This window comes from Maniola jurtina, chromosome 11 (assembly GCF_905333055.1).
Source record: "Maniola jurtina chromosome 11, ilManJurt1.1, whole genome shotgun sequence".
NCBI lineage: Eukaryota > Metazoa > Arthropoda > Insecta > Lepidoptera > Nymphalidae > Maniola > Maniola jurtina.
In genome coordinates this window covers 3,191,572-3,335,750 of record NC_060039.1, presented here as the reverse complement: position 1 = coordinate 3,335,750, position 144,179 = coordinate 3,191,572, and the positions used below count along the sequence as shown (strand labels likewise).

Here is a 144,179-nt window from a genome sequence, read left to right as displayed (position 1 = left end):
ATGAGAGAGGGAAAGGTGGATATTTGTCATGAGTCATGACGAACATGGTTTATAAAGAAAAAACCGGCCAAGTGCGAGTCAGACTCGCGCACCGAAGGTTCCATACTCGGTAATTTTTTCGACATTTTGCACGATAAATCAAAGACTATAATGCATAAAACTAAATAAAAATCTGTTTTAGAATGTACAGGTAATGCCTTTCATAATATGATACCCCACTTGGTATAGTTATCTTGTTTTGAAAATTTTAACTAATTTATTTCTTCATGAACACATTTAATTTTTTTTGTGATGTAACCACAAATTCATGGTTTTCAGATTTTTCCTTTACTTGTACTATAAAAACTATCTACCTGCCAAATTTCGTGATTCTAGGTCAACGGGGAGTACATTATAGGTTTTCTTGACAGACACGTCAGACGGACAGACGGATAGATAGACAGACAACAAAGTGATCCTATAAAGAGTTCCATTTTTCTTTTCCAGAATTTAAGGTACGGAACTTTAAAAAATGTTACCAATAACTAAGCGAATTAAGATGAGATTGGCAAATGTAAAGAAAGTAACCTATTACCTCCGTATCCAGTTACACAAACAAATATAATCCATCCAAGACATAGCGCCCACAAAGGACGCAAACTTGAGGCCAATAATGTTACTAATGTTCTATTGTTAAAATCACTATTAGCAATCATGAACTGGCAGTACAAAATTACAAATACAAGGAAAATAAAAAATGCTGTGATGGCACTATGTAACACCTGAAAATAAGGCACTTGGTAAGACGAACAGATAAATAAAGATTGTAAAGGGTGAATGTAATACTAGATTGAGTAATCTTTATACTTACAAGATGCATTTTCGGTTTCCTATTTCGCCATACGTGAAGCAAATATCCAAAAACTAATCCAACCAAAAAAGGTGGAGCGCGTGTCAAGATGTTAACATAGTATAAAATGTAATTGTTTTCCTCTATTCCTTCTCTTGTAAACATATATATTGTTGAAGCTGATATAGATGCAACTGCAGCAGCTATGACAGCTGCCCACGCTGTAACTCTAGATCTTCCAAGAACCCAAAATAATACTATTGGTGATAATATGTGAAGTTGTACGTCAATAGCCAGATACCACGTTAAGCCCAGGCACTAAAAAGTATAATATTTTAAATAATTTACAATTCAGTTTTGGTGTTAAAAAATAGTAACATCACGTAATATAAAATATAGTTGACAATTAATTACTAAAATGCTTACTGCTTCTTCTGGGTTGATAAAATTTTGCAAGTGCAGCAAAGTGGTCCACCAAAAGGTACGGCATTTGTGCACACTATTACCCACAAGCATAGGCCATAATGGTCCATCTGCTACACGATTTGAGAATGATGCTTCATAGAGCACTACAGCTGCCAGTACAGGAAACATACGTAAAAGGCGATTCAGATAAAAAAACGGTAGATTTTTTATCAACTGTTCTGGAATTGAAACGATGAACATTAATACCTATATAAAATATAAAATCAATATTTATTAACTTTGATAAAGTACATATACATACTTCCCGTAAGCTTTTTCGCTGTTATGAAAACGAGAAGTAAACCACTTAGTAAGAAAAAAGTATCGACTGTTAGAGTGGCTGAGAATATCCAGATTGATTTATATTGTTGAATCCACTAAAAAAAACTATTATTTTAAAATAATTACAATATAATAAAATTAAGCAAAAATAATGAGCTTTTGCCGGCAATTTTATTTGTGCTGGGTGAGGTTTTTTAACATTAATTTTATGTAGTCTTCTTTTTCCCGGGATAAAAAGTAAGTATTCATTTCCATTTTTTTAATTAAAAAATTGTTTATTTTTCAATATTTTTTATACATTGGAGCTAAAAAATTAATAACCGTATTATTGACTCCAATATTGCAATTGCAAATACATTTGAGATTTTTTTTCAGAACATTCCAGCTACTCAATTCTGAGCAGTATGGTTTCACTAATTATAGGTCAATCAACAACCAACGCGGCTGCGATGCTGTTAAAGCAAGTATTCAATGCGTGGGAGCGGTAACAGAATGCCATTTGTATTTTCTGTGATTTATCCAAGGCATTTGATTGGATGGAATTCACTATGGAATCAAAGACACTGCGCTTGGTCTCATTGCGTCCTATCTTAGTGATCGTATTCAAACAGTATGTGTGAATGATGTGAAGTCATCCAGATCAGCCTCACCAATGGGTGTTCCTCAAGGCTCTATTCTAGGTCCTTTTATGTTCTTGGTATACAACAACGATTTACCATATTTAGTTCAAAATACTTGCGATATCGTACTATTTGCTGACGATAGGTCTTTGATTTTAAAAGTCGATAGAAATAAGGACAATTTTGACGATGTAAATAGTAACTGTAAATAATCTTCTTTAAATGCCGAAAAAACTAAGTGTATTGAATTCGCACTGCCCAATACCAAGAACACAAGTAACATTAATTTAATGATAAATAATGATATTTTTTAAAATAGAAGACACTACTACATTTTTGGGGATAACCTTAGATGCGAAGCTCCAATGGGGCACCCATATATCAACTCTTACTCGCAAACTAAGCTCTGCTGCTTACGCGGTTAGAAAAATTCAACAGTTAACTAACGTGGAAACCGCAAAGATTTTGCTTATTTTCATAGTATTATGTCTTATGGAATCTTAATATGGGGTAGAGCGGCAGATATTGGGAGAATTTTTGTATTACAAAAAAGGGCAATACGCGCAATTTATAACTTAAAACCACGCGATTCACTTCGAGAAAAATTTAAAGAAATAGGTATCCTTACAGTAGCCTCTCAATATATTTACAACAACATAATTTTTGTAAGACAAAATATTCTTAGTCACAAGAGAGTTGGCGATCTACACAACAGGCTGACTAGACACCGTAACAGGCTTGCGACTCCTACGCTCCGCCTCAGGAAGGTCCAAAAACATTTGTGGGAATGGGTATAATATTTTATAACAAAATTCCTCAATCAATTTTGGACTTTCCTTTACACAGGTTCAAAAAATCTATTACAAATATAGTCCTGAGAAAAGCATATTATACAATCGAAGATTATGTAAATGATAAAAGAGCGTGGATTTGACCTGCAATTCGCTCCAGTAATGCGCGGGACTTCAATTGCTTTTATACATGGCATAATATTGTATATCAAATCTTTGAAAAGAACAACCGCCGAGTTTCTTACTGGTTCTCCTCGGTAGGAAAGGCATTTCGAACCAGTGGTAGATGCTTTTGACGATTCAAAAAAACTTCTAAAAGTCTAATTGAATAAAAATATTTTGAATTATGAACATTAATGTTGATCTAAAACATTTACTATAACATCTATTAATTATTTACTGCTTTATTTATAAACATGTAGCAAGATCAAGAACTGGCTATCCTTGCAAGATTTTTAGTCTACGTTAAGGATAACCACCTTTTTCCCTCGGTTACCTATTTCCAGGATGCAAGCTATTTCTGTGACAAAATTCTGATCAAAGAGTCTTGGCTCAGAAAATAATTAATATATATAAGTTAGCAGACAAATATGAGAAGGTCAATGCACTATATAAAAATAATAAACTTACATTAAAATGTTGCATTATACCTGGTCATTAAAGCTCTAGACATGCATAAACTTACCTCAAAGGCGTACATTGGATTGGCTATATTAAAGCTAATAGTTTGGAAGACATGAGCAACAATCACCCAGAAAATGGCCAAAGAACGGATACCATCCACACATTGTATATTATTAGGATCTGTTTTTATTACTAAAAGACGACGACAGTTTGTCAAAGCGGAAAAGGAAATGAAGATTTCATTTGCTTCTTTTGGATCTGTAGACACAAATAAATAAATTTTTATATTTCTGATGTTGAGCTTAATAACCCAAAAAATAGATAATTCCAACATAATCAGATATTAATATTATCGAAACAGTAATCACCTTTTTTACAAATAACGTTATGATGAACGTCATAATAAGTACTTAAGATTGTCAAAAGTCCAAGAATCGAAAATATTACCCTGAAAAAGTTAAATTCATTAGATTTTTACTTAAATTATTTAAATCGACATGACTAAAGGTCATAGCACAATATATATCAATTATCAACTCATAAACGAATGGTCGCCGTATCAACTCCCGATATTCTTTATTCTTTGTATGAAACTTCTTACTGCAACGCACACTAATTGGATTCGTAGCATAATCGCCTTGCCTTGGGCACGGTAATATTATCTATACAGTATTCTAACTCGGCCGTTTCTTTGAAATAAATACCTACAGCTGCGCGGTACGTAAACATGCGATAGGGCTGCCTGCCGCCAGCATTTTAATTTTTGCCTACTTTGTGTTTCCATCTAGTTTTGTGATTGTAAATATACTTTTTTATATAAACAAATAAAATACTTTGTGAATTGCATAGGAAATGTCCAATAAAAATGCGTGTTGTTTTTTGATTGGTAGATTTAATTAAAAAATCATGTTTATGATTGAATAACAAATCGGTCTTATACATTCGAGACCGAAAAATATTTGCGCCTCGACTGAGATGTAGGAAATTAAACGAACTTTACGAATTATTAAATTTTAAAGTTTAAAAAATCCGCATTCTAGTATAAAGCTTTTAATCAAAAATTGTTTTGGGTGACATGGACAAGATGGAGAAAATGGAATATCTTTTCCTTGGTTATAGATACCTGCAGTTACTTTACAATTTATATATTTGGTTTTAAATGAAGTTCGGAATATTTTCTCCATTTTTTGCATATATTTCATAAAATCATCGCTGGGTACAATCAAAAAAGTTTGCGAATTAATCTTATTGTAGTCCCGGTACCTTAAATACCGACATTCTGAGCTGAAATTGTGGCTTCTTTGATCGGGTTTCACATACAACGAAAAAATCGCGTGGTTATTGTTAGAAAAACAAAACACCGCCCGTTCGTCACTGCGGCACAGTCGCGACTGTCTGCGTGTCGAGCGCCTGCCGACATCGAGGTGCGTAGGTATAGCTTGCATTTCGCCCGTTTGTATGAAGTTGGAATACTGTATACATACCATTACCGTGCCTTGGGATAAGCTCATGAACCGTGGAGTGGTGCGTAGTCGTCGTCTCTTACAAGTAAACACCTAGGCGCCCACCGCGGCGTCACCTAGCCTGTGGCCTAGCCCTAGCCGAGTCGACGTACCGGACCTGCTGATCCGCTTTTGTACATTAGGTTGACGGCGAGGCGAAAGGCAATACGGTGTCGTTCCGTTTCTGAATTGATATGTGTGCTGTCACCTTAAATCTCAGAAACTGGTATACCAAGAAGCCTGTTAAGGATGATAAGTGGTACCAAAGCTAAAGGTATGTTTTTTTTTTAATTTTAAAAAAGCCTTTGACTGTGTGTTGTGATGATGCAGTTTGAGATAGAATTGGGCTAATCGAGAATGGGAATGGCTGTTAAATTAAACCCACGAGTAGGTACCTTAAAGTCAATAAATCGGACTGAAAGTAAATACATAGATTCTCGTATTAACTTGCAGTGTCTTAAAAACTTCCAGTATTTCTAAGTCGTCATAGTCGAAATGCAGTTAGTAGTTCTAAGTTGATTTCTTCAAACACATTATAACGTTTCGAGATGAAAAAAATCATAAATGTATTAGGTTACTTTTGGTCACATACAACCAAAAAAGTCAAGTCTAGTGCCTACAGATATTATTATGATAATATTATTAAAAAATATTTTAAGATCTCTGTATAGCTACTCATGATTAAATTCATCATGGATGCAAAATTTTGTCAGAAAGAAAAGAAAATGTGATTAACTTTTTTTGGTTAGGTGATTTTACTGAACTTACACTGCGATGTAATCAACTGGTGCCCATGGTTTGTCATTTGGTAGTCGACAATAACGATCTTCATATTCCAAGCCCACTGACGTCAGATTAAATAACAATCCAGTTATAGTTTCTTCTGTCGTACAAACTTTAGGAACACATAGTGCCAAACTAAACTGAAGTCCTGATAAAGGACTCCCTTGATCTGTTCTGTAACGTGAATATGAATCACACTATCATACTATACTATACTATACTATCACACTTAATATTATAAAGGCGAAAGTTTGTATGTGTATGTGTGTGTGAATGTGTGTGTATGTTTGTTACTCTTTCACGCAATAACTACTGAATGGATTTGGCTGAAATTTGGAATGGAGATAGATAATATCCTGTATTAGCACATAGGCTACTTTTTATCCCGGAAAATCAAAGAGTTCCTTCGGGATTCTAAAAAACGGAAATCCACGCGGCGAAGCCGCAGGCATCTGCTAGTCAAAAATAAATCTAATTAATATTCTTAATACAAACTGGTCTAGTGGTTCACATTATTATTTGATTCTCTTACCGAAAATCTGCAAATTCACCACCGAATGTGGATCTCAATTTTTTGATATTACTGTTGTATTCCACAAGTTTTTCAGTTGTTATGCTATGCAAACGTAATGTTCGTGGATCGAAATTAGACTGATATTTTTCAAATGAAGATTCTAGTTGTAAATTTTGATTCGTTGGAATCCTTATCATGCAATATTTTCCTTCTATTGACATATCGTCCACTTCTTCATGTATACCAAGACATTGATGGTAATTTCCTAGGTCTGCTAAGTTTCCCAATAAAATTCCTCTTGGTACTCTAATTCCAGCATCGAAAACTGTAAGACACAACAGAAGTTTAGCTAATTATTTTTCGATTTCTAAAACTATCTAATTAATTTTAAATTTTTGATAGCTACCAGAAAAGTATGATAATGGTGCCGATTCACTTGTATGGCACCTCAAGTTTAAACTAAATTGTAAATTTTTCAATATTTTAGCAATTTATGCAATTCTTCGAAATTGCTGTCAGAATCGACACCAATACAACAATAAATAAATCACACTTATTTTTTCCGATTCTGTTTGGTTAGTAAAAATGTTATATAACTTACATTGAGCCATCAGTAGAGTATCATTTCGCCGAATATATTCCAGTTGTCTTTGACATTCTTGCGTATCTAATACTCTTTCAAACAAATCTGTATCCAACATAAACCTATCATCCAAATATAACTTTGCACATATTTTCGAACAAATTATACTTAACACAAACAAAATTTTTTTCATTTTAAAAACTACTAAAACGAATTAATTATTGAACTGTTAATGATTAATTGATTTTTTGATCTAATCTATTACGGAAAAAGGAACGATACGTTCGAAATATCTAATATACTTGGTCATTGATTTGTGCCTGGGCCTATAAATTAAAATTTGACTAATATAGCAATGGCGATAGATTGCTTTAATTTATATATTTACTTTGACTTGGCTTACGTGATACGTCTGATAGTCACTTATCAATTTAATTATAATTTTAATGAGATTACAATTTTTTTGCGAATCGATTATCTCAATTAGTACCAGGTAATATAAAGGGTGCTGTTTAAATATAAGTTTTAAACATAGTTAATAATGAAACTGGGAAAACTAAATCTCGCTACGAGGTTATTGCTGATTATATTAAAACAACCTCTGGCAAAAACTTTCGAAAACTTTTTCCGAATATTCCTATTTTATTAAAATAAATACTCATTAAACTCTTCTACTGAACTAAAGAGAGCTATAATATTGTAACCCTCTTTCTCAATCAGGCCGAGGCTTTTTTGTCAAACATTACCTCTAGATTATCGAACCCCTTTGGATCTTATTCCAAATTTTTCTAATCTCAATTTGGCCTTACAACTAAAATGATAAGATATTGTCTTATCCACAAATAGTATACTATTATCAAATCGTATAGGTTCCTACATGCACATTAATGACTAATCTTGTGAGTCATTGAAATCCAATGAACAGCTGGTGATATTATATACGTAGCGGTCGCGATCAAATATGATTTGACTACTACGGTATTAGATATTTTCAACGGATTGTTGCTTTGCCGTAGTCAGTTATAGACTATGGCAAAGTCAAACGGAAGGGTTTTGATTTTTGCAGTCTATGTATGTATGTGTGTATCAGATTCTGTGTGTTTCACCGTAGCGCCTAAATTACTGGGCCGATTTTGATGAATATAACCCTTATCAGTAATATTCAGTAGGTACTATTACCTGTATTCGTTTTTGCTAGCGTTCTGGTTACACCTAGTATAATTAGGAGTAATGGCAACCATGGAACTATGAATCAGCACAGCTTATCAAGTCTCCATCATCATCATGATCAACCCATCAGAGACTCATTACTTAGCACGGGTCTCCTCACGGAATGCGAAGGGCATATCCATAGCACACCACCTGTGAGAATATTATGGAGAACTAATACTAGTGTGCCTCCTATTCGGGTAATCAAAGGCTCGATCCCGGACACGCATCTCTAACTTTTCGAAATAATGTGCATTTTAAGAATTTTAATATCAAACGGTACAGTAAAACATCGTGAGGAAACCTGCACGACTGCTGAGAGTTTTTTTTTAAGTTTCTAAGTTTTGCCAAGTATTTATGGGAACATAACAAAAAACTAAAATATATGTATAAATATTACTATTATAACTTACGTACTATGCTTATATATTACTACAATGCTACTAACTTACTAAAATATATATTTATATTATATAAATATTTTAGAATTTGTTTGATTTTTCCTTGAGATTTGTCGTGATGGGCAAAATATGCTGCGAGTGCTTGTACATATTATAGTGCTAGTGACTTGAGTTTTTATTTTATAACGGAAGACTTGGAATTAAGAATATACGAGTAAGTAGTCAAATATGAAAATATTTTAGCTTCTCTCTGGTTTTTCCTTGACATTTGATTTCCTTGTTGGGGAAATTTTTGTCTTGCCATTGAATTTACGATATTATTTGTATCTAAATTTATGTTCAATTGTGTTAAATGAAACACAAAAATAATTTGTAAGTAATAAAAAATATAATTATTTACATCGCAACTTAACTTAGTACTAAGACATTAGGTACTCATATTAAGTTATTGAGATTACATTTAAAACAAATTGTAGGACTTAAAATTATATTCAGTTTCATTAATCTTTACCTTATTGTACACACAATTAATAATAACAATATACCTACCTACCTATTGTGTACAATTTCGTTTAATAATAATTTAAAATTAATATACATGACGACTGCATGATTTATATTAACACTTACCTACCTATTTATACAACTACATAACGTTTTTTTAATGAATTTTTATGGGAAAAATACAGCCATTCACAGCTCTTTAATTTGTCATGATTCCTAATAGAATCACTAAAATTAAGCTTTTGCAAATGTATTTATTTCACTTCGAAATTAACGTTATCTTTTTACTAAAGCGCTCAAAGGATCTTCTTTATTTTGAGCTTAATTTGTATTTATATCACGTCTCCTTACGTTGGCTAACAGATCAAGTAAAAACTATACGAATCCAAATTTTAATATATTCCAGGACTTTAAAACTTGGAAACTTCCTTCGTCACTAATCCATCAACTATTGCCAACTCATCCAAAACTTTATTTTTGTCTAAATGCTCTGCACTTTCTTCGTCTAATGACCATTTTTTTTCCAAATCTGTGTCCTTATTTTCTAAAGTAAGGCCATTTTTATCATAAGTATGATGATTTTTCTCTACAGCTAAGTCTTTATTCTCTAAAACTATTCCATTCCTTTGCAATGTGAAATCATTTTTCTCTAAAACTGGTCCATTTCTCTGCAGCATGGGATCGTTCTTTTCTGATATATGATCATCTTTTTGAAGAGTTGTAATAATTATGTTATTTTCTAGTAACGATCTGTCTTTATCAGGCAATGGTCCTGGTTTTGATGAATCAGCAACTTTATCCCCTGGTGGTCTGCGTTTTCTTTGACCTGGAAATAAAAAAGTTTTCTATAGATCTTCAAGTCTCAAAATTTTTTTGTTTATCTATACATATAATAAAATTGTAGAAAAGTGCTGTCTGTACAATGGAAATATATAAAAAAAAGTAGCAGAGGTTGTTATTATATCGATGCCGAACCCGAAAATGTAATTAATTATTTTTTGTCTGTTTGTCTGTTTGTCTGTGTGTTTGTGCACGCTAATATCAGAAACGGCTTATTCGATTTAGATAGAATTTTCACTTATATATTGTAGTAAGCTTCACTTAAGATTTAGTGTTTATTTCATGTCAATCGGTTCATAAATAAAAAAGTTATGTCAATTTAAAGAATCACGGCGAACATTTTTAACGTACAGAGTACGTACTACACGCCTCGCGCCTGAGCGTCCGTGCGGCTATATAAAGCGCGCTGAGAGCTATTCCACGCGAACGAAGTCGCGGGCACAGCTAGTACATATTATATCTAAATTTATGAAAAAAGAAAAGCATTGATCTATCAACGTGCAGCTCAAACTATTGGACGAATCAGGCTGAAATTGCTACGAAAGAATTATTGTTGGAAATTCAATCCCTTGGGGGGTAAAATAGGGGTTTGATATTTATGTAATCCACGAGAACGAAGTTGTGGGCATAAGCTAGTTATTATTATTTATAAATATATAATGACTTATATGCAATCAAGGCATTAAACTTCATAAATGGTATGCATAATTTTTATATTGTCGACAAATATAGAATAAATTATTATTACCTCCTTCAAGAGCCATTTTAATCATAGTAGAAAACGGTGCATCAATCACCACAGTCACTATGTATGAAACCCACAAAGCGATCACTAAAAACGCCATGAAGTCGAATATCTGTAAGGAAAATGTTTAAATAAATGAGTGAAATAAAACATATTTTATCAATTAATCATGAATTACAATAATAAAGGTAAATTATTAATTAGCAAGAAACAGTTAAAAATTATTTTCGGCGACATTTGATTAGAACGTCACTAGACAATACAGCATTGTAAAGTCGAAATCTCCTGAGGATGCTCCGGTGTCGGGGCGAAACGTGCGTCGAGAGTAGTGGTCTTGTCTTGTGTGGTGGTGCATGTGAGTGGTGGTGGCAGTGCTTGTTTGGGAACTTGGCTTTATTGCTTGGTTGGGGAGGTAAGCGGTGCTTAGCTTGTAACTGCATGTTTGATTTTTTCTGTTGGCGGATTATAGCAAAATAATTTTTAACTGTTTCTTGCTAAACATGAACTTCCGCAAAGTAACGCCTGATTCTATCCAATATCCAAATTATTAATTATCAGGCAAAATCATAAAAAATATCTCTTACCCTTGCACCTTGGCTAAAATATTGAGGCATCAACTGCATACCCGCAACCACAAACATAATTGGATAATGGTACAAGTACATTGCATAGGAGATGCGAGCAGGAATCTTCCAAATTGAAAGTGTCAGCAACCAATTTATGGGACCTGAAAATTATCATTCAAAAGGTTTCAGTCAGATATTGCAACGAATTATTTTTTCATTTATTTTTTCAGGTGATCTCCAAAAGTTAAATTCTTACCTCCGTATCCTTTAGTACAGGCAAAGATAATCCAACCCAGTCCCACAGCCCACAGAGCACGCATAAAGGAATTAAATAGATTGTCTCCAACTTGGTTGTCCCAGTCAAGCTGCATGACTAGGAAGGATGTATAAAAGGCGGATGCAATCAAGCCAAGGGCTATTATCCAAGAAATGAGCAGAAAACTCTGGAAACAAAAATTGACATAAAAAAATCAAAAATTGAAGATAGACACTGTGCTATAAATTATTTGGTAAGAAACCTTTCTGATTCTATGTACTTATATAAATTAAATTGTCTGAGAAAAAGAGAGAGAATGGACATACAGTTTACTTTTTATACTGGAAAATCAAACGGGATTTTCGGAATATCTAAATCCACGCAGATGAAATATTCGGTAGGGAATATATAACATTCAATAAATATATAATCATAAACACGTTTATGATAAAACCCAGCCAATAACAGCTGCAGATTATAATCGATAAATTACAAACTAATACTATACGAGTAGAAATCAAGATTGTCAGATAAACGCGTAATTTAATAAAGAAATAGCTTTACACGTGCAAAATATCAGATTCTCGTGAAATGGTAATAAAATTCGAATTACATATTAATTTTTGATAAATAAAAATAATAGGGTAAGAATCAAGTACTCTTTGAAATATCCGAAAACTGATTTCTACTGTAATACGTGAAAATGATGAAATGAAACCTTATACAATTGTTAATTTTAATAATAATATATTATATTATTTGTCTAGTACAGAGTCAAGATTACTCTTCATGATCTGAGTGATCATATTGTACGAATAACACTGTACTGTCCTTTGGTTAATTAGGACTATATCATTATCTTCATGATGAACCCATCGCCGAATCACTACTAAGCACAGCCTCTTATAATGAAAAGGTTTAGCCATAGTGTAACCATGCTGGTAAGATGTGGATTGGTATAATACTATAGGTAGGTATATGGTATTAGTTGTTCACACAATTTGCTCTAGTAGAAACAAACCTTGTGTTTAAAGGAATTTTTGTTGATTTCAATTTGAATATTTAAATCAAGAATCGCAATAATTAATCATGCTCGAGTTTGTTATTGTGATAAACAAGAATGTTATCTTTTGAAACCTTTCTTATTATCTTTTATTAATGTTCCGTTTCTTATTTGTAAGATAATCCTGGATTATATCCTTATTAAATAATTATTTGTGATAAATTGATCACGTGAAATACTTATGAGCCTACATTTTTTATGTCCTACATTATGTCGCTTATTAGGTATACTTTATTTTTCTTTGCGTTTATCATTAATTTATTAGACAAACTCACCGTATTAAGCCTAATCTCTCTTCCTTTGTAGATATTTAGTATGTAACCAAAAATCATCCCTACGAAGAACGGTGAACCTCGTGTCAAAGTATTCATATAATAGTTGTTCATATAAAATGTCTGCTCATCTAAGCGCCTAAAAAAGATAAAAAAATAAAAAATACGCAAACAGGACAAAATAAGAAACTAAAGAATTGCAATAATATGACAAAATTTCAAAAAAAGGAAGAGATATAGCTTTTATATACATAATATTATAATACACTTACGGAACTGTCATATTAGTTGAAGGCATGTCCTTCATAAAGTTCCATATTGTAGCTGCAACAAGAATCGCTAGCAATCCAAAGACTAGAGCAGACCACGCAGCCTTCTTATTTTTTCCGAGGACCCAAAATAGGACTAATGGCGATATAATATGAAGTTGAATGTCTATGGCAATATACCACGAATGTTGAATACACTGAAAGAAATAATTGTACATCATTTATTAGACTCGTGACTCCACTGTTTTAAACGAAATTTCCATGGGAAACAAAAAACTCACAATATGCTCGGGGTTCACATAATTCTGGACATGCAGTAACGTGGTCCACCAAAAAGTTCGACATCTTTCAGCGTTACGGGCAACTTGGACCCAATATGGGCCATCTACCATGCGGTGAAATACAGAAGCTTCAAGAAGAACTAGCGCCGCTAACAGTGGGAACATACGAAGAAGTCGATTCAAGTAGAATACATGCAAGCGTTTCAGGAAAGTAGCTGGAAATTAAAGATACTATTAATATAAACATAAAAATGTATAAATATAATTTAAAGTACCTAATTAAACTTGTGGTTTATGGTTCACTAAAGGATAGAAGCAATATGACGACAATATTATCATTGAAGGCGATAAGTGATAACTGAGACTTGAAATTCCAAGAAATGTATAAAATAGAAATATTTCCATTGATCGTAATTGAAGAGGATGATATAAAATAAACAGTGAAGATTTAGCTTGATCTAGCAAGCATAGCACTTACTTCCAGACATCTTTCCTACAGAAGTGTAGACCAGCAAAAGTCCTGCCATTAAATAGAACGAATCGACTGAGAAGAGACCCGTCGATACCCATACTGCATCTCCGGAAGTTACCCACTGTAAAAATTAAAAGTAAACAAATTATTAATTAAAATTAATAAAATCAAGAATTAAATGATTCACTTAACAATTATTTTGTCAATATGAAATCATAAATGATGATCGCTACTTTTTCCAATATAAAGCCTAATGTATTTTAATTAATATTTTGTGATTATTGTCTTGATCGTCATATTCAACCGCATTCAAATTAGCCTAAGTAGAGAGAAAAAATGCTCTGGTTCTTTTCTGGTGGATAATTAATTACTACCAACCTTATCTAGCATACATAGGGAATACATTTTCCCGCAGATTTGTGCGTACCTCTGGGGGAGTAAAGAAGTCGCTAGTTAGAGCATATTGCTCCTCTTTTCATACATGTATTCTGTGAGGTCACTTCATGCAAAAAACAGGGAATAAACGTGTGTAATATTGTAAAAATTTTAAGGGTTTTAATGAGGCTGCCATGTTTCTGTAGCACATCAGAAATACAGACAGCGCGAACAGACTATTGAAAATGATATCCAGCAAGCAGGAACCTCGACTGCTGTTCCAGCGCAGCGCTTCGTTGTGATTGTGCTTTTGTATGGATTCTGCATTGCGTGTAATTTTACGTCAGGCTCTTTAGTGTGATAACACGTCATAGTTGTATAAACCTAGTCGGCCATTGTTGCGTAAGAGACCTGTACAGATCGATAATGAAGCAACTAATATCAAAAGTTAGTGTTATTTGTCCCCAATGTGGTATACATTAAATATACAACTGCTGTTATGTGAACCGCTGCTGCAAGATATCAACTGATGTAGAAACCATGCAATAGTGATTCAAATAAGTTATAAAAGTGTTCCCTATATGAGTCTTTGTTGCTTGAAATAAACTTTAAACTATTTATTGATCGAGCTCGAGTAGAGCTACAATAAGTATGTAAATAAGAATTTGCTATAGTGAACAGTGGCGTGGGTTAAAATGTGGTGTAAGTGGCAATAAAAAATATCAATATAAAAATTATCACTATCTATTAAATTGGCACTACTTCACACAAATAAAATGATAAATAGTCAAGTATTTGGAAACAGCGAAAAGTTAATCTTTGTTGCAGATGATAAGATATATGAATAAATGTATTATAAAAGCAGGCGTTATTTTGCGGAAGTCCATGATATACAAGGAACCAAAAGCTTAATTTGCTATAATCCGCCAAACCAACGAAATCTGTATGGTACGCGGCACCACACAAATTCCAACACCACTCGACGCGCGTTTCGCCCCGACACCGGAACTTACTCGGGAGATGTAGACCTTACAATGTCTAATTGCAAAATACTTTAAAGTAATTGCAAAGTTTTTTTCAATTAGACATTGTAAGGTCTACATCTCTTGAGTAAGCTCCGGTGTCGGGCCGAAACGCGCGTCGAGTGGTGTTGGATTTTGTGTGGTGTTGCGTACCATATAGATTTCGTTGGTTTGGCGGATTATAGCAAATTAAGCTTTTGGTTCCTTTTAAATATGAATGACTTACATAAATTCCATCTAAGAGATTATAATTGAAGTTGTGCATGGAGAAAGTATGGCCAACGATCACCCACATCATAGAGATGGATCTGATGCCATCTAAACACTCCAGAGCGTTCTTGTTTGGAACAAAAGTCACAAGGCGTCGAGTATTTGTGTATATGGAGAACATACGGATGTAGATAATGGCACTCTTTGGATCTGTAATAAGACAGTTCATAGCTTTAGTTTCAAGCACTTCAAGTAAATATAAATTATCACCACATCATTGTTCGACAATCAGAAAGTGTACCAATAGTACCAATATGAATAAATGACTTTGACAATACAGAAGCAACGAATATGAAGATATGAATACTGTTGTAAGCCCGGTAATTGTAAAATATAACTACTATAGCGTTTTAAAACCATGAAAATTTATTTTTAAACCAAATTCTATAGATAACTTGATATTTTCAGAGCACTAGGTAAAGAACAGATTTAGACGAATCTGTTTGTTTTTTAATTCGGAATGAAAGTAATAAAAATAATAATGTTATTATTTAAAAACTCCATCAACAATTTGTAAGCTGTAAATCCAGTGGATAATAATTAATTTATTATAATACAGCGCAAGATAATAATTGGTCTGCTCAGACCACTCGATCATGGGCGTTCATGATAGAAATTATTTTTGCTTAAGATCCAGGGATTTTAGATAACGATAAAATATAATTTGGATGTTTTTTCAATTAATTTTTACTTTCTCACGCAAACCACTCTACAATATGACTTTAGAACTTCTTTTTTATTTCCATAGCCGCGTACCCGTTAGGATTTCCTATCATTCCCTATTTAAACTCCTTAGGGTCGATTCATTAGGCAAATCGAAGGAAAAATTCTAAAAAAAATCTGATGAAAAACAAATGCCATGCGTTTCAAATGCCTCGATATTTTGATCACAAAATATTTAAGGCGGAAAATATATTTCTAGAAATTCAGTTACCTCTCTTTAAAATGAAGAGGTGAGTGACGTCATAAAGCGTGCCCAGTACTGTCAAAAGAGCAATACAAGAGAAGATCACACTGAAATAAAACGAAAAAGAAACATTAGTGTCTGGAAATTTTTGCGAAGATAAGGAATGTAATCGATATTTAATCCATAGACAGTTAGCATTGATATTATTATGTTAGGCACATGTGATATTATTATAGGCACTCCAAAGCTCTTTGAAATCGATAAATCAGTTAAAAGATACCTAAGTTTCACATGACAGAAAAAACATTGTGCAAATGAACTATTCAAAAGCATTTCAAAAATTACAAGTGTAAATTCATAACACCCCCGACAAGTGAAGGTTACAGGAACTAGAAAAGAGCTAATAACATCCAAACGGCTGAACCGATTTTCTTGGATTAAGCTAAGAACACTCTTGATCAAACCACCTTTCAAACCAAAAAAAAATATATATTAAAATCGGTTCATTCGTTTAGGCGCTACGATGCTACAGACACAGATATTTACACATGATACACATGTCAAACTTATAACACCCCTCTTTTTGGGTCGAGGTTTAAAAAGGACTTAAAGAATTTGGACGGAATCAAATAACTCTTTGACAAAGTGTACAGGAACGTAGGGTTTCCCTCTGAAGGGAGTTATTGCTCGGGAATCGCTGGTCCAATATTTGTAAGTATCTTGGCGATTCGTTAGCGAGATTCAGGCTCCTTTGTGTGTAATTAAAAATACCTGTGGTGTAAATTACTTTCGTCACAGGTTGGAATCGCGTCATCCCTGTATGATCCTTTCGTATATGAGAGCGAATAGTGTAATCTAGTGTCAGTATGTGGAGAACGTCTTATTAAGTAAAAAGAATTACCTAATGTAGGAAATGTTCAAAACGGAGTTTAGCTTGCTGCTGATTAATGGGCAAGACTATAAGTTATAAATTAGAATCTAATCGCTGACGTACATTTATGACTATTTCATAAAACCAACTTTACATGTAATGACGACAATTTGATAAGATTCTATTACCGAATTTTCATTTGAAAGTCATATTCCCAAGTCGAAATGGAATGATTACACAATAAATTTTATAATGTGTCTGTAAAGTTAAGTTTATCCATAAATCGACAATTTTTTAACTTATCAATATCCCTTTAAAACTTTAGTCATTACTATACTCACAATAGTTTCGAGTTTAGATACTCACAAACCGAAAATTCATACAAAATACATAGATTCTTTCTATATTAAACTAGTTTATGGCCGCGACTTCATCCGCGTGGTCTACACAAATTTCAAACCCCTATTTACCACCTTAGGTGTTGAATTTTCAAAAATCCTTTCTCACCATAATTATATTGCAAGCCCGATCCGTTCAGAAGTTTGAGTCGTGCGTTGATAGATCAGTCACTCAGTCAGTCACCCTTTCCTTTTTATATATTTAAACGAGACAGTAAAGAAAAAAATTACTTACATCGCTACATAATCAACAGGTACCCAGGGTTTGTCATCAGGCAGTCGACAGAATTGTTCCTCAAACTGAAATCCGATGGAACTCCAATTGAATAGACCCCTTTGTGTAAACTGAAGAGACGTGCAAACTTTGGGTATACAAATAGCGATATTTGCAGCAGCCCTTGCTACGAGCTCTTGAGGGTCGATTCGGTTTCTGTAAATAGTAAAGTACCACCTTAGTACAATACGTTTTATACTTTAGATACTTATTTAAAAATTGGGTTTTAACGGTTGTGTTCTTTAGAGACCCTATAGTCTGTCTACCTTTTCAAGAAGTGCATTGCAATTTGCAAGTAGTCCTATTTTAGTATGTAGATAAGGTATATACGGAAAAACGTCGCTATTTGACAATAGCAGAGATCAGATAAATCATAAAATGTAAACTTAATGGAAAATTCTATTTCAATGCAAAATATTATTTGAATAATAAGAAAGCTTGGGAATAAGTTGCCTTAACGGCTTTCAGTGTTATATTGTAATAAACTAGTGATATTGTGAAATGGTGATATTAAAAAAGTGCCCGGCTGAGTTTGTTGTTCAATTTTTTTTAGACCAGGGCGCATTTGGAACCCTTGTTTTAAGTTACGAAGTTACGTAATTAATTATCACCATTAAGTAAGTACATCATTATCTTGAAATTCAACAATTGACAATCAAAAAGTGTGTATGTACAATACCCATTATGATTAATTGCTTGAGTTTGAATTCAGATTTTGACATAATTACGTGAATACATTGATGCTTAATATAGCCCTTATTCTAAGATACATTGCCACAATTTTTACTTTAAAAGCCATCGTAAACAGATGGTCTGGAATGGAGCCTAGTCTTCTTGATAACTACCTAAACTCAGCCTTAATGTTATTTGATATTCTAATATTGGTAGACTAAAACAAAATATGGAGGATAAATAACGGAGAATAAAAATTTTAAAAGAAAAAAAATCACCCGATTTATCAAACACGGTGTATTAATAGGTAAAAAGGAAAAAACTTACAAATTGCCTCGTTTTGCAACTGCAAAGCTCTGTGCTTCAGAAATAATTCCGTTATCGAAGTGAACAACTTTCATGTTACTAAAATCACGTGGTGGTATAAGGACTTCGTCAAATGGTAACTCAAAAGTTTGATTCAAGGGTATCCGAAGGAAGCAGTATTTCCCTTCGATGTTCATGTCATCTTTCGTTTCTGCTATTCCTAGACATTGATGGTAGTTCCCTAGATCAGTGTCACCTAGCATGAACAGTCCTCTGGGTATTCTCATTCCTGAATCCAGGACTGCAACAAGAAAAATAAAATAATTTTACGGCAGAATTAGCCACGTTTAGATAACTATCATGATTGATGATTTAATAGAAATGCTAGATAAGATCCTTTCAATAGATTCGTTTGTGTACGTTAGTTTAATACAAAAATAATTTTAAATCACACTAATATTATAAAGGCGAAAGTTTGTATGTGTGTGTGTGTGTGTGTGTGTGTGTGTGTGTGTGTGTGTGTGTGTGTGTGTGTGTGTGTGTGTGTGCGTGTTTGTTACTCCTTCACGCAAAAAGTATTGGACGGATTAGGCTGAAATTTGGAATGGAGATAGATAATATCCTGGATTAGCACATAGGCTACATTTTATCCCGGAAAATCAAAGAGTTTCCACGGGATTTCAAAAAACCTAAATCCACGCGGGCGAAGTCGCGGGCATCGGCTAGTATGTTATTAAAAATGATAGCTCGAGAGGGAATCCTACTGTTTGAAACCTAGACCCAAATTAACACTTTTAATATTTAAGTTTTTTTTTTTGGAGGTTAGGTAAGTACCATAAAGTTATACCTAACAGTTAAATATTTTTGTCTAGTTGCCTATCAAAAGGCGAAAAACGATTTTAATTTATGAAATTTGAATTCAGATTTTTGAAGAAAATTACAACATGATTAAAAAAATAAAATAAAGGTATAATAAATTAGGTACTTTTAAGTGGTGTAACAATTTGGAATTTGATTTAGGGTATTTTTCATACAATTATATTCAGGAATGACGAACGAAGCTAAAGTGACAAAGGAACAAAACCCGTTAGATATTGAGGCCCCAGGGTAGGTATTAAAATTATAGTAATATTATAATGATACCTTATAGTTATAAAAAAATAAAGATCCATTACAAAATATAATGTAATGTGAAGATCTTAAAGTATTCATTATCACTAACTGGTTTAAAGTGAGTAGAACTGAGATTAAAGAAATTGAATGATACCACATGTGTATGCACACATGAATTATTATAAACTTACATCGCCCATACAGATTTGTGTCGTTTCTTCTGATAAATTCCAACTGTTTCACACATTCTTCGGAATCTAATACTCTATTATAAAGATCTTCATCAAAAACACGACTATTCTCTTCATCTATTACTAAATGACTATTTACAAAAACTAAGACACTGATCAAAACTAAAAGTGTAATATTTAACTCCATAGTTATAATCACAGCACTTTTTTTAATCAAAATTATTTCATACTCCGTTGTTTCTTCAATCGCGATTTTTAACGTAATGAAAGTAATTTTTTGGCATTTGGATGTCTTTATTAATTTATTGTTGTAATTAGCAAATATATCTTATCTAAAAAGTTATCGGATAAATTTATTACTCATGTAAATTCAGATATTGCGATTTTGCCACTGATAGTAATGAAATTCCTCTGAAATGTATTTTCCGGGTTTACATCAAAACCTCGATAAGCGCAACTTTTTTATAATATTCGTAGGTAGGTTTTTAACTATTTAACAATAGAAAAAAAAAAAGGTAGGATAAAATCTATTTAGGCATTTTTGCAGATTTAAAATTAATAGAAACACTTTGCAGGGGACGCCATTATATTATCCTATATTTTGATTTAATTTGTCTGCAATCAAACATTTTAACTTACAAGTGTCCTTGATTTGAAAGTATCTTATATTAGTATCTTATATTTTATATTGATATCTATATAAAAAGTGGACGAAAATTAAACTGAAAGAGTAATCTATATCTTAGTGGTTCGAAAAAACTAAGAAAACGAGGAAGCAAATCGCTTTGGACGTGTCCGTGAAATGTTGACTACGTACGGATGCAGACTTTAACGATCCCTTGTGATAGAAGCAAGATGAAAGAGGAACTAGATCAAAAAGTTCTTGGAAACACTCTCAAAGTATCTTGTAGAATAGTGACAGATAAGCAACTTTGTGCCAATTCCCACTTCCAATAATTGATTAGCACTTAGTCTGCACGTCAGAAATAGTCCACCGAATCTAAGCATCAAGATTGTTCATGGTAAAACCATCCAATAAGTGGCTTCTATACTTCATTCACGACCGAACTTGAGCTTGATACAAGATGAGAAACTGTTCCAGCTAAAGTGCCGATTGATTTTGTTGACGATGTCAAGTTTCTTTTGAACATGAACAAAAGAGTAACAAGACAAAGCGAAATTTGCGCATTACATTTGTGCTATCGCAATAATCTAAGCCTAAGGTTAGGTAGATATTATAATTAAAGCTTCAGTAATGAATCACGTGCTAGAATGTAAAGAGGAACGTGTGTTTTGTATTAATATCGATGATAAGTAGATGTCTGGAAACTTTACAAACTAATTTAATTAGAATGATTTAATCTAATCTAGACTGGGCTGTCCCACAATTACCTAAATATTTTTCTGATATCCTTGCAAGTCATACCTATCATACCGTTTTGAAATTTTGTACTTAATCATAATTAATCAACATCAGGGCCATCCTCATAAGATATAATTTTAGCGCGTTATGTTAAAAGCCTTTCTATCTTGAGAATAATTTGTGGGAACCACTCTTTTATATCATCAAGTCACTTCCTTCTCTGTCTTTCAAGTGCGCCCTGTCAGGAATTAACTTGGTTTGTATGGGGATCCCCTTTGAAGATGCTTGAAAATTGCAAACTCTCTCTGTACAACTTGGTACGATTTCGAGATGGATAATAACTTGGAGTTTGGTAATGCTCATTGGAGTGCCGATAGATTTACATCTGTCTAGGTATATTACGACCTAAACTAATGTTAATGGTTTTAAATTTTTAAATTATGAAATAAAGTTAATTTTAAAATCCAAGGGAAAAACGATCTATCTGTTACTTATAGTTTTGAGTTAGTTTTCACATAATATACCTATCAGTAGTCACTCCAGTGACTAACAATTTTATTTTATTTTTTTAAATTGTTGTATTCCATTACATTCTGTTTAGCTTCGTTCCGTTCTGTTACAGTCCATTCCAATCTATTCTATTCTACTCTATTTTATTCTCTAAGCATGATCATGGTCGGGTCACATAGAAAGAATGCTATAAGGACGTGCCGCGTGTCAGTAGGGTTAATATTAAACACAGATATTCGATGAAAAATTAAGGTGACATACTTTATCTTTTTTTACGTAAACAGGTCATTTGCTTGCAATTTATGTAGACTTTTTCCGAAAAAAAAGATAACACCCGAAATATGAGTCAATATTTTCCTTTATCTTTTAAATAAGGTACCTACCTAATCAGTTATTTTCAGAATTATTAGGTAATTACTTGCCAGTGAAAGGAATCGAAAGTAGTGTGTTTATTGTGCTTGATTATTATCTAAGAACAAATAATAAAACAATTAGGTAGTAATCAGTCATACTCTATTGGCAATCATTTTTTTTCTCAAAATTGGATGTTTAAATGCAAGACTGATTAGATAATATTATTATCGCATTTCAACCTTTATTAAAAAAATGGTGTCTATGTCTGTAAAAAAAGAAAACTATTTCTATACTAAAGGAGGAGGAGGGGTATATTTTTCACAAAAACAAAAAAAATGACTAACTTATGATAATAATCAGTCTGCGTCAATTTTTTTTAAATGAAGTTATTGCTGATCCACGCACCCTTAATATTCAATAATCAATATTGCAACGGAATTCCGTAATCAAAAGAGCTAGCAAAAAATCCGAAAAATCGATAGAATTTTTTTTTTAATGTTAGTATATGAAATAATTGTAAGTAGGTACTATCAAACGCAACTGTTAAAAAGATTTTCCTTATCTCGTTGTTTTACTGATATATTAGGGAATATATTGTATTCATAACAGTAGAATTATAAGGCTATACCACAAAATAAAGTGACTAGTACTGCTGCCTGTTATACTTGGACTGCAAAAAAATGCCATAGACGTACCACATAACCAAAATGTAACCGATGAACCGACACACAAAATAATATAACTGCTAAACTTACTTACCTACTTTCCTAGTCAAATAAAAATATTCTTTGGTTTCAGGTAAAACTCTGAGAACATTATCTCACAAGGGATGTGTACTAAACGGAACTTTTGCACCAGCAGCGGTTAATATAACAGCAGTCGAGCCTGCTGACTTACAATACTCAGAGGCTCGATTATGGTAAAACAACATACCAATTGCAATTACCTCTGACTGGTCGACACTCACTCTTTATTGGCTACAACACCATAACTTCAGTCAATCACAACAATTGCGATTATGATAATAATTGATGTATGTTTTCAGGAATCAACCTTAAGAGGGGTTTCTCCGTCACTCGCTCCATACAAACGTAGTTCCAATTTCATTTGAATATTAAGCAATTAAAGTCCATGAAATTTTGCAAACATATTCTAGAAACTAATATCTCTACCTGTGGTTTTCCAGATTTCTGTTAAAATATTCGGTTTCAAAGTTATGCGGTCTTAAAAATTCACATACAAATCTTTGAGCCCCTGTAATTTTAAAACTACATATTTTTAGAAAAATCCAAAACACCACAGGCACAGATATTAGTTTCTACAATATGTCTGCAAAATTTCATGGATTTTGATTGCTTAATATTCAAATGAAATTGGAACTGCGATAGTATGGAGTTAGTGACGGAGAGAGCCCTGTTAAGGTGCTGTTTTCACTGGCCCACAGTCCACACCCGGCGTGTTGAGAATTAAGTTGGGTTCACGCAAAAATTGCAGTAAAGACCCTCTCTAACTAAAAAGATCAATTAATACGACCATAACTCTTGCGAAGGCAGCAAATCGGTAGGTCGTGGTAATTACCGGTAAGTATAATGTCTCATTGTTAATTGTTAGGGCATATCGCGGGCGGATCTCTTTGGGACTGTCCGCCTTATCTGCGTAAGAGGCTGTGGACTCCGGGCGATATAAGGGTCGGCTATTCATTGTCTTATAGCTTTATAAGACACCGTTTAAGTTTGCTAGTTCCTTTTAAAGTAAGTAATGATAAAATAATCAAAATTCAATGATGCCCGCAGCTTCGCCCGCCTATGTTTTAGATTTTTTAAATCCGTTTGAAAGCTTCGATTTTCTGGGATAAAAAGTAGTCTATATCCAGTATGCAAGTTATCTTGATACTGAATTTCGTCGTAATCGGTTAAACAGACGCGGACGAGTCGTGAAAAACTAGCAGACAAAAAGACAGACATACTTTTACATATTAATACCTATAGGATATCTATTTAGTGTGGATTACTTTTTCATTGACTTTACCAATTAAATTAATCTAAATTAATCTAGCAGTGCATTTTTGGTTTTGAAACCTATAATTTTATAGTATTGGTAGTGTCTACATTAAAGAATAGCAAGAAAATGAGCAGGCAGGTCATCTGATGTTAAGTGACTACCACCGCCCATGAATATACATATTTTGCAGCACCAGAGGAACCGTCAATCCGTTGCCGGCCGTTTTTCGTTCGTCGTTCAGGAATTTGTTGATCCCCCCCTTGAATTGAATAACCCCATGTTAGAATCACAACGAGCGTCGAAGTGCATCAGGCAATAGACACCCAGGTGGTGAGGGTGAAATTGCTTGCGGTGGCGTGCGGTGCGGTTGTAGAAAAAGGAGGAAAAACATTCCAGAACATTTGATTATTCAAAAAATATTATAAAATAGATACGAATAAATAATAAAATAGTTACATCTAGAATCTAATCACTGGGTTTTATGCAGCCTAATCCAGAGGGCTCATATTATTGTTATATCAGTTCGGATTTAGTACAGACAGGGCCAATGAACGCCTAGGAAACAATTTTGATGTAGGCTTTGTCTTTTACGATAATAATGTTTATCAATCTCTGGCCTTGTAAATTGGGCAACAATTATACTTAGTGCATTGACCATTTTTAACCAATTTCACACAGGTAAAGAAAAGTAAGGTAGGTTTCACACATACTCATAGGTACCTACTTGTGTCAAATCTGATCCGATTTTAAATGGTTGTAACTACATGTTCGATACGTCATTTGATCCATCTTTTGGCATGTTTTACTGAATACAAGAAATTCTTAAAAAAAGTACTTTCATATTATGCGGGCTGGAAAAGATGCAATGCAAACTAAGTTGGAGTTTTTTAAAACTTTACAGAATCTATGGCTTTTAACCTTTATACTTTTTTTTTTTTAACTTTTAACCTTTTTCTAGCTTTACCTACACTAAATACTATACCAACCAGCTACCTACTGTCAGATAAAACACGTGGGTGGTAGCTATATCGATTTAATATCTCAATGTTCATCCAAATATTATATTGGATATAAAAAAAAATATAAAGCAATAAGAGATAAAATAATCGTGTAATTTATGGGCCGCCTTATCACTTTAGTTGCTTGCAATTAGCACTCGATAATGTTTGTTAGGAAATTTTCTGTACATCGCTATTATAAAAGGTATTGAGATAATGGGTAGAATGTTAACAGGGCTCTCTCCGTCACTCGCTTCATACAATCGTAGTTCCAATTTCATTTGAATATTAAGCAACCAAAGTCCATGAAATTTTGCAGACATATTCTAAAAACTAATACCTGTGTCTGCGGTGTTTTAGATTTTTCTAAAAATATGTAGTTTTAAAATTACAGGAGCTCAAAGATTTATATGTAAATTTTTAAGACCGCGTAACTTTGAAATTGAATATTTTAACAGAAATCTGGAAAACCACAAACATAGATAAGTATTAGCTTCTAGAATATGTCTGCAAAATTTCATGGACTTTGGTTGTTTAATATTCAAATGAAATTGGAACTACGTTTGTATGAAGCGAGTGACGGAGTATCCCCTCTTAACATAATATAGTAATGGTTACTATTGAAATGTAGAAACGGGACATGACTAAATGAATACCCGTAGGTATGAAATTCGGGATACTTAGGTACTTTTTTTAATCTTTATTAAAAAAGATAGCATGGTGGACATGTTTCTCTACATTATAGTAAAAGGGATATTCCTACTTAAAACTTACCAACAGAACTTGATGAGCAATCCAAAATAATAACCTCACCCACGCAGATTCACCTTCTATTTTTATTGATGTGTTTTGTTTGATTGTGTTCATTTATTCTTATGTTTCTATTTCTAGTAGATGACCCAACCTGGCTTATTTAGCTTCAATGCGTAGAGGTTATCCGAGGGTTTTAATCTAAAAAACTTCAAAATACCATAGAATGTTTCACAAACTTACCTTACAGCTCAACCGGCCTCCGGAATTTTAACACAATATACAGATGTTTCAAATTTAGGTTTCCTCTACTATAAAGTTAACTTAGGGGGCTAAGAAAAAATTGATAGGAATTCCACTCGAGAAATGCCAGGCTGGTAGGTATAATATATCCCATAATATCTACTAATATCCTTCGTATCTATTTAATAAAGAACATTTTGCTTAAGGCATTAACAAAATAAATACATATCTCAATTATTTTCCTCTCTTTTTTCACACTTCTTATTTTCGACTTATACCTAATTTCTCCAAAATACCATATAAGTAATGATTCATCTTCACAAACATTCGTTCTCTATCAATTCGGCCTCAATAATACGTTCCTACTTATCAAAACCCAAAACGATTATTCTAACTACCAGTTTCCACCAGTTTCGAGTATCAATTTGTAGCATATTCAAAACGAACGTTTAACTTTTATTCCTAATATGTTTCCATTTCTAATTCTGAATTCCATTCCCAACAGTAGTCATCATGGTTTCGCAAAACGTAGGTTGCCATTTTGTTTCCGTAGGCTATTTTCAAATTGGCTTACCCCACGCCAAAACGATTTAAGACACACGATATTATGCAGATACTGTTATATTTAGAGAAACTTCGAACTACATAGCTAGTTATCAGTTCTAACCCACGACTTTGAACGTATCAGGTCAAATATTTTAAAATCCATTAAAAAAATGACACTATTTAATATGATAAAACACAAACTAGTTAGTTATGTATTATTTTTCTAATATTTCCACTTGCTTAGTGCATATTATTTTTATTGTAAGTACCACTTAGTGCCATAGACATAAACAAGTTTTTTTTTCGGGGGAAGAAAAAATCCCTACGGACTTCTGCCGGGTGGCAGGGTGTGTCCGACTTGCACGGACTAAAATAACCTCCCCATGTCGTCCAAGGTGAGCACGGAACTGCGTGGCATTACTTCGTGCTGACCTCCCAAATCTCGGTCTTCCTCTTTTCTTCTTTTTCCCTCTCTTCTCTTCTAATCATTATAGCTCTCAGCATTTGGCTGTATCGCTGCCAGGCGTCTTCGCTCGACAGCATGCGCGGTATAAGGTTTCGGGCATTCACACCCTCCGCGTCGGTCGATCCTAGCGCATCTACTCTTAGGTCAGCACAACCCGGACATTCAAAAATTGCGTGTCTCGGGGTGTCTTCCTCTCCGCAGAAGTAGCACCCTTCGCTCGGTGCTTTCTTAATTGCGTAGAGGTAGGTGTTAAACACCCCGTGACCACTCAGAGCCTGCGTTAGCCACCGATCTACTTCTCCATACTTTCTCTTGTGCCACTTTTTTAGGTCTGTAATCAGTTCCCTTGTCCAGGCCCCCTTCCCTAATCCTGTCCATTCGCTTTGCCATTCCGTCAGGGTATTCTCCCGGACTTCTGCAGGCGTCTGTTCCTTGCTCATAAATAGCTTCGCACGCTCCTTTACCAGCTTGGCTATAGGAACCAGCCCTGCTATTACCAGAACGGCGTCAGTGGAAACCGTTCTATATGCTCCGCAGATGCCTATTGCCAATCGCCTTTGAACAGCTTCCAGCTTTTTGCGGTAGAGTTCCACTTTCATAGCCCCTTCAAAGATTGGCGCCCCGTACAGTATGACGGAGTGTGCAACTGATGCCAGCACCCTCCTCTTGCTAGCTCTGGGACCTCCTTTTGTTGGCATTAGCCTGTATAGGGCTTCCGTGAGCTTCTGCGCTTTATTAGCTACCTCCTCAATGTGCTTCTTGAAGTTGAGGCTTTTGTCGAGCCATACTCCCAGATACTTCACGTGATCCTTCGGAGTTACTATCGCTCCTTGAATTTTGAATTCTATAGGATCTAGCCTCCGCCTTCCACTAAATACAGTCGCCTCCGTTTTCTCTGGTGCAAGCGCCAACTGCTTTCTTTGCATCCAGCAACTTATTCGCTCGAGCGCCCTGTTTGCCCTGATCATGAGGGAAGCCTCAGTTTTAGCCACCACTACGAGAGCTAAATCATCAGCAAAGCCCACCAGTTGGATGCCCTCCTCTTGTTTCAGCTCGAATCCTACCTATCACACTATGAGGCTCATTATATTTTTGGATATATTATGTAGGTAGGTAGGTATACATCGGTCCTAAGGGTCCTAACATCAGGGATGGACCGTGAATTTGTGAGGCCCTGGGCTAATACTTAGAAGAGAAGAAAATAATGGGGAGAAATAAAAACCAAAAACACCTTCCGGACCCTTGAAGTAGCCCTATTTTTTTTTAATTTTACGCTTGGATAAATTAAATTTTAAGTCACCACAGTTTATATTTGACATAAAGTCTAATAAAAATTAATAAAAAGGTTCGAACCGGGAGTTCCTTCACTCTCGTTCACTTTGCCTAGAGTTTGTATCTTCTTTCCTGATTTCGATTTTAAAAGAGTACACTAGCTCTAACAAATACAAGAGGAAGGTAAATTAATTATTTCTGCATTCTCACGTACAGTTTAAAAGGATTAATAATTAATTTTATTTAATACCAGCAAATGATTGATAAGGTCACAAAATAAAACGTAATTAATATTGTTACGAATCCTTGCTTTGCGCCTTGTAAAGTTTAGGAGCAATTACAATTTCCAACAAAATATTTAGGAACACAGGTTCAGGTAGGTTATTATTCTGAAGTTTTACACTATTCATTTTTTCATGCCTCTTACTCTGTGATTTAGGTATACGTAAGGCAGCACCTGCTACCGTTCAGTAGTAACGTGCAATCGAAAGAGATAATTTCAAAGACTTTTTTATTCATTATCATCATCAAAAGACGTGGCGTGTAGGAATGCGCCCGTGTCGCCCCGGGGCCGGAAGACGACCGAATTAAATGGGAGCCCAGTGCACGCGAAACGACCGTAATCACAGGAGCTGATACTGTGGACCTGTACCGATTGTTTATATTGATGTGTGGAGAAAAATACGCCTCTAGAGCTCAGGCTCGTATGGGATAAATTGCTAAGAGAAATGCTTGATCACATAATTCCAATCTGCTGTTTCCTTGCGGACAAGCAAAAGAAGTGGTTCTTCATCGACCTCCATCGTGATAGGGTAATAACACTCGGAAATCAATCTCCTTATTGTTAGGTACTAAGTATAGTATTCAGAAGTAGCAATCGGCGACGGTGTCTAGTTATCGTTACCGGATACTTCTCTTAGAAACTGCAAGTAATAATATGACGTTAGGAAAGTTCACAAAGTGATCCCGGATTCACCAATAGGTACTCCATGACGCATAGGTATTGATGACCAAGCAATAATTATTGTCTAAACAATGTTTAATTTTCATATCAGAAATTCCAACATTGTAACCATGTTCAATACATAATATTAACTTTTACCTAATCAATATCAGAATTATTGGTGATAAAATATTATTATTGATTATAATCCATACTCTTTCATTATCTATACTCATAGTTTAGAATATTTATTAACTGATATTGAGTCGGCATCCTATTTTCTTTTTGAATTAAGCTTTGAAATTGGCCAGTTATCATTTTAAGGTGAGTACTTGACCAAATAAATAATGGTTTATTCCCTGGAATTTTATTCGTCGGAATGTGGGTAGGCAAAAAAATTAATTAGGGTACCAGCCATGTAATCTCCCCGTGTCCATCTTGAATCCCTTTTGGATACGTATGGGAGGAAGAGCAGCGCTTGGGCCAGTGTTCCCCGGTAACATGGATATTGTTAGCCATGGCTACTTGACCTGGCAGGAAGGAGGTGTTCATCTGCTCGTACGGACGATACGGTACGATACAGAACTGGTACGCTATATAGTATTGGCGTCACTCAGAAAAGCAGGTATTATTTAAATATTTTTATCGAATTATTGGAATGTTCTCTCAAAACCAACACAAAAAACACCAGGTTCAATGTGTAGAGGTTATCCGAGAGTTTTAATCTAAAAAAACTAGTGCCAAAATAAATTATTTAATTAGAGCGTGATTGCTATCACAACATCTAATTATTCAGTTCACAATCCAAATACCGAAAATATGCGATATCGCTCCGAATCTCAGAAGGAGACTAAACTCAAACCTTCAAAACACCCGTATTTATGCAAGTTCAATCTTGTTGGCCTCCTAGCAACAGATTGTATGACATCGAATGAGCCAAATATCGATTTTATCAAACTACCTGCATTAGATAAATTAATAATTTTATATTATTTTTGACAACTCAAATCAATTTTTAAAAATAACCTTACAGTTCGGCCGTCCTGAATTTAACACGTCCTCGTGTTTCTAATCAATCTTGTCATGTCAGTCGCGGGCTTCCTTGCCCTAAGTCAAATCCAAATCATGGGCTATCCTGCCCTCCGTCAAATCATTAAAACCTACCCTTGAACTGCCGAACTCTCAGTTTTAATATCCAGTCAACAATAAATCCAAACGACTAACTTCTCATTCGATGTATACAAAATCTGAATTACTTACTGCAAGTTACTTTCCACTTCACAAAAGACTAAATTCTTTAAAAAAAACTAAAAATTTTAATCACCAAATCAAACTCGATAAAATTTTTAATCAAATGTGGGTTGTTTACAAAAAGATACCACAGCGAAATTAAGGCAACGTGAGACACGTCCCGCTTCTGAATTATTGGCGTCACTCAGAAAAGCAGGTATTATTTAAATATTTTTATCGAATTATTGGAATGTTCTCTCAAAACCAACACAAAAAACACCAGGTTCAATGTGTAGAGGTTATCCGAGAGTTTTAATCTAAAAAAACTAGTGCCAAAATAAATTATTTAATTAGAGCGTGATTGCTATCACAACATCTAATTATTCAGTTCACAATCCAAATACCGAAAATATGCGATATCGCTCCGAATCTCAGAAGGAGACTAAACTCAAACCTTCAAAACACCCGTATTTATGCAAGTTCAATCTTGTTGGCCTCCTAGCAACAGATTGTATGACATCGAATGAGCCAAATATCGATTTTATCAAACTACCTGCATTAGATAAATTAATAATTTTATATTATTTTTGACAACTCAAATCAATTTTTAAAAATAACCTTACAATAGGTACCTACTTACTTTCATAGTGTACAGAGGATGCCCGCGGCTTCGCCCGCGTGGAATTTGGTTTTTTTGAAATCTCGTAGGAACTCTTTGATTTTCCGGGATAAAAAGTAGCCTATGCCCTTCCCCGGGATGTATCCCAAGTCTGTACCAAATTTCATTAAAATCAGTTCAGCGGTTGGGCCGTGAAAACGTAGAAGACAGACAGACAGATAGACAGACAGACAAACGAACAGACAGACACACTTTTATATTTATAATATTATATGGATTCAATTTATTTTACTCTAGGTAAGTATCTACTTACCTCCCTACTTAGTTAAAAAATAAAAACAACTCAAAATTTCCACGTGGATAAGAATCGGACATGTAATTTTTATTAGTAAAAGTAGATTCTTGTCATTGATAAAAATACACAAAAGTCGCATTTATATCTAAGTTTATAACTAATCGGTAAACTAGTTGTTAATTTATTAAAATCTTATGATAACTAATTCAGAAAGTCGTAGATCGATTAGGTATAAAATATGTATAAAATCTTATCCTATTTTACTATCAATGTATTAAGTGGCTAATACCTCTTCTAAATATTCAATTATCACGTAGACATCCTGTTCTTTTAAAACTAAGTATCTATTGTCGGTCATTTTTATATAGTAGGCTCTACACTCGCGGCGCGAAGTCGCGCCGTTATTTCCCGCCGTGAATGTATGCCGCGATTCACGCGTGAACTGTGTCCCTCCACACTCTCAAATCTTTACAGTCTTGTTCGTGACTATGGACGAAACCCTAGTTTGTCGCGGACCAAAAACCGACACTGATCGGGGAAAGGCGCGAAGCGCGAACGCGAAGGCGTGAACGACATCTACACTCGTGATTCGCAGTTGTCGCGGGCTTTCGCGGCCGTTCGCGCCGCGAATGTAGAGCCGGCTTAAGAATATCCAAAGAGCTTCGTTTTCATTTTTGAAGAGAACATTCATAAGTAGATACATAACCATTATTGAGAAGCTAAAGAGGAGTCGGTTTAATATTCTTTAAGATAACCAATACGTAGCGGTTTCCTTGGTTAGGCAGCAGCCTTGCAAGGTTAAGTAGGTACCTAAGTATGTCTTTTCACGGTAGGGCAGTGTTTGGACAAGCCAGGAGGCAGGAGTCAAAACCGCGGCAAGCGAGTAGGTACTTATCGCCAAAACCAATTTCATCAAGACATATAATATCTAGATACTAGTACTTAAGTATAACTGGTGGTTCAAGTGTCTACTCGTTACACTACAGTCCATTAAATCCATACTAATCCATACTAATATTATAAATGCGAAAGTGTGTCTGTCTGTCTGTCTGTCTGTCTGTCTGTCTGTCTGTCTGTCTGCTACGTTTTCACGGCCCAACCGCTGAACCGATTTTAATGAAATTTGGTACAGACTTGGAATACATCCCGGGGAAGGACATAGGCTACTTTTTATCCCGGAAAATCATAAGGTTCCCATGGGATTTAAAAAAATCGAAATCCCCTATTACCTACTTTCTATCTTACTGATTCTCTCTGTGATGAAAGTAATGTCAGAGTGAACCAGTAAGTAGGTCAAGTACTTAATTATGTTGATCATCTGTTAGTGATTCGAAGTCATAACATCGAAATCACATTCAAGAATGTATGTAGTCTTGCCTTACAAAAAAGTATAGTTGACATCAAATATCTTGGCCTATTTTAAATACTTAAGTAGTACCTATAAGCGACACTCAGAAAAGCAGGTACTTACTTAGTAAAAAAAATACGAATTACTTATTGGATTGTCCTCCAAAAACCTATGGGATCTGTATTATTTTCAAAATACAGAGTAGGTCCAGAAGAAAATAAAAACATTTAAAAATACGCTGAGTAAGTAAAAGGGTATGGGGGATAGATGCCCCTAAGGCACCCCTTAGGGCATCTATCCCGCTAAAAATCGAGGCATCTATCCTTTCTGATAGGGATAGATGCCCTTTCATTTTTAACTAAATTAAATACAAAACCGAGATTAACACCTAGGTGTGTACCTCAGTAGGTACTTAATGAACTAGCGTATTGACATACAAGTGTAAATTGAAAATTTATAACACCCCCGACAAGTGAAGGTTACAGTAACTAGAAAAAAGCTGATAACTTTCAAACGGCTGAAGCGATTTTCTTGGATTATAGCTAAGAACACTCTCGATCAAGCCACCTTTCAAACAAAAAAAACTAAATTAAAATCGGTTCATTAGTTTAGGCGCTACGGTGCCACAGACAGATACACAGACACACAGATACACACGTCAAACTTATAACACCCCTCTTTTTGGGTCGGGGGTTAAAAACGGAACGGTATTTATTGGTAACTACTTACTTAAAAAGTTATGCAACAGTACCTAAATACTTACTTACGTTTGAAATTATCAAGCGTTATTCGCGTTCGCTGCGAAGATGATCACATGCACAAGCGAAACCTAGTATCTGTTCTGCAAGATGACCCGCGGGGAATAAGGTGTGTGGTGCCTAAGCTATCTATTAAAACTATTAATTCTTTGTTGCGATTTTGGGAAGTTAGGTTTTTTGAAAGCGTGGCGTACTATCCCACTGCGGCATCTATCCGTACTTTGACCTACCTACGTAGGTACTTATTCGTGGCCACATGTACCTACCCGTCACAGGATAAAATCCGCCTGAGCCGCTTAACGTCCATCCTATGTAGGATCATTACAATACTGGAAACTAATACCAGATGAGGTCACTTATGAATATCTCACTCGGAAATGTTTGTTTATTTGATCGTATCCTAAAGGCTGGTAACAGATTAGGGTACATGATGTTAAAGGCTTAGAGGATAATTAATAAATTTAGGATGTAGGTGCTTATACATATAGGTATCTATGAATATTGATTTAAGTAGGTATGTCTATCGTAGAACCGATGGGCACTGGAGCAGAGCAAAGGCCAGTTTATTCTTTGGACAAAATAATACTTATGATCAGCCTGGCTGTTTAGCGCAAAAAATATACATCTAGAGTTCTTGCTTTACTACTTACTGTTCCACGCGGGCAAAGAGTAGGTAGGTAAGTAGGTAGGTATGTACCTTAGGTAACTTAGGTAACCTAAGGGTACGCGAGCAACATTTTTACAGAAATATGATATACTTAAGTTTTACTGTAATAAGTAATATAATAAACTAACCAGTGTAAATTAAAAATTTATAACACCCCCGACAAGTAAAAGTTACAGTAATTAGAAAAGAGCTGATAACTTTCAAACGGCTGAACCGATTTTCTTGAATTATAGCTAAGAACACTCTCGATCAAGCCACCTTACAAACAAAAAAAACTAAATTAAAATCGGTACATTAGTTTAGGAGTAGTCTACGATGCCACAGACAGATACACAGATACACACGTCAAACTTATAACACCCCTCTTTTTGGGTCGGGGGTTAATTAAAAGGAAAGCTGACTGACTGACTGACTGATCTATCAATGCTCAGCTTAAAAACTACTGGACAGATCGGGCTGAAAGGCACGCAGATACTTAGCTGAAAAGTAGGTACCTATTTACTTAGATAGGCTTAGGTACCATGACCGTGTAGTCCACGCAGATAAAGTCGCGAGAGTAAGTACCTAAGCTAGTTTTTAATAAAGAGTTTTTATCCTATTAAGTTATTTTCTTTTCCTTGCCTGTTATAATTCATTTAGGTAGATATCATAATTACTAATTTCTATTTGCAGCAATCAGATTATACTACATCCGCATCCTTGACTTCAGACTTTGTGTCTGATTATTAAATGAAAATCGATAAGCATTAAAATACAACTTTTTTTAATGAACATTGTGAAGTAAGTACCTACTTAGTAGGTAGGGTGCATTCCTATTAGGGAAATAGGGGAAATCTGGGCAAGAGAATTCACTGCACTTTTTAGTTGCGAGTCCATCGCATTACTATTAGGTATACCTACTTACCTACCTACTTAAGTACCTAGGTATGCTAAAAAACTTTTGCCATTCTGTGTTCAATAGAAAATGGTCAACACCCTCCGCAACGAGGAATAGTAAGTACTTAAGAAGGCTACCTACCCACAAGCATCGACAAAGCTAGATTTGCACCCGTCAGTTTAAGCGACTAAGTATGGACTAAGTAAGTAGATAGGTACTTACTTACCTACTAATGGCTCGCGGGATGGGCGATTTCTTTTCAAGTTAGTCTACTTACGTTTCCCATCCTCAACATCTTCCTCGCCCATCACCACAAACTGGGCAGGCAAGAAACCGGTGGCACAGCCAGTGATTGAATGGGTGATGAAACACTCATCACCAACCATCCACCACAGCCACACCCATCGTTCCTGGGGCTATGCCCCATGGGAGCGTCTACTGCGTCCTATGCTTGGGACCTTCAGTGGAACGCGCGGACAATACCCTACTTCCTGCCAGGTCAATTAGCCATGGCTGACAATATCCGACCGACGATATACCGACCCAAGCGCTGCTCTTTCGCCGGACGTGCCTACCTAAGTATCTGAAACGGGGAGGTTACCTACCTGGTACCCCTAGGTTCGTATCCTTGCACAAGTCTTCATTGTTTCCTTTAGATAGTAGCTTATTTTTATTTAAGTTGGTAGGTATCTATTGATTTGATAAAATATTAGCTACTTAGGTAGGTACCTACTTAGGTACTTATGTTTAATGGTTTTTAACTAAAATAAAAATGTCTACTTAGTTCTAAAAATGATAGATAACTATCTCACGATCACAAAATAGTAGATAGCCTAATCTGTTGATAAAAATCGATTTTTTATCATTTTTTTGATATCTATGATTAGCATCGATGTATGATTAGTTAAATGCCTATGCAATTACTTTCTTAGTAGGATTGTTAACCGTAGGTAGGTTCCTTACTCAGGGATACCTATCTACTTACCTACTTAGGTACAAATGGCATGTACCTACCTATTTAAACGATTGAATATATGTACTTAAGTACCTACTTAGGTATGTACCTATACCTACCTATACAAATTACATCAACAGTAAGTAAGTAGGTACGAATTATTCCTATTTGTCCCCCTGAGGGGACAAAGCAGGGGGACAGATAGGAAGAATTAGTAGGTACTTACCTATATGTTTAAAGAAAACTGATTTTGATTACTGAAATAGGTAGGTAGGTACCTACCTAGGTACCTACTACCTAAAGTTACTAAAGTCTACTAAAAGTTTAGGGAAATTCAAATTAAATTTTCATAGGAATTTTCCGGGAGAGTGTCTGAAAGCTTGATAAAATTCCACTTAGAGAGTCGACTACTTACAAGAAAATTGTTGAATTTTAGGAGCAAACTACTTACCAGGAGAACTTATTTCACGCCTTAGGCCGAGCTCACTTTGGATACGTTTTCGTACGAATTCCATTCGTGCAGAAACGTACGAACACGCACGAACATTCCCGACCTTCTGAGTACTATGAAAGCGCTCACACTGCGCGCGAGTTAGTCGTACGTATACGTACGTGCAAGTCCGACGTCCGAAACCAATCCGAACTTGTTGGGATTTTATTACGCGTTCGTGCGTTCATAATGTTCACACCGGTACTCTGTGTATTTGACGGAGAAAATACGTATTCAGTGTGCGCACTCAATTCGTACGAACAGTGTTCATACGTTTACGTACGATATAATTCGCATCCAAAGTGAGCGCGGCCTTATTACCTCGTCTTTGTTCAAAAAGTTTCGGTCGTAAAGTAAACAAAACGTATACCTAATTCGACCAATCGTATCAACAACATCTTGTAATTCGATCAAAGAAACTTTTACAAGACGTGCTTTCGAATAAAATTTTAGTACGAGGTAGAATAGGCACAGTTGAAGAAATTCAAATTCAATTTTTATAGGAATTTTCCGGAGAAAATATCTGAAAGCTTGATAAAATTCCACTTAGAGAGACAACTTCAAGAACATTATTGTAGGAACAAACTAGTTACCAGGAGAACTTATTTCACGCCGTATTACCTCGTTTGTTCAAAAAGTTTCGGTCGTAAAGTAAACAATAACGTGTAATTCGACCAATCGTATCGGAAACGCACGGTAAGGCACGCGCGGGGCGGGCGGGGCGAGCGGGGCCACGCCCGCGCCACGCCCCTTAAGCTCGGACCACGTGATTTATGGTAAGATTTTTTTAAACAATACATAATAATATAAATCTGTCCGTGGTACTTTCTTTCTAGTTACGAGAGCGATGCCATCTTTTCTCAATGGTTTGTGTTGTGAGCGTATGGAGCGTATGGCTTAGCACTGGTTGATCAAAGGGAATTAAAGTGGTTTTTTAAATATTCTGATACAAGTTAACCTTTGACTGTGATCTCACCTGATGGTAGGTAAGTGGAATTTTATGTACCTAAACGTGCACATTCGTTAAAGCAGATTCTTTCATTCTTGTGATCGTCTATTGCGTTTTTAAAATGTTCTCAGGTTCACATTAAAAGTAAGTAGGTATGTAGGTAGATATAATATTTTTAAAATTAAAATATTAGGTTGGTGCAATTTAGCGAGTGGTCCAATATACCCTACATCCCCCTTAGTAGGTACAATTAATAAATAGGTATGTAAGTACTTATCTAAGTACCTACCTACTTGTTACCAGGTGATCAAAGTGGAATAGGTAACAAAGTAAGTACCTACCCATAGGGACTAGGATAAGACCTACCTAAGTAGGTACTAGGTAGGTACTTATACTATGTTCGGGAGAGTTGATCATACGTTGTTCATTGATCTCGCAAAATAAAACTAAGTAGTTAGGTATGATTATTTCTATAGGTAATTGAGTATTTTTATTTGTAAGTAAATAGGTAGTCCTCATTAAACATTTAAGTAGGCAAGTAGGTACTTACCCAACTTTAAGGAAATGAACCAAAATAAACCATTGGAAAGTTACCTAATTACCTAAGTACCTAAGTTGGTTACCTAAGTATAGTAAGTAGGTACCTACTATTCTAAAGAGAAGAGATCAAACTTAAAATTTTGTTAAAAAACAGATTGGGTAGTCTCTCCCGGAGTGTCTGGGTGTGATGATCATAGGGTCATAGGGTCATAGGAAAGTGGATGGATGGAAATGGATGATGGTCCTGGAAAAATGGTCAGTTCAACCCATCCGGCTCACTGCTGAGTAGGTAAGTAGGTACGGGTCTCCTCTCAAAATGAGAAGGGTTTAAGCCATTAGTCCATCATGCTGGCCAATATCAGATGGGTAGACTCCACACATCTATGAGAACATTAGGTATAAAGAACTCTCAGTCATGCAGGTTTCCTCACTATGGTTTCCTAATTCCTGCCCCTTTAAAACAAGTAATATTTAAGTAAGTAATTGCTTTAATTAGCACCGAAAAGTTACTATGTGACTGGGATTGAACCCTGGACCCTTCGAATAGGTGAACACTTGCGTGGCTCTCACCTGCACCACTTAAACTGCTGCTTACTAGTCTATTATCGAACTAAAAATCTTTCAATACGGTCTACCCATTCAAAATTCAGACTACCTATACTTACCTAATACCTTCGCGACAGGTTGAGGTGGCAATCCCGCACACCCGCACTCACCCGCAAAAAGTTAGCGGGAGTGCGGGGCGTCCCCACCTCGGTTGCCATCTCAATCTGTCGTGCACTATAGGTATTCTATTTACTAACAAATTTAGTTAGAAATTGTTAGACAATAGAGGTGTACTTAATAGGTAAGTAGGTACTTAGGGGAGAGTGTGGATGAAAGAGCCAGTTTTGAATAGTGTAAAAAAAAACACACTTTTACTATATTATTTTCAAATGAAACTAGGTTTTCTTATAATCACTTTAATTGGCAATGTTATAAAATAAAAATAAAGAGGATAACAACGCTGATAATCTCTTATATAAATAGTTTAAAAAAAAGAAGGAAATCGGCTCTTTCATAGCAGCAGGTCAATGAAAGAGCCACCATGTGTTATGAAAGAGCCGATACCTACTTTTGAGGTACTAAACGGTTTTTTATCAATTAAAATTATGTTAAGTATTTAAAATCAGATTAATACTAAGTTTACTTTAGTATTTCTATGAAAATCACAATTTTTAAACAGTCTCAGTAATAATTAAACATTGTCTTAATCAACAATTAAAACTTTTGAACTTTGTCTTAGTCAAAAATTAAATAATTAATAAAAATTTGTCTAAAAACATAAAATAGACCCCTTTTTCGTATTCTTACTCTATAACTTAAAAAATAAAAACAATATAAAAACAATTTAAAATTAAAAACATTTTTGGCAGAAGAAATTAATCACCCCTTTGAGGCCACACGATAACGCTAACGCAGTTCTATTTATGGACTGATTTCCAGCAAGCACTTCTTTTACAGCCTCTTCTATTGCAGCAGTTGTGGGCCTTACCCGTTTTTTAGCTGTTGACGCTTGCGAAGACATATCTTTCTATTCTGAAACATATATCATATAATAATGAAATAACTAAAATTAAAAATTTTGGACACCCCCGACCTCTATAAATATGACTGGTAGAGAATGCCATTAGGCATTAAGTCCGCCTTTTGTTTTTTTTTGTATTTTGTGCAATAAAGATTAAATAAATAAATAAATAAATTATAGCTAAGAACAATCTCTATCACATCAGTTATCAAACAAAAAAAGAACCATCAGAATTAGTCCATTAGTTTAGGATCTACGTGGCCATAGACACACACACACACACAGAGACAGACACACAGACACACACGTCAAACTTATAACACCCCTCTTTTTTCGTCGGGGGTTAATTAAAACTAAACGATGTATTGAATGAGCCAGTTTTCGTGTCATGAAAGAGGCGGCTCTTTCAAAGCATAAATAACTGGCTCTTTCAAAACACGACGCTTATAAAAATATAACTTCAAAAAAAAGGCACTATACCAGAACGCTGATCTGATATTATTTATGCAAAACAAGGGCAAATGTATAGACGCCAATACTGTATATCAGTTTTGTCAACTTATGCAATGCCCTTTTTGAAAAAAAAGATGAAAGAAACACAAAGAAACTTACTTTTTGGCTTCCGAATTTTCGTAACAGTCCTGTGAGGCCATTTGCTGTCGTAGAACTGTCAAATGTTTGTGGGTAACAGCTATCCAGTGTTGCCATTTAAGGAGTAAAATTAAACTTTGGTAGAATATCGATAAGTAATGGAAAATCACATCGGCTCTTTCAAAGCCTGGCTCTTTCATGCACACTCTCCCCTATCTACCTACCTATCTAATTTTGTACTCACCACTTAGCCTAATAAGTACCTAGGTACCTTGTAATCTAAATATTAATAATAACTCTGTAATAATGGATCTAACACAACAGTAACTAAGTAATATAGGTACACAATCTCTAATCAAACAGCTATTATTTTGAGACCTGAGCCCATATTCTTTGAAATTTATTGGTACTTGAATAATAATATGGTCTTGCCTACTAAGTTGCTAAATTGGAATTTTAATAAGGAACTAACACTTAGGGTGCTGTCTCACTGGGTGTTTTATTTGCGGTTGTCTGCAAGCTACATCGAAGGCTCTACCTAAGTACATACCTACCTCTAGACTTGCCACTTGCCACTTCTAGATTTACGGGTTACCATTATCAAAATTACGGGGTTCAGTTTTTTTACGGGCGACCGTGTTTTACATAGACATTTTTTTATATACATATAGGTACTTATTTTTCTGAAGAAACTGCTATTAAAAGTTCTTCATTTTGTGAAACAAATAAAATAAATATTAAATGTTTGCATGGTAACTTATCATTACATTTTACTTAAGTAGGTACTTGTAATTTGCGCTTGAACAATATTGAAACTTTGTGCATAGACCTGTACTTACTTAATACCTACTCACAGTGTATGCATTGCTGCATAAGGAAATAATTCTTTCTTCTGTCAAAAAGTTTTTAACTGTCAAAAACAGGCTTTGGTTTTCAACTCTCTCTCCAGCCAACTCCAGCTGAATAAGTATAGCAAAAACCAATACTTACGACAAAAATAAGTATAACAAAAACCAATACTACCGGGATCCCGTGATCCCGGTATTGAAAACAACTTTTTCGGTATTCATACCGGTATTGAAAAAATCCGGTATTCTTGATCAATCGTGCAAAATTTCAAAAAAATACGACTTTTTTTAGAAAAAACATTGTCTTTCAAGTATTTTGTAGTAATAATTATTATTATTGATTTGCTGTTGTACCAATTGTTGTACCTACCTACTTATGATAAAACAATATACCTACCTACCTAGGTACTTATCATGTAAGTTAAGTTCATGTTCATGTTCATGTAGGTAAGTAGTTTTGGTAGGTACCTACCTACGTTGCCTACATGATTTAGCACCTCAATCACAGCGTCCGGCCACTTCGGTCGCCCATCATGTTATCGACTTTAGTCAACGTTCATCGTCATCATCAAATTCAACAGCCCATCGCCGCTTACTACAGAGCACGGGTCTCCTCGCAGAACGAGAAGGCTGTGACCCTAGTCCACCACGCTGGCCAAGTGCGGATTGGCAGATTTCATACACCTTTGAGTACCTACAATAGGTTTCCTCACCATATAGGTAATTCCTTCACTGTTAAATCAAGTGTTATTAAATTGTTTAAAACGCACATAACTCTGAAAAGAAAAAGGTGCATTCCCGGGATCGAACCCTCGACCTCCCGAATAGGAGACGTCTTAACCACTAATCTATCACCACTCCACACCGCTAACACGTGGTTATCTGACCCATATTAATGACTAATGACTAATATTCCCCTTTCCCCTCTAATTAAGCGTAAAGCTTGTGGCAGGAGTGGGTACAATAGTGCAACGGGTGGGGTTTGAACCACCGGTCTTTCGGAATTCAGTCCGCTCCTCAACCGTTGAGCTATCGGGGCTTATAAAATTATAATATAAACTGCGTTATCGCATCAGCAGTTAATTTAATCCACATGTAATTGTAATTAAAATCTAATTCCATAAGGAAATGTGCATTAAAATTAAAATCAATATAATCAATGTCCTGCATCAACTTACTCTTAACATCTGACGTTCAAATGAACCAATTGAGAATAAACCTTAACATACAAACTTTAAAGTTCATTTTCTATTGACATGATTGGATTATAAGTGCTACAGAAAATGTCGATGACCCATACACACCTGGCGTTAACCGCAATCCCACAAGTTCTATATTAATGTTCGTATGTCCCTATAATATGTGGATTAAGTACGTAACATGCTAATACTAGCAGATGCCAACGACTTCGTCCGCGTGGATTCATTGGGTCTTTAAGAATTCGGTAGGATTCCATCATTTTCTGGAATAAGAAATAGTCTTTATACATCTCCAGGATGCAGCATTTTCTATACCAAGTAGATATGCCAGCTACTTTGTTTATGTGTATTTCGGTTCTTAGGGTTTGTTGCCCAAAGGATAAAAACGGAGCCCTATTAATGTCACTCTGCTGTCTGTCTGTCTGTCCGCGTGTCACAGGTATTTTTTTTAATATTTTCTTCGATATAGTAGGTTAGAAATACCATCATGCATTGCCAGACAGTTTAAGACGTAATTCCAAAGACGTGATTTTTTCTGATACTATTTCGAAAAAAATATTAAAAAAACAAGAGAAAGCCCGCGACTTCGTCCGCGTGGATTTCGGTTTTTAAAGATCCCATGGGAACTGTTTGATTTTCAGGGATAAAAAGTAGCCTATGTCCATCCCCGGGATATAAGCTAACTCTGTACCTATCGTCAAAATCGGACCTTACCATTTTTTACCTGTATCTGTCAGAGCTACCATGATCCAAGTTTCTTAGTCGCTGGTTGGGGACAATACGCAGAGAAACACGAAGGTCTGGCCCTCGCGGGCTTTAAGTCCGTGACATTTGAAGTGGATTTTATCAAAGACAAATTTTTGTCATAGGAAGGTTAAGATTTTTTTTATTTAAAATTTAAAAATTTGTGTTCAAAGTAAATCTAAAAATTGCCATAACAACACACTTAGATATTAGGTGAGTCGAGGCTATTTATACAATAGGCACCTATTGATAAATTTCTTAGTGACAAAGTTGCTTGGAAACAACCGGATGAGCTTTCAGTTGCCCCAAGAAGGCATACTTATCTAGTATGTAGGTAATGGATGTAGACTGTAGTGTATTGTTATATACTGGTATTGTATTGTAACTTTTCATTTTGAAAAGAGCAACTGCTGAGTTTCTTGCCAGCTCTAGTCAGCAGAATTTGTATTCCAAACCGTTGGTAAAGTCACAGACGTTGCATATTGGTAGTTGTCCTAATGAAATGAAATATGATAAGTCAAGACTCTACATAAGTACACGTAGGTAACGTAAAATAATTAGGTAAATTTGAATTTTGAGTTTGTTATAGTGTGTAGGTAACAGTAGTTTTTTCGAAACTCCTTTTAAGAAACAAATAGACAGACTGAAGGAAACTATAAGGGTTTCTTGTTTTACTAGGAAACCCTTAAAATCAAGGGATTAGGTAATAGGTATTGGTAAAAGAAGACGTCGCGAAAATTTCAGAAGAAATTCCTTTTTTATGCAAGATAACTGATGATGTTTAGATTGAAACGCACTTGTTTAGAAAACTCTTGTTTCAATACCGACATAACTACCTAATATTTACCGAAGATTTTTCTTTTTATGATAAGACCAGGCCTACCTATCAGACCTAGCTTTCTATCCATGTTGATCAAAAACTGGCCATCCAATTAACATAACATCTAAGTATTTATTGAAGTTATTTTTTCTGAAACCAATTTTATTTTCTGTACCCGAAAATTTGTAAAAACAGCCAATCTCCCGCGTGTCTGTTAGAAAAAAAATACAAAACCTGCCATTCAAATCGAAAAAGCAGAGCCTCAATTAAAACGTCACGTCTAAAAAGCCTAGCAGATGTTAAAATAAAATAAAACTGAAACAGGTAGCATTATACCAAGTTTATACGTTTTGAATCAGGTGTACGGTCCGAGGCTCTACGGCTCTCTGACGGGCGGCGCGCGCGCATGCAGGTGCCGCCTTAGGAGGGGAGCACCTTACTACTTCTTACAAACTTATCCGTTCACTTTTACAAACCCCTGACTGTAAATAAATAAGATTGAAAATGATATGACGGAGTTGTGAAAGATCTTTGTAGGGCCTTACTCCTCTCCTTTTTATCGAACAAAAAATGAACTGTAAACGCGATCACGGCCGTGCCTAAGGTCAATGTTAGCGCTTCCTTCAGTGTTCGCTGAGAGAAGAACGCGCGCGCATCCTGCGTAAAGCACCCTTTACAGTATTGCCCTATCGAACAATATTAGGACGGGATCAATAAACCTTACCCGAAAAATTCTCGAACGAATTTTTCGTCTCAGATTTTAAGGCGATCAATCGGATGTTTTAAAAATCATCGATCATTCCGATCGGATAATCGATACCAAGTTAACCCTCGTTAATTGTGATGGAAGATATCGGTCGTAGGACATATTCGTACGTTGGTTAATTGTTAAGTGACTTTGAACTGTGTTAATAACTTTGTAGTGATAAGAACTGAAGGAACTGTTATGTGCTTATAAGATGGAGACTCTGGTACTTATTCCTCAAGAACTAAGCCTGGCTTTAAGGCCAGGGGGTGCTAGGGGTAGGGAGGCTTCGGTGAGCGTTTGGACGTCCGTGGAGATACAGAGGGGTGCGCTGCTCTACCCCTTCCAAGGGACGATAAGGATCGACAAACTACATGTATATTCGTATGTGCCAGATCATGATGTGAGTACTCATTTTAATTGATCATTTGATTACAGGTATTGCGGCTTATCAGTTACACAATAATTGATAAGAACAAGGAGATAAAATAAATAATAAGAAACAACTTTTATCTGAAAGCTTGGTCAAGTAAAATTTTCACTTAAAACCAACAATTTATATTTCAGCAATATTTTATTATTTATATATTATGTACTAAACAACAATTATTAAGTATATAATGTTTTTACATTAGGTATAGTAAATGTTTTAACTATATCTTGATACTTATTACATATTACATATTGCCTACTTAATCAATAAAAGTTATCAATAAAGTGACTCCTACCTGAAGAACGTTTTATATACCAATTGTGTTATTGAATTATTTTAATAAATATTTCTAAGGTCTGAGAATACTAATCTGATACGGCATTCCGAACCAGTGGTAGATTATTTTGACGATTCAAAAGCACTTGTAAAAGATTAATTGAATAAAAATATTTTGAATTTGAATTTGATAATAGTCTATAATACTAGGCTAGTCTGATAAATAATAAACATGTCATTATATTTATACATCAATTATATTAAGTATAATATAATATGCCTAATTAATGCTAATCAGAATGCAATAAGATTATAGTTTATGTTAATTTTTTTATTCACTGCTAAGTAATCCAATGTCATCTGGCAGTGCATCAATATAATATTATTGATTGATCGTTATTTATTATTCTGAATTAGGTAGCTGTCTAACTTGTTTCTTGTTTTTGTATTTATTGATAACTAAAACCCTACACTGTTTTGGGAAACCGATTTTCCTTTCGCCACTTCACCCAAGTTCCCAAGTTGCTACGGGATGTTACTTTGTTAAAAGATTGTCTAAGTATAACCATCTTCAGGATGCAAGATATTTTTTTACCGAATTTCACCATAATCGGATTGGCAGATAGCCCGTGAAAAGGTAATAGACAGACAGACACACTTTCGCATTTATAAAACTAAAGTATGCATTCTCAAAGTGCTAAGGAAATTTTATTATGTTACCACTTTGTACAACATAGCTCTTATTAAAATCAAGGATAGATAAATTAAAAACCAGGAAAGAGATAGATTTAACCTAGAATATTAATATAACAAATGACTCTTTCACCAATAATAACGTATTTATAATTAGAAAAATAAATTGATTGAATTGAATGATGTGTTGAAATTGTTTGATATTATAAAAGGTAAAGGAAGCATTGGATCTATAAAGCTGCACATACATAGGTACATAGACTGCTAAAATCATAACCCTTCCTTTTAGCTTTGCCGCAGTCGGGTAAAAAGTATAGATTTTATTATTTGTAGAGTAAATAGAATGAAATACACTGATATTATTAATATTAATAGGCACAAGGGTTCCTTCTTCTTGTGCCTCTCCTCTGTTGGAGATTGATCATCATCTCGTCTTAATAATAGGTACGACCTTCAACCACACGGACAAGTTGTGCTACTTTAGCTAAACTCCCAAAATATTTCGGGATGTTTCTAAGCCATGACTTTCTTCTTTCATCAAAACGTTTCGCTTTCCCTTAATTTTGTCCATCATGATATTCAAAATGAGACTGAGAGATAGGTCATCTCTGAAAACATGTTCCAGTTTCATGGATTGTTAGATACTTGTAAATAGGGGTTAAAAAGCTCACAATAAATTTTATTGAGATCTAAGCGTTGTATCATAACTATGTTTCCTTTTTAGAAACGTAGGCTTTTTTCCTGCTTTGGCTTTGCGAGGAAATTACTATCCCGTTTTCAAGGTAAAAAAGTCTTTCTGACAAATCCTAACGCACGGAAAAATATATGCTTAGTAAAAATTATAATTAGCTATTGTCATATTCAAGTTACCTACTTATGGTCAAAGTTAATTAGGATCAAATCAAACCATATACTACTAAATCATCGAGATTCTAGACAAGTGCGCTCTCAAAATACCTATAGTAAACTTATTTACTACTTACTTAGTCTTTACTTCCAAGTTACGTCCAAGAAAGCTTACATTTTGTAAAAAAAAACCTGGTTTAGCATAAACACAAACATACTGTTGCATTTATAATATTAGTAGGGTTCTGTGATCTATAAATTCATTCTAGACAACAAAAATTAAGGAAATTTGTGAGTCACCTAAATAACTTGTTTAGTTAATCTAAATTTGCATTTTTTTGTCGACATATAAAATCATGTTATTGCAGTTTGATGCAAATTAGTAAATGATGAGGTGTATTCATTTCCTTTGCCCTTTAGTTTAACTAGTTTAACAGAAATTACATTTTTATTGATGCTTGAGAAAAAATCGATTTCCGGGTGGTTTTCGATAGATACTATAATGTCATTTATCTCACAATGATTATGTTGACTGATGGTTATAAGAAGATAATAATATTATAATGTGGCTAATTCTTTTGTATTGCACACAATCTCTAAACTAAAATGACAGGCCTAAATGTATTGCCACCCCTTTCATAATGCTCCCTGTGGAAAAGGATAGAATTAGATTTAGATCTGTCAATTTCTATAGTTTAAATATTGTGTATTATTGGGTCCTTCTATCCACAATATTATAGATGATCATAATAAGATTAAAGGCCGATTTTTCAATAGTCAAATAACTTTTATCGGATAAATTAATTTGACGTATTGACAGATTTCCTATACAAAAACTGTCAAACCTTCAAATTTATTCCTCTGATAAAAGTTATTTGACGATTGAAAAATCGGCCCTAAGTCTTGACTTTCCAACCTTTCTTTATCCAATTATTATCTTATAACATTATTTAGGTAGGTATCTACATCTTATAATCTGATTTACTTTACTGACTTAAAATGAAATAATTATTTCCAATAAAATCTGAATTTCTGAATAATTAAGAGAAAAAAACTGGGAGTATTAAAATTAATAATCATCTATCAATATTATACACGTGGTTATAATATTATTATTAGAATTTGCATTCAAATTACCAATTCTGATATTCTCATTATTTTAATTATTAAAACGTGATATTATTTAAATGTTATCTGTTGACTCTATGAGAATTTGAATGAATCACACTAAACAATTATTAAATAAATCTTAAATGTCGCTTGTCTAATTATTTATACGTTGAAATTGGTGATATTTTAAACTAAACAGCTTTTTTCAATCACGCTTTTAATTTATTAACACCATGTTTTAATCAATTAATTTACCTACTAATTAGATTTCATTCAACATTTGGAGAAAATAAGACGCGCATTTCTTAATTTTAGAAAATGTTGAATTTAATAATAAACTCATTTCGCATTATATTATATTAAATTTATTTCACAAAAGGAAAGTTTTTCATCCGTACACTATTGTACCTACATACCACATATTCTATGTTATTAAACCTGTATTTTGTCTCTTTGATTTGATTAATTAAAATAATATTCTAATACAAAATAAACTCCAGATTAAAAATTGTCGCCTCCGGTATAGAAGCTATCTGTCCGAAACAGTGGTAAATACTTTTAATGATTCAAAAGCACTTATAAAAGTTTAATCTGTAACAGTCACACACAAGTATAAATTAAAAAAATATATAACACCCCCGACAAGTGAAGGTTACCTACAGTAACTAGACAAGAGCTGATAACTTTCAAACGGCTGAACCGATTTTCTTGGATTAAAGCTAAGAACACTCTCGATCAAGCCACCTTTCAAACAAAAAAAACGAAATCAAAGTCGGTTCATTAGTTTAGGAGCTACGATGCCACAGACAGATACACAGAAACACAGATACACAGACACACACGTCAAACTTATAACATCCCTCATTTTGGGTCGGGGGTTAAAAATTGATTAAACGGAAGAGCTGTGAAGTGATAACAGACAGAGCGATAACCCATTTTCGAATTTATTAATAGTAATTATGGAGTTTCAATTCCAAAGGTAATCGTAAGATTGATAATAATCCTATTGAATTTATTATTTTATGGTTGAATTTTAATTACAATTAAATATAGGTCGCTACTACCTATATAATATGAACATTGAATAAAACATCATTTTAATTACTAAACGATCCATCTTTAATACTTTTAAATTGATTTTAAATATTTTATGAGACAAAATGAATAGCGTTGCATTTATTTACTAATTATGAGTGCTTACAGTATTAATTGAGTTAGAGCAACGTTTAAGATTTATCTACCTATTTGAATTATCACTTCGTTATGAAGGCTGTATTTCATTTATATCGAGCACGTAATTAAGAATAGAAATTGCAAGTTGTAGACTGTTCCCATTGATTGTTAAATTATTGCTATTTGTGTATAAGTCATTTATCATTTTACTAACGCTAGCTTTTTGTATACGAGTCGCACTTCTTCATATTAAACCTACTTTTATACTAATATAGATGTAATAAAATACGGTAGTATTTTATATCACTGCGTGGTTTAATAAATTCTAGGAAATATCACAGAACAAGACCTGGCTTGTAGAAAATAATGGCAATCAGCCATTATTTTCTACAAGCAGATAAGTACAATATTTTCTACAACAGAGCAGAAAAAAATCGTCTAGAGTACCTACCTACTCTCTAAGCGCTTACCTCTTAGCTTGACCACCCTAAAACAGCTATCCTTTTTTTTTTTGTTGACGGGGGGAAATCTTCACAAGATACCCGACCTCTTTGAAGAGAGATTGGGTTATGTGGGATTTTTATCCACTAAAACCCCCTCGATGGCCATCCTCAGCGCATATTACGAACTTGCTAACGTGCGCCGGTACCTCCCAGCTATCCTAGGGTGTCCTATACTCCGAAGCACTATTAGATATGACGAATATTTTAGGGCGAATAAACGGAATAAGCCTAAGCGAATGCATAGGTACAGACAGATCAATATATGTATTTTTTGTATTTATACGATTACATCGCTTTTTTACAGATAATAGACCCAAACAAAAAAAAAACAGAGCCTGATTTTTAAAAGCCCGCTCATAAAAAAGCTCCACATTTATTCAATCCTGCTTCATTTGATTGCACCGGAGCCAAACAAAAATACGAATAAGTTATCATTAGATAACCGCAACCAGTCCGGTTAGCGCCCGGTCACGTAGCGCCTCGGTTGCCGAGATGACGGTTTTTACATGAAACGTAACCATGCAAAAACCGTATCATTCGTAGGTACCAATTGCAGGATTGTGCATTCTCTGTCTCGAACCCATGGTTTGCTTTGAATGTTATGTACCATTTTGCTAACCGCACGTTAAAGTGAGCTTCTGCTCCAATTAACTACCTACTTGCTTTCAAAACAATAATAATATAATGAGCTTTTTGGAGTTCCATGCCCGAACGAAGGTTACCTACGCCACCGGGACTCTGTTACTAAGGGCCGGCGCACATAATGGCGGAGCGCAGCGCAGAGCATGCCCGCGAAGTTTTCTAATCGCGTGACACATTATGCGAATTTCTACCAGAGAATACGCGAGCACGCGCGGGACTGCGCGCGGATGCGCGAGTATCCGCACGGATGCACAATTGATTTTAGATAATATTATTTCAATGAGGACAATGTCGATAGTAATTTGACTGTGAGAAATGCGCTGCGCTGCGCTCCGCATAAATATGCGCTGGCCCTAAGGATTTGAAAATTTCACAGAATATGTAGGTATTTCTATTGCCGCTATAACAACAAATGATTATAAAAAATTCAAAATCGCCACTATGAATGAAAAAAGTAATTAAGTACATAATCTTGTACGATTACTTATTAGATAGGTATGGTTATCCTAACCTATCTTTGAATTTTGTTATATAATATACCTATCATCGATAAGTTTAGTGGTCCTTTTCATAAATTTAAATACACGATGCAAAATATTATTAGTAAATTATCATTATTACAGCTGTCATGTATTATAATTTATAATGTTATGTTACAATTGCCAACCTGCCAACAGCAATTGATCGATTATTTTATTTTTTTCTAATTTTCATCTAGACATGTTCTTTCAACACTTTTGGTTATTTTAATGAGAACCGATAATGATTGCTGTTATTCAGAATAATTCAAATCAAAAAATCTAGAATACTATGGACGTACAGACCTGCTATTACTACATTAGATATACAGGGTGGTCAAAAAGTCGTGGATCAAACGCAATAGGGAGATAGAGGAGGTCATTTCCAGCAAAAAAAAATTCTACAGCATGGCCATATTTAAATTGCCCTGAGAGTTATGAATATTTTTGGGTTTTTTAACAAAATACCAGATTCTCTTACAATTAGACTAATTAAAAAAAAATGAGATAAAAAACAATAAAATAAACGATGCTGTGTCCTTACTAGATAATGTATCAGCACTACAAACCTTCTATTGAGGCTCTGGCTACCAAATTACAAGAGCAATTAATTTTTTTCCAAAACTTTTAAACCGTTACCAAAAATTAAATGTCACTTTAAAAGCGCACTGTGAAAAAAAAAATGTACTACGGAAAAGTGACCCTGTATCAGAAAAACTTGCTGATTTAATGCCAATTTAAATGAGGTATAATACATTACTCTTTGTTTCGTAATTCTGGTATTATAATCGTTTTTTCATGTCAAGGTGCAAATTTCAGTAGATAAGTTTAATTCAAAATAATTTTGAAGATTATCATGCTGCTAGTTAAACTGCTAGTTTTTTGTACGTTGGAATGCTAGAAACATCACTGTGCTTGTCACACTTAAAATTTGTGAAAGAACAGAAACTCTTCACTACCACCACGTGCCAGAACTACCCAGAACGCCCGTCTTGCAAGTAGTTCATCTTTTCTAGGAAACAAAAGGATAAAGAAACTATGCCTCTCGTTCACACTAATCATCCTTTCTATTTGCATTGTTGGAATAAGGAAGGATGTGAAAGAGAGGCATAGTTTTTTATCCTTTTTTTTCCTAGAAAAGAGGGCGTTCTGGGTAGTTCTGGCACGTGGTGGTAGTGAAGAGTTTCTGTTCTTTTCACAAATTTTAAGTGTGGCAAGCACAGTGATGTTTCTAGCATTCCAACGTACAAAAAACTAGCAGTTTAACTAGCAGCATGATAATCTTCAAAATTATTTTGAATTAAACTAATCTACTGAAATTTGCACCTTGATATGAAAAAACGATTATAATACCAGAATTACGAAACAAAGAGTAATGTGTTATACCTCATTTAAATTGGCATTAAATCAGCAAGTTTTTCTGATACAGGGTCACTTTTCTGTAGTACATTTTTTTTTCACAGTGCGCTTTTAAAGTGACATTTAATTTTTGGTAACGGTTTAAAAGTTTTGGAAAAAAATTAATTGCTCTTGTAATTTGGTAGCCAGAGCCTCAATAGAAGGTTTGTAGTGCTGATACATTATCTAGTAATGACACAGCATCGTTTGTTTTATTGTTTTTTATCTCATCTTTTTTTAATTAGTCTAATTGTAAGAGAATCTGGTATTTTGTTAAAAAACCCAAAAATATTCATAACTCTTAGGGCAATTTAAATATGGCCATGCTGTAGAAATTTATTTTGCTAGAAATGACCTCCTCTATCTCTCTATTTCGTTTGATCCACGACTTTTTGACCACCCTGTATAAATACCTACCAATGCTGAATCGGTGCCTTTTCATCTTGTGCCATGTGGATGCAAAAATCATAACTCATTTTAAGTATATACTCCTGTTCTATAAGAGCCAAGATGAACTAATGATTTTCTTTCTTCTATTAGGTACAACAAAAAATAGTTCGAGTCATCTTTGCTTCAAAATAATTTTGCTTACCTAATAGCATAATTAAATCATTTAACATGTGACTAAATAAATCACTAACCATAATATTATATAACTACTTACCGATTATAAACGCAAAAATGTATTTGTTTGTTGATTTGTTCTTCAATTACGTCGTAACAGAGCAACGTCCATTTGTGGCATGGATATAGTAGCTAGAACCCTAAATACGTAACATAGGACATTTTTCATCCCGGAAAATCAAACAGTTCCCACGGGATAAACCTGTACCTTTGTCCACGCGGACAAAGTCACAGGCATCAGCTACTCATCGTATAAATTACGCAAACGAAGTTGTGCACATCTTGTATAAGAAAATAAAATGACATTGACCATACCGAAATGATTAATGATTATGAACAAAACCTTTGATAAAATATTTAAAGTAGTTGAAGTCTAAATAATGGATCCACAAAAACTATTTGTATAGAACGGTAATAAAGTGAGCAATCGCTAAGCGGATTTTGATGATATTTATCTATCAGCGATAGGTAAGCTGGGAGGTCTTTGTTGATTAGAAGTTAGAGCTTTATGCTTAATAATGACCCTTGATTTAAATAATTACAGAATGATTACAGGGTTTTTACCAGGAATTTATATTCATTTATTTAAATAACTTTATTGTTAATAAAATTACAAAGAGTAAGAATACAGGATACACTTTTAAAATCAAAGGGCGTCCTTATCACTCATATACCTATATTTAAGAGGGCTCTCTCCGTCACTCGTTTCATACAATCGTAGTTCCAATTTCATTTGAATATCAAGCAACCAAAGTCCATGAAATTTTGCAGACATATTCTAGAAACTAATATCTATGTCTGTGGTTTTCCAGATTTCTGTTAAAATATTCGGTTTCAAAGTTACGCGGTCTTAAAAATTTTCATACAAATCTTTGAGCCCCTGTAATTTTAAAAGTACATATTTTTAGAAAAATCTAAAACACCACAGACACAGATATTAGTTTCTAGATTTTTCTGCAAAATTTCATGGACTTTGGTTGCTTAATATTCAAATGAAATTGGAACTACGATTGTATAAAACGAGTGACGGAAAGAGCCCTGTTAAGAACAATTTAATATTAAAAAAAATAAAAGACGAGGTTAATAGAATGGACCTTCTCTATTAATATGGTGAATTTGTATCGCGAAAAAGAAAATTATAGTATCACATACTGGATAATAATATAACATTAATGCAGATCATCTCAAGTGCCCAGCTTTCTCTACGTGGAGATTTTAATTTACATTCATGTTTAGAATATGACAACATGGGTGATTCCACAATCAATAAATAATTAACTAAGTCAAACTATTTTATTATTCTTGAAATACCAATTAGTTTTTCAACCATTAGTTTAGCTTGATCTATTTTTTATAGTTACAGGTGTGAAATAAGTCTGAAGCCGTGGGCTGCAATGGTTTTATATTCAAATACGTAACAACTATATTCGATTATGACAAGACTATCATCGGGGCTATCCATCAATACATACCAGACGCTATTTAAAGGCCACATAACTACTCGAATACCTTTTCGACCGTTTGAATAATTATTGTTCATAAAAAAACACCTCTGGCTCTACATAACCGGAAGCGTATGTGGGTACATACTTTGCATTAGTTCAGGTGTTATAGCATGCACAAATACAAACTTTCACCGTATTCGACTGGTTTGAGTGCTAGTAGAGCAATTGGGTAAGATCACTATAAAACATGAACTGTCCGACGTGTTTTTAATTTGATATTGGGTTATTCTATCACTAAAATAAGGACATCAGCCTGTTATGTTTTTGATCTTTTGGTTTAATTATACAAATTTGCTAAATTTTATTTCTGAAAACAATAAGATAGATTTATATGCAACTGCAACAATGAAGCGATAAATAAATGTAATTATTTAAATTAATAAAAGCAAGTTTTTTATTATAATTTATTTAACAATGACTCAGTCCTCAGGATATAAACATCCGTATTACGTGTCCAAATGGGAAAACCTTTTAAAGTTGTTCAACAAAAACTCTTTGAAGGTGCAATATATACCTTTAGGTAGGTCATAAAATTATATTATTATATATTGAAATATAACCATTGATATAACCATGGATAAAAAAGTCACATTCAAAACGTCACAAAAAAGACATGTTTTGACGAAGTGTGTTTATTTTCATTTTATTGTGTCAAGAAGTGTATTTTTAACCAACTGCCAAAAAAAGAAGGTTCTGCCTGCTCACCATTGTACCTACATAACAACGATACTAGATAAAAATTGATTGTAAAGAAAATTACCAAACCGAAATTTTGTTATAAAATTTACTGAGAACTAAATGACAGAACAAAAACACAAGAATACAAAACAATACGCAACGGGATATTTGTGTTTGTAATATTGTTTTCGTAATTAATTTCACTTCGTTAGCCTTTCATTGAGTACAACGTTCACCATTTGGGCCAAGTTGAAACAGACAGCGAGAAATATTATAATTTTCACGAATAATATTTTTAAATTCAATGCCGAACCAACCAACATGTTTATTGAACAGATAATGAACATTACGTATACTAACAGATTATTATTATTCTAATACCTAATATAAGGGGGAAAAGTGACAACTACTCTATTTACAGACTAGTAAGAAATAATAAATTACAATAATTGAATAGTTAATAATTTGTCCCTGTTTGGAAAACTGATTTGATCTAAAAAGGAGCTGAAAGCATTGCATCATTATAAATCAAATAATAAATATGGTGATTAACAGACTAGTAGGAAAGAATAAGTTAAAAAGTCAACAATTTGTACACGACTGTCCAAAAAAGGAGTGCAATATTTCAGTTTTCATTTTTGTTTTCAATGCCTGAACAGATATTAATATATGGGGTATCGTTACATCATTCCAAGTAACAAATTTTTTGAAAACTTTTTGTTGGCCTGTTCAAATGTGAAAAAAACTTTTTAAGTCAGACGTTTTTTGGCAGGGCAGTCGTGTTTTAAATTTTTTTAGTCACAACTTGTTGCAAAACTCTTTTAACTTGTACCACAGCAACTAGTAGCTTTTTGTAGCTTTCGAAGCACGCGCCTCCGTTCGTTACTACCACCTCTTTGTTCCGTACAAGAACCTAATTAGGATTGTCTGAAATATTTTGACAACGGCCATTTATAATAATATTACACCTTTATCAAACGCCTTCAAAGGCTTTTGCGTCTAAGTCAATCCACTTGATATATTGTTATGACTCATTCTGCGGTGCTGCTTTATTATATACGGAAGAGAATTATATCGATATTCCTTCTCGAATCTGAATAGAGTAAATCATAGTATTGTGATTTTTTGGCCACTTTTTCTTTGGCAGCAGCATTGTATTGTTTTTTTTTTTGGTAAAGGTCGTGGTGATTATTCATCTTATTATCTCTACCTTCCCAAAACAACAGATTTTTCATACATTGTAGTTAAAGTCAAGATATTATGTCTGAATTTCCTCATGTCTCTTTTGTCACGGGACATTTTCCGCAACTTTGTGACAAATGATGTTTATAAGCGAAGAATGGATTTGGCATTTTAAGGCAATGTCAAATTTTTGCTCAGGTTATATAATTATTCAGAAAAATAAATCCAAAATATTAAAGACATTTTTTTTTAATCCGAGAGCTTAAGATGACTATTCGCTGTAGATACGTTTAAATGATCAGTCTAGTGCAAACCTGTTATTAAAAAAAAATACATTTCACCGCACCTGTAGGTAAGTACTAGCGGTTATCACTGTTTTCGTCTTTCACACGTTTTCTTCACTTTGTCTTCTGAACAAAGCGCGTAATTTCCTAAAACATTTTGATTATTTAATCCGTAGATTATGGGCATTGTTGGTGACACAATGCATTCTCATAATCTTTGTGATATGGTATAATTTGATGTAACGTACACTTTGTAAGATTAACGACCAATCTAAGATCGTTGACTTTACTTTCTAGTAAATAGGTTTGTTGTGGGCTCTTCTCAGACTTGGGCGCGTTTGGAACCCTCGTAGCTTTAGTATTAAGATAATATAATTAATTATCACTACTACATCATTGTTTGACAATCGGAAAGTTTACAGTTATAACATTTTAATCCAAAAACAGGACTATTAAAAAAATGTAGAATCACCCTAAAATTAATTTTGAATCATAGGTTAAGCATAACATTAGATACATTAGATAACACATAACATTAAAGTAATAGCACAATTTATTTTAACATATCTTGTGGATGAAAGAAACTCGTTGCAATTTATTAGGGTTCCGTACCTCAAAAGGAAAAACGGAACCCTTATAGGATCACTTTGTTGTCTGTCTATCTGTCTGTCTATCTGTCCGCCGTCGTATCTATCAAGAAAACCTATAGGGTACTTCTCGTTGACCTAGAATCATGAAATTTGGCAGGTAGGTAGGTCTTATAGCACAAGTGAATGAATAAATCTGAAAATCGTGAATTTGTGGTTACATCACAGAAAAGAAAATTAAAATGTGTTTTAATTTTCAAAGTAAGATAATTATACCAAGTGGGGTATCATATGAAAGGGCTTCACCTGCATATTCTAAAACAGATTTTTATTTATTTTTATGCATAATAGTTTTTGATTTATCGTGCAAAATGTCAAAATATCGTAAAAAATACCCGAGTACGGAACCCTCGGTGCGCGAGTCTGACTCGCACTTGGCCGTTTTTTATTCTAATTATAAGAATTACGTGGTAAATAACAAAAAAAAACTAAAATCTTTATGCAAAAAAGTTATAAAGCTTCCGATGGATAACGGGAGCTAATAAAGCGTTTTATTGCAGATAAATACACGGTATGGCAGTATAATGATTTTCATCGGTGTGTTTGGATTAGTACAGAATCTAGATCGATAGCAGGTTATGCAATTTATAGCCATAAATATATTATTATTGAAAGCTTTGGAAGCGATAAAACTTTGGAATTTTATGGGCTTATATAATAACAAACTTAGAGTCCTAGCACACTGGGATGCCACGGCGACGTCGCTGGCTACGTAAACATTGCTACCCCTGGCTACCTACTGTAGTCAAATGAGGTTGCCAAATAAAGCACAGTAACAAAACAGTAGCAAACACAAACACGCCGGTGTCCGACCTGGCGATAAGTTGCTCAATGAGAGTAAGGCGTAACTTACTTCTACACAAAATACTGGCGACTTCCAGGCCAGGTCACCAGAGTATCCAGTCACCATGTAGGGGCCGGTGGGTCGTGGCTACGCTCCAGAATGGCGACGTCGCCAGAACGTAGTCAAGTGAGTTAACCGTCATACATTTCAGTAAGAATTGTTTGGATACGTAGCCGGCGACATCGCCATGGTGTCCCAGTGTGTTAACGTTTAAGACGAACAATAAGGGGAGGAATAAAGTAAAAATCCGTACTTCTTCTTCTTCTTTTTTACGGGATTGAGGCGCTTGCAGACCTTGTATCACGTTGACTGTTGTCAATCTATTGTGATTGCCGCCATCTGCAGCTCTTGCATTAAAATACCGCCAGATATAGCAGCACCATAGATATGTGAGCAGCACCCTTTTGACTGGAATGTTTCTCACCTCCTCTAGGTGAAGACTACAATAATTATGCATTAGCCAATGGCAGTAACGAATGATGTGTAAAGGCGTTTCCACTAAAATCCATTAAATCGTTAAGCAATTCTAAAAATAAAGCTTATTTTTCGTTGAGCTTCGCTTGCGTGCAATCTCTGAAAAAAAATCTTACTAGGAGCTATTTGAGCTGTACCAAAGTTGATTATGTCAGTCAGTCAGTTTATATTTAATAAAGATATTTTGTCATTTTTATGTTTATATATGGACCGATGAATATGCGGAAGGATTCAATCATCACATCAAGAAAATCCGTATCATTTTGTGTTTAATGGGAAGGAGTCACAACTGAGATACCTACTCAAAGTGAGAGATGGATCGATTCAATACTACGAGTCAATACTTACATAGAAGAAATATGGTACTTTGCAGTAGGTTCCTGGTACATATATTAATATTAAAATTATTCATAATCAAAATGTACACGGCAAAAGAATTACTTTAGATAGCTTCGTGATTCATCAATTAAGCGTATGTCAGTAATTACTGTACTGTATGGCTGCTTTTAATTATAAACCAAAATGAATATGTAATTAGAAAAGCTTGTAGTACCTAGTAGGGACTTGTTTTTTTATTTATATTAATCGCTCAAAGTCTTAGCTCAGAGTAGATACAAAGGCTTGACAAACGATCTTTTTTAAATGCAAAATACAGTAGAGACTGTCAGACAAAATTGACAGATACTTTTCATAGTGAGACGTGCAATTTAATTTAGAATCACCAACAACATTATTGCAATTCAGCGTAAAGAAATATTTAAAAAAATATTAACTTACACTTAACTTTTATATTTGTATACTTAATCAGAAAAGCTAGCTAGTACATAGTAGAAACATTGGTTTTTTTTAATTTATATAACTCGGTCAATTTAATTTAGAATAACCCATCAAATGTTTTTGAATATTATGAATGGTACTTAGTATATTATTTTGTGCAACCTTAGTTAACCTTTATTAGTTAATTATTACCTAAGGTTGATATCATGTCAATTATATTAACGGTCACCTATCTAATTCTGTTGGTGGTTCTAATAAATGAAATAAAAAAAATATTATTTTATAATTTTTTAATTATAATTTTAGTCATGCTTATCATGACTAACGCTACTTCCCCTTTCTCCTCTAACTGAGCGTTAAGCTTGTGCTAGGAGTGGGTACGACAATGGTGCAACGGGTGGAGTTTGAACCGCCGACCTTTCGAAATTAAGTCTGCTCCCCGTCCGTTGAGCTATTGAGGCTTTAATTATCTAGTAAGTAATATGCAAAGAAGTCAACCGTATTCCTAGTATGAAAGTGACCCCAAGTCAAACATCAAGAGCAAAGGCCTTGCAAACAATAAGAGGGGTAAAGAATATTATCACTCTAGTGAACCCCATTGTTTGAACACAAAAGTGAAAGTCAATTCATTCGTTATGAGATAATTGGTTTCTCTATTGCGTCACATGAGTTTTTCCACGGCTATAGTTGAACTTGTATGGAAAAATCACTTTTTATGGCCATATTGTCTTGTGCTATGTCGGAAGTTGTATGGTGTCATAAATGGTACATTTACCCCCATTTGTGACCACTCAAAAATATTGGATCCTAATTTACTTATTAATAATTAATTATTAAGTTTACAATAGTCAACAACACAACACCTTTTTTGAAAGTCTGTTAAAAAATAGCCTATGCTACTCCCTGATGAATCCCCTAACTGTCGGTGAAAGTCCCGCCAAAATCGGTTCAGCCGTTCCGAAGATTAGCCCGTTCAAACAGACAGACAGACAGACAGACAAAAAATTTAAAAACGTGTGATTCAGATATGGTATCGTTCAATGAGGTAGTTATTTCGAAATTACAGACAGACACTTCAATTTTATTTATTAAAAAAGAATAAGTAGGTATAGATATACCAGTATGTGTTACAGTGCGTAAGTATGTAGTAAATGTAGAATATGTATATTGAAAGTGTTTCTTATTAAATAAATTGAAATTCATACTAATTTACTCCGGAAAATCAAAAAGTTCCCACGGTATTCTTAAAAACCAATTCCATGCGGACGAAGTCGCGGGCATGAGCCAGTCACATAACTTATGTTTTAGCTTAGGGTCTAAATTGAAAATTAGTTCGCCGCATAGGAAATGTAAGAGAAAATCCGTTTCCATTTGTGCATACAATAATTCTTCGCCCAATCTAAGTAGCGGGCGTTTCTCTAGCACTAAATATTAATGTAACCTAACAAAATATTCAAACAGGGCTATAAACAACTTGTAATGAAATATTGTTCGACGCCTGGAGCTTTATAGCAGTTCCACAATTATCGGATCCCTTCGTAAATTGTGTTAATGTGTGAACGTTACACGCTATTTGTTGAGGCGTTTATTATTAGGGGCACGCTTTATTCATAGCCGACCAAGTTTTTGATATTTCTATCAATTCATGAATATCTTATTCGTGCCAAGACTCTATTCATTGGTGGTTTTTATCTTCTTACGGCCAAATATATATTAATAAATAAAATTGAAGTGACTATCTGTTTGAACGGGCTAATCTTCGGAATGGCTAAATCTATTTTGATGGGACTTTCACAGACAAGTAGAAGATTAACCAAGGAGTAACATAGGCTACTTATTTAACCGACTTTAAAAATGGAGGAGTTATGTTTTTCTACTTATGCACTGATATCTCCGAGATTTCTGAACCGATTTGCGTTTTTTTTTTAATCGATAGAGGAACATTCGATATTGTTTCATAAAAAATTTGGATTCCAACTCCTCAATCCTAATGCTGCAGGGGATCTGATCAATCCACGTGGCCGAAGCTGCGGGCGTCATCCAGTATTGAAATAAGAGCGTTCTAAATGCCAAGTGTCTGTTTTTGATTTATTATGAGCAAAATGTCAAAAACCAGATTGCACCAAACTAGTTTTGTTAAAGTAATGGAGTCATATATAAAACTTTAATACATTTAACGGGCTAGTGCAAGTGACGTGAAAGTTTGGCGACATAAACTTATTTGTATTTGTTAAGAAAATTTAGCTACAACGTATTGTACGCCTTATTCATAGAGTGTGCCAATTAAGCTCTTCCTATGAAGTCAATAACAAAAACACGGTCAATCGAAACGGTAATCGAAATAAGGCCGGTGTATTAAATTCGGCCTATACAAAGCATATGCAAAGTTCCCCGCAAGATTTTATCTTCCACAAAGTAACCATAAAATCTAAAGAAATGCCTGTCTTTATACTTTGCCGACGTATTAATTGTCTATTTTTGTTACTTTATGAACAATAGGTGATTACGCCTTTATAGAAAGCTAGTGGCTCGGAGGGAGGTCATTGTGTTTGGCCCTCGAGTTATCGATGAAATGATATCGATATCAATTAAATATCGATTCAGCGACTAACAAGGGGCCATCTGTTTTCGATTAATTAAAGCTGAATCAAAAGATTCGTGTAACTGTTGAGGATGTCATGAATTTTATAATTGATTAAGTACCGATACATTTCGTTTATTATATTTGGTTCTTTACAAAAATAGAACTTGTGGTCGAATTAATGGTTGAGAAGATTTTTCAATACCTGAGTTCGGAATTCGCGATGCTTAGCTGGACGTGCTTTGACCGAGGCAAAGTCCACTTTGTTCACTTGACAGTACCCTGAGTCTGGACCCAGCTAATGAATTTAGCACATTTATTTTTCACTGGTTGATGCCTGTGATTTCATCCGCGTGGATTTAGGTTTCTAAGAGTCCTGTTGCAGCTCTTTGATTTTCCAAAATCAGGGTACCTATTCACTGAAACGGAGCAGAGTCAAACAAGCCAATAGCATTATTAAAAAATGATCTATTAAAATTATTATCACGTGATCTATCAGTAATCTGACTGGTCCACTGAAAACGTACTCACTTCGCTCCGCTTCAGTTCACTGGCACTTTAAAAAGTAGCATGCAACATCGGGTTGCTTAAGTTAAATTGCGTATCCTCATATTATTATTCTCTGTAAGTTTTAGACTAATTTATTCATGTTTATATTAGAGGATAAGCCCAGCTTTTCATAACGAAATCTGCAATAAACAAACAAACAATATAAATCATACGCTGATTAAAATCGACTAGCGTGCACTAAATATTCATGCCTCTCCGCATAATGCCATCCAAATGAATAGTAAAAACTTGCACCGCTCCTGGGTGTGTTTCGCATAACGTCGTTCTGAAAGCTTGAACTATAAACATAGCATGATGTGTTATTGTATTATGCTAATATTTGACTGGTTTATGGTTTTCTTGTAAGGACCTTATAGGTTTCTATGGTGGACCGAGATGGAATATTTTACTTATGGGGAAAACTTGTGCATCTTCTTTGACCCCTTTAGATCCTGTGATGCCAATTCAAATGAAACATCTAAACATTGATTTCCACTGAGGTTAATTTCGTACCTAGTTAGTTTTTATGTTGTTAAGAGTGCTCTCCACGGTTTTTTCAAGTCGAGCGTTAGAGCCTGCAATTTCAATCAACATTTAAGGCCGGGGCATAATCAAGAGCGAGATACGTGATGTTTGAACAGCGCGAAATAACGTTTAGCAGGTTCTTATAGTACGCGACAGGTCGAGATGGCAATCGGGGTGGGAACGCCTCGCACACCCGCAAAACTCGTGCGCTAACCCGGTGCGGGATAACGCGTGTGACGTGAGGTACCCTTGCCTTATGGGGTATAAGAGATTGCCATCTCGAGATGTCGCGTGATATAGTTTGGTATATTATTTGCAAACGAATCGATCGACATTTAAACAAACTCGTTATTAGGTAATTCGTAAATTCCCGACTTTGTAGTTTCTTTTACAATACAATGTAAGGTAAACTTCTTCATTTACATTTTGTAAAACAGCAGTATCATTTTAAAAATATGTTATTTTCATTCTAATTTTCCGTATCTGCATATCGCACTGATAACGTTGTTTATGACAGCTTTTATCTGTAATCGAGAAACGTTCTTATTTGTATGGAAATTCTTTGATAAAACATGACTTTGCATAAAAATAGCAATAAATATATATGATAACCAGTATCTGATAAGATTATTAAGTGAAAAAATACTTACTTTTAATCAAGTCACATATTTTATTTCAATACAAATTAATGTTGATAGTTTTGTAAAAAAAAATAATAAGTTATGATTTTCAAAAATATTAATTAGTATTTCAATTTAAAAAAATATAGGTATATTATTATCTACTTACCTATTTTTTTTTTTTGTAAAATAAATCTTTTCAAATTATTGTAGGTAGAAATAAATTTTGCGTCTGTACTGAATAACGAAGATAAGAAATGTTTTTTATCATTGATATGCGACTGGATTAATTAATTATATCAGTTATAAGAAACTAGACGATGCCCGTGACTTCGTCGGCGCTGATATAGGCTTTCTTTAAAATCCCGTGGGAACTCTTTGATTGACCTCTCCATGCCTATACCTTTTTAACCCCCGACCCAAAAAGAGGGGTGTTATAAGTTTGACGTGTGTATCTGTGTATCTGACTGTGGCACCGTAGCTCCTAAACGAATGAACCGATTTTAATTTAGTTTTTTTAGCCAAATCAGTTCAGTCAATGTGGCATAAAAGATTAGCAAAATTTCTCACATCACACTTCACACTATCACACTTCACACTAATATTATAAAAGAGAAAGTTTGTATGTGTGTGTGTGTGTGTGTGTATGTTTGTTACTCCTTCACGCAAAAACCACTAGACGGATTTGACTGAAATTTGGAATGGAGATAGATAATATCCTGGATTAGCACATAGGCTACTTTTTATCCCGGAAAATCAAAGAGTTCCCAGTTTCGAAAAACCTAAATCCACGCGGACGAAGTCGCGGGTATCGGCTAGTTTACTATATTAATATTAGGATTAGGGTGATTTAATTAAGTATAACGGCTTATTCAGACAGACCTTTCAGATCGCACTTTATTTCGAAATTTATTTACATAAAGACAAATGTATCACAGGCTGCGGGGTCTGGACTAGTTAGCTACATGGAGTTATGTTCGCGGTGTTATCGTGACGGCTTTGCAATAAAATATAATTATTTACACGGAACCAATTGGCTGAAAGGCCTTGTGATTTGTAATGCCGGTTGCAGATATGGTGAATAAAGGTGAGCTGAGTTAACATAATGACAACCGTGCCAGAAGCGGGTTTTAACTGAATCGCCCCACCAAATTACTACATTTTATTAACCCCCGACCCATAAAGAGGGGTGTTACTTACACACACGTCAAACTTATAACACCTCTCTTTTTGGGTCACGTGTATTTGTCTGTGGCATCGTGGCTCTTAAGCTAATGAACCAATTTTAATTTAGTTTTTTTTTTTGTTTGAAAGGTGGCTTGATCGAGAGTGTTCTTAGCTATAATTCAGGAAAGTCGGTTCAGCCGTTTGAAAGTTATCAGATCTTTTCTAGTTACTGTAACCTTCACTTTTCGGGGGTGTTATAAATTTTTAATTTACACTTGTTTGCATTCAGCCTCCGTTTCAGGGAATGCAGGGTTTTAATCCCGGGCAAAAATTTCGAACTTTTCCGAGTACTTACGAGCTAAGTTACCTATAACATAATGACAACCTTGCCAGAAGCCGTTTGCCAGAACTACGCGTGTTTTGTGTCGTCATCTGTTTGTGTTTACAACCACTAAATTGGCTGTTAGACCTTGTAATTTGCAGCTTGAGCTGACTGTAACAATCGTGTCAGAAGTGGTTTTTAACTGAATCGCAGATGTTTTCAATGATTTATATTTTACCAAATTACTACATTTTATCTACATTCAGCCTCCCAATCAGGGAATCCAGGGTTCAATCCGGACAAGGACTTACTTTTCCGAGTAAGAGCTGAGTATAACATAATGACAACCGTGCCAGTAGCGGTTTGCCAGAATTGAAACGTACGCGTGTTTTGGTCGTCATGTGTTTGTGTTTAGAACCATGATTTGTAATGCCGGCTGTATCTGCGTACAGTGAATAAATGTGAGCTGAGTTAACATGCTAACTGCCGGTCAGAAGCGGTTTTTAACTAAATCGCACGCGTTTACTGTATCACCTGGTATATCACATGGTTCAACTGTGAAGAAAAATATTGTGAGAAAACCTGCATGTTTGAGAGTTCAATAATGTTCTCGAAGGTGTGTGAACTCTATCTATTAATAATGTAATGTAGTTGGTGGTGGTAGACATTGGTGAACAATTGTTCTCATTTTTGTAAAAGTAGTCATTTGTGGTTTATTATAGACACGTTTTCTGAGCTGATTTGCTGCAGTTATTAGACAGTGCTGGGTAATAATATTATGATATAGCTAAACAAATCAGAAAGAGTGTTAAAATAGGTTGTATATCTAGGAGTTTCAAAATACACAACATTTACCAGCCGCGTTTGTTAGTTAAGTCTGAACTACCTTTATATTTCTCAGCTGATTGCGATGCGGCATAAAAGGGTAATCTTGATGGTGTTTCAGCCTGCGTTAGAAAGTATGTTTGGCTTGTGAACATAACTTATTGGTGTACCTACCTGCTTGCGATTGATTCATTTTGTCTTCAAGTGGGTGTAAATATATTGACGATACATATACTTAAATTTTACGTCCAAGAAAGTTAACGACATGTATCTTAGACCAAATTACTAGAAAAATGAAATTAGATAGAGAAAGTGAGGTATTTATAATATATTATGTATTATGTATAGGTACTTATATATATATTCTAAATACCGGAATTTCTGTGGGTGGGTAAAAAACAAATAGGTAAATTCCCCAAAAATAACACGCCTTCTGATACCTATCTTGACTATTTGATGACGTGAATTTAAAAAAATTAGAAGAATTCGAATTGCAAGTTTATTTTAAATAATAAGCATTCATTACAGTACTTTGTAAATACCTATATTATATTAATTTGTAATAAATCAACTTCATTAGAAAAAAATTAACATTCTGAACGTCAACAGTAACCAAAGGTACCTACCTACGAGGTTTCTGTCACTCTAATGTCGATATTATTGTAATATTAATTTTATCGATATTTAGGTAAATATACCCAGATAAGCAGACCAAAAGTTTTGTCTAGATATATTATATAATATACATACAGAAAACCAGCTATAAATAATTAAAAGGCTATACTCAACAGGGACACCTTTACAACAGAACCTTCTATAAAAAAACTATTGAAAAAACGCTCCATCCAATGGATCATTAGCGAAATTGCATCAAAACCATAAAAACAACTATCGGACCGGTGCAAATTGTTATAAAACCATTGGAATATGAAAAAAATATATACCTGCTCTTATTTTATTCGAGATACTTTTATCAATGGGAATGAATTGACATGTGGTTTGAGGTTTTTTAGGAAAAAATTATGCGATATAATTTGGGCATGTCAATGAACCTTTTTTTGTTTTCCTTTTTTAATGGAAAAGGTCACAAGGTGATAATTTATAATCAATTAGGAATAACATGCTGCATATATTTTTTGCGAGTTTTATGATACCTATTACTTTTTCATTCATTCTAGCTTTAAAGATTAGACTTATTGGCGCTCAAGTGGTCCTAATCAAGCCATTATTAAAAAATAAATTAAAAAAAGTGACTGTTCTGCCATATTGAGCTTTTTTTTTCAAAAAAATATGACCAATGTCACTCGGGATAATATAAGGATTCTAACGATACACCATACATCCAATGGAATAAATAAACTCGCATCCTACCTATATGTACTTTGTACATGTAGCCTGAAAACATTTTACTCCTTTTTTTGGGCAATCGTGTTAAAAATGTGCATTATAGTATGTAGAGTCTAAAAAATGCAATTTAAAATTCAAAATATTTTTGTTCAATTAGACTTTTACAAATACTTTTGAATGATCAAGTGCAAGGCATTCTGAACCAGTGGTAGACACTGGTTCAGAATGTCTTTCCTACTAAGAAGAACCAGCAAGAAACTCGGCGGTTGCTCTTTTCAAAGATTTGATACACAATGTTGTGCGATGTTTAAAAGTAAATAATTGAAGTCCCGAGCATTGCTGGAGCGTGCTGCAGGTCAAATCCGCGCTGTTTTATCATTTAAGTAGGTACATAAACTTCGATTGTATAATATGCTTTTCTCAGGAGCATAGTTTGAATCGATTTTTTTAACTTGTGTAAAGGCAAGTCCAAAATTGTTAACATTAATCTAGTTAATACTATCTATATTATCTCAGTACACAGAAAACTGTCGTAGACACTTTCCTTCTACAAATTAAGTAATACCTATCTGTTTAATCTTTCAATCGTGTATGGCCGTGATCATTTTTCCATACAAATACATACAAATACAAATTAATATACATTAAATTGATATTTGTTTATTTTTACTCCTCTTAAAAGTAATTTATATTCGATATCTTTCTTGGATGTGCCGTTTCAAACTTTTTTGCTTTAATTATAATTAATTTATTAATGTTACTTGTTCGTCGACCTTTATGAGAAATAAATTTTATAGGCACATTTTGCTAACTGCTATTTAATATTATTTTAATGTAACCGGTCATAATATTATATTGCTTTCCACTATTTTAATACCATATCGATATCATGGGAATAGAAAAGCTATGGGAGGCGAACCGTGTCGCTCACGTTACGATCACGAGGATATAGTGTGACAAATACCTACATTGGATAAGCGAGGTTCTGTGTTGCGGGGAAAAGTTTGGGAAGAACGGAATTCTATTTACTAGACGATGCCCGCGACTTCGCCCGCGTGGATTTAGGTTTTTTTAAATCCCGCGGGAACTCTTTGATTTTCCGGGATAAAAAGTAGCCTATGTGCTAATCCAGGATATTATCTATCTCCATTCTCAATTTCAGCCAAATCCGTGAAGGAGTAACAAACATACACACACACACACACACACACATACAAACTTTCGCCTTTATAATATTATTATCAATTATCAACTACTAACTTATGCCCGCGTCTTCGTCCGCGTGGACGTTGTTGTAGAGGTTGAATTGTCAAAAATCCTTTCTTAGTGGATAATGTCTGCTATCTTAGTATCTCTGGATGCCAAATTTTGGCCCGATCCGTGTAGTAATTTGAGCTCTGCGTTGATAGATCAGTCAGTCTCCTTTTCTTTTTAGCCCCCGACCCAAAAAGAGAGGTGTTATAAGTTTGACGCGTGTATCTGTCTGTGGCATCGTAGCTCCTAAACTAATGAACCGATTTTAATTTAGTTTTTTTTTGTTTGAAAGGTGGCTTGATTGAAAGTGTTCTTAGCTATAATCCAAGAAAATCGGTTCAGCCGTTTGAAAGTTATCAGCTCTTTTCTAGTTACTGTGACCTTCACTTGTCGGGGTGTTATAAATTTTTAATTTACACTTATACTTACATGTTTTGTATTGGTCATACTATTTAGTGTCGTTCTGTTTATCTTGTATTCCACCAATAAAAATTATTATTATAATGCCAATTAATTTTAATCTTCGCATTCAGACATCAACAGTGCCTTCATCATCGTAGGTACCTTCTCGGTGAAAGATTCCTTGAGAGATCCTCGTCCACGGTTAATCTTCTAAACTAAGGTAAGATAGCCGGCAAAAAGGCACCTAGACGTCAAAAAGTCCAGCCGCACATTTTCAGATACAATCGCATCGCTTGACTGCAATCTCACCTGGTGGTAAATTTTATTTTTATTTTTATTTTATTTTATTCGACTAACCTACAACTTTTATACATAAAATATTTACAAAGATATAATTGTTTATAGCTAAAAAGATACATAGTATAAACGTTAATAAAAGGCTAGTACAAAAGATTTAAATACAATGATATTTTAAAAGGTTAGTAGGTAGTAAAGTGGGGTAAGTTGCAATAATGAATATCAATATTAAATTAACACGTTACATCGTTAAATCTCTTACAAACTAATTAACTCCCTTACGCAGGGAGGCAATGACGTTACGACGAAAGCAGGTCGTCGTAGAATTAAAAATGTTGAGTTGCCGATGTTTGTGATGAAGCATATTAAATTGATGACAAATGCGATTGATGAAGGAGTGCTGCGCAAAAACAGTGCGGCAGGGCTTAGTTGGAAATACGTTATAAGTGCAAGTTTTTCGTTTAGGGATTTTACAATTCACACCTATTTTTGATAATAGAGAGGTATCAGTTTTATGATTGATGATTTTATGCAGTAGCATTGTATCAAGTAGCATACGTCGAATGCACAGGGAATCGAGCCCGAAATACTTCAACTTGTCCTCATAAGAGGAATGAACAAGCTTTCTGTTGAATTTGAATAGAAGTTTTCGTAAAAATGATCATGCAATCTATGTTGGAAGTGGGCTAACCTGGAGTATAGCAGTTTTTATAAAACCCATGCCTCTTTGGTATGATATTTGATAGGTAGCAATGTCTTATAGCACAAGTAAAGGAAAAAACCGAAAAAATTGGTTCCACCACAAAAAAAAAAAAATTAAATTTGTGTTCCCGAAATAATTAGTTTAGGTTCTAAATCAAATCAAGATGGCCCAGTCCGTCATTACACTTGCAAATTTTACTGTATTTGTTTGAAATTTCTTGTATGAGGGTGCGGAACCCTTCGTGTGTGAGTTCGAATCGCACTTGGCCGGTTTTTTTTTTGTATCTTTTACTATTCCAAAAAAGTCACACAAGACATTAATATCGGCCTTTAACACTCTGTTTCTCACAGTCATTTCGATCGTTAACCTAATTGTTGACATCTTACAATATTGTACCGAAGCAAAAACCTGATTTTAAATCGTTCACCAAATTCACACTGATTATGCTAATTCGAGAAAGGACAGGACGTCCGTCTAGTGGTGACGTTATGAAATCAGTTTAAATGCTATGAGAATCCAATATAAACCGTACGATTATATCTCACGTTTCGGATATGGTTTTTATAGAAAACGGAAATATTAACTGTATATTGCTGTATGAATAAATAATTTATTAAGTATTAAAATTATTTCTGTATCATTATCGATTTGTTTTTTTTTAATAAATTGTCATGTCAAGTGTCAGGAATGAAGTGTAGGTAGGTACTTCATAATTAATGTAATAACTAAAGCCCTAGAAAAGTGTTGAGTGAAAAAATCCATTGCTATAATATTATCTACCTACCGGTTTAATACTTAAGTATTATAATTGCAAAAAGTCTGTCTGTTTCAGGCTCATCACGGATTTTGACGTTTGGTACAGGGATAGCATCCAGGAGAAAAAGGAAGGATGAAGTCGCTAGTAACTTCTTCGTTTTAATATTAGATGCTTAGTTATGAATTTAAAAGCTCTACGAAAAAGCTCTCTTAACAATTCCTTCTATTTAGGTACTTAAATAGAATAGAAGTGAGAAAAACCTTGTAAATACTAAAGTACTTAAGTAAGTAAGTACACCATTAGGTATTATATACATCTATACTAATCTATACTAATAAATAAAATTGGAGTGTCTGTCTGTAATTTCGAAATAACTACCTACCGCATATTAAGGTCGTATGGTTATTTGAACGATACTATAACTGAATCACACGTTTTTAAAATTTTTGTCTGTCTGTCTGTCTGTCTGTCTGTCTGTTTGAAAAGGCTAATCTTGGGAACGGCTTAACCGATTTTGACGGGATTTTCACAGACAAGTAGAGAATTGACCAGGGAGTAACATAGGCTACTTTTTTAACCGACTTTCAAAAAGGGAGTTGTGTTTTTCTACCTATGTACACCGAAATCTCCGAGATTTCTGAACCGATTTGCGTCAATTTTTTTTTAATCGATAGAGGAACTGCGACATTGTTTCATAAAAAATTTGGAGTCCAACTCCTCAATCCTGATGCTGCAGGGGATCTGACCAATCCACGCGGGCGAAGCTGCGGGCATCAGCTAGTACAAAATAAGATTAATCTGTACATATTAAAAATGTACGCACAGATATCTAATGACTATAAAAATCAAATTACATAAACGAGATCTCACGATCAACTTTCATCATTATCCCCTTAAATCGTTAACTCTAATCCATTTCGCATTCAACGCAATAAATAAATAGACAAAAACGATTATTCAAAAAAATCATAATTAGATTTATAGTGTTGCTATTGTAAATTGACGCAGATTTATTCAAATGTAGTCGTCTAATTGTGAAATGGGTGTTTATAATGTAACGATTTGATATTCGACGTGAGCCTATACATCATTTTGTATCTCCTTCGAAAAAATTATGGATGCAGTTCTTTTAAATTGTTCCGAGACTAATGCTTTCTGACACCGGATTGCACGATTAACCTTTCATTTCAAACGCGTAATGAATGTCGAATGACCTGAGTGATTCAATGTTTGTTTGATGGATAGTTGGTAATGCTTATAAAATTTGTCGTGACTGCAGCTTGATGGGTAGTGGGAAAGCGCTATGGTGATTTGTTGTGATTATATTAAAAGCATAGTTCAAATGGTAACACCCGAGTATGGGAGGTCAAACGCATTAGCCACCTAGCGGGACTGGGGCATGTATACTTTATTAATCAAACTCGATTTTATAGTTCAGTGATCGAGAAAAGTCTGGGAACGAGTTTTGGTACTGACGTTTTCGCGGTCACTAATTAGGCTGACTTTTGGCGTGAGAATTTCTAGATACTATGCATGTGGAATTATAAACTTTACTGTGTACCTAGGTAAAAGATGATTAATTGTATTTGTAAATTGCACTTTTAAAACTGTACTAGATAATATAATGACTAAATATTATCAAGTTGAGTAAATTCTTCAGAGGAAAAAAAGCTTCTGAAGTAGAAACTGAAACCGGAATAGCGAAATGACGTAGGTTTTTTAATTCAACGGATTCAATGGATTATTAATTTTAATCCTAGAACAATAATAATTAAAATTGGTTGGTAAGGAAATGGGAATATTATCTAAATGGTACCTATTTAATACTAGCCGATGATGATTTAGGTTTTTCGAAATCCTGTGGGAACTCTTTGATTTTCCTGGATATAAAGTAGCCTATGTGCTAATCCAGGATAATGTCTTGCTTGTCTATCTCCATTCTAAATTTCAGCCAAATCCGTCTAGTAGTTTTTGCGTGAAGGAGTAACAAACATACACACACACACACACATACACCCAAACTTTCGCCTTTATAATATTAGTGTGAAGTGTGATGTGATAATGTGATGCTTATATTCGTCAAAGAAAAAAAGATGAACTGTAAGAAAGCACATTTTCATAACGTGTGTGACATAGAATTTCAAAAAGCATGTTAACAAAACTAGGGTAAGTATATAAAAAGCATTTTTCATCAATATTACCTCCTCACTTCCTAAACACAACAAAAACGAGTTTATTTGACGTATTTTGACGATAGTTTGATAGATGTGGGATTTTTGTACGGTACCGTAACGTTGAATTGGAGATAAATCTTAATTTATCATTAAACAGTTTTAACTCAATTAGCATTTTAAATTTAAATTTTACGATAAATTAAATAACTTTATTCGAAACGTTTTAAGTTCTAACTTTTGATCACTTTTGTTTTAAAGTTTTAAGTAGAACAGTTTTAAACGGATTGTCAACAGTTTTAACTTAATTACTTAACATCCTAAATTTAAACTCTACGACAAAAGCTTTGTTTAAAACTTATTAGTAAACTCTTAATCATTAAGTAGGTATTCATTGTTTTAAAGTTTTATCTGTAGATAAGAGTTTTAAGTTAATTATCGTAATATTTATTACGTAATATAGATAATATTATATACATTTGGTAGCAATACTGAAAAGTCTTTTAAAAAATCACTTAAAGTTATTATATTAGATATTTAATTATTTATGCTTATATTAAAATTTGTCTAATGGTTAAATTATGTACGATTATTTGCACCCAATCTGCTCAAAGTCATCAAAGATCAACCGAGACGCTCTAGCAAATTAATTAAGCTTTAGCAAATTTAATGAACCGCTCCAAATTGATTTTTATGAGACCCGAAAGGCGACAAAACAAACACGCTCCTAGAGACAAGAGTTCGAACTTGTAGAGAATTAAATTAATTTTATAGATCAATCAATCGCGGTATAATAAAGAAATGCGGAATCACGTTTGAGTTCTATTAATCATTAGTTTTGCTAATTGAAAAGTTTACTTAAAGATATTTATATCCATAAATAATTACAAAAAATTGCTGCCAAAATTGACAAGACAGAACTTTCGTAGATATCTTTCTAGCCAATTTTGCCAACAAAAGTATTTGACTTTACTTTGTTTTATATTAAACTTTACCGATAAAATTACCTATTAATTAAAGGTACCTAGGTTATTTGTATATTTGATTGGGCCAAAATCATCTTATAAACACTAGCTGATTTGCGCGACTTCGAAAGGCGATAAAACACGCAAAAAGAGCTTACATCTCTGTGATAGGTACTCCAAGCTTTCTAACGAGCCAGTTATTTTGGGATCGTCCACAAGTCGAACAACCCGCCTTTGGATCCGATCAAATGGCAGGAGTTGGTACTGGGGGGTGCTCCGGCCCAAAGGGGTGAGCAGTACTCCATATTATGTGGAGTACTGCTCACACTCCACTCTTACAAGTATGTTTAAAATATGGCACATTATGCTTACAAGCATGTTGTTCTCCTGGGCGGCAGCATACTCACATTAACATTTATCAAAACTTTTTATAATAATGAAATCGTAGTTAGCCACTCATTCTTTGAGGTGTCCGAACTTTATTCCTCACCAGTTTATATAAGGTAAGTACCTTATGCAAATACATACCTCTGAAATTGCGGGGAACTTTTTACATGACTAAAAATGTAAGTCGGTAAGACCATCCGAAATGTTGGCATGCCCACCTTTATAAGGAAACGGAGCCTATTTTCACACGCATGCTCTCAGTGTTAAAGGCTATAAAAGGCGGTACATTTCAATACAACACCCGTTCCTACATGCATCGGGTTAAATTGGTTTATGTTTATTTATCACGGGCGAATTTTTGTGTAATGTTATACCTTATTTAAATTCGGCTAAAATAAAGGTGCAGACAGACTAGTATACTGTCGTACGCTGCGTACGTAGTGCGACGATCGACCAATCAGAGCACATCTCACATGCCAGAGCGCCACAACTTATGACGTAATTTGACGTACTTTTTTAATTAAATCGATAATTTATAAGTGTAAATTAAAAATTTATAACACCCCCGACACGTGAAGGTTACAGTAACTAGAAAAGAACTGATAACTTTCAAACGGCTGAACCGATTTTCTTGGATTATAGCTAAGAACACTCTCGATCAAGCCAAGCCACCTTTCAAACAAAAAAACTAAATTAAAATCGGTTCATTAGTTAAGGAGCTACGATGCCACAGACAGATACACAGATACACAGATATACACGCGTCAAACTTATAACACCCCTCTTTTTGGGTCGGGGGTTAAAAATGGTAGCAAATAAAAAACTAACAGCGGACGTGAATTTAACGAATTTTGGAAGACCCTCTACTTAATAATTCCTAAGAAATAATTCATTTTGATATAATGCATCATCTCAGTTATCTTCAAGAGAGATAGGGTACTTTATTTAGGTAATTAAAATTTTAATCATTTCAGTATATATTATAGTTTCCAAGCAAAATGTATAGAAGTTGCACTGTTTTAATTGGTATATAAATCACTAATATTGAAGCATTACGCGTTGCGGCGTTATAGGAGGCAATTTATACATAATTGCCTGCAGTTGACGCAACTTTATGGTAAAACGCTTTACAGGCTATTCCTTACCGCCGTAACTGTAAAGTACCTACATCTTTAGTAATATATTCATGGGTATTGATAATAATTAAAAACATACAACTCATAGGTAATTATTATAAAACTAGCTTATACCCGCATCGTCTGCATGGACTACACAAATGCCAAACTCCTATTTTACCCCCTTAAGAGGGGTCTCTTCGTCACTCTCTCCATACAAACTCTCTCATTGGAATACTAACCAATCATACTCAATGGAATTTTATAGAAACGTTCCGGGAACTAATATCTATGCCTGTGGTTTTCCAGATTTCCGTTAAAATATTCTGTTTCAAAGTTACGCAGTCTTAAAAATTCACATACAAATCTTTGAGCTCCTGTAATTTTAAAACTACATATTTTTAGAAAAATCTAAAATACCACAGGCACAAATATTAGTTTCTAGAATATAATGTAGCTGCAAAATTTCATAGATTTTGATTGTTTGATATTCAAATGAAATTGGGGCTACGATTGTATGGAGTAAGTGACGAATAGAGCCCTGTTAAAATGTGTTTAAAAATCCCGTGATAAAAAGTCGCTCTCCAGGTCTTTAGCGAATATTCCTGAAAAAATCAGGACGATTCGTTGCTCCGTTGCGGTGTGATTTAAGAACAAACCAACAAACAAACACACTTCCCAATTTATAATATGGTTAGTGCTACAAAAAAGGACTACCTAAAAAGAAAACTAACAAGTATCTGATTCAATTAAAGTTTACCCACGGCACCAACTAGCAAGTGAATCACATTACCAGTAGTGGGTTCGATTACCGGGGCGTTATTTACGGGCCGGAGCGTCACGAGCGGACGCCAGAGTTACTACTTCTTTGCTGCAATTTTATTGCTCCAGTTTAGTTTCTATTTCCTTTTTGGTTTTTAAGCTATTCAAATATTTTTTGTACCTCAGATTTTTTTGTAGAGCTCCCTCCAAGACCTCCAAGAGTAGTACCTACCTAAGTAGGTATTCCATAGTCATACTTACTAATAATATATGCGAAAGTTTGTCTGACTGCGCACTACCATTTCCGGATCATCCGTACAACTTTTCTCCTTTAGTGCAGAGATAAAAAAAGACAAAAAATATACTCTTATTGCTGCATTGCTATGAGCTTGTTATATTATCATAAGATCTACTTGAAGATCTTATGATATAACAAGCTCTTTCGAAAAGTTTTACTCGTATCACTATAAGACTATGACCCTATTCAAATAAAACTCTGTCGAAAGAAACCAACTAGAAATTTTGTAGTTCAATCGACCAGCAGGTCAACAAAGTAGAAGTAAAGAAAATACCAATGTTGTTGCACTAATCAATGCCCACGAACCGCCTACATGTCTGCCTGTTAGAAAAAATACACGCAAACAATCAACCGCAGACAGCAGACGTTCCTAAACAAGTTACATAAACCCGTTGCCTCCATATGACCTAGACCATGATCTAGAATCAGCGCATCCTTCCCACAAGCCAGTAACTTCATCTTCGAGTGCCACCGCAAACACGAATGGGCGCTCATATTTCACAATACTACTTGACATTCAGTAGATTTTTTTATATTTATGTTGTTGTCAAAGTTTTATGAGCTATCTGGTTGAAGTGTCTAGAATCTAGATACCTAGTAAAAAGTTGCAATCCAGGTTTGTACGTGTATTCACTTAAACATCTACTGTATTTTCATTTGATTTAGATTCTTACATAATTCCCTGGGAACTCTATAAACTCTAGGAAAGATCCTATGTCCGTTTCAAGTATACTAGCTAGCTGTTTGACTTTTCGTCAAAATCAAATAAGCGGTTGGGTTGTGAAAAGGTAATCAATAGAGAGACACACTTTGGCCTCTTCTTGATTACATATAAATAGTGCAAGATAAGAAATGAAGTAAATAATGGTGGTGTCGTAAAAAAATTTTGCTGCATCTCTTCTGACGGAGCAATGATCAACTGAGTACAGTGGGCTAATAAGTGCGAGAAACTGAGTCTGATTTGAAGATTCTAATTCGGTATTAAACATTAGTTAATTAAAATGATTTTTCAAATTAATAAGTGGATTTATTTCAAATAAATAAATGAAACATGAAGAGAAAATATTTTTTTTTAACTGTACACCATCGAATTAATTTATATAACACATAAGAACTACCTAAGCTTTCTGCTTTTATCATAAACCTCCTCAAAATCTCCTACTGCCTCTTAGACCATAAGTACTTACACGTTTTGTAAAATACCGTGAATTAATAATTTTACATAACGACCAGATCATACTATAAAACGTATACGCCGATAACGATTACGTCCCTCACAAAATGCAAGATTCATATGCAATACAATTTCCATAGATATTGGTTGAGATACAGTTAAAAAACCGCCCGCGCCCATGTTACACTTTGTTTTAATGGACTGAACCCGGCCACGAACTGGTTTCAGTATATTTGCAACTTCACTCCCATATGAGTTGTGATTGAGTAGTACCTACCTACTAAATAATTTAAAACGAGGTCTGGTTTCTTAAAACTAAGTTTTGTTCCATATTCAGAAACAGTAGATAAATCAGCGAAGACCACAAAAACGATATCCTTACCCAATATTATAAACGCGAAAGTTTGTATGTAATGGTATGGATGAATGTTTTTTACTTTTTTACGCAAAAACTACTGGACGGATTTGACGGAATGGAGATCCCTGGAGTATCCCGGAAAATCAATGAGTTCCCACGGGATTTTTAAAAACCTATATCCACGAGAATGAAGTTGCGAACATCAGCTTGTATGTAATATAATAAAATGCATCTTTGTCATAATAATTATAAGTCTGAGGATATCCGTAAAAATTCAAAATAACTTTTAATAATTTATTTAACCAAAAATATTTTTATTTCAATAATAATTAAAGAGATTTTTTTTAAAGAGATTCCTTTTGGAGATCGTGCTTCTAACCATTATCTTCTAATTTTCCAACTACTTCCTGTTTTTAACTTTTCGGGTTCCATCAGTTTCGAATTATTCTTCGAAACATTCGCTTGTAATTTATTCTCTTATTTAGTTAAGAGAATAAATTCTATTCTACAATCTTCACTTTTGACTGGCATCCGTGCAGTTATGATACAGTACATAAGGTAAACATACATAATATGTATGTTACTCACTGATATTTGCCATGCTAAAATCTTTTGGTCTATATATCTGTTATATTAATTCTCTGAGGATACATACCTTCTCATTGTAGATTTTAGTCTTCTTTACATACTTATTATAACAACGTACGACTGTTCGTCTATGGATCATTCCTCAAATTTCTATCCGGTAGGTATTATGCGTTAGAATCAAATAAATACTATTTATCACCAACTTTCGTTTAGCTTTTTAATTGAATAGTAACTTTCATATATATCATAAGCAATGCGACCAACCTCAATATAAAGGGAAGTTGTGTTTCCCAAATGGCTTGTAATGTGCTTAGTTAATGATTCATTAGCTGGCTTCCATCACGGTTCAGCACTTAATGTCACCAAATTGTCGGTCTTTCTAAGTTCTCACGTCGTTGAATTTATTAGGCGGGTTTGGCAATGGTGGACAGGTAGGCTTCCTGTTTTGAGCTCAGCTTTCGGATTAATTATGGATTTATTTTTATTCAAGCTAATGCCCGCGACTTTGTCCGCTGGATTACACTCATTTCACTAATCCCTATTTACCTACACACTTAGGAGTTGAATTTTCTTCTAGAATATGTCTGCAAAATTTCATGGACTTTGGTTGCTTAATATTCAAATGTAATTGGAACTACGTTTGTACGAAGCGAGTGACGGAGAGACCCCTCTTAAAGGGAGAACTTAGGTAAAAAGCCGCAAGATTCGAAGCTAAAGTTTATTACCCGTAGAGTCCTTTACATTTTAATGACACACATTAAGCTTATTTTATGATTCTATCAGTAAAATTTTAAGTAGCAAATAATTAACTTTTCGAATCGGAGATGTTATCAAAATATTTACAGCCACTAATCATTTTGGGGACCAATTTTAGAGTCTAATCTGTCACATTCATTATGCCTAGTGTTTATTGCATTTGGATGCATAATTTATTCGGTACATTCGGAGACACAAGTGACTTGTGTACTTTATTTAGGTACTTAGGACCAATTATTATTCGTCTTGGTTAATCGACAAATTATGTTCAGCTGTTGACAGTTTTTACAATAGAAATCTGTCAAAATGGCATATTTATTCCTCAGTTTAACAATATTTGGCGACTGAAAAATCAGCCCTAAGTAAAATTTTTCAATACTCAAAATAGTCTTTACTTATTACTGGCCAATTTTTCAATGGCCAAATATAATGTTTAACTGAAAAATGAACCTTTTGACAGGTTTTATAATAAATATCTTCTTCAATATTTGTCGGTTAAAGTTAGTTTTCCCGACTGAAATTTCCCTTAAAACAGTTTTATTTTTTAACTTATACATTTAAATTGTTTTACATACTTGTAATCAAGAAAATATATTATTTTAATAACAAAATAATTCTAAGTAACCTTTGAAGTAGTGTCTACGCCTGTCTAGCAATAATTTTGAACTCATCACGTATGCCAGTCTAAATAAATAACGAATAAAAACTAATAAATAATGTAAAAAAGTTTCTAATAGGCAATACTTGTTTGTTAATCTTTTCATCACGCTCATTTTAATCTATAACCTTACTATAATTTATTGTCTATCATCATTATCAAACATTAATAAAAATATTATAATTTAAAAAGCTCATTATCAATTTATTCTAAACCAGTGTTGAAGCCATCTTATTTACTTCATATACTTATATACTGCTTTGAGCTTAATTGAATTAATATTATAATCATTAACAGAAATTCGTATAATTATTCGATTTTTCTCAACGACAGTAGTGTTCCTATCAATGTTATTTGTTGTCTCCCATTAATGTACAGTCGGGAGCATTTCTAATTCAAATCGGTAGCCTAATCGGTTGTTAATTTGTTAGATCCGAGACTGAAAGCGCCGCTTTTGGAAATTTATGGCTTCATTTTCAACTTGTTTTTTTATTATTATATCTATCTTTTACTTTATCAATACTTTTGTTGAACACAGAGTTAATGTGTATCTACGTAAATTTTTTTTTAACGACTTTATATGATATAAAAAATTCTAAATAATGATATAGAAATAACATTGGAAAAGTAAAAATGAGCAGAAAACCACGGGTGAAAACATTTTTAAAGAAATCTGGAAACCCAGAAATTAACTTTACACACACCTACACCATATTCAAATACACACACTTAAATATCATCATCACCATCATAATCAAATGATAGACGTCCACGATGCCCAAAGCTGGACATAGATCTCTCGTAGGGACCTCCACACGCCATGGTCATTGCGTCGCCTGAATCCAGCGGCTCCCTCATTGATTTTAGAGCCTTTGTTTATTCTGAGGGTTCCCTGCAACTCGTTTAATGTCGTCTGTCCACCTTCCAATGCTGTGCTTTCCGGTGTATGGTCGCCATTCTACCTTTGGGGTCCAAAGTTTATCGGTTTTTCGAACTATGTGCCCTGCCCATTGTAACTTCAACTTCGCAACCCGTGGGTTTATCTGGTCCTCCTTCGATAAATCTTAATTTTTATCATCTACATAAAGGAAATGGACCCCAATCCTTTGCAAGGGAACCCTAAAATCTTCTATTTGTATTTCACCGACACTCTTTTACGGTACAGATAAAGTTGTCTAAGAGGTTTTATTATTAGGCATTGCTATTTATTGCTTGCGCTTCCTCTAAAGTTCCCTTGATTTAGTTTTAATTAGGAGTAACTTAACCGAATGGAACTCTTAAACAAGATGACCAGCTTAATTGGTATTTTTAATGTTGATTTATGGTGGCATAGTCAATAAAATATTTTAAACGATTTAATACTTTTTTAATGAGAGCTCTTACGTGATATCTGAAATAGGTACCACTAGATCATTTTTTTAAATCACTAGGTATAGGCAGACGCTTGACCGCAATCGCACCTGATGGAAAGTGATAATATGGCCTGAGATAGTACGCGTTTGCGTAGAAGATGCCTATTCACTCTTGTTTTGAAGATGTCCGGATTGTAATTGGTAGGAAACACTGATCGCGAAAGAGTAGGTATACCTTCTTACCGAACTTTAGCCATGCGTATAAGGAATGAAGACCTAAAGCGTTTTTTGTGTGTAGATGGAGACGACGTAAGGATGGAAATTCGCGACGTCTTACGATATTGTAGAAAAAAATTAAGATTTTTCTCATTTTTTTTTCATTTTTTCATTGTAGAAAAAAGGAAAAGGGGAGGACACAATCAAAAAGCTCCTGAGCACACTCATTGAAACATTCTATTTAACACCGTTAAGCCGGCAACCTTGCGGCGGTGATCCAGACTCTTGATGTTTTGCCAGTGGAGGAGAATCTTGAGTCCATGAGTCGACAATCAATGGTATTTAGAGCCAACAAGTACTTAGTTGGTACTTGGTAGAAGTGACTCAGCAGTACCTACTCCATGCACGACGACAAATAAATACCAAAAATGGTAATCAGTTGGCGAAGCATTGCTAGACCTAAGAATGCTAAGTTTTTTGGCGGCAGTCTTAGCTATTTAAGCTTTAACTATATATTATTCGAAGGAACTATAACTTATTTTATAGGTAAACCTAGAATTAAGAGACTATAATAACAAAAGTGATGGTGGTCTTAAGTAAATTGCAGCTGAGAGCTGAAAATTAAATAAAGCAAACTAAAATTAAGCCTACTTTACACCAAGCGAGTTGCTAGCGTAGATCTTCGATACCACTAAGTAAAATCGAACGAGAAAAGGTTTGATCCTCCTTTATAAGAAACCACAAGTTTATATCGAAATAATCTGCCAAAGCTGGCAAATCTATATGATTCATTGTGCAGTATGCAATATGTACCACCCGCCCTCCCACTACTAAAGAAGCAGGAAAAGCAATACACGCAACCAACACACAACACTATACAAATCTAGTAGAACACAATGTACTTATATTATATTTCACTCCGACACCAAAGAATCCTCTGGAGATGTAAACTCCATAATGTATAATTGCAAAGTCACTTTCCGAATTTTATAGTGATTTTTTCCATCACCTGTAATTGAACTTGTGGTTCCCTGTAGGTATGTACTTCATAGACTTCATAATATGAAAAGAGGAACCGCCAAGTTTCTTACCGATTCTGCCCGGTAAGAAAGGCATTCCGAACCAGTGTTCGATGCATTTGATGATCAAAAATATTTACGCATACTTAAAAGCAGAGGCGGCTCGTGAAAATTTTCCATGGGTGTTCACAAAAAAAAATACCTTACCTTCTAAATACTCAGTTTGCTAGGTCGCTTCTTTACTTTAATTGATTGCTGCCCTAAAATAATAGTTTAAACTCTAAATCAGTTGATGATTTAGAGTTCCTGTTTCAATCCATACCTACAGGTTCACCACTACCGCCTAGCGCTGGGGGTGGCAGATCCAAACACCACAAGACACGGGGCACGGGTGAATAATTTGTTAGAGTATCTTTATAACCACACCACCACAGTGTATTAAATTTTAATAATTTTAATTGTTCAGATTTAAAAACACGCGTGTAGCTTTTTGTGTTAATTCAACTGCAGGCCGTGGTGGCCACCAGCTCATGTGTCTTTAGTTGGAAACGTCTCTCTAAAGTCACTTTTTTTTTCATAAAAAAACACATATTAAGTAATATTTTAACAAGTAACAACTCATATAACGCACATATTTTTTTTAAATTATTAAAAGCTCTCTAATTATAATCCGCCTTCGCGCGCAAAGTGACTATGAGGTCAGAGGTGATACGACGCCGGCGACGATTCAGTTTCACGAATGTTTGTTTACATAGAATCGGCAACGTCGCATTTTTGACCACTCTGCTTGACATGATCCCTGAGGATTGTTTTTAATTTCTAAGCTGCGAACTCTACGAGCTGGCAACGTAGCGCGGAGCGGCGCACCATATTTAGCTAATTTTTCATACAAAATCTTTTGTTTCACGTGTCGGAGCTTGCCGAGGTTTCCCTTTCGCACTCCTTGAGTTCGGTACTGTTGGTTGTATGGAGATTTCTTTCATAGGAGCGATATTGCTAGCGCTCCCACTCAGCTGTAGTCAGTGCAAACACAAGTTTGCCTAGTTAAATGCGTACTAATTATTTATTATTTATAGTATATTAGGTAGGTATGTACGTGAAATAATGTGTCACGATAACCAACAAAGTACAAATAATAATATTGAGTAAACACACATTTTTCTATAATTTTTGTGGGGGTTCACTGCACCAGCGCACCTTAGGATGAGCCGCCTGTGCTTAAAAGTTTAATTGAATAAAAAATATTTTTATTTTATTAATCGGCAAAGTAACGTCTACTTCCATCCAACATTTGATCCTCCTTGTCAAGTCACTCTGAGATGAGTATGTATGGTTTTGTCCACATTATTTATCTATGAGGGATTTATAGACAGAGCACTTGACCGGTCACTCGGATGATGTAAACTATCCATTAGGAATCGCAGAGTCAAGAGCGGTTTTGTATAATAAAGATCATTATGGACAGTAAAGCTTTATTATCTTAATCTATTGTTCCTTAAACTTAATGACAGACGTTCTGCTATAATTTGAATGTTTCATTAATAAAACTCGGTTAAATAAATGAAACGAAAGTACGGTTGTGAACAAAAATTTCGTTCTGGCTTAGTGTTTTCTGGCTTTGACACATAAGTTTATCTCTAATACAGTCTAAACACCATCAAATAATAGTAAAATTATCTTCCAATTTTCATGAAGGCTTGATCGTACAAACTTGATCATGTGGGCATGACCCATGAGCATACATTATACAAACTGCCTATTGGATCAAGCTTCAAACTATTATGCAAATTGGACGATATACTTAATGGTGCGTGGGAGCAATAAAACAGAATAAAACATCCATACTTCCACATCCATACTAAGCATAATATAAATGCAAAAGTGTATCTATCCGTCTGTTTGTCTGCTACGTTTTCGCGGCCCATATTCTGTTTATCCGATTTCGATGATATTTGGTACAGAGAGCATACGTTCCTATAACTGATATAGGCTACTTTTTGTCCCGGGAAGTCAAAAAATCCTAAAAGGTTAAAAAAATCTAAATGCACGTGGATAAAGTCGCACTGTCTCTAGTAGTACTATGGGACTATTATTTTATTCTGTGGTAGTCTTGTTCTAAGGAAAATTTTCAATTTGGTATGGACAACTATTTTTTTTTTCAACAAAAACCCTAAACAAGTCATCGCGTTCAATCTAATCCTTTATCTAATCTCAGATTACATCGACGCTTATCATTATTATCTGTAGCTTGTAAAAAATGCCATCATAAAATAATTCTCTCACACCTTATCCGTTCAAATTATTTCCACGACATGTAATTTCTAAAATTAAAACAACGTCACTCGCCCCGAGGTAATGAACATATGTAGACAAGTCTTGGATTTGCTCATTAATAAGGTCGAGCACAAACAACCGACTTTAATAGATTCGATTCGACAAATGTGACATTGATTACTAGGCTTGTATTACTTCACCACTAACGTCTTATGAGAAAATTGCTCCTATTAAAATAACACCTAGTTAAACAAGTCACACATTTTATTGGTCATTCTGTTATCCACGAGTCTCAAACTTAACAACAGGAAATCTTAGAAAAAGAATGACGCCTTTTCATCCGTCAGCTGTTTATTTCAGAAATCGGGCCGTTAAAAATCGGTAGTCTGCGTAACATTTAAACCCGACAAAGAATCTGTATCGGATAACGGTAAAATCCGGAATGCTAATACCTTGTACTAAGCAATACTCATTTATCTCAACTAAAACATAGGTAACTGGTGCGTGCTTTAATCCGATAGATAATCTTTATGTACTCTCTTAATTATAACCGAGTCGATACGAATTGAAATTGATTGCTGGCGATTAATTTCTCGGTAAGAAAAAAAAGGTTTGCTACGTGGCCAGAGGGTACGCTTTTGTGATCGTAATTTTGTAGGTGACTGTACGATTGATGGACGACTATCTGGCATAAGAGTGGACAAAGCTTTGTCTCAGGTTCCGTTCCTCATACGAGAATAACAAGCGGAGCGGGATATGCAAATTGTATGCACACTATTCTATGCTTTTCGATTACACTATTCGAAGTCTGCCAATCTGCACTAGGCCAGCATGACAGACTATGTTCAACCCCTTCTAATTCTGATAGGAGACTGCTTAGTAGAGATGATAGGTCGATAATAATGATCCTTAAATGGGATCCCTGAAACGATAGCTTGATCAAATGAACTAAAGGTCAAAACAACATCTTACTGCTCCATATGTTCCTAAATTTATAAGGTAACTAGATTACATAAAATACTTGGGCACTCAAAGCAAAAGCAACTAATAAAATAATGTTCTTAATCGTGTTCTCTATATGAAGCCGACTGAATGAACTTATCAGTGCTCGTAATATTGATTAATTTGACAGTCAGTCGCTCAGTGTAACGGTAAGTTCACTAACTAATTACTTTTCAAATTTCCGTAACATCAGTCAAACCAGTAATGCATATACTCGTATACCATCTAAGGGCTTTCGACAGAGACTAGACAGTGCGTTTAAAAGAAGTAAGATCGATTACGCACTCATCCGATCCTAGTCCGTGAAAATAATATCTTTCTGTCATCCGGATTCAAATCGGATGTCTGACGTACATTTATTATGTCAAAGATGTCCACTGCATGGATTTGGATCAGAGATCGGATCTGTGCGTTAGCAATATCGGAATTCGGTCCGAGTTTTTTATACCCGTATTTTCACGGACTCGGATTGGATGAGTGCGTAATCGCTCTTACGCTTTCCATAGAAACATAATTTGGTTCATATTTAAATTATATTAACAAATCAAACTCATTTTTTTTGTTGAGAGGTTCTATAAAGAAAGATTTGTGTCTGTAGTTTTTCAGATTTCTATAAAATGTGTGGTTTTGAAAGTTTGAACAGAACTTTGAGCCGATGTAACTTAACTTCCGTAAAACTACATATTTTTACGAAAATATGAAAAAAAAACATGGACGCAGATATTTCTTTATAAGACTTGCCACAAAATTTCATTGAGTTCGATTGGTTAATATTCACATGAGAACCAAACTAGGTATGTTTTTATGATGATGAAAACACTAGGGAGCGCGCTAGAGTTGCTCTATTGGGGCACCGTCCACCCATGTGGAGATCATAAGAGATCTCAGAGCCCCCCAATATGCGCTGAGGATGGCCACAGAGTAGGTTTTAGTAGGTAGAACTCCTGCATAACCCAGGTCGTTGGATATCTTTAGAAAATTCCCCCCATAAAGAAAAAAAGGGTTAATCTCTTAATGGCACAACATCAGGTTTGTAGGCAGCCTTACGCACTCGCATCGTATAGCATAATTGATCAGACGTGGTGGATAAATTAAGCCTTTTTATATCTTGTCGCAACGAGCCCAGAACGTGTTTTTGTGTTTACTTGTCGTGCAATAAACTTCTTAATTGAATTCCATGGAGTCCATGTGATTTGTTTTTTCCAAATGTATTTATTGGATGTTAGAATAGAACTAATTGGAGTAATAGACGGTTGTAAATAGATTATTTTTATAAGGCTTCAATTTTTGGGCCGTTTGTGTAAGCTCGCTTTCCTTTTAATTTTATTATACGGGGAAAGGCAATTAGTGAGTTAGGTAATGTTCTGTAGAGAGAAAATATAACTAAACAACAAATTAATTGATTTTATAGATTAGCTTATAAATATATTTCATTACACAAAAAAACAGTGATAGCCTAGTGGTTAAGGCAGTTATCCGACTGACAATGATTAGCGAGAAACGAATTGGGTTCAAAACTAGAAATGAGTTAGCGAACTAAGAGAAACGAGTGTGTAGTTTGAATAGTTTTCTCGCTGGGCTATGAGCGAATATGTAAGTGCGATGAGCGAGTACATTCGAATTACAGCTAATCCTTATTGTGTTTTGACCGCCAAGATAGCGGCACTAAGATAGTTTTTCTTTGGTAGTTCTTGTCAATGCGACATTGGTTCTATAAAATACAACCTGGACATTTTTAGTCAATATATTTTAAAGATACAATTGAGTGCAAAATCTCGTGCAGTATCAGTTTTACCTTTTCGTTCCAGGCTAAACAAGTAATATTGTAGGCACTTTATTATTGCTAGACTTTTGGGCTGTGTTCGACGTCGGTTCTTATTTTAATGGATATTGTACTCCAGTCTACCAACATAAGGTATAGCGATATAAAGTGTAGAATACATAAGTGCTATGTTGTCAACGTTAGGCCGCAGATACACCTGTAAGTTTTACTTACGCAAATAACTTACATGATTAACTTGTGACAAACATTTATCTTAGTAAAGTTGACAATTAAATACGTAAGCTACTTACGTGAGTAAAACTTACAGATGTAATCGCGGCCTAACATAATATTGTACAAACTAAACATCCTTTTGTTTTTTGTTAATATTGTCGTCATTTATGTAAAGAATAGGTACGTACATTGATAATATCTAAAACATTGATGTAAGTAAGTAATCTTATTCTTATAATTTCGCTTATCATCAAAGCAAAACAATTTCACAATCAATTTTTCTAAATGTTACTTAGTGTTCACCTAATATCTAAAATTACAAAAAGATATTTTTTACTCAGCTTAAAATATTTTTTTAAAAGCATAGGTACCTACCATACCTTCCATAGATGATTAGTAACTTTCATAACTTTGGTTGTGGTACTAGTAGTGCTATTAATTGAGTTTTATTTTTGAAACGTGCTCTAAAGTAGTCATCAAAATAAAAGTGATTTGTTATTATAAATCAGAGGATGACTTTCACTGTGTTTTATGTTTGTAAACGAATTAGATCCGCTACTATTAATCAGATTATTACTCATTCCAAAACGGCACCTATTATTTGAGATGAAAGTTTAAAGAATTAACGTATTCAACCATCGCCTAGAGCCATACGAACGCATCAATGGAGTTACGAGAGTAAAATAAAGGTGGTTTTAGAATTGTGACTCAATATTATACTTTTTGTCTACGTCTAAGTTTATTCGAAATGTAATATGCTTTTTAATGAATGTCGTTTTTGAGGAATGTCGTGGATATGATTGAAAAGAGCAACCGCCGAGTTTCTTGCTGGTTCTTCTCGGTAGGAACGGCATTCCGAACCAGTGGTAAATTATTTGACGATTCAAAAGCACTTGTAAAAGTCTATTTGATTAAAAATTTATTCTATTCTATGCTGGGAAGTGAGTTTGGGGTGGAGAGCCTACGAGGAGAAAATGAAGTGGCTGATAGTAATCTAAAAATACATAAAAGGCGTCAGACCGCGGCAGTAGGTAGATAGGTACGAATATGTAAGTATACTGAGGGTAGTTCAACAAGGCAGGAACATTATTGCTTCGAAAGAGGAAAGGGTTTAGCCGGTAGAAGTCCAGCACTGTCTGATTCGCATGCCCAAGAGGATTTCCCCTCCTATGGAAAAAACTGGTCAAGTACAAGTTGGTCTCGGGTATGAAGGGTTCCGTACCATCGTAATAAATCAATTTCACAGGCAGGTAGAGAAGGTTACACGGTATTTTTAAGAATCTAATTCCTTACGTATGAAGTCGTGGACAAAAGCTAGTAGATAAGGCAGGATAGAACATAAATTAAGACTTCCGTAAAAATTGAGCGTACGTATTATTCGATATTATTAATAGCGTTCGATACTCTTTACTCTTATCTTTTGATCATAATTTATGACGAAGTGTAGATACGCCTTAACGTTAATACGGATCCGTGATGTATCGGCTACCGAGGCAGCCTCGGCCCACCAATTATGAAATAATTACAAGCCTTATGGCTTTGTGAACGTTGCACATAAAACCTCTGGGCAAGACTTAAGCGATTTTTAACTAAGGGGTCCTTTTAAACGCGCCACACCTACAACCATAACACAGCGGCAAAAATGTCGCTGAGCACAGAATTCTATAAAACGTGTCAAAATATTTTATACGTCCTAACATTTGCGTCCAACTGCTGTCGCTGTCACGAACTAGTGTGCCTGCTGTGGTCAATAATATAATTATTACATCAATTACACATTAAATAGCCGACCACAATATCGCAACCAACATAAGTACTATTTATTCTAAGCAATTCATGGCAGCAAGACCTTTAACACAACGCAACTACTACCTGACAACAATATTTGCGTTTTGTTGTGACTGTAGTGTGGTCCGTCTGAATGGACACTAAGTCATTTTACATAGACATCGTGCATTTAATCTCTTTCGGTCTAGCATTTTTTGTGATATTTAATCAGAGACAGTTTATTTTCCTCCTAATCTAAATCAGATAATATGCTACCGGTTTTTATACAACGCACATTTGTAATTTGATTTCTACAATCTACGAGAAACCTACCTTTCTAGATGAACTGATATAGATTAAAATATATCTATTATCTAGAAGTCCAATAAATAGGTGTATCGTACTGATATGCAAATTGCGTCTTATCATTATTGCGTCTCATATTTTCATGTTGAAATAGATAATGATGTCAATTCTGTTGGTAAACTAGTCTCTAAACTAAGAACGTTTAAACAGAGTACAGTCTTCTTACAAAAAATTCCTCAGAGCTTGGAGACCAGTGCGTATTGTTATTGATGACATATGGATCCGAGACATGTCGCATGGTTCTCATAAGAAAGTGAGCCACTCAGCGGGCGTTAAAGAGAGCTATGTTTGGAGTTTCTCTCCGTGATCAAATCAGAAATGAGGAGATCCTCAAGAGAAACCGACATACCTTAACAGGAAGTGGCAATGGGTAGGACACATGTTTAAAACACCGATAGATATTGGGGTCTCAGGGTGCTAAAATTTGGCTAAAAGCGACCTTGCACCAAAACCAGCAAAAAACTACTTTTGCTGTCTTAAAATCGACTGTTGATAATTTTAACAAGTGTAAATTAAAAATTTATAACACCCCCGACAAGTGAAGGTTACGGTAACTAGAAAAGAGCTAATAACTTTCAAACGGCTGAACCGATTTTCTTGGATTATAGCTAAGAACACTCTCGATCGAGCCACCTTTCAAACAGAAAAAACTAAATTAAAATCGGTTCATTAGTTTAGGAGCTACGATGCCACAGACAGATACACAGATACACAGACTCACAGATACACACGTCAAACTTATAAAACCCCTCTTTTTGGGTCGGGGGTTAAAAAATAATGCCACTTCTATCGCCTTTCAATTCTAAAGCGCCTACCGAAATGCAACTGGGCGAGCCGAACTCCGCCCTGTTATTTAGCACAATTATTACGTCGCTAAAGAATCTGGCCGCTAAAAAAGCGATAGAATCCGGCGGGCCCTTGATTAAAATTGTGACGCGAAGATTGCAGATTCTGGTTAGGATCGTTGAATTCCTTTTAAAGTTTCTTTGGACGCATTGTGCGAAAGGTGTACTAATTGCGAGCTTCTTTTCGGGAATGTATTGCAATAAACTGTCAAAGTCAAAGTCAAAGTCAAAAGTCAAAGTCAAAATCATTTTTTCAAAGTAGGTACTCTCTACTTTTGATGGTCGAAATTGTTAAACTTGTACGATATAGAGGTGATAATTAATTACGTTACTTAAAACTAAAGCTACGAGGGTTCCAAACGCGCCCAAGTCTGAGAAGAGCGTTTTATAGAGCGACTGTTTTATAGAAGCGTTTAGGTACTCTGGGAAGTAGGTATATTCATTAGGTTTGTCCTGTAATTTTTAACCGACTTCCAAAAAAGGAGGAGGTTCTCAATTCGTCGGAATCTTTTTTTTTTTATTTTTTTTTTTATTTTTTATGTATGTTCCCCGATTACTCAAAGACCCCTGGACCGATTTGGAAAATTTTTTTTTTGTTTGAAAGGGTATACTGTGCAGGTGGTCCCATATAAATTTGGTGAAGATCTGATGAATATCTTCGGAGATGGAGAACAGAACTCCTCAATAGATAGGAGCAAATTGCTCGCGATCAGTGCAATAGCTTAGTAAACAGTAGGGTTTTAACTGGGCATAGCATATTATAGTACAGTGGGGCCACTAAAAATTGTGAAATAAAAAATTTTCAAAAGAAAAATAAAACCGACTTCAAAAACCACAAACACTAAAAAGTAAAAAATAACTTTTATTTAGCTACACATGTAATGTACCTAGGTATGAAGTCGGGCGAGCTTCACTCTTGGATTTCTAATTTTGTTTTAATATGCTCGCTCGACTTCATACCTAGGTACATTACATGTGTAAGTAGCTAAATAAAAGTTATTTTTTACTTTTTAGTGTTTGTGGTTTTTGAAGTCGGTTTTATTTTTCTTTTGAAATTTTTTTTTATATTCACAAGTGTAAATTAAAATTTATAACACTCCCGACACGTGAAGGTTACAGTAACTAGAAAAACTTTCAAACGGCTGAACTGATTTTCTTTGATTATATTCTATTCATTAATAGATTTTTGATTGAATTTGATTATATTATATTATATTAAAAAATGTCTAAATTAAAGTCGATTCATTAGTTTAGGAGCCACGATGCCACAGACAGATACACAGATACACACGTCAAACTTATAACACCCCTTAATATTTTGTTATGCACCTATTTAGATGAAAGACTCTCGAAATGTAGACGTTCTTGAACACCTCTGTCATAATTTAATATTATGTTTTTAACCCCCGACCCAAAAAGAGGGGTGTTATAAGTTTGACGTGTGTATCTGTGTGTCTGTGTATCTGTGTGTCTGTGTATCTGTGTATCTGTCTGTGGCACCGTAGCACCTAAAGTAATGAACCGATTTTAATTTAGTTTTTTTTGTTTGAAAGGTGGCTTGATCGAGAGTGTTCTTAGCTATAATCCAAGAAAATTGGTTCAGCTGTTTGAAAGTTATCAGCTCTTTTCTAGTTACTGTAACCTTCACTTGTCGGGGGTGTTATAAATTTTTAATTTACACTTGTTAAATATTTTATAATGGAACACCAAATAAAATACTAGATGCTACTTTTTTCGTCCCATTCAGTAGGTAAGTCTAATATGTGTTAATAAATCCTCACTCACGACTCGATCACGAGCGGAACGGTATTCGGGGACAAACAATAAATAATCCAATTTAACGCTCAGTGAAACGATGAAGGGGACACAATGGGCTGTGGGACGTACTTTCATCCATAACACATACAACTATTAACGTACTATAGGGCCGCAAATCGTTTAATAGTCTTCTGCTTTTGAAGTGTTAGGCTGATCACACTTTAGGTGATTTTTCTTGTTTTTTTTTTATGCTGCAATACTACCTGGTGGTAATTGATAATGCATTCTAAGCGGAAGCGTAGCCCGCTTCCGCTTAGAATGCATTATCAATCAAGGGTATGGCAGTTTTTATTAAACCCTTTGGTTTCTACACAGTATTGAATCAGAACACTAAATCGCCTGGCGGCACGGCTTTGCCGGTAGAGTGGTTACTAGCCACGGTGGAAACCTCTCACCAGACCAGACCAGAAAGTTAGAAATTATAAAATTCCAAACCCACCACTGCGCCGTGGTGGTTCTTTAGTAAGTACGTAAGGTATGTTTTCAGTGGCAAAACTTCACATAATCTGGTTTTTAGTTTTTACATCATCACCTCTCCCTCTCTGTCTTTAGATTATGCATATTTGAGCTTATTGTTAGGTACCTAACCTACCTATATCATTCTTTAAATGTGGTAGGCAAATATTTACATGAAAATATGACCCAGCATAATCAGTGTGGATAACAAGCGTCGTATTCTTCTTCTTTATCGAAAATATCTGGCCAAAGTGGTCATGGTTATCACAAAAATACTTTTTTAAGAACAGATGTTATGCACCTCAAGAGATTCTCTACTTCTCGTATGATTACGAGCACGGACTTCGTCGTTCCATACTTATACACATAGTTTTCCTAACTTGTAAATAACTACAAACTTGACATTGGCTAATCAGTGTAAAGCCAGACGAGAGAAAAAAAAAATTACGAGCACCCTTAATGGTATCCCATGTGTGGCCGGCCTAACATTAACTACTACGGTCCCAAATCGTTTAATAGTCTTGTACTTTTTAAGGTGTTAAAGTTCGTACAGTAATGTGATAATCGATGAGCCTATAAAACTACTTGAGAAGTCGTATAAAAACTTGATGTCATGAGGTTAAGAGCATTTTGTTATTACATGCGACATCATGCTGTGCGACAATTTTGTAAATCGAATATTTTTTTCATTGAGAACAAGTTTTGTGCTTTATTCATACGTAGCTGCATTATAAGACTGACATGCAATTTTTTTAACTCCCATTCTTTCTTCTAGTAGCTAAAAAAATATAAAGTTTCTATTACATGAGGGTGAAATTACACCCCCATGGAGTTGAATCCAGGTGCAAGTAAACAGGTATCAATTTAATCAGGCAATGACACGGTCTGACACCCACCCTCCACGTGGTATATTAGACCGTGACGTACCACGCGAACAATACTGGTTTTGTACATTTTACTTTATAGAACTTAATCAGTATTAAAGTATTTGTGTAAGTAGTTTTAGCTAATTAGAAGCTCTCAAAAAAAAAAATTAAGTGTTTGCCTATAAAAGGTAACGATTGCAGTGTGATATTATTTTTACAAAACATAAAATATCTAAAGGACCTGGTATGAAGCTATACCTATTAGAGTATAACTTATTTAAAAACCGCACTAAAATTCATTCAACAGCTTTTGGGGAAAAATCTTTGGGAAACTAATTCTCTTACCCGAATAGCATTCATCGTGAGTAGGAAAAAATAAGTAGTTCGAAAGAGGTAACTTAGATTTATTGGTTTCTCACCAACTGAATGGTACCTTCACCATATTGTTTGCTGTACCATTCACACCATTTTTTATATATCACAATCAATTATTAGTTATTTACAAGGTGGTAGATTTTATCATGCAATATTGCATGGTCTGTTACGCACCCTCTGCCACGTGGTATATCAGACCGAAACATGGCATGGTATGTTATATTGCACTTGACCACAAATACATATTGAGAATACTCTTGACTTGTATCAAGTAGGCATAAATAAATGAATGAATACTTTAATTATTATTGTACACCACAAAAAATATTACAGAGAAACACACATAAATAAAGTTACATTTTAGGTAAATTATGGTCTGAGAATTTGATTCATGTTTTTATTTTTCATGCTTAATAAGAAGCATGATTGTCGTTAATCTTCACATAACATGGAGAATATTATGGAGAAGTCTCAGGCATGCAGGTTTGCACACAATGTTTTCCTTCGCCCGTAAAACAAGTGTTATTCAAACGCTTAAAACGAACATAACTCTAACAGTTAGAGGTGCGTACCCGGAATCGAACCCCGGACTACCGAATAGGAGGCTGACGTCTGTACCGCCAGGCATCGCCACTTACAATGTGTACAGTCAGCAATAAAGCAAGGATTGCACCCGCCAGTACAAGCGACTATTGACGGGTGCAAATCTAACTTTGTTGCTGATGTACCATGCGTCAAAATAGCGCGTGCCCTACGCAAATGTCCATACAGATTGCTAGTCGTGAAGGCCGCGGGTAAACAAAATAATAGCACATTACTGCAACTGGATACAGCGCGCGGAAGCTGGGCTAAGGCACAAGCTTAGAAGCTTACAGAAAGAATACTAGCTTATGCCTGCGACTTCGTCCATGTGAGCTACTCAAATTTCAAACCTCTATTTTATCCCTTTATGAATTGGATTTTGAAAAATTCTTACTAAGCGGATTTTTACGTCATAATAGCTATCTGTGTGCCTTTCAGCCCGAGTCAGTTAGTCACCTTTTGCTTTTTATGTTTAGATATTCATATTTTTGGAGTTTCATTGATTGCCTCGACTTTTAAATTTTTTCAATAACCTCCCGCTGTAGGCTAAAACTTTCGAAAAACTTAGCTGTCTTATTTTTTTATTGATCTGTCTTCGATTTCCACAACAAGTTTTTCTAAAACAATATTCAAAGTCCATCGCTTGTAACTTGATTCTATGACTGGAGGGTGTAAACGAGTGGCATAGTCATATTCAAAATTGCCTCTCATTCGAACCCTACTGTGATTGTGAACCAATTGACAGGCTGTGGTACGATTGGACACAAATAAGTGCATAGGCAAAGCCATAACCTATGCAGGCATGGCAGAATTCTGCATGACAAATGGAGCAACGAACTGCAGTTTTTCATACTGCAAACATACCATATTATTTTCTTGGTAAGTATAGCTTTAAGAAATTTCAGGCTTTGTACATGATCTCTAAACTGAATTAATAGATCTAAAAGTATTGCCACCACTTTCATTATGTAAAGTGTAAGTAACTTACAAAAAAGACAGTATTGCTGGCATAGCAATGTAGTATGTACCCAGGCCACAGCTTAATTTCATTGAGGTTCTCTTTACAACGTAGTAGAGTCCCCGTAGGAAAGTATTTTGAATTGTATTGTATATTCAAAACACACTATAGGTCCAATATTTATACAGTGTGCTTTATTTGAATAAGATTAATTGAAAAGCACAGGTCATAAATGCTAAACGATTACACGGTCTACCACCCACCCCTACGGTAAAGCACGTGTTATACCGAGGCGTGAAGTAACACGATCTTTGGTCACGGTCGGTATTGCACGCAATTGCCGTGTCAACACGATAATAACACCTGTTTTGTGTGCTCTTTATTATGTTATTAGAATATCAGACATCTGCCGTATTTTTTTTTATGACAAGGTCGCGCCTGACTGCGAATCTATGGATAATAATTACTAACACGGGCCAAAATTCGGGGCGTTATATCAAGAATACTAGAATAGAACAAGTGTAAATTAAAAATTTATAACACCCCCGACAAGTGAAGGTTACAGTAACTAGAAAAGAGCTGATAACTTTCAAACGGCTGAACCGATTTTCTTGAATTATAGCTAAGAACACTCTCGATCAAGCCACCTTTCAAACAAAAAAAAAACCAAATTAAAATCGGTTCTTTAGGTTAGGAGCTACGATGCCACAAACAGATACACAGATGCACAAATACACACGTCAAACTTATAACACCCCTCTTTTTTGGTCGGGGGTTAATAAAAAGAATCGTCTATAAAGATTTTCGTTCAAATAAACTTTTACAAATTGCTTTAGAATCGTCAATTGAATCAAATATGGCTTGTTTTTGGTCAGAAGGCTGAAATTGCGAGAACAAAATTTGATAGATTGTAGACTACGCGATGGAGGTTGATCTCCTAGAAACTGTTCTACTTTAAAAAAGTATATTAAAATGTTAAACTTAAAATACCGCAAAATATTGAAATCGGACAAGAAAGCGTGATTGCGTCCGTAAGCCGCGACTGATAAAATAGACATTTGGAACGCGGCTTGCGAACTATCTCTTTGACGTCCGCGACAGTCGGACAGTTTGCACAGTTCAGTGTATTATTATCCAAATAACTATAAGACTAATTTATTCCTGCCTTACAATTTCGGGAAATCTATGTGGCAATTTTTTAAGAGGTAAAGAAATGTCATAATGTGAGTTAACAGATGGTTAACAGAATAGATTACAACAAAGTTGTAGATTAATACAGACAGGACTTGCAATACGAACGTTTGTTGAACCTATTGGATTAAGTGGGCTGAATAGATTCAGTTCCGTATACTTAATTTACTGAAACACTTGGCTATGAAGCTTGATAGCGTATTCTAACGAGACTCCCCACTCGGCTTACATTCCTGTTCATAATAGCTCGTGCGCGATGCAATTTGGTGGAAGTGAGCCAAATAATCGCCTCAAGCCACGCAATCATGCTGTCTGAGTTTCCATTGTCAAGTTAATACAGGGAGTGTGCTCAAATTATCTCGGATCCGTCAAAAATGACGTGCGTCTCTTTATTCAACGAATGAAGGAATGAAATCCGCTATTGTACGTCAAAGATAGAATATAAGAGTTTTTTTATCGTTAAAAACTTTAAGAATATGAGGAATAAAGAGATTTTGACAGCGTTTGTATAACCAATGTAATAAAATATGGTCTAAACTCAAATTTATTATAATTAAGGTATATTTGGCAATTGAAAAAGTAAAAAGCTTCATGGTTGGATTCATTGGTATGTACTATGTATCGATATATTCCAACAAGCTATAGAAAAAATGTATGAAGAGTGTGTAAAAATTCACAGCCTAAAATAAAACTTCAATTTGCCTTTTGCTGTTTGCTTTGAACTAGACTATCAAATAAATAATTTTTTTTTATTCAATTATACTTTTACAATTGTGTACTTTTGAATTGTCAAATGCATCTACCACTGGTTTGGAATGCCTTTCCTACCGAGAACCAGCAAGAATCACGTCTTATATTATCGGCTTGCTTCGAGTGTTTACACAGTAAAATTACAGATGTTACGTGGCGGTGAATAGCCTTAGGCTGAAAAGAGAAAAACTGAGTGTACAATGGAAACACAGCACCACTAAATTTAACCAACGTAACACACAGCCAGTAATGCAGGCCCCGGGCTGGCGACCATTTTGGCTTCTGTTTAAAAACGATCATGTACGTAGTACTTATGCATGTATATATAGTTGTATGGAGCACATAATTTGCCGCCAAACATAGGTAGGTATATTAAGTTATGGAGCAAAATTTCTGACATCAGGAAAACGTTAATTTGTACTCCTGTTAAACTGTCCGTGTTAAACACTGTTACAAACCAATTGAGATGCAGATGCAATTGTACGATGTTATGACTAATGAAATTGTATGATTGTCCTAAATGCCATGTAATTTTTGAGGATTTATAAGTTTTCTGATAGAAAAAGAGCCTGTGAGGGTCAGACCTTAGTTATTTTATAAAAAGTGAAAGTTACTTTGCGCATTGTCCCCAACACAGGGAGGAACTATCAATTCGGATTGGCAGATAACAAGTAACAAAATCGTACTTATAAATTGTTTCATCAAAATATAAAGTCGACTTTTTTCATCGATATCACACTAATATTATAAAGGGGAAAGAGTATGTGTACCTATGTGTGTATGTATGTTTGTTACTCTTTCATGCAAAAACTACTGAACGGATTGGGCTGAGAATAGAGATAGAATGTATGTACTAATCCAGGGTATAAACCCTGGATTAGTACATAGGCTACTTTTTATCCCGGCTTATTTTTAAATTAAAGAGTTCCCACGGGATTTTTAAAAACCTACATTCGCATGAAGTCGCGGGTATCAGCTAGTGTTTTTATATTTTCTTCACGTCATGCATTGGCAGACATTTACTATCGAAACACTCCCCTGTCAGACACCTAAGATATATTCAAGTGTAAGGGTGTGCAACATCGAAGTGCTTGAAGAAATAATTAACATGTTGTTTGAACTAGGTAGCTTGTTTTTGCTGATAAAAATGCAGCCGTAGCATTGCCTCTAGTCTGCACTGTCCCTTATATTTAATTTAATATATCCCAAGAATCGTGGTTGATTTAACTATTTCTTAAAACACAGTAGTGCCTTCCTACACTAATCAAAAGCAATAGTTAGCATTCGGTACGGTTAAGCCTTATGCCATTACGCTAACAGGCATTTGACCGGTTTTCGGAGAACACACGCAAGTGAGCGCCTTTGGCTTGCTTCTGGAAGTGACCCTTTTGAACGATATCGTACAGTACCACAGTGCCTACCCGCCAGAAAATTGAGTTTTTGAGGAAAGAAAATTGCACATTGAACTTTTGGAAAGAGATTGCGCTGTCTCTGTCTGACCGTCAAAACGTCACATAGGTGACAAAGACGACGCTCTACGAAGCCGAAATCTATTTTTAAAGTTTTGTGTGCAATATATCTTGCCGGCTACTGTGTAATACTGCAGCATGTACTGATCTGGGAATCCGTTGCATTATTATTCCAACATAATCTCCACTATTATGTGATTAATTGAAAAGGTTACACTAATAAATAATATAATATTACTACTATAGTACTACTACTTATAACATTGAGTAACTCTGCCTTTTCACTTTTATAACAAACTACCTAAGTGATGCCCACGACTTCATTAGCGTGGACTGTTTCTTTTGAATCCCGTGGGAATTCTTTTATTTTCCAAGCTACAAGTAACCTGTGTCCTACCCTGGCATGTGTTATGTGAGCTATCTTTATACCTATGACAAAATGGTTCAATAGATGAGTCGTCGTGAAAAACTAGCAGACAGACAGGCATACACACTTTCACATTTTATAATAACTAGGCATACATTTCCTTATGATCTTTTTTTAAATTAATATTGTTTAAGGGATCCGATATCGTTTCGTTCTAATGTAAATGGATCTATAAAATCGTGATAGCCAGAGGTTGGCTAGTGCTGATTGTTTGAACGTTACAGGGAAAGTAGACGCTATTTACACTTAAACTTCTCGTAAAACATTAGCGCTAATGACCCTATGAATAATGGTTTAAAATGAGATTGATTGCTTTATACGTGTACGATTGGTTGGTATCTTTCTGCTGCGAGCTATACATTTAAAGTACCTATACTTACCTAATAGATGTTACGAAAAGCTCTTTTTACGAAAGTAAAAAAAGAAAAATAATTTAATCAACAACAGAAATACATAGAAATAGAATTACTTTTTCAAATAAATTTTCAAGTGCTTTTGAATTTTCATTCACTAGTACCTAAGTACTACCGAAAGTACCATCGAAATTACCTACCTATTTACTCACTTTTCTTAAAGTCTGAATGCGTAGCTGAGCCTAACTTATGTCTCGATAATTGTTTTAATTTCTGTCCAACACTTGCAAACTTTCTATTTTTATATCCCTACGTCTTTTTACTAACAATGTTTTTTTTATATTTTTTAGACTCCTCGCGATCGACGTCAATTAAATTTGATCGGGACCATTATCCATTAAAAATCGATACAATATAGATTTGGAATCAAATTGAATTCAGATTACTTGATCTGGACGGTGTATTATAATATCGTTTAAAAAAAAATGTAAAACCAAATAATGGATAGATTTAATCATTAAAATTGTCAATTGGCAGTAAAAATACTTTGCCCGACTTTATAATTGATTTATCAAAAAATCGCCAGATCTAAGATCAAGTAGGTATAAGTTTTTGGAGGCCTTGAAACTGACTATCATGCTTCTTAATTATTAATATGTGTTTTCTTTGGAGTAGGTAATATGAATAAAATAATTAAAAAAAACTTAGTTTCATGTCAAACCGTAAAAAAAGTTTATAAAATTTCCAATACCTACCTACAGTTTCACAGTGAAATTGCTCTACGATTTTTTAAGTTAAAAATGAAGGTGGAAAAACGTCGCGGAAAGACAAGTTTTTACAGAAACGGGAACTACAGTCATCAAAGTAACTAAGTACACGCAATTTACAACCATGATAAGATTACACTATATGCATATTGCACTTAAATACTCCACATCTAGCGTCAGATACCGTACAAGTATCTCTAATTAAACTGCGGTATCTTCAAAGAAAATGTTTGCCAAAGAATATTGGATTTGATAAGGCGTATTAAACGGTTGAAAAACGATTAATACATAGATAAAGCTAATGTAACCTCCAATCAAATGCAGCAACGTATGAACTAAATGGTTTTGACCGGAATAATTATCTTAGTAATTGGGATAAAAAGCTCTGTATATAATACATATATTATACATAATTTTAGTAGTATCTTAGGAGTAAGTTTACTTTTGCCGAGATTTTATGTTTGAAAAAGTGAATTTTATACATAAACTGTACCTACTTAGGTTGCTTTTTTGACCCCCGACCCAAAAAGAGGGGTGTTATAAGTTTGACGTGTGTATCTGTGTATCTGTTTGTGGCATCGTAGCTCCTAAACTAATAAACCGATTTTAATTTCGTTTTTTTGGTTGAAAGGTGGCTTGATCGAGAGTGTTCATAGCTATAATCCAAGAAAATCGGTTCAGCCGTTTGAAAGTTATATTAATATTTCCTATTTTTTGTTGCAGGTACGTCATCGATTTGGCTTATTTGATGAAGTCTGCACTTCTGGTGGGATTCAAGTGCGGCACTGTAATTGGGTGCGATTTCTTCGAGTTTCCGAGAATTATGGACCCCAAGTAAGTTACAAGTTACAAAAAAAATTCACACATGTTTGAGAACATAATGGAAAAATCTCAGGCATGCAAGATTCCTCACGATGTTTTCCTTAACCGCTAAAGCAAGTTAACTGAAAGTGATATTACTTCAGAAAGTTGGATGTGCCCGGAATCGAACCCTTGACTTCCCGAACAGGAGGCTGACGTCTTAACCACTAGGTCTAGGCTATCACAATAATTTGTTGGTAAATAAATAAATATTGTTCTAGGTTAACCTAGTCTGTACAAAAGTAAAGGGTGAGCCGGTGTACGAAGCGGTGAAGCCTGTGTCAGCTCATACCGAGCTGGTGGTGTACTACCTTCCTGAAAGACCTGAAGAGTTATTCTTTGTAAGGATGAGGAACAACTTGTATAGGCAGACGATGGACTCTATATTAGAAGGTAAAACTTACGGAATATTATCGCTTCAAGTAAATTAGGTAAGGTAGGTAATCCCATTTCTTAGTAAGAAAATATCCATACTAATATTCTAAATGCGAAAGTATGTCTGTCTGTCTGCTACGTTTTCACGACCCAACGCTGAACCGATTTTGATGAAATTTGGTACAGACTTCGGATATACCCCAGGGAAGGACATAGACTACTTTTTATCCCGGAAAATTATAGCATTCCTACGGGATTAAAAAAGCGAATTCCACGCGGGTGAAGCCGCGGGTATCCTCTAGTATGTAATAATTATATTCAGCAAACTTTGAGCCTTGATGAGTCGGTCAGCTATACTTTTCAACGTTATTTTTTAACCCCCGACCCAAAAAGAGGGGTGTTATAAGTTTGACGTGTGTATCTGTGTGTCTGTTTATATGTGTATCTGTCTGTGGCATCGTAGCTCCTAAACTAATAAACCGATTTTAATTTAGTTTTTTTTGTTTGAAAGGTAACTTGATCGAGAGTGTTCTTAGCTATAATCCAAGAAAATCGGTTCAGCCGTTTGAAAGTTATCAGCTCTTTTCTAGTTACTGTAACTTTCACTTGTCGGGGGTGTTATAAATTTTTAATTTATACTTGTTAAAATAAATTATGGTAGATGATATTTTGCTATATAAAACCATTCAATCACCAAGAATGACCACATACACTTATTATAGCTAAATACTCGTATCTTTGCAATAATTGTGCATTGTAGTTCCTTGTATATCCATTCAGACGCTCGATTGCGGTAGAATGATAGGCTACAATGTCACGATCGCAATCACCTCTGATTGGTTGACGCTTGTTCACTATTGGCTTAAATGTTTGCATCAAGAATAGAATTTTAGTCAATAACAACAATTGCGATTGTAATAATGATCGATGCAGGTTTTACGGAATATCGAGCTATAAGGTGGAAGCGACGGGTCTGCCCGCGAAATTCAAATTTAATTTGGTTTTTCGCAATTTGTAAACTAATACGACAGACTAGAATTAATTTCTTAAACTGGACCCTTTCAAGTAAAGATTTTTATATAAACCTGTGAGGATGATACTGCCGTTGTCGCAATTAAAATACCATAAGCCTACGTTGTTGTGTTAGTTTACAAATTGCGAAAAACCAAATTAAATTTGAATTTCGCGGGCAGGCCCGTCTCATGCCCCTTAAGTATAGTTTCAATTACCAAACAACTAGAAATAAAAAATCTAAAGTTAAGCAAGGAAGTGTGTTTGCAACGGAAAGGTGAAACAGATTAAAACGTACGTAGTATATATTTTAACAGGTGGTCATAATCACCGAATGTTGGTGAAAGTGGCACAACATGTGAATTTACTACCGGTCGATAATCACAGGCAATAGACGACGCATGAAATCGTATCAAATTGATTGTATTACTGATTTATTGTAATTAATGTACGAAAATATTTGCTATAAGCTTCGAATATCGCACTTGAGCACGATATAACTGCAAACCTGTTAGTTAGTCATGAAATATTAACTTTCGGTGAATATCTGATTATTTAGATTAAAAAAATAATTTGAAAAACTTTTAGTACTTATGCAGGAATTGAAACTGATAGGTGAACAGATCAGAACGGAACAGAACGGTTTTATTGAATTGCAGATTCATTATATTGAGAACATAATTCTAATTTTATTGATTTCGTTTTGCATAATCACATTTTTAACCCCCGAGCAAAAAAGAGGGGTGTTATAAGTTTGACGTGTGTATCTGTGTATCTGTCTGTGGCATCGTAGCTCCTAAACTAATGAACCGATTGCCGTTTGAAAGTTATCAGCTCTTTTCTAGTTACTGTAAACCTTCACTTGTCGGGGGTGTTATAAATTTTTAATTTACACTTGTTACGGATTCGTTTGATATATCTAACTTTACATTTACTTACAACATAATCATGATCAACGCATTGCCGGCCCACTACTGAGCACGGGTCTCTTCTCAGAGTGAGAAGGGTTTATAGTCTGCCACGCTGGCCCAATGCGGATTGGCAGACTTCACACAACTTTGAGAACATGGAGAACTCTCAAACATGCAGGTTTTCTCACGATGTTTCCCTTCACCGTTAAAGCAAGTGATATTTAATTGTACATAACTGAAAATTTAGAGGTGCGTACCCGGGATCGAACCCCCGACTTCCAATTAGGAGCCAGACTTTCTAACCACTAGGCTATCACAGCTTACAACATAACATTTAACGGTATGTCTGTGCGATTTTAATATAGCTGTAGTGGGTATACATATCGGCACATACTTGTCACCTCTCCATAAACTGCGGCGGCACATCAAAGGATTCCCTCGGTTCGGTAGTCGAGATAGTCTTTTTATGTCGATAAGGAGCGCGTGACATCTGTAAATGACTCTCGTTAGCTGTATAATGATGTTTAGTGCCCGTGTCGATATGTTTAAATAGTTTTACCTGGATTTATGTAATGTAGGTGTTAATTATTTCTAGTAGTTTAGCTGTTGAATGTTATTGGTGGTCTTTGAAACTATGAGTACCTAAAGGACTGAAATGGAAAATATCTCTCGTTGGATTATACGGAACCAAGTAGCTACCTATACTCTACGTTATCTTAAAAATGTTTAAAGTCACCCAAACAACAGGTCTATTTTACTTTAGTAGGTACCTACCTATACCTAAATAAGAATCACACTTCACACTAATATTATAAAGGCGAAAGTTTGTATGTGTGTGTGTGTGTGTGTGTGTGTGTATGTTTGTTACTCCTTCACGCAAAAACTACTAGACGGATTTGGCTGAAATTTGGAATGGAGATAGATAACATCCTAGTTATTCATAATTTAACAAATCAATAAATTATTTTTTGTTTTCCCATACAAATCTATGTAGATACATCTATATTATTTAAAGTCGAGATACGACTTAACGAGTACTTATGACGTTATGTTATAGGCACTTATGACGTCAAAAGCGCCTTGTCAATGACCACTATGTACTATGCACTAGATGGTCATTACGAATTAAAATAATTGCGGGCTGCAAGTCGCTTAACTTGATGGTTTGTCATACTAATTTAGACCGCTTCATGGAACAATATTTTTGTCCGAAACGACTCATCTAGTACAAAGTGTATGGAGGTCGTTGCACTTCATACATTATTATCACCTCTGATGACGAGCTTTCATATCTGTGATGATTTTTCACGCTTAGGATGGTGCAAATAAGTACGTAAAAGTTTATAGTGTTTGATTGTATCTCTAGTAAAAAATAAAACTTCAATAAAAAAGTTCTTAAAAATGTTCAATTTGCATACAAATTAAAAATAATCAATTACATGACGTCTAGTTGTATTAATTATAATTTCACGCCGCTATAAACACGCCCTAACCGCGGTTAAGTTATATTCCGATAACGAACGCGGCACGTTTGTCTCACTAAAGAGATCCGATCGCAGACGCATCGATAATCCCGATTCCGATGCAGCTGTCGGCGGAAACGAGTATAAAAATATCGATACTGTTAAAGATGCTTACATACATCGATATGTTCATATTGTATACGACGTTGTACCACAGTATCTCAAAAATTGATAAAGCTCCAAGGATAATAGGTAATTATACTTAGTTGCAAAACTTTAGACTCGATCATACACTACGTTTTAGTAATATACAATAACATTTTGGGTCTGAAGGTTTGCATATCCAGTAACTTTAATTTGATTAGATTTTAATAGTTAAAACATAACTAAATTCAGCCTGATAAAGACTTAAAAGTATGAGATGGAGTGCTTACATTTATTGAATATCAATTTTACTAAAGTTGTAGTAGGCATATAAGAGGGTAGTTGGAGAAAACCATAACGCGTAAATACAGGCAGCTATGAATATAGAAGCTTTTTTTCTTGTTAATATTGCATATTATGAAACGTAATTAAGTAGGTGTTTTAAAAATTAAAAATTTAGTAAGAAAAACATGTTAAACATAACTGATAAACAAAGAACAGTCGCGCCGACATCCATTAATATTGAAACTATTTCCACTATAAATGGATTATGAAACTCTAAAGAGCAATGAATTTGCATGCAATTTTAAATCTGTCCACTGAGATGCCTATCTTTTTGATGACCATTCCATACTGAGGAATTCAAGCAATCATGTTGAATACTTGTACAAACGATAACCTATCCTTTAATCTAGCACAAAAACTCACGGCATCTAATTAAGAGGGGTCTCTCCGACACTCGCTTCATACAAACGTAGTTCCAATTTCATTTGAATATTAAGCCACCATAGTCCATGAAATTTTGCAGTCATATTCTAGAAACTAATATCTATGTCTGTGGTTTTCCAGATTTTTGTTAAAATATTCGATTCAAAGTTACGCGGTCTTAAAAATTTACATACAAATCTTTGAGCCCCTGTAATCTTAAAACTACATATTTTTAGAAAAATCTCAAACACCATAGACACAGATATTAGTTTCTAGAATATGTCTGCATTTCATGGAGTTTGGTTGCTTAATATTCAAATGAAATTGGAACTACGATTGTATGAAGTGAGTGACGGAGAGAGCCCTGTTAATGCGTTTCATCTACCGACCTACGTAAAGTGGTGAAAGATTTATTAGTGATATCCATAAGTTATAACTTTGCATATAATTAATAAGGTCTAACTAAAACTAGTTTGCTACAGTTAAATTGTCTAGACTAGGCCATAACGTCGTCTTTACGGTCTTCAATAAATTGGTTCATTAAATTGTGTGCTCTGATTGAATCATGGTTTTTAATGGTGAATAAATTTGGATGGTATTGAAATATACTGACTGACTCATCGGCTTAGCGCCAACCTTTTACGGTAACATGCTTTAGTTTTTTTGCGGTCAGTCCATCAAACTTTCAAAGGAACTCACTTTAGATACGACGTATTTTAACTCAAGCAAATTACGTATCAAAGTAAGCCTAAAGACAAACCAAATGTGATGTTCTTTATCTTTCACAGATTCACCGTTGGACCTCTCTACATCCCTTCTATCTAGAGTCCTTTTACCAATATCCCCTCCGTCAGGTACAGAAGATGAACATAAATCAGTATCCGGCGATTCCCTTACATCATCGTCAGTAGCCTCATCGAATGAGTTATTAGAAAATATGACACCAAAAATCCAAAGAAGACCCACAAAGTCAGAACGTGCTTTATTACCTTGTGAAGTTTGTGGAAAAGCATTTGATAGACCATCGTTATTAAAAAGGCATATGAGAACGCATACGGGTAAGCATCTTTAAAAAAACACGCTTATGATTCAAAGAGATGAACCGCAAAAATACTTACGCACTATTTTTAACCCCCGGCCCAAAAAGAGGGTTGTTATAAGTTTGACGTGTGTATCTGTGTATCTGTCTGTGGCATCGTAGCTCCTAAACTAATGAACCAATTTTATTATAGTTTTTTTTTTGTTTGAAAGGTGACTTGGCTTCATCGAAAGTGTTCTTAGCTATAATCCAAGAAAATCGGTTTAGCCGTTTTAAAGTTATCAGCTCTTTTCTAGTTAATGTAACCTTCACTTGTCGGGGGTGTTACAAAATTTTAATTTACACTTGTCATTTATTTCTCTATTTTTGGTAAGGTGGCTTACGCTATAAGAACATATTTTCTTTTAGGAGAAAAGCCACACGTCTGTATGGTCTGTAACAAAGGCTTCAGCACATCAAGCAGTTTGAACACACACAGACGAATACACTCCGGGGAAAAGCCTCATCAGTGCCAACATTGTGGAAAAAGATTCACAGCCAGTTCGAATCTATATTACCATAGGATGACGCATATAAAGGTAAGTGAATTTCATGCCCTACTTGAAGAATATTAGGTACTATCAAAATATTCTCTACAAATCAAAGTCTGAAAGTATATTATTGTTTCCTTGAAAATTAGCTAACAGACAGTAGACACTAACTACACAGTTAGTAGTTACTAACAGTGCCTCGAAAAGCATGTCTTCATTATGTCTTTGGAACGTTATTTTCGGCATCTTTTTCTCCACATTGAAGCTCAGTAATTAAGAGCTGAAAAGAGAAAAGAAAATATCTCTCGTATCTTCGTCGTCGTCCACCGATATACATCCACTACTGAACCATAGGTCTCTCGTACGACGATATACTTAGGTCTCTCCTATACGTCGTAAGGCAGTGGCGTGCACAGAGTTTAAAGCCAGGGTAATCATCAAGGTATGAACTTATTTTCTGGCAGGTCACAATGGAAAATAAGTGTTGATTTAGTACAACTAGGGTAGGCCGTACTTTTATACTTCTGTGAACTGCACGCCACTGCTAGTAGGGTGTCTACTAACGCTGCGTTTTCCGGTGTGAAGACGTCATTTCAGCACCTTGAGACCCTAAGATCTATCAGTTTTTCAGCTAACTATGTAATCGTGATATCATAGGTAACCATGATTAGTACTTACAAGTTAAATTGCTTCATCAGTTTTTACTGCAAGTAGTCCGTTCAATAAATCAGTCTATGATCTAGTTTGTAGATAATTGTTTTAATGGTTTAAAAGTCGTAAAATTTGCAATACACTTTGTTGTATGTGACGTCGTCTTGTGCATCGAAGTGGAAAAGGCACTGCTCCTTGACCGTGATCGTGGGAAAAAGGGTCGTAGGTGGTGATACTTGTATTAAGTGGGCTCTACACTCGCGGCGCGAACGGCCGCGAAAGTCCGCGACAACTGCGAATCACGAGTGTAGATGTCGTTCACGCCTTCGCGTTCGCGCGTCGCGCCTTTCCCCGATCAGTGTCGGTTTTTGGCGCGCGACAAAGGGTTTCATCCATAGTCACGAACAAGACTGTGAAGATTTGCGAGTGTGGAGGGACACAGTTCACGCGTTGATCGCGGTATACATTCACGGCGTGAATTAACGGCGTGACTTCACGTGCGAGTGTAGAGCCGGCTTTATACTCGTGGCTAAGCAGACTTTTCTGAGTCCTTTATTAAACACTAGATACTTAATGCTCGCGACTTAGTCTATGTCTTTCGTCGGGATGTAAGCTAACTCTGTACCAATTTTCATCAAAATCTGTTAAACTGTTGGTCCGTGAAAATGAGCAGACAGACAGACAGACCGACTTTCGCATTTATAATATCTGTACGGAAGTATCATGGATATTTCAAGCATCAGTCTATTAGATTTGTGAGCTTGTGTTTTATTATTATTGTATCTAGGTTTGTTGAAAAAGTCAAGTTTTTGAAATCATCTGACTTCTTTGGACCTTTTTAAAGAACTTTGCACCGGACAATGTATTTTTAATATTTGTTATTGTTTGGCTTTGTTCGACCTTTTATATCGAAATACAACCATATTTTTTGAGTGTAAAGGAGAACTATCAATACACTCATAAAAACTATCAAGAATCTTCACAGGATAATAATGTATTTGCATTTTCTCTTAGGTTAAGTCTCTTAGATCATTTTCTCAATCACGGAAACTGACATAAAACAATTGATTTACGAAACTCAATAAAAACTTGTTATCCTTGTTAAGACAATGGCTGGTGTTATTACAGTTTTTCTATTGATAATTCACATGTTTCTCGCAAGTATATCCTTCTGCGTTATTGCTGTTAATTGGAGTTTTTTATATCCTGAAAATAACGCAATTTATGCCACAATGGTCATCATACATATTTTCTTGATCACAAGACTACTTCGATAAATTCTTGGTAATTTAAATAAAGACGATGTTAATTTAAACGTTCCAATTAATTGGATTACTAACTAACTCGCCTAGTCAATAGTCATAGTCATTGAATATTCATAATTATACATTATACGTCAATCACAATTCAAATTCATTTTTTAATAATAACATGTCACAATATTAAAAACAAAAACATTATTAATCAATTTTGTCTTGGCTCTTCCCAAGGTCAATTAGGTTATCCTAATTTAATTTAACTTTAATTAATTTAACTTAATCGTTTGCATTCAAATATGTTTTTGTTGTTTTCAGTATTACTTATCGCATTATAAATAACGCATGCTTCTTTGTTCAGATTATGTAACTATAACAATTTGCATTTAATATTTTTCCTTTTATTGTGTTCAAAATTAATAATCGCATAAACATTATTAACGTGCGTTTAAAATATAAAACAGAAATATTAATTTTAATGAAATCATTGTCTTAAATTTTTTTGCCCCTCCATTATTCCGTTCCCATAATAATATTGTGAATTGTGATCTCGAAATATGAACAAGTTAAATGTGCAATTAATTTTCTCATAAGTGATGATAATTGTATACAAAATCTACGGGTCGGTAAAGCTTGATGCATATTACATGGTGATGTTACCGTGCTCACTTCCCATAACGCCCCTAAGTTTTTACTTATTTAACTATGACCTCATGTGTCCACGACTTAAGAAAATCACATAACACCGTACACTGAACGAGAGCAGGGCTGTGCCATTTGTGTGTATCTATCTTCTTCTTACTTTAAGTATTGTTTTTTTTTTCTCTCTCGTCTGGCTTTACAAAGATGTCAAGTTTGTAGTTATTTACAAGTTAGGGAAATTATACAAGTATGGACTTCGTCTGTGCCGGCTCTCGCTGACACAGACGAAGTCAGTCAATCCCATCACCAAAAACACCAGTAAAACACAAAACCCGGTCACTTTTAACAAAACAAAGCACCCTTAATCTTATCTTACATCGCTTGGTGGCACGATTTTGCCGGTAGGGTGGTAACCAGCCACGGCCGAAGCCTTCCACGAGAACAGACCAGCAATTCAGAAATTATAAAACTCCAAACCCCTGCCGGGAATCGAACCCGGGACCTCCAACTAATAAGACCACAGCACTTATAACACAGCGCCAGGAAGGGAGGGATCTTTAGTAAATGGAGCAAAATTTTTAATATCTTGCTGCCACGTGTCAACCCTAGTTTCTTAAGGTGCACCTGCGGTCACAGGTAGTTGCGAAGGCGGAGGGCCAATAAATTGCCGGGTCAGGTCAACGTGGGAACCGTAGTGGGCAGGCAGTGTGACGCATCGGGAGCATTGTGGATTTATGCGGGCTTTGGGGAACAATTGAGTCTAGCTTATTTATTATTGTTCGAGTAATTATGGTAATGTTCATATTGGATTGTAGAGATTTATCGGACATCAATAAACAATAGAGTTTTTTTATTCATTATAGGCAAGCGCTTGACCACAATCACACGTGATGGAAAGTGATGATGTGGCTTAAGATAGGACGCGTTTTCCTAGAAGGTGCCTATTCACTCTTGTTTTAAAGATACCCGGATTGCAATTGGTGGAAGCACAGATCACGGAAGAGCTTTTTTCTTTAAAAAAAAAGTGTGCGGCTTTATTTTAATCATCTAATTTACACGCACACAGGTTTTCTTTAGTTTATTTTGTATTCACCGAGCTGGAAGCCCTGTTTTCCGAGACATAGTTTTTACTAGTTCAGGAAACAGGTGCACAATAATGTTTTGATATTATAAATAACTAGCTGATGCCGCAGCTTCGCCCGCGTGGATTGGTCAGATCCCCTGCAGCATCAGGATTGAGGAGTTGGACTCCAAATTTTTTAGGAAACAATATCGCAAAATTCCTCTATCGATTAAAAAAGAAATGACGCAAATCGGTTCAGAAATCTCGGAGATTTCGGTGTACATAGGTAGAAAAACACAACTCCCTTTTTGAAAGTCGGTTAAAAAAGTAGCCTATGTTACACCCTGGTCAATTCTCTACTTGTCTCTGAAAATCCCGTCAAAATCGGTTCAGGCGTTCCCAAGATTAGCCTTTTCAAACAGACAGACAGACAGACAGACAGACAAAAATTTTAAAAACGTGTGATTCAGTTATAGTATCGTTCAAATAACCATATGACCTTAATATGCGGTAGTTATTTCGATATTACAGACAGACACTCCAATTTTATTTATTAGTATAGATTTAATTTAATTCAATGTGTTTTGTTATGTTTATGTATGTTGTTGAGCCAAATAAATTTGTCTTTAACCGACTTCAAAAAAAGAGGAGGTTCTCAAATCATCGGAATCTTTGTATTATTATTTTATCACTTTATCTTAATTTAGATAACAATTCCTGAAATTTCAAGGAATGCAGCCAATCTTCTTGGCACGATTCTATAGCGTAATTTAACAATATAATTAGATTAGACTAGATATAGGTATGTTGTATTGTAAAATCTATACTAATAAATAAAATTGGAGTGTCTGTCTGTAATTTCGAAATAACTACCTCATATTAAGCTCATATGGTTATTTGAACGATACCAACACTGAATCACACGTTTTTAAAATTTTTGTCTGTCTGTCTGTCTGTCTGTCTGTCTGTTTGAAAAGGCTAATCTTTGGAACGGCTGAACCGATTTTGACGGGATTTTCACAGACAAGTAGAGGATTGACCAGGGTGTAACATAGGTTACTTTTTTAACCGACTTTCAAAAAGGGAGTTGTGTTTTTCTACCTATGTACACCGAAATCTCCGAGATTTCTGAACCAATTTGCGTCATTTCTTTTTTAATCGATAGAGGAACTTTGCGACATTGTTTCATAAAAAAGTTGGAGTCCAACTCCTCAATCCTGATGCTGCAGGGGATCTGACCAATCCACGCGGGCGAAGCTGCGGGCATCAGCTAGTTTCCAATAAGACGATAACAATCCTGGAAAAAATATTCATTTGCTTTGCATAAATTAAATTACATTCATTTAATTGTCTATTGTCAATGAAACTAGTCACATAAATCATATGATATTGCAAAAAAGCGCCATGGCGGTATCGGACTTGTAAAAAGCTATAAAATAATGGAGTTGTACAAAAGTCCAAAATAAATGTTCCCACGGACTCAAGGAACCGTGTCGTACCTACAAGACGATATTGAAGACGTCGCGGCCATCGGAGCAGAACTTCACACGGTCGTATGTGAACCACGCTATATGAGATGACCGAACCCTGGTATATTCCAACATTCGTCACCCATTATGGCCACACAGAAAAATAAACCAATGTTGCCGACATCTTACAATATTCTTTTAATTCATTGTAAGTAGGTATATTTTTTTTTTACCCAAAAAGAGGGGTGTTATAAGTTTGACGTGTGTATCTGTGTATCTGCCTGTGGCATCGTAGCTCCTAAAGTAATGGACCGATTTTCATTTAGTTTTTTTTTTTGTTTGAAAGCTGGCTTTATCGAGAGTGTTCTTAGCTATAATCCAAGAAAATCGGTTCAGCATTTTGAAAGTTATCAACTCTTTTCTTGTTACTATAACCTTCACTCGTCAGGGGTGTTATAAATTTTTAATTTACACTTTCTTTTAAAAAGCTTACGTTTCGCACTGAGGTTCCCTTAGTAACGTAATGAAGTAGGAAATAAAGACGCTTTATATTTTCGTTGAACGAAGCTGTGGATTTTTATACCTTAACTTTCACGAAAGATCTAGGAAATGCTTACATTCAGTTAGACAACATTTAGTGAGATATTTTTAGGACCCGTCCAATTTTTATCATTCAATTCTGCAATAGTCAGAATATATTTCAATTTTTGCTCTAGATTTTGCGTCACTTTAATTCCCGATGTGTAGCAGGTACTATTCAAAGGTGTCCTTAGTGCTCCACAACTCTAAGAGTTCCACAATGACCACACATACTTCACTTTAACAATGGTTCACAATTCTCCATTGTACATTGTCCATTGTCCATCATTCCTTCTCCGATGCTTTATTATTGGACGTCAATACCTAACTAGCCCGGTACTGTCCTGTAAGATTCCACACTGACAGCTGAAAGATCCTTGTGTTGAGAATGGTTGAGAATGCCTGATTTATCAGCAAGGGAAGATAATGGGCCGGACTAGTATTGAACTGGATGGAAATATCTTGATGTGTTTCCAAGAGACCCAAGACCAGTTCTATGTATAAGCGAATAGATAAGGGCTTTATGTAAACAAATATTATTCAAGAATATTCTGCTGGCGGAATGTACTTACTCAAGCAGCATTTTTGTAAAGTCATTGATATTTTTAGGACCATTATGGAGATATAGACTGCAAAATTTTCTCTTCTATTTTCTGTGTGTAAAATAAAACTAAAATTACTTGTTTAAAATCTTTTATTGGTTTATTAATATTATGTTGTGCAAAAAGTAAAAATTAATTTATTAGCAGCACGGAGTCGTTTGATCTTAGACTAAAACAAAACCTACAAAACGAAATCGTACAAACCCAAATGTTTTTTCATGAATTAAAAATTAATAGTACCTACTATATTTCTTTGAACTATATTATATAGCAGCTCCAAACAATAGCAGCGGACTACATAAGCAACAAAAACATTGTTTGCATACGGGACATACGTAATCCGAAATATCAGTCCACCCGCCTTCGTCTCTGTCCCCATAACTTGACACTTTTCCTTGTTAAGGGCTTGTTATTTGTTTATTGTCCGTTTGTCTGTCAGTACAGACACGAATGCTGCCAAGTACTGACTAGTGACACAAAGATCTTTAGCTTGGTATAAGCTAAATGAGATGGGTTATTTTTTTTTTTTTTGCTCAGTCTGATCCAACAATTGCAAATGATCTTTTTGATTTCCACATTTTTGACAAAAACTTTGTAAAACTCAGTTTTCTTGTATAAACTAAACTCATAGGAAACAGTTGCGTTTAAGTTTCGAAAGCCAACTTTCCGACTTTTCCAATTGTTTTCAATAATCATAAACAGTGAAACATAAACACGAAACTTAAATTAAAAGCTCATACTTAATGAAATCATAATTTTATGTACAAAGTAGGTTTCTATCGCAAAATCATTGGTCTACCTAATTAAACAAAATAATAGACCGCCGTAATTTCGTAATCATAGAGCTTTTATGCAACACCATTTCCTATAACCATAAAATGAAGGCAAATGCACACCTATCAGGTGAAAAAGATATTTCTTCGTTACAGCCGGCCATATTGTTTTTATAACACCAGTTTACCGTACCGGTGCGTCCCATGCACCTGCCCTATAGATGTAAACCCTTAAATGAAAAGATAAAAGCATTATTAATTAAATGCTATTTAGCACAAAATTTGAGGAGTAAATGAAAATCCGCGAAAAAGTTTGTGGATCACAGGAGCTTCGATATTGAACCAAAGATTTCCCTATTCGATTTCCATCTTTTGAATACTATATAAGACTGCATTATTATTGTGTATCAAATAGAATGAAAGAAACACGCAAGTTTAGTCTTCGCCTGCAAACGACGAAATATATATACTGTGACCAAAACGAGCATTTTTTGGGTTTTTCTTTCACGTTTTATTGCGATGCTCTAGCTCGGAAAAGAAATATTTCACAAATAAAATAAGTAAAGGTGTTCATAACTATGTACGGAAACCTAAAAGAGTGAGGCCCGACTCGCCCTTGACCGCTTCTTTTTGATTTGATCATGTATACTGAATGAATGTATAGAGCTACGTTTCAAAACTTACAATACATTCATTCACCAATAGAGTCATTCACTAATTGACAAATCAGCTCACAATTATTTCAAACACATTTTCCGGCCAATTCACTTAAGAGGGGTCTCTCCGTCACTCGCTCCATAGAAACGTAGTTCCAATTTCATTTGAATACTAAGCAACCAAAGTCCATGAAATTTTGCAGACAATATCTAGAAACTAATATCTGTGCCTGTGGTGTTTTAGATTTCTGTTAAAATATTCGGTTTCAAAGACTTTGGTTGCTTAATATTCAAATGAAATTGGAACTACCATTGTATGGAGTAAGTGACGGAGAGAGCCCTGTTAAAGAGCCGGCTCCCAATTACAGTTGTGTAAACATTTTACGACTTTGAAACTAACCAAATTGAAAGAACATCAAATAGTAACGGTTGATTATTTACGAGATCGGTAAATAAACATTAAAGAAAACGACAGAATCAAGTATACAGATCTACAACAGGAAGTCAATCAACAAATTTATTGATAGTAAACTTTCAAATGAAGTCACCGGCAGTTTACTATTGTAACTTGTTCTATAATGGTTATCTATACGGCTATTACTAGCGTAGCTAGCTTCGATTAGGTACCTATCCATAATAATATTATTACAAATCTCAATCGGTTATTTTATTTGTTTGGAGATCATATTTTTAGGGTTCCGAACCTCAAAAGGAAAAACGGAACCCTTATAGGATCTCTTTGCTGTCTGTCTGTCTGTCTGTCCATCCGTCCGTCCGTCCGTCAGATTTGATATTACAAAAAAAAAATAGTAGAAAAATTTGTTGCAATAGTATTTTAGTCTGCAAAAAAGAAATTATCATCTTTTGCTTTGGGCTGAATGAAGAGTTCTTGTGAGGTGGGGTACTAAAAGAAATGTTTCTTTTAAACAAAATTTACACAAAACTTTTCTTGTAAATTTCATTTTAATAAAGTGAAGACGTGTAAGAAAATATTATAGGGAATTGTAATTTCTTGAATAAGACCGTATATTTTAAATATGAATCCTCACTTTCAAGGCTTGGCTCCCGTATACATTAGAAAATTTGAAAAGCAGCGACTTCAACTTGCCTCGGTTCCCTTGGTTCTTTTCGTCATTTTTTTCTCGAGATCCGGAGACAGATGACAGATTTCTTTCGGAGATTCAGATGAACTTTACTGCATATGAAAAACATGACATGTCAATGAATTAAACATTATTTTCGCGGCAAAAAATTTAAACAAAATGTTAGATATTCTTGGAAATACATAGCAAATCATGCGAATCTGAAGCTTGGCTTTAAATTCAACTTCTCATACATTATAGATCGAATCGTGGACAATTCAAACGCAACTTCGTGGCCCTTTGATACATTTATGGGTGAAATATTATAAGATATCGTCTATTGTGATTGAAATATTAGCTACCTTCTGTAACGAAAAATATTATTTAATCACTTTGCACTTAATAATAATAATTATCATCTAGCATTCAAAGCAATATACTTTAACAAAACTGTGATGCTATGCAATAAGTTTACTATGTGGTCAATTTTTAACCCCCGACCCAAAAAGAGGGTTGTTATAAGTTTGACGTGTGTATCTGTGTATCTGTCTATGGCGGCGTAGCTCTTAAACAAATGAACCGATTTTAATTTAGTTTTTTTGTTTGAAAGGTGGCTTGATCGAGAGTGTTCTTAGCTATTATCGAAAAAAATCAGTTCAGCCGTTTGAAAGTTATCAGCTCTTTTCTAGTTTTCTTATAGAGGTTTTTGTGTCGGGGGGTTTTTAAATTTTGAGTTATGTTGTTTACAATCTCGGAACTAAAACAGGTCAAATGTAGGGTTATCTTTTTTCCACAGGAAGTGTTATGTAAGGGATAGCAATACATTTAGATATGTCATTTTAGTATAATTTAGAGGTGGTGTACTATTATTCTATTGAATTTAATTTATTTATATTCTATTTAATTAAATTGAATCAGCAAGAATATCACGCTATGATGGGTCTATGATAAGTATGATAGCACAGAGAATAAGTACATACACTTATTCTGATTTGGTTGTTACATATCTGCCAGTAGAATGCCAGTAGTATAATAATTATAATTTATTTTTCTTGCTCATATCTACGAGTAGTTTTATTGTTCAAAAGACATTGCATATCAAATTGCAGAGATCGCGTGCCATCTACCCCTGTAAAGAATAATAACAAACACTTGATTTACAAATAATGACCGGTCATAATTCATATTAATCAGCCATGTTGCAACGCTATTATGCGCTGCAAAAACTAAGGTGCAGGCATATTGGTGTAGTTACTGTTAGACTTTTTTACCAAACATTATTTATTATACATAGTATAAGGTCTACAGTTTCGGATCTAAAAGGAAAATTGTTTTAAAATGATTACATAAAATTTTAATTTTTTATCTTTTTAATTTAAAATGTTAGGAAATGTATGGCAGGCGGGGGCAATATTTAGCCCACTACTCAGAACTATTAGCTTACCACCGCCTGCTATTCACTTTCTAACATAATAGCTCGTTCACACAGGCTGCGTAAGCGTAGACGTAGCGCGAACCATTGCGTTGTAATGTATGGAATTGTATGAAACACGGCATACCGCTTGCGTAAAGCGAGGATGTATGCGTAACCCGGTGTGTTAGGGTTTACGCGCGTCACTACGCACGTGTCAAGTGTACGTACTTGGTGTGAATCGGCCTTTTATGTTTATGATCTTATCAAATTCTAGTTTATACATTACAAAGCTTGTTTTTTGCTTTTCATCTACCAGTAAAGTCTAGAGTTTGTTTTACGCAGTCGAGTTTTTTAGTTTTTTCAATTGATTGAAAAAAAAATATACGAGCCTTGTCTATCTAGACTTTTATAATATCTTTGTGTGACCATGCCCTTCCACGCACGTAAACAATGCTATTTTCCGTCACGGTTATTTATCGTAATCGATAGACATTATTGTATAAAAAAATAAAGATCCGTTTTGTACACACATAATTGTTTCTTGCAATTATATTGATGACATGTTTACGTAATATTTCCACGCTTATATCTAATAGAAAAATAATAGTAATATTGATCGGAAGGCGTTGTTATCTCGTTGTGATATCGTAAATCAAAGGATTACATTAATATTTTTTAATGTAGGCTTATATGCTATAATAATCCTAAGATGTTAATGCCTACAGCTAAATATTTTTTTATTGTAGGTAGGTAGGTATATTATATGTTATTATATATTATGTACTAATTTGACCACAAAAAGACACAAAAAGGTAACACTATTTATTTTTTCGGTTGTTTATGTTTAAGGTGTTTTTTTATTGTAGTTAGTTTTGTAGTTAGTTTTATAAGAGAACCTCAATAGAGACTCTCATAATAATTTACAGTACCTACATAATCTTTTTTGCCTTGCATTGCGTAAGCATTGTTAGTTAGCCATAGCTTTATATTTCTACTAAAATGCCAATTATTTATCTAACTAATATTTATCGATTTCACAGATCATTATGAAAAGTTAGCACCCAATACCCACGCATATAAAGCTGTTATCGTATATTGAACTGCGTTGGCGCGAAATTAAAATGACGTAGACGTATCTCTGTTAAAAATATAGGTGTCAAGAAAATGTTTTATTACATGACATACAATAATGATACTTACATATATGTAAGTCATAGTCACTCTTACTTTAAATAGTTAGTCGTGGGCACAGTTATTAACACTATCAACAAAACCTTCATTTAAAATGCAATTTGCCATGCTTAAATTGATAAAGCCAATAACAGATCAATAATTCCAAACCGAGTGAGACTGTATTAAGAGATCACGGTATAAAAAACTGGTCAAGTGCGAGTCGGACCTCGCTCTTTTAGGGGTCCTTGCATAGTTACGTATTGGTTAAAGGTTCTATACTGCTTTATGTTTTCAGTATTTGTTATTTAAATGTACTTAGTAGGTACATATCGCGAAATTTCATATTCCTAATTAGTTCAGTGTTTGAGATTAAGTTGATTTTTCGGTCTCAGAATAAAAATAAATTCGTATTCTGCACAATGAGTTCTAGACGATAATACCTCACATGCTAGGTTAAGAAAAAAAACATTCCGACTTCTTTTTTATTTATTGGGTACCCCCAAGAAAAATAATTTAACTGAATTTCTAATACAGTATTCGGTTTCGGGTTAACATTCTACACCAAATATCAAAATTTCAGGTTGTAACTCACTTCTATGAGCTAGAGACCCGAAACACGCGGACAGACAGACAGACAGTAGAGTGACATATTAATAGAGGTCCGTTTTACCCTTTGGGTACGAAACCCTAAAAAGCACCTAATGTAAGAACAGATGATCTTCTTGACGTTATCGGTAGCGGCATGATGAAAATGAATATTAAAACATTTTACTAAGGCCATGCCTCCAGTAGATGAGAAGCGCTATTCATCGTTCTCCAAAAACAAATAAACCGCCTTTAAATGAAGTGCATTTTTCTATGATGTACCTACAGTGTGTGACTGTTTTGCGTGATTCTTGTCTTATTTGACAGAGCAAAGGCTTGAAATCATATACATTCATTTAAATCGAGCGATTTAATTCATATTAAGGTTATAAACTAAATAAAAATTATTTATCCCTTCCTTCATCTTCACTAAATACTTATAATCATTATATGTTCTAAATATTTAATGCAATATACATTTATGCTTGTTCCATAATATTACATTGATGCTAATACAGTAAATACAGTGTTAGAACCCTTTCAATATTTATAAGCTTTCAGAAGACATTGACCTATATACCTTTAAAAAGAAAATGTCATAAATGGATGACTCGTTCATTCCTTATTTATGTCTAATGATTATTTTATCATTCCCTGTTTAAATCAATGAAAGATGGATTTATACATCATTGTGATGCTGACCATAATATATTAGAAACCTTTATTTTGATACAGCTGATATGCTTTTGACAATGATATCATGACAGTAAGTGATGATGCAGTATCAGATGGAACAAGTTAACTTGGAAAACGAGACAGTTGCATAGACCTGCAGGGTAGACATCGTTCTTTAGAAAACTTGATTGACAATTTACATTTCAAAAGCGATTAACTATAAATATCTTCTCACTATGCGTGGATGCTTTCCTTAATTTAAAGTACTTATAACTTACGACTTTCGTAGGCGTATTTCAAATCAATGGACATAGCTCTTATCTTCTTAATTATAAAGCTTGTTTTCCACTATAAAATTGATACACTGTACCAGGCGTCTGGCACGTATTGGTATTAAGGTAACATCGCTAAAATGATTTATTGACATTCTAATCGAATTTCTCTCTTAATCCTCGACGAAAAAGTTGGAATTAATATTGTATAATTAATGTGGAATTGTGTTTGTTTGTTGGTTTGTCCTTTAACCACGCAGCAGCAAAGCAACGGATTAAAGTGATTTTCACATGGTTAAATTCATATGATATAGTTAATAACTCAAAATTTAAAAAACCTCCCCGACACAAAAACCTCTATAAGAAAACTAGAAAATGGCTGATAACTTTCAAACGGCTGAACCGATTTTCTTCAATTATAGCTAAGAACACTCTCGATCAAGCCACCTTTCAAACAAAAAAACTAAATTAAAATCGGTTCATTCGTTTAGGAGCTACCATGCCACAGACAGATACGTAGATACACACGTCAAACTTATAACACCCCTCTTTTTGGGTCGGGGGTTAAAAATCTGGAAGTGACATCGTGGGAACTTTTTATCCCGGAAAGTCAAAAAGTTCCCACGAAAAAAAAATTCACGCATTCGAAATTGACTTTTTTCTGTTTAGAAGTTTTTGCTTTGTTTGATGGAGAAACAACACTTTCCTTTCCCTTTTACATAACATAATATTATGTTATGTAAAACTTTAGAATGTTGTTCTAATCCACTGCCAATAGGAACTTACCCCAATGGGGTTTAAATATTGTAGAGTAGGAATGTTGAGAATCCCATCGAATCATAAACAAGCACTAAAATAATTAATGAGTTTTAATATACCTAGCAATTTATTTTGAGTTTTAATAATCCGGTAAAAAGAGAGATGCGTTGTCGGTAAAGCTTGTTCCAATTAAAAGGTATTTCAAATAGGGCGTATTGATCGAACCGATGTAATACACGATCGATCACACTGTATCGTCCTTTGCCTCGACTTGGATTAAATTGTTTGAGCGATGTAGCTAATGAAGCTAAGTTATGGATTAAGGAGGTTCAGACTTATCAGGTGAGTACAAAAAATATTAAAATATCAAAATTAAAATATTATATTAGCAAGATTTTATGGTTTGGATTTTAAGATATGAGTTCAGATAAAGTAGTGTATGAAACTTTACATAATTAACACTCGTTTAGTACGTAAATATTAAAAACCTACCTTCAAGTCAAGAGTGAATAGGCAACTTCTAGGCAAGCGCTAGTCTATATAATTAAAAAAAAAAACCTCGCCTGCGCTGCGGCTTGGTTCTTAAACTCACACTGATATTTTGATAATCCTTACTATGCAACAGATGACGCTTGACCAGATTTGAGCTCTACGCTTTCATCTTTGGTATGACATCACATCACATTTGCCTTCTAATTACTTGCATTAGAAACATATTATTTGCCAGAGCTTGCACTGTATATCCAAAGTTTTATTTGCGAAGTTACGTCAGTTTTCCATAAAAGCCACAGTTTGTTTACAAATTCAAAGATAATTTCTTGCGACCTGCAGCTTAGGTGCATGTTTGTTTCCAATTCTCAAGTTCCATGTTACTTACTACTTGCATGCAAGACACTAGTACAATGGAAACGCGGCTTTATTATTGCCATTCTAAAATTTACATTATTATTGTACTCAATAGTTTTCTTGAGGAAACTTGTCAAGCTTTTTATACTTTTTGGCTGTGGTCGCCAACATTGTAACCAAACACACTGTTCGTTATGATCTTGTATCACTTTTTTGGGTTAGTTTTTAATTATTTTTTTAATGTTACAAATCAATTTAAATGATTCATACCAGTTTTAAGTAACTACCTAAAATGTGCGTGTGAAATAAGCAAGGATAGTGTTAACGAACTTGGTAATATTGCACGCGTAGATTTTGTTATCTTTTCTGCTTTTATCCCGGTGTAGTGTAGAATTTAAATGAATCTTATCAGGTCCTCGTGTACCGCAATCGCGGGTTGATTGGAAGAGGTGCGACAATTTTCTTTTAACCTTTTTTTAACACTTAGCGTTAAACGGTATATTTTTATTGTACGTGCACTATCAGTATGCAACGGAAAATAATACAATGTATTATATACGAAGTTCCTACTTAATCAGTTAAAGCCACTGATAGAGCTAATAAAAGGGTAGATTGCTCCGACATCAATGTTTAAAGCTATTCAAAATTCAAAATATTTTTATTCAATTAGACTTTTACAAGTTCTTTTGAATCGTCAAAAGCATCTACCACTGGTTCGGAATGTCTTTCCTACCGAGAAGAACCGGCAAGAAACTCGGCGGTTGCTCTTTTCTTTCTTTTGCTTTGATTTGATACTCGTATATCGTATATCTGGATAAGTTATTAAATTAGCAAAACAACCAATTATACAGTTAAGTTCTTGTGAAAATATTTTACTTTTGTAGCAAGCGCGTATTTTTTTTTAATTTACTATCAACATACAGAAAAATATCAGGTAGCAGTTAGCACGCATTGCAACACAGACGTTTGGCCCTCAATGCGTACCGTACATCTACGCTTTACTTCTTAAATTTTATTTTTGTTTTGCTTTGTATTAGTTTTTCTGTAATAATTTTGTGGTATACCTATAATACAAGTGTAAATTAAAAATTTATAACACCCCCGACAAGTGAAGGTTACAGTAACTAGAAAAGAGATGATAACTTTCAAACGGCTGAACTTATTTTCTTGGATTATAGCTAAGAACACTCTCGATTAAGCCACCTTTCAAACAAAAAAAACTAAATTAAAATCGGTTCATTAGTTTAGGAGCTACGATGCCACAGACAGATACACAGATACACACGTCAAACTTATAACACCCCTCTTTTTGGGTCGGGGGTTAAAAAGTATATCATTCATTAATTCATTATTATGATAAACCAGATTTATTTCCACTATGGTCCTTCCCATAGCCATAATCACAAGATACAGGGTGCAATCAATATGCGACTTGACATAGCCGACAGAATTGATTCATCGCTCGCTATAATTGGGCTATGGTAATTAATTAGGTAGGTACAGATAAGAGCTGTATGATTTAATAAGAACGCCTTTGATGTTTTTGCTTCTGATTATCTGGGTAAGTGGTGACTTTTTTTTAATCTGCGTCGATCGTCGAATGTTTCGTTTCTATACCTACTTACTACTGGCAATTATTTTCATTCTCTAAGAAAATGATATCTTGATTTTAAGCTTATTTCGTGGTTTAACGATATTTTATATTGTAGATAACGGGTACATAGTTACTACGATTAACTTGGTGTTTTTTAACTGCTGATATTTCGGCTCAGTTGCATAAATCGTGGTTACGACGGGACTGGCAGTGCTGCGAGAGATGAAGTTTAAATTGTCAGGACTTTTCTTCTTAGATGTATTGATTGACTTTAAACAAGCACTTAACAATAATTTGAATATAGAAAGGATGCTAATAAAACTGATGACTCTGGAATGTGAGCCCAAAAATATCCTAACCAAATATTTTATTCATAAATTGTAATTCAAAAGATAAAGGTTATCTTCATTAAAGGCAGAATATCATCCCGATTTCGTGGAACAGATCCTAACGATCAATACCGAAACCTAATAGCTCCTGCACGCATGTTACGTGCATGCATCAATTTATTTAGTTAAATTAAGCGGGGCGCATCGCATTTGCATTCAATTTCCATAACGCAGCGCGGGCGTATCAGTTGGCCATACGTCACTGTTCGAACGAGATACGGTGCGTCGTGATCGAAAGAACGATTTAGCTATCGAGTGGAACGATATTATATCGATTTCCTTTTGGATTTTAATGGGTTTTAAGTTTTCTTCTTTTTTTTTCTTTTTTCGCTTGTGAATATCGTTGTTTTTAGAAAAGTTAAACGAATTTGTAAATACGTAAATACGCGTAAAAAAGTTGTTAGTTTATCTTTAAACAAAAATAGCGAGCTAACGAACAGGCGGGTCACTTAATGTTAAGTGATTACCGCCGCCCTACATTTGCAGTACTAGAGGAACCGCCAATACGTTGCCGACCTTTCAGGAATTTTTTGGTCCACGCCTTGAATAACCCCGTGTTACGTTTAGTTTTTAATTTGAAAAAACAAAAAAAAAAACACTGCTAGTACATAGTTTTAAGTTTTCACTTATATCGGCAGTTCTTACTGTGATAATTGTGTTTGTGTGTATGTTATGTAATTGTTTAGCAATTGTTAAGTAAATATTTTAAGAATTTTTTGATGTACTTGATTAATATTTCCGTCGAAGGACATTTTTCTTAATCTGAATACATTTTTATTCAACTAGGTACATAGTTGTCGCGCGTTACTTTTAATTAATATAAGATTACATTTATGGAATATTTGACTCTCATGTCGGGATTTTTTATCGCCACCGCAAAAGTATCTGTTCATTATCCTCACACACGACCATAAGACCAGTTTTTTGCTCTTGCCGTGATTTATCCAGCGGAAATTGTAAGACAACTAATGGCTCTTTGTTTATTGATTTATATAACGCAATATTCGGTAGCGGGAGAGGTCGAAATATTGCCTCTTTTTTTGCTCCCCTGATTGAGCCACTGGAGTTTCGCTAACCCGACGCTAATAAAACATGCATCTGATACAAGGTTACCACCTGTTATAATATCTCGGGACATCTCAGTCTTTATTGGATATAAACAAAAATGCTGTAAAAATGTAAAATGATGCAATGAGCAACGCTCACAATTCGTGCTTTACAAAATGACAGGTTTGTGCGTTTGTGTCTGATGAATACAGGGTGTAATCAAAACACTAGCAAAAACGAAGACCGGTGATAGTACAGATGATTACTAATAAGATCCCATAAAAAAATTTAGGTCCTGTATTTTTAAAATCACAATATATTGCAAATAAAACATCTGACTGATGCTAGAGGTCAACGAACGTTCCATAAATAGATCACCCGAAGTAAATGCCACATCGTAGGGGGGGGTTTGACTCGAGTTTTACACGCTATACAATGCTGGTTTGAAAATACTAAATCAGTAAAACTACCAGATAAGACAATTGATTCTTGGCATTGGATTGTGTTAAGGTAGTATAATAATAACGCTAAGTTTTTGCTAGCGTTCTGGTTACATCCTGTATAGTGTATACGCATTGGAGATACGGACTGCATGCATGCTAGTCAGTGGCGTGAACAGAATTAGAAGCTAGGGTATGCATTCACATATGATCTTATTTTCTGGCAGGTCATAATGAAAAACAAGTGTAAATTAAAAAATTATAACAGCCCCGACAAGTGAAGGTTACAGTAATAACTTGAAAAGAGCTGATAACTTTAAAACGGCTGAACCGATTTTCTTGGATTATGGCTAAGATCACTCTCAATCAAGCCACCTTTCAAACAAAAAAAAACTAAATTAAAATCGGTTCATTCGTTTAGGCGCTGCGATGCCACAGACAGATACACAGATACACATGTCAAACTTATACACCCCTCTTTTTGGGTCGGGGGTTAATAAGCATTGATTTATTACAACTAGGGTAAGCAGTGCTGTTTTGCCTCTATAAGCTGTACGCCACTGATGCTAGTATTTGCGCACTCAAAGATATCAATGGCACTTTCGCAAAATATATCGGCCCGCAACCTTGGTTGGATAATATAACATAACGCAAATCGTAGTACAATCGTAATCGTAACACGAGTTTGTAATAGGTACATAAAAGTTCTTGTTGAAGAAGTGTGAAATTTGACATCAAGGGTAATTATTTTTATAACATTTGCATTAGCATTAGAGTTCTGTAACAAGTAGTTATCGTACAGAGACCACGGGATTTTTGATTCAAAATAGATCTTGTATTAATTATCACGCTTTTTACACGCGTTACCACGATGTTGCTATTCGATATGTACCTAATATAATATATTTAGTTGGATTGACATTTCCCTTGTGGTTTTATGTTGACTATTAAAATTATGTTTGTATAATAGGTATGTTTTAGGAATATTAACTTACATATTTGTAGCGATTTCTAAATCCAATATCTTTGCTTAAGTAGGTAAGTGATGTTAATACTCGTAAAAATAGTATAGTGATTTTTAAAGAATACTGGTTTACTTTTCATTTTTATTTTTACTTGATGATTCCCGCGACTCTGTCCGCGTGAATTTCGTATTTCAAAAATCCTCTGGGCATCTCAGGGATACAAGTTTACCAAATTGAGTCAAAATACTGGTTTAACGGATGGGTTCTCAAGGTAGTTAGACAAATGCACTTTTGCATTTTTAATAATATAAGTATGGAGTTATGTGCTTCTGTGACATATTTTACATTTACTTTTTACAATTACTTAGCTGCATTTTAGTAAAATTTATTTTTGAAGAGAAATTCGTCACGGTTGTTTAAATTTTTTCAAAATTCGCAGTAACCCTACTCGGGTCATCAATAAAAGTTCTTTTGAAAATGGTTTTTGATTTCGTGCTGTAATTATGATTTTTTATTGGGTGTGCGATGGGCGGGCTAGCGAAAATTGATGGGAGGGATTCTAGAGTTAGGGGCCATCTCCACGGGCGAGAGAATCGCGGCGATAATCTCGCCGTGCCACCAAATTGGATACAAACTCTATGGGCCCATCTCCACAGGGCGATGCTATCGCGGCGATACGACGAGTGACTCTGGACGAGAATAGCGTCGCGGACTCGTCGCGGCGTGGAACGATATCGTCGAGTCTCGCGGCGATACCGCACACAGTTGATTCAACTGAGTGCTGTACGCCCAACAGTCGCCCAACGAGATTTCGCGTTCAGTACCCCCAGTATGAGATTTTACTTGTCACCAATTTGAATAGTATTTGAGAGTCGAAACAAAATAACGTCAAAGTAAAATGGACCCTTGATTTAAAGTTAGAAATTTGGTACCATTGATTTTAATTTTGCAACGTTTCCGCTTGGAGGTACAAACTTCAGCATTAAAACAAGTCAGTTAAGGGTCATTTTACTTTAACGCTAATGTGTTTCGACTCTCAAATACTATCAACGTTGGCGAGAAGTAAAATCTGGCGGAATTATCGTTGTACTATGGAGATTATCCGACGATAGTAGGACGGACTCGTCGCGATACTCTCGCCCGTGGAGATGGCGCCTTAGAATTGGTTAGGTATCGGGTACGACTTGATTATGAATCTCATTAGTTGTGGTCACAGGAAGCAAGAAGCCGTTATACAAAAATGGTTTAATAATAATTAACAGTAGATTCGATCGATGATTTATGTGAGCTTTTAATACGTAAGATAAGACTTCGGGTTCTGATGGTCGGTGACCACAGCAAAATGTCGCTATGGTTTATTCAATTAAATCAGTTTCCACTGTACATTTTACGTCAGTCTTTCACGGACTATCAACGACCCCGTTTAGAACCTTGTCACATTAACGTTCCTTCTGGAATGCTGAACGAATTCACTTCATTGATTCTAATAGCTTGATTTGTGGTAAAGTTTTTGAGATGTGACTGTTATGACTGTGCTAAGTTTTGGAACAATTACTTTTAAAACTTTCATGTTAGTTTTGGTTTCGTTATTAACCATCTAATACAGCTTTACTTCTTGCGCATTATTTGCTAGTTTAAGCCCACAACTTCGTTCCCGTGGACTACGTAAATTATTTATCTTACCCCCTAGGGTTGGAATTTCAAAAATCCTTTCTTATCGGATGTCTATCTACGTCATAATAGTTGCATGCCTTTCAACCCAATACATTCAGTAGTTTGAGCTGTGCGTTGATAGATCAATCAATCAGTCACCTTTTCTTTTTATTTATTTAATTCAGGACCTTTACCTATTTATTTTAACCTTTATTTATTTTACCAACAATGTTTTATACAAACAAGTGTAAATTAAAAATTTATAACACCCCCGACAAGTGAAGGTTACAGTAACTAGAAAAGAGCTGATAACTTTCAAACGGCTGAACCGATTTTCTTGGATTATAGCTAAGAACACTCTCGATCAAGCCACCTTTCAAACAAAAAAAAACTGAATTAAAATCGGTTCATTAGTTTAGGAGCTACGATATCACAGGCAGATACACAGATACACACGTCAAACTTATAACATCCCTCTTTTTGGGTCGGGGGTAAAAAAGAATAGCGTTATTTAGAGCTTTTTGCATTTTTAACAGAGCTCTCTCCGTCACTTACTCCATACAATCGTAGTTCCCATTTCATTTGAATATTAAGCAACCAAAGTCCATGAAATTTTGCAGACATAGTCTAGAAACTAATATCTGTGTCTGTGGTGTTTTAGATTTTTCTAAAAATATGTAGTTTTAAAATTACAGGGGCTCAAAGATTTGTATTTTTCTTTAAAAAAAGGCCCAACTTTGTGCTCGTTTTTCTAGACAACGAAGCAATTTAATGAAATTTGGAAAAACCACAGACCTAGAAAATTTAATGAATATTATGTAGTAAAAAAATTATCGTTATATATTTTATATTGTTATAATTATGTGGGAACTACGAAAACCAGAAATTACACCCAGAAATCTTGAAAATTTCGTGCTGTCTCGATTTGTGCAAGCGGGGTGGTGAAGTGCGGGGGACGACACGTGAAACTGACAGCAACGGACAGTCTAAACACACGGGCCACATTTAGACTGCACCCAACTCCAAACTTGTCGATAGGTCTAACTAAATACACTGGTACATTTCAACTTGCGTTAGACGTATGCGTTACCTACTCAGACGTTGCCTGTAGATAAAAATATGTCTCATGTTTGCTGGCAATAGCGCATGCATCAAACCCTGCAAGTTGCAACTCTCTTGCAACCTATTCCTCACGCAATACGCACAGCTTTAATATTATAATTTTTGACAATGTATACTATATGTAATGCCATATCACAGGTCACTCTCTGATTTATTGCTAACAATTTACTTCCAAATGCAAAGAAATCTAAGTGTGTTGAATTCACACTGCCCAATACCAGGACCTTAAATGACATAAATTCATTGATAAATAATCATATGTTGAAAATAAAGGAGAACCCCGTGTTTCTCGGTATAATGTTAGATGCAAAGCTTCTATGGAACACCCACATATCAACACTTGATGGTAAACTCAGCTCTGCTGCTTACACTGTTAGAAAAATTCGACAGGTACTGACGTGGAAACTGCAAAAATTGTATATTTTGCTTATTTTCACTGTATTATGTCTTACGGACTCTTGCTATGAGATAAAGCGGTAGATATTGAGAAAAAAATGTATTACAGAAAAGGACAGGACGTGCAATTTATAATTTAAAACCGCGCGCTGCCATACAATAAAAATATAAGGAAATAAGTACCTTATCTATTATCTTATAGTAGCTTCTAAATATATTTACAACTAGCTAATGCCCGCAGCTTCGCTCGCGTGGATTTAGGTTTTTAAAAATCCCGATCCTTTCATTTCCCAGAACAAAAGTTGCCTCTCCGTAATAGCCCGTCCCCGGGATGCAACTTGTTTCTGTATCACGTAAGAATATTTAAACGGATGATCCTTTTCAAATCCCGAGGGATCACCAGGATTTAGGAATGCAATTTCTTACAGCATCAGGGTTGAGGAGTTGGAATCCAAATTTTTTATTGAACAATGTCGCAAACTTTCTTTATCGATTAAAAAAACTACCCAAAATTACGCAGTTAGGTTACCTGCCAAATTTCATGGTTTTGAGTCAACGGGAAGTACCCTAGAGGTTTTCTTGACACACACGACAGACAGAGAGATAGACAACAAAGTGATCCTATAAGAGTTCCGTTTTTCATTTTGAGGTACGAAACCCTAGAAAACGTAGGATCGGCATTCCGAACCAGTGGTAAATTTTTCTGACCATCCAAAAACACTTTGAAGTTTACCTAAAAGTTTACAGGAATAAAAATTTATCATTGTATTCCATTCCATTTCATTCTATTCCATTCTGTTCAAAGATAAATAGATAATAAAAATATTTGTCACCGAAACAATAATTTACGATACATCAACCAATATCAATTTAACTGATGACAATCTGACTATTACCAAAGTGAACGACTACTATAATATCTATTATATACGACTAACATAATATGTATTATAAATTGTGTGCCGTTTGCATTCTCACTAGGTTCTCATTAAGTTTGTTTTATTTGGTTAAACTTTCTGGCATTTATATTGTTATGACGTTTAGTTGGCAAATAGTCTCTTTATTGGCTGAAACTCTAAAATTCAGCCAATCACAACAAAGAAAATATTGTAATAATGATTGATGCAGCTTTCTGTAATTGAAAACAAAATATTTGACATTAACTTGAATGTGACAGTGTTTTCCGAATAGGGTTGCCAGAGGCCCCGTATTTTACTGGTTACCCCGTATTTCAGGATACAGAAACCTGTAATTATGAAAATAAAATACGGGGCAAATAAAACTAAATATTTTTAGGGTTCCGTAACTCAAAAGCAAAAAAGAACTCTTATAGGATCACTTCGTTGTCTGTCAGTCTGTCAGTCTTTCCGTCTGTCCGTCTGTCCATTTGTCCTTCTATCCGTCTGTCATGTGTTCATGAACAAATATTAGTATTTTCAATTTTCAAAGTAAGATAACTACATATATCAAGTGGGTTATCATATGAAAGGGCTTTACCTGTTCATTCTAAAACAGATTTTTATTTATTTTTATGCATATTTTTTTAATGCATAACAGTTTTTGATTTCTCGAGTAAAATGTCGGAAAAAATACCCGAATACGGAACCCTCGGTGCGTGGGTCTGACTCGCACTTGGCCGGTTTTTTACAAATTCAGCAGGAGCTGGCTGGCGAAATCCAACACTGACGTTATGTCCAGTAGAAAGAATATTTTCCTTTTGCGGCAATGCGTAGCCGAAACCCACTCGATATTGATCATGGTCGTAGCCAAGGCGGCGGGGCTTGGTTTGAGGATGTAAGCCTTTTTTTATACAAGTTAGCCCGTGACTTTAATCTTTTCTAGTGGTAAGTGATGATGCAGTCTAATTTCTTGGCCGTTAGGGCCATACTAACCATATAACTAGCCATGACCGAAGCCTCCCACCAGACCAGAAATTTCGAAATGGTGACTGCGCCTGGGAAGCCGTCAAAAACCTAAGCCTAAAATAATACTTACACTATTTCTTGCATTTGCTTACCAATTTTTTTTTTTGGAAATATATCAAACATTTCGCGCTCACTTCACTCGCGCTTTGAATTTCTATTACTTGGTGTAAACCCCGCAATTTCGTTTGCATGAATTTAGATTTTTAAAAATTCCGTGGGGGATTTTCCGGGCTAAAAAGCCGCCTAAAAAAAATGTCTGGGATGCAAGTTACCTCTGAATAGTAAGTACCAAAATTTTGGTAAAGAAGATGGGCCGTGAAAGGGTAACAAATAGATAGGCAAATAGATATACTGTCGTATTCGTAATATTAGTATGGATAGGAAGCTTTAAAAATAAAATCTTGCTATGGCTACACTCGTTTCCCTTTCACTTTAATTTTTTCTGTATTGAACCAAAAACACTTACGCTCACTGCGCTCGCGCTTTTTTTATTGTTGTATTTTATCTCACTGTCAAATTGAAAGGCGAAATTCCACTAACCAGGTAATTAGCCCATAAAGTTGAGCGAATGTTTTTTTCCTCATGACAGGATTCAGTTCCGGCCCTAATAAAACCTCTCCCGCAATCGATTCCTGGCTACGGCCATAGTATTGATACTGTGAAGGTGGAATTACAAATTAAATGTAATTTTAAGTTGAAATGAGAAGATTGTATGCATGAAATGTATAACATTTTGCTTTACAACACTAAGAGTTTTTAAAAGCTATTTAAATAAATAAATCTTTTATTTAAAACCACATTGCAAACACAGTTCACCAATCAAGATACGGCAACATACAGAGAAAAAATACAAAACTTATAAATAAACTGAAATATCTAAATAGGCTTTCCATGCATTTCAGAGAGAACCACCGCCTATATAATATATATTCTTCAAATACTTCAAAATTTCAAATTTCTTCAAATCTAAACCCCGTATTTTTGATGGTGGTAGCCTGTAAATCAAAAAGAGCCAGGTGGCAACCCTACTTCGACCTAGACAGAATGAAAAATTGTTTTCATTACTCGGTATGCCTACTGCCATAGTGTGACAGAAAGTGTGACGGTAGTTGTGACCTCTGATTGGCCGACTCTCTTTCACTATTTGCTAAAATTGATGATTGCAACAACAATTTTTTCTTTTTTGTAATCGAAAACAGAACACGGACGTCAAACAGGTTGACTAATTGCAATCATTTCTGACCGGCTAACATTGTTCCGCTAGTGGCTCAAACTCACTGTCGCAGCAAGAACATGGTAAATTCAGCCAATCACAGCAATTTGAAATTTGGTTATCACAAATGTACCGATCTAGGAACCGAGAATGCACGAACCAGGGCAGATAGAGATGAGAACAATAATATCATACGTAGGAAATCGACGGGGGATCGTTGGCAAGGATAGCCTTAAGTAATTCATATTATGTATGTCAATCGTGAGTTTGTCAACACAGTAAGATTATATTATTATTGCACATAATATGAGTCATTCATTCAAAAAATATTGAATGAATAAACATTTTTATAGCACGTACCACGTCCAATACATCTATTTTCTAGACAAAGGGTGTACCTTTATTATGCAAGTTCTTAAGAACCAAGTGAAGCTTTGAAACAAGGCACCGCAGCTTTCATTATAAATTCATTTGCACGCTCGCTCCGATGTGCAGCGTCATGACTTTGATTATATTGGAGATGATCATTATTAGCCGTTTTATTGTCTTCCAACATTGATTTTGTTTTCTTTTTATGGTCATTACCTTCGGGAATGAGTCTTGTGCGTTTACTAAGTTTTATTTTCACATCGAGTTTTTTTGTGGGCATACATTTAATTTGTTTTAAAAATGCGCTTCGATTTTGTATTTTGTTCCTTTTAATTAAACAGTTACATCTCATTTTATCTGTTTAAGTTTTGTTTAGATCGAGTTTGCATAGGGCATTAAGGAAATGACTGAGCAGATTTGATTTATTTGCATTCTGAATCTTTTTTCTACTAGTTTTGGTTATTATTTTCTTCTTCATTGTATAAATTCTGATTGATTATTACACCTAGCCTTTGCAATATCTAGTGATCGTCTACAGACATTAACATAACATTCTTTTCGTCGATTGTAACATTACAATTATTAACATCATTAACCTTTTGTTTCTTTTCCAGGAAAAACCGCACAAATGCAGCCTCTGTTCCAAATCCTTCCCAACTCCAGGCGACTTGAAGTCTCACATGTACGTGCACAGTGGATCCTGGCCTTATAAGTGTCATATCTGTTCCAGAGGTTTCTCGAAACATACCAATCTGAAGAACCATCTATTTTTGCATACAGGTAATTTTGATATCCTTTTCATGTATCTACTTACTACGAGTCATAAATTCATTACGATGTCTTGGGCTGATATCATATCTTACTTTCGCTTTGCTTTAGAGAGTTAAAAAAAGACTGGGCTTTAAAGTACACTCAGTATATCTCAGTTTTAGAGCTCTACTAATATTTAAGTAATAGACCGCAATAGTCACATAAGCAGCTATTGACGTGTCTATGATTGAACAATTTTAAATATGTCGGAGCGAGCGGCTCACGATCGGCATCAAGAAGGCTAGGTTCTAGCTTAGTTCGTCTATCTTTTGTGGGCAAAGGAAACGCGCGAGGCAAATACAATAACTAGGTGTAATGAAACCACTAAAGAGTCTTATTTAACGATATCGTTCACTAATCACTAGTCACTACGTTCTTAATCAAATGGCCACGTTATAATCTGCGTTTAGAAGTCTTTGTCATGATTTTATTAAGTTTAATTAATAGAGCGAATAACGAGTCCCCGCGGGTCACGCTCATTCGGTATAGAGGTCAGAATTTGACTGCGAGCTTCATGCTCTTAGCTTGTAATGTAAGCTTTCCCATTAGATAAACAAACCGACCCCAGGCCACGTTCGATGGCATGGTAACCACGTCACCGTCGCTCATAATGAAAACAATGATCTCTTTGTACTTTGCTTCGCGACAAGTTAAACACGCTAACATAAGCAAAAGCATTCCCATGAATTGGGCAAGGTGCTATCTGATACCAGCCGCCAGCGCCGCGCGCCGACACGGCGATCCTGACTCTCACACGCCCTCGTGTGCTACAGGATTTCAGCTGTTGTTATTAGCAAAATGACAACCTTTCATATACTGAACCAGTTATGAACCGTTCGGCTATCCTACTCAACTACCACAAGCACAGAATGTCAAATATCCACAGATCAAAACTAGTTCACCATATTATTGTACCAAAATTCAATGAACAATCTATTCGTCTAAAACTCAATGAACAATCTATTCGTTCAAAACTCAATGAAGAACAATGTCTGGACCACAATGAAGAACATCTAAGTAGTTGTCTATACTCCAAAAAACGAAATTTAAATTCACTTTAAATTAAAATTCACAAACACAAACGTACGTATGTACAAACAAATAAACGTACACGTAACGATCAAACTGTACAATGAAACGTGTTAAAGTAAGTAAACGTGCAACAGTAAACGTGATTCATTTTCAATCAACACCACCATGACTATATGAACTCATCCATAAGCCACAGCAACACAGCGACTGTAATAAGTCATACCACCACGGAATATATCCGCACTTCACGGCAACAAGCCAAACCCGCCACGGGGCAAACCATCACGCACACACACCCTTAACCCGTTGCCGCCGCGCAGCCTCCGACCAGCTAAACTGGGTTAGGAATATGGCCTACGATCGGACAACAGGAACAGGTTGTGAGCCAAAATCAATCACGTTATCACATTAGAAATTTTTGTCATTTACTTCATACGCGATATCACGCTAGACATTATCGTTATTTACTTCACGCGCGCCGACAATGGCTACACCTGACTGTTCCTCATTTTCATTATCATTATCTGAAATCATCTCAAATTCTGTGGGTACGTAACATTCTGGCATCGTTTATGATGGACTATTTTTAAAATCCAGTAACTCAATCACTTTAAATCAAAACTTTGAATCTAATATATCCGTTTTCTTCATACATGGTGACAAAATTACGAACAGCAAAAAAAAATTAAGGTTTACTTCCGTTTTATCAATCTTAATTTGCAATAATGCAGCAATACAGTATAAACGCGTCAGTAAAAGCAACAACGTATTATTTTTGTTTAATTTGCACCATTTGCTTTCTAGTAACGTCAATATGAATTAAATCCCAAAATTTTTGGTATCGGATCAAGTTCAAGCTGTGTTTTCCGAATTTTAATTTTTCAAAAATACAAATCATACAGTTTTTGTACAACTCTAGGACTTATTTTCTCATAATCTTTTAAAAATAGTTTACGCACAATTGATTCGTGCGTAAACTTGATACTTACTACCTGAAAGCCCTAAATACTATGGGCAAGCATTGAGTTTTAGAGTTATGTTTAACTTTTCGGTGTAAAATACCAATTATAACAAGATTTATAACACTATTTATTTCATTTTTGCTTAATTTTGAAATACCTATCTGTTACTTCAGAAAACACAATTGTTTTTCTTTTAACCATATCTTAGAAAGCAATAATATTCGTTTTGCTTTTAATATTGTTTTAGAAAGCAATCGTTTTTCTTCATTATCTTAAAAGTTCTCGGATGGCTACTGATCGCATAATCACTTATACGAATTTGAATTGTTAGCAGTAGTAAATCTCTATCATAATTAAAAGTCAAGTCAATATTAAAAATTTCCGTTATTACTCACAAGGAAGAACGTTCACAAGTGTGACAGATTCTAACTCTCTTCAAGTTTCAAAAAAAAAAACTTGACTTTAAAGCTCGAGATCATGATGGTGGACTTTCTTTAATTTATTTGATTTTTAACTCACTCAGGCTGGAGTTTGCCGAAAGCTACATAAACAACGGCTGCTAAACCAGCTGGTTATTTCGAAACCGTCGTTCAAACAACCGTTTCAATATCCACTGTTCATCACGAAAGAGTGCAGCATGGCTACTAAATCGGCGGAACACCATCCGTTCTTAGCCACGCCGCTGCTACGAACGAACGCCAAAACGCAACGCGTCAGCGAAGACACACTGTCATTACTATTCAACACAACAAACTGTGACGCCTATATTTAGGAGCATAAAATAAAATACTTTCAACTGGAAAAGTACAAAGACGCTATGGGTAAGATAAACTACACTATTGTTCTAAATTTTGCCAGGTAGTAACCGACCCTTAAAAGATTCTAGTGTTTAAAATAATTTCAATATTAAAATGGAGGGCCAAAAATGTGTACAAGTGATTTTTCAAGTGACGACAAGCGCATCAGTTCGGAGTTGGGTTTAAAATATCAAAATATAGTGGAAAGTAAGATAAGTAAGTAATTATTTCCAACCATTACATTAAACACTTGTTACACGCTACTGAAATGAACAACGCAAAGACAAATCAAAATAATCTAAATTGATCTGTACACAAGGGCACAACAGATGTAAAAATGTGGAAACCCCGGTTAAACGATCCTTCTGAGCTGCAAACCTTGGTTAGGTGCTGATGAACAGTAAAAATCACTTAACCAGCCGGTTTTCTAATAATCAGCTGTTTTAAAAGTCGGCGAACTCCACCCTAGTCACTAATTTCAACTTTGTCATCAAAAACCTTCTCAAAGAATCATTGCATTGACACTCGACGATCAAAACCAGATCGTATTGATTCCATTTTTCTTAAAACACAAAACATATCGTAATAGCTCTACCTTCTCAACTGATACGCGCATCTACATACGGAATCGCCATAGCATCGGACGTAGACCCATGCAGGATCACCCCGATACGACGCATTCACGCATGCAATCGCCACACTGCCTGGTTTCCACGAAACCACCTGAAAGCAAGCTATTCGATCACACGATCATCGAAAATCTCATAGTCCTTTCTAGCCATCAATGCTTCTAGCTCAACTTTACACAAGAGCCATCAATGATTCTTTGTTAATCTAGGGCTATGCTACCATTATCAAATCAATAATGTTTATTTCTCCGATTGCCCCTTGATTGAACAAATCTAAAAACTTTATTACTCTGATTTCTCCTTGATTTAAACTAAATCAACGTTCTAATTTCTCTTTATGATTTCAACTTAATTAAATTAACACCAATAGAGAATTCATCAAGCTTTTTTATAGCTCAGAATGAATTATTGCAAACTTCCAAACACTTTCTAAACAAAGCATTCTAAACACAGAACAACAGAAAAACATTGGGTACAAACGTTCATTTGTTTAGATTGTTCGGCACAGTAGGTACCTAGCAACAGGTACGTACGTAGTGATTCGTGAACTTGTTTAGTTTACAAAAGAAACACTTCAATCAGTTACTAACCGAATATGAGAGCAAGTTTACATTAGGTACATACATTCATAACATCGCGTCGGTGACTATAATATCAAGTGTTTAAGAGTCACACCGCTAAGCTCTATGTTTTTGTTAGAAAGAGACTCTTTGTTTGTATTAACGATAAACATCGGCACCTTTTGTAATTAGCTCTACGCTATTCAAATAACATAAGTACCTAGGTACAGGTACTGATTCTGATGGCAACCAAATGGAGCACTTGCAACTCTTTTCCACCAGTGTGATAAGAAAAGTATGTTGTTTTTATGATACTACAATAGGATAGAACACAAAACTCATTAGTCATTATACGTTTTTTTTTAGAAGATAATAAAAACAGGACAAACAAACAACTCAATTCAAAACTGTCGAACCCCGCTACTTCAGGCACCAGTTTAAGCACAGTGTCTTTTGCAAAGCAGTACCAAAATTCAGAGTCTTTAATTTAAAATTCACTCTTAGCCCTTTCTCAGCAATATTAAAAAGGAAAAGATCCAAACCTAGTTTAGAGAAAGACACCAGAATCGACACCATTGATCCAAGTCAGTTTATTTTAGAGAAATACATCATATTCATCAGAATCGACACCATCAAGGTAAGTCGACATAAAGATTTACGCAATGGTAACGGAACCCTTTTTTTCGGCATCAACTTAAAGCAACCACTTATCAACATTGCCTCGTAACTTAACTCTTAAAGACGGCGACGTTTTGTTACGATGCGGTCACATTAAGGTAGTAGCTAGTAAGGTCGTCAATGCTTATTGAATCGGGGCTAAAATCGTCTAACGCCAAACGGCACTGCGACCGCCGCCGCACACTATTCGCGGTTACATCCACGTTCAAAGGGAAACGCCACTGAACATCGCGCTGCTGGCCGCTAATGTGGCCGGGACATTAATACAGCTCTTATTCACAACTTCACTGCGTAATATTATTTCTTTACTCGTAGATACAAACATTATACTCTTTGAAATAAAATGTTTGTCTTACTTTCAATAAACAAATTAATTCAATTATACTCGGTACTGAATATTTTCGCTTTTTCAAAACCAAATTCTAATAAGAATAGGCTTGACACAATAAAACATCTTTCTAATAAGCCATAATCTCGTTTCACAGAAAATATTCAACACCAATTAAATAACATGGATAGATCACACCTGATTAGCAGATCTCTGGCAGGAGTACACTGGTCCTGGTTCCACTTCACGTACGAGTATACGCAAATGTTCGTTCTATGTCCATAATTTCTTTCATTGCAAGTCTTCAAAATTATGACTTGCAAAATTTCGCGCATTTACACCAAATTGCACTCGCGACGGATCCCACTTCTGATGTCGGAGCGAGCGGCTCACGATCGGCATCAAGAAGGCTAGGTTCTAGCTTAGTTCGTCTATCTTTTGTGGGCAAAGGAAACGCGCGAGGCAAATACAATAACTAGGTGTAATGAAACCACTAAAGAGTCTTATTTAACGATATCGTTCACTAATCACTAGTCACTACGTTCTTAATCAAATGGCCACGTTATAATCTGCGTTTAGAAGTCTTTGTCATGATTTTATTAAGTTTAATTAATAGAGCGAATAACGAGTCCCCGCGGGTCACGCTCATTCGGTATAGAGGTCAGAATTTGACTGCGAGCTTCATGCTCTTAGCTTGTAATGTAAGCTTTCCCATTAGATAAACAAACCGACCCCAGGCCACGTTCGATGGCATGGTAACCACGTCACCGTCGCTCATAATGAAAACAATGATCTCTTTGTACTTTGCTTCGCGACAAGTTAAACACGCTAACATAAGCAAAAGCATTCCCATGAATTGGGCAAGGTGCTATCTGATACCAGCCGCCAGCGCCGCGCGCCGACAAATAGATAAAGTATCATTGACAGTATTGTAGACGCTTTTGGTAATCCTGCGCCTGATTTGTTGTATCCAGGTTAATTGTGTTCGTTTACAAACTTTGGCACTATTAATACTCGTATCTTAAAATCTGCCTATCGCCGTAGCTGAAATTCTTCTTCTTCTATATTAGCCCTTATTAATCCATTGTTGGGCATATACCTCCTCTTGTGCACGCCATTTTTTTCGGTGCTTAGCGAGTTTCCTCCAACCAACCAACCATCGGACCAACGGGATGGTTTTTTTCCAACGTTTCTCCTTCAGCTGAAATTCAGTCAGAGCCAAATTATTATTGTTAAAAACAGTTTAGATTGTAATGATGTTTTTTTTTTTGTTACAGCCAAACATCAGCGCAACAGTGCCAGAGATGCAACTTGAAGATTACGAATGTACCCTTACGGTATACAAACATGCTATTTAAAGACTTAGTAGTATAAAAAGTGTGATATTAGAGTTTAATTAGTTTTAAGTGTTAAATTATTCATATAGCTATATCTAAGTTAAGAATTCATTATTATTTTAATTATAAGAGCCCCGTTGTTAGACTGAATAAATGTCAAAACAACATTATAATAACTCATAATAGTTTATTTGATGACTAAAATTTTACGAGCACTTAGTGAGACAGGCGCTTAGACCCAAATGAAAAAGCTTTCAATTTTGAGGCTCCGATTTATATAAATTGAACGACTACTTACATAATATCTTGGTTTTATAAAATTTTAATGTACGCAACATTAAAATTTTCCCCAATACAGCTTAAATACAGCTAAGTACAAAAACAAATCATAGCAAAATACCTTTAAAAAATGTCAAGAATTCTCGCTTTGGAAAGAAAATTTGTAAGTGAAAACAGTACCTAGTCATCGCGGAAATCATGATGAAAATAAAATTTGAATAAATTTCATTCCTGCCCCGGAATTCTTGACAATAATCAGATATAATAGGAAAACTGTGAACTGTGTTGGAATATAATATGAACCTCTTTGCATGGTTAGCCTGGAGATGGAAGAATACTTCGATACAAGATATAATCCAAAATACTTAGAATTCTCTGTCTTTCAGTCAGGTTTTTGGTATATTTAGGAAATTGTGATGTATCTACAACGAATCAACGGAATTACAGTAACCATATTGAGGTACCGAGTAATTTTACACGAATTCTAGCATCAGGCACGTTCTTTTTTTTTTTCTCTCTCTCGTCTGGCTTTACAAGGATTAGCCAATGTCAAGTTTGTAGTTATTTGTAACAAGTTAGTAAACTATACAAGTATGGACCCCGTCTGTGCCGGCACTCGCCGACATACACACGGCACCCCCTTAGAGCACTTTCCAGTCAGTTTTAACAAAAAAAAAAAACACTCCAAAAAGGCAGAGCACGCCCGTAAGCCAACACCAACACAGACGAAGTCCGGCACGTTCTTTACATTAGAATCTTTAGCACCACTATGTTTTGCCCGATTTCGAACTATTTTGAATTGTAGAACTTATCCGATGACGACTCAGTGGTAGATTATTTTGACGATTCAAAAGCACTTTTAAAAGTTTAATTGATTAAAAATATTTAAAATTTTGAAATTTTGAATCAATTTGATATTGCTGTAAGCTCGACGCTAGCAATTTCATAGTCATCTGAATACGCGTATAGGATCAAAATGTATTTCTACCATAATAATTGTCATTAATTAGTTCAAATAGTCGGAAAGCCGGGGGATTAAAACTCATATGGTCCGATACAAGATTTTTTCCATAATATAAATATATTGCTACAGACTAATCCGATGACACCTTTAAAATTAACCAATTTTGGTATAAATTTTAATTAATAAATCTTATAAAATGAGCAACGCTTAAACACTTAAATCAGAACAGGAAGTGACACCAAATTTTGTATAAACTATTAGTGTCGTGGCAAATACTACTCATATGCAAATAAAATTGTCCATCTATCTGATTTATAGGACTTTTAGTCCCCTGGCTCTCAGGCTATTAGGGAAATTGGTAAGTTGGTAGCCGAGTCATATTGAAATATTTTCTGAACGTTAATTACGTACCTAATTAATACATATTGAAAATCTCTAAAGGATAATAGATCTGATTTGATACTTATTGGATTTTATTATGTTGCCGTAGGTACTAGTTATTACTTTTATAAGTAAGTATATTCGTGTTAAACATTACATCGAAACAAAGATTTTATTAAGGCTATTACGTCAGAAAAAGTAAAATTTGCTAGATTACATGAAGCTATGGTATAAAAAGTAAAGAACAAACATAGGATAAACAATATATTTTTTCTTATTTTGCTTGCCTTATTTAAGAAAAATCATTTGTTCTACCTAATTAACTAAAATATGTTTAATATTAACTCATCTCTAACAACTTTTTTCTGATGTAAAAGTCATCTAAGATTATGTAGTGTTCAGAGTACTTTGTAAATAATTTTCCCGCCTTCACATAGTTTTATAATTATGTTGTAAATATAAGTTTTAAGTATATACAAGCTACATAATATATGTATGTAGAAATATTTTTACGTGTAGGTAATATACTTACACTGCGTACGTATATTGTGATGTTATTTTCCGTTCAAAATGAATTCAAAAGCGAATTATTAAGTTATAAAATAAAAATTATTTATATACTTAATTATAAGTGCCTTTTTGTATATTCAAATAAATCTTTATACAATAATTATAGCAACAGGTTTTATTTTCCCACAACAATCTTATGATATGAGTTATGACGCACATTTGATTTTATGATTAGGTACATAAAATTTACATGTACCTACTAAATATCTGGTACAGTCCGCACAAAGACTCATCAAAAAGTACAATCTTATGATCTATTTATCTATGGTAGAAGTCGGAATAAGTCGTCTAATATTTAAGACCCTGGTTTCGCTTAGATAGAAATCCTGAAAACTGTTACTCTGCTGGGTCTATATTCCAAAATAACCGGCCAAGTGAAAGTCAGACTCGCGCACCGAGGGTTCCGTACTACAGTCGTATTTTCACTATAAATTATGTACTATTATTAGGGGTCCGTACCGCAAATGGAAATACAGAACCATTATACTTTGTTGTTTGTCTTTCTGTCTGTCTGCCAATCTGTTGTGACTGTCAAGAAAACTTATAGGGTGTTTCTCGTTGACATGAAATCATGAAATTTGGCAGGTAGGTTGCTCTTATAGCACACGTAAAGGGAAAAATACGAAAACCGTGAATCTGTGGTTACATCACAAAGAAAAATTAAAACGTGTTCATAAACAAATCATTCGTATTTTCAATCAAAGTGAGATAACTAGGCTAAGTGGGGTATCATATGAAAAGGTTTATCCGTGTATTCTAAAAAGATTTTTATTTATTTTTATGCATAATAGTTTTTCGATTTTTCGAGTAGGTACGAAACCCTCGGTATGCGCGAGTCTGACTCGCACTTGGTCGGTTTTTTTAACTATTTAAGCTTGGGTAATAAATGCGTTTGACTGCAATCACACGTACCTACATCCTAAGATGAAGCGCACCTGCCTAGAACATGCCTATTCACACTTCTTTGAAGATACCATTATTATTATTAGCTATAGGTACTACTAGCTAGCGGGAAAAACGGAAGCAGGAAGGGCATTCCATAATAAATTCTAGCAGTGCATATTAGATTTAGAAACGTGGAAGCAAATCGCTTCGTAGTAGAGTTCGTAGAGTCCGTGGAATTTCGACAATGTAGGGATGCAGACTATGGTGACAATTTTGATAATTCTTTCTCCATTAGAAAGCTACTTTATCTAGATTTTACT

At 34.8% G+C, this 144,179-nt stretch overlaps 3 protein-coding genes and 2 long non-coding RNA genes across 5 annotated transcripts in view; 3 read left to right on the top strand and 2 right to left on the bottom strand.

The window, feature by feature from the left end:
- Positions 1–7,111, bottom strand: part of LOC123869704 (O-acyltransferase like protein-like) — a 9,081-nt gene extending 1,970 nt beyond the window's left edge. Inside the window, exons 1-9 of the mRNA XM_045912694.1 lie at positions 7,012–7,111; positions 6,429–6,735; positions 5,882–6,070; positions 5,227–5,297; positions 3,673–3,869; positions 1,557–1,671; positions 1,256–1,473; positions 914–1,147; positions 575–698 (exon numbers count right to left, since the gene is read on the bottom strand). Of these exons, the coding sequence (XP_045768650.1) occupies positions 575–698; positions 914–1,147; positions 1,256–1,473; positions 1,557–1,671; positions 3,673–3,869; positions 5,227–5,297; positions 5,882–6,070; positions 6,429–6,735; positions 7,012–7,111 (1,555 nt within the window). The remainder of the gene's footprint in view (positions 1–574; positions 699–913; positions 1,148–1,255; positions 1,474–1,556; positions 1,672–3,672; positions 3,870–5,226; positions 5,298–5,881; positions 6,071–6,428; positions 6,736–7,011) is intronic.
- Positions 7,112–9,213: 2,102 nt separating this feature from the next.
- LOC123869703 (nose resistant to fluoxetine protein 6-like) lies at positions 9,214–20,457 on the bottom strand. The gene is made up of 13 exons (XM_045912693.1): positions 20,271–20,457; positions 18,988–19,267; positions 17,950–18,144; positions 16,473–16,552; positions 15,495–15,688; positions 13,878–13,992; positions 13,400–13,614; positions 13,122–13,315; positions 12,853–12,988; positions 11,515–11,701; positions 11,277–11,419; positions 10,696–10,804; positions 9,214–9,933 (listed from the first exon to the last, which is right to left on the bottom strand). The coding sequence occupies exons 1-13, from the start codon at positions 20,455–20,457 to the stop codon at positions 9,518–9,520; spliced, it is 2,451 nt and encodes an 816-aa protein (XP_045768649.1). The 3' UTR covers positions 9,214–9,517.
- Positions 20,458–44,847: 24,390 nt separating this feature from the next.
- LOC123869478 (zinc finger protein 177-like) lies at positions 44,848–141,601 on the top strand. The gene is made up of 7 exons (XM_045912403.1): positions 44,848–45,361; positions 101,719–101,829; positions 102,078–102,249; positions 107,257–107,526; positions 107,916–108,085; positions 134,262–134,427; positions 140,721–141,601. The coding sequence occupies exons 1-7, from the start codon at positions 45,173–45,175 to the stop codon at positions 140,756–140,758; spliced, it is 1,116 nt and encodes a 371-aa protein (XP_045768359.1). The 5' UTR covers positions 44,848–45,172; the 3' UTR covers positions 140,759–141,601.
- On the top strand, positions 74,211–87,605 carry LOC123869480. Its single transcript, XR_006796901.1, has 3 exons — positions 74,211–74,346; positions 74,848–74,858; positions 87,596–87,605. It is a non-coding gene; the product is annotated as an uncharacterized LOC123869480 (long non-coding RNA).
- LOC123869479 lies at positions 108,461–123,993 on the top strand. Its single transcript, XR_006796900.1, has 3 exons — positions 108,461–108,589; positions 111,978–111,985; positions 123,983–123,993. It is a non-coding gene; the product is annotated as an uncharacterized LOC123869479 (long non-coding RNA).
- Positions 141,602–144,179: the final 2,578 nt, after the last annotated feature.

Bases quoted from the DNA above. Each gene is read 5' to 3' on its own strand.
- LOC123869703 (XM_045912693.1), bottom strand. From the start codon at position 20,457: ATGGAGTTAAATATTACACTTTTAGTTTTGATCAGTGTCTTAGTTTTT. The intron at 13,993-15,494 runs GTAAGTCATTCA...TAATTTTTACAG, and splicing joins ATCTCTTAGATGGAATTTAT to TGGGTAACTTCCGGAGATGC. The intron at 11,420-11,514 runs GTAAGAATTTAA...GATAATTTTCAG, and splicing joins CTGTACTAAAGGATACGGAG to GTCCCATAAATTGGTTGCTG.
- LOC123869478 (XM_045912403.1), top strand. From the start codon at position 45,173: ATGGAGACTCTGGTACTTATTCCTCAAGAACTAAGCCTGGCTTTAAGG. The intron at 45,362-101,718 runs GTGAGTACTCAT...TTTTTGTTGCAG, and splicing joins CGTATGTGCCAGATCATGAT to GTACGTCATCGATTTGGCTT. The intron at 107,527-107,915 runs GTAAGCATCTTT...ATTTTCTTTTAG, and splicing joins GCATATGAGAACGCATACGG to GAGAAAAGCCACACGTCTGT.